General features: G+C 39.9%; 6 protein-coding genes across 16 annotated transcripts in view; 3 read left to right on the top strand and 3 right to left on the bottom strand.

Moving 5' to 3' along the window:
• The first annotated feature begins 212 nt into the window (after positions 1-212).
• cldn23l (claudin 23-like) lies at positions 213-4240 on the top strand. Of its 2 annotated transcripts, none has more exons than XM_026304893.2 (3): positions 213-293; positions 2221-2265; positions 2512-4240. In XM_026304893.2, exon 3 carries the CDS (start codon positions 2700-2702, stop codon positions 3456-3458), a length of 759 nt encoding a protein of 252 aa, XP_026160678.1. In that variant the 5' UTR covers positions 213-293; positions 2221-2265; positions 2512-2699; the 3' UTR covers positions 3459-4240. The 2 variants fall into 2 exon arrangements, with proteins under 2 accessions (XP_026160678.1, XP_026160669.1); XM_026304884.2 differs by lacking the exon at positions 213-293 and adding an exon at positions 455-567.
• A 1356-nt stretch (positions 4241-5596) lies between these two features.
• Positions 5597-27747, bottom strand: cnksr1 (connector enhancer of kinase suppressor of Ras 1). 2 transcript variants are annotated; one of them, XM_026304821.1, is made up of 21 exons: positions 27610-27747; positions 26532-26689; positions 24315-24517; positions 23410-23494; positions 17364-17408; positions 17081-17200; positions 15086-15145; positions 13283-13351; positions 13029-13151; positions 12021-12112; positions 10522-10649; positions 9914-10092; positions 9776-9809; positions 9239-9402; positions 8930-9003; positions 8615-8686; positions 8009-8079; positions 7582-7643; positions 7396-7483; positions 6929-7113; positions 5597-6524 (listed from the first exon to the last, which is right to left on the bottom strand). In XM_026304821.1, the coding sequence occupies exons 1-21, from the start codon at positions 27659-27661 to the stop codon at positions 6084-6086; spliced, it is 2505 nt and encodes an 834-aa protein (XP_026160606.1). In that variant the 5' UTR covers positions 27662-27747; the 3' UTR covers positions 5597-6083. The 2 variants fall into 2 exon arrangements, with proteins under 2 accessions (XP_026160606.1, XP_026160614.1); XM_026304829.1 differs by having other exon boundaries at positions 17364-17405.
• Positions 27641-76488, top strand: rps6ka1 (ribosomal protein S6 kinase a, polypeptide 1). 4 transcript variants are annotated; one of them, XM_026304843.2, is made up of 22 exons: positions 27641-27797; positions 41751-41795; positions 66550-66666; positions 66792-66873; positions 67936-68016; positions 68170-68249; positions 68455-68561; positions 69950-69987; positions 70359-70501; positions 70635-70705; positions 70842-70930; positions 71099-71163; positions 71316-71418; positions 71618-71748; positions 72091-72216; positions 72378-72467; positions 72601-72759; positions 73273-73434; positions 73557-73633; positions 73723-73840; positions 73953-74090; positions 74486-76488. In XM_026304843.2, exons 1-22 carry the CDS (start codon positions 27660-27662, stop codon positions 74606-74608), a joined length of 2283 nt encoding a protein of 760 aa, XP_026160628.1. In that variant the 5' UTR covers positions 27641-27659; the 3' UTR covers positions 74609-76488. The 4 variants fall into 4 exon arrangements, with proteins under 4 accessions (XP_026160628.1, XP_026160648.1, XP_026160657.1 ...); XM_026304863.2 differs by lacking the exon at positions 27641-27797 and adding an exon at positions 33500-34121; XM_026304872.2 differs by lacking the exons at positions 27641-27797; positions 41751-41795 and adding exons at positions 62441-62610; positions 63561-63614.
• Positions 76489-81624: 5136 nt separating this feature from the next.
• On the top strand, positions 81625-82257 carry LOC113129504 (uncharacterized). The gene has a single exon (XM_026305542.1). The coding sequence runs from the start codon at positions 81625-81627 to the stop codon at positions 82255-82257; it is 633 nt and encodes a 210-aa protein (XP_026161327.1).
• Positions 82258-93178: 10921 nt separating this feature from the next.
• On the bottom strand, positions 93179-115154 carry asap3 (ArfGAP with SH3 domain, ankyrin repeat and PH domain 3). 4 transcript variants are annotated; one of them, XM_026302322.1, is made up of 26 exons: positions 114723-115154; positions 111353-111425; positions 109030-109175; positions 107777-107851; positions 107055-107104; positions 106412-106535; positions 105282-105367; positions 104882-104957; positions 103807-103893; positions 103414-103523; positions 102609-102678; positions 102424-102511; positions 102029-102077; positions 101165-101331; positions 100920-101053; positions 100672-100763; positions 100396-100576; positions 99431-99516; positions 99221-99336; positions 99072-99139; positions 98113-98220; positions 97696-97915; positions 96818-97109; positions 95957-96161; positions 95692-95819; positions 93179-94891 (listed from the first exon to the last, which is right to left on the bottom strand). In XM_026302322.1, the coding sequence occupies exons 1-26, from the start codon at positions 114846-114848 to the stop codon at positions 94879-94881; spliced, it is 2970 nt and encodes a 989-aa protein (XP_026158107.1). In that variant the 5' UTR covers positions 114849-115154; the 3' UTR covers positions 93179-94878. The 4 variants fall into 4 exon arrangements, with proteins under 4 accessions (XP_026158107.1, XP_026158100.1, XP_026158123.1 ...); XM_026302315.1 differs by having other exon boundaries at positions 95688-95819; positions 114723-115153; XM_026302330.1 differs by lacking the exon at positions 93179-94891 and having other exon boundaries at positions 95694-95819; positions 95894-96161.
• A 4386-nt stretch (positions 115155-119540) lies between these two features.
• The window catches only part of e2f2 (E2F transcription factor 2), an 11188-nt gene continuing 8832 nt past the window's right edge, over positions 119541-121896 (bottom strand). For all 3 annotated transcript variants that reach the window (XM_026300763.1, XM_026300760.2, XM_026300762.2), the window contains one exon: positions 119541-121574. In XM_026300763.1, the coding sequence (XP_026156548.1) occupies positions 121300-121574 (275 nt within the window). In that variant the 3' untranslated portion in view covers positions 119541-121299. The remainder of the gene's footprint in view (positions 121575-121896) is intronic.

Genomic DNA, 121896 nt, shown 5'->3' with positions numbered 1-121896 from the left:
ACACACACACACACACACAGAAGCAGGAAAGCAGGAAAGCAGACAGGCAGAGGGGCAGCAGAAAAGGAGAAATACAAACAAGGACTCATGAAGACAGGGAAAATTAGGTGGCAGAGACAGATGGAGGGACAGGTATAGATGTTGAAGCAAGGATAGATGAGGGCAGAGAGCAAGAATAATGAAGAGGTGGTTGCACCATCTGCTGTCAAAGAGAAAAACATGTTAGCGATTCAGAAGAGAGCAGGGAGGCAGCCAGAGATCTGCAGTGAGATACGCACAACCCCTCCTGAATGGTAAGTGACTGTGTCTACATAGGACTATGTGTATGTGTGTGTGCATGTGTTTGCTCAAAATATGCCTGTGTGAGAGAAAGTGTCAGGGCTATTAATAACCTGCAGCATGTTCGTTATTTCTAATCCATGACAAGCCTTTTCAATGTTGTGTTTCTCTGCAGATGTTTCCACACCTTTCTTTTTACTGCTTCTGCATGAAAACAAATCAAGCATCTCGTGAAGTCGCTGCATTCAAGTCATAGCAGCACCAGACAATAATAGGAGGACTTGGCAGGTACCACTTATTGTATGATCTTAGTGACTCTTTCTAGATTTCTTCCGCTTCGTACAGCTTTAGGTGTAGTCCAAACTTAAAAAATAAAAATTTTACTTGATTTAAAAACAAGAGATGTTTTACTGTAACATTTTACTGTAACATAACCATACATAAAAAGCATACCAAATATTTTTTAGGTGAGACCTGATGCAGCCAAATGTCAAACCCATGTTTTTAACTCTTGACCCAGAGAAGTTATCAAATCTTGAGGGCTGCGTCAGGTCTGGTATCCTTTTGTCTGCCATTTTCCCTTTTTCCAATTACGTCAATAAAGTTAAAATATTCTAGTAGCAGAACTGGAAATGCTGCCCCAGTGTTGGCATATAATCTTAGACACAGGTGACAGTTGATAGCAGATACATGTTAATTAAAATGATCCAATCTATTTTTTGTTTTTCTATATCCAGAAAAATATTCTTACCATGTAAACACATATTTTATTGAATTGTAGTCTTGTCTAATCTGGTATTTTATTATATTTCAGTATTTGTGTCCCAGTTTATTCTAGTCAGTTTTGGGGCTTTTACCTGCTTGTAATTGAGGATTAGCGACCAAGTAACTTTTCAACCTTAATGTCATCAGCCCTTGTTTCAGAAGAAATCTTGTGCCATTAATTATGAATCACATTGGCTGAAACATTAGAAATAATACTTTATGTTGCACTGTGACTTTCACAGTCAATCAAGATGACTAATTTTACAGTGCTGAACCTGCTACAGTTCACAAAATGTTTTGTGTTTGATCGCACAGTGTAAACAATTCTAGCCATTACAACGCAGCGGTTTGAAAACCTTGTCACCATCCGTGCGTAAAAGGTGGTTGGCATAAAACTATTCAAAGCACAGGAAACTCCGACTATGTGCAGTATCTCTCAGGTGCTTGTGCTTATGTGTCATGAATCACACACACGTGTGAGTTGTCTTGTTCCCGTCCCTGAGGTCATCCTTTCTTCCCTCCTGCGAATGATGAGAAGTCGTAGCTGGACTCACTCTGCATTCAGACACTGGCCCGACATAATTACTGGCTGAATTCTTCCAAGGGCACTGGTCGTTAGTCGTCAGACTTTGAGAAAACAGCACCACACATGCACACAGACTTGTTTTTATATCTTATGGGGACTTTACATTGATTTACATTCATTTCCCAAACCTCCCCCTTGTATTATGCTCAAAATGGTCCTCACAAAAACAGAAGTACAAGTACACAAACACACACACGCACGCACGCACGCACACACACACACACCGTGTATAAACACACACACAATGTACACAGCTGAACTCAACTATGCCAATGTTTGTGTACTCAAAGCAATCAGGTCTATGTCTTGTGATAAATGAAGCCACATGCGCCCTGTCACATTGAGACTGTCCAGGTTATTGTATCCTAGCAACAGAAACAAGCATCAACCATTCAGCCTTTTCCTGTCCAGCGATAGAGCAGTGAAGCCAAGCCTCCTTCTGCTTTCTGCAGCTGCTCGGGCGCTTGTCTCATTGCTGCGCTTCACACCTCTGTTGTTTCTCACGTCTCTATCTCTATCTCCCTTTCTTTGCATCGCTATGCCTTGACGTGCATCTCCTCACTCTCACTGATTCTTTCTGTTTCGCTCAGAATGAAGAGTCTGCAGCTAAAAGAGAGGAGGGTGTCACTGAAAAGGTAATGGATCAGCTTCTTTTTATAACAATTTTTATTGTATTAAATTTTGATTTTGATAATAATGGATTTACACATTTTTCTGAAGGAAATATTTTAATGTTTGATCTTTCCTTGGGGACATAATTAAATCAGGACAGGAAACATTTGTGAAGCGTGACTTGATTTTTCTTCAGTGTGAGAAACAAAAGACAATATCTTACCCTCTGCATCATCATAACTGCGTTGTGTGTGTCGTATTTTCTCCAGGAAAGCTCCACTCTCTTCTGAAATGTCCCATGACACTGACATTTGATAACAACAAGCTGGAGGAGAAAGAGACATTTTAATTGTTGTGGTGGAAAATCTTCGCACTGAAAAGCACATGGATTGTTTTATTCTTACAGAAAAGAAATTAGTTATATGACTCGAGAATCTTCCTAGACATTGGACCATTTATGATGCAAACTCCAGCCTCCATGGTCATGGGGATTGTCTTTGCCCCTTTGGGATTGGTCCTCGTCTTCACTGCCGCCATCACCCCTCAGTGGAGAGAGGGACAGGCACGTCTAGGCATGACGGGGCTCGGGTCACTCCTTCGATCCGGGGTCAGAGGCCAAGGGATGGGGGTCCGGACTGGGTCAGTGGAGGCTCTGCTCCTGCTGCGCACTGATGGACTTTGGGAGAGCTGCTTGCAGGTGGAGCACTCAGAGCTGAAACAGTGCTGGCCTGTAGCAGGTCCATATCAGAGAGACCCTCGGGTTCGCCTCGTTCAAGGTTTGGTTTTGACCTCCTTGTTCCTGTGTGGCGCTGGTATTGTTCTGGCTTGTATTGGGGTCCGGTGCTGGACAGATCTGCCTCTGAGAGGTGTAGCAGCTACTGGAGGAGTCCTGGTGGTGATGGCTGGGCTGCTGAGCCTAACTGCATTAGGGGTGTACACCCACAACCTTGGAAGACTGGGGATGCCAGAACCAAGTCACGGGATCACTAACCCTAGGTTCCCCCACCTCAGCCTGCGTGCAGCTGGCTCCCTCTACTTTGGGTGGCTGGGTTCATGTTTGCAGGTGCTGGGAGGAGGTGCCCTGCTGTTTAGCTTCAAACAACCAAAATGCCCAACCTGCCCGTCCTGTCCCGAGCTCCCTGCCTGCCCTGCGTGCCAGTCATGTCCAGAGATTACCAACAAGCCAGACACCGATGGTTATGAGGTCAGCTGTTAGAGTGTGAACCTCAGACCTACAAATTTTAAAGATGACATAGGTAAAAGTAAAAACAAATATGCACTAAAGACACTTTCAACTGATCAGCTAATAAATCTGCCACTTATTGAAATGAGCCAGTTCATAAATGATTGTGAACTAAGGTCCACTACCTGAATGAAAGACTCTGATGCCTGTATGAAAATGATGGATGTTACTGCCTCTTGCCCAAGACAGGAACCTAATTTTGCAGTGTAAAATACAATATGGTCAATCACACAGTACAAAGATTGTTACAGATTCATTATGATTATCATGGTTGAAAAGAGCTCAAGTTCCTGCTGCCTTTACCTGCAACATGTAGTGAAGCATAACTGAAGTGTGTCTGTGCTGCCTTTTACATCAGAGCCTTTGCCTTTGTACTCTTAGCAAGAACCATGACATTTTTTGTGTCCGAACAAAACTGTGAATTATACAATATTTGTGGATAAATTATAAGGGCAGATTAGCAGTTATTTATATTAATGTTCAGGATTTTAAATGGGAATGGATGACAGAGCTAGTTTAAGATTTCATTATATCGATCTCTCAAATTTAAAAAAAATGCATTTCATCGGTATTTTCTAGTTGTTAACAGACAATTGTGTTAAACTACAAAATATGAAATTCCTGTTTTCTTAACTAATGTGACTTTAAGGATCATAGTTATTTTATTTCAGCTGCTGCAACCAATGAAAAAGATCAGTTTTGGAGGTGAGAATACTGTACACACATTACAAATTATCTGCCAGTTTTTTAGCCTGTGTGTCAGGGGAAATCTTTGTATGATGGCCTTCATCTAATGACAGTGATATTACAGACGTGATAACACGAACAGCGAAAAGAAGTTGAAGTGTTGGAGGAGGAGGTTGTACAAAAGGTGTTTTTGGTTCTTTGTAAATTATTTGTTGGTGTTAATAGTGTGTTTAGTGGTTCATTCTGCACTGAATAAAACATTTCAGTAATGTCTTACTGTGTGCTGCATCCTACCACCAGTGTTTGATGTAAGATTAAAAGAACAACCAATGAAAATGATCCTTTACAAACCAAATGCACACAGACCAGACATGACAAATTGAGCTCTATGTGTTTGAACACTTAAACGCGCTGCGGCTTTTGTCTTGTCTGGGTAATTCGAATTTATTTTGTCTACACAAAGCTGAGAGGCAGAAAGAGCAAAACAACCAACGCACAGCAGACAAAGCCATTCCACTTGTACCTACTAAATCAACAGAAAGAGCCCTGTTATGTGAACAGTCCAACTAAAGAGAGAATGAACAGTTCTCTCAGTCAGCACCAAAAAACATCAGTCAGCAGGTGACTAACCCTGAATGGGTGCATCGATTTGAGACTAGGGGGAGTTCAATATACTGCATTTTGCACAAAGGACAGTAGATATAGGTGCCAAATGGAGGAATTAGTTTAAAAATGTTTGGCAAAACTGTTCAGTAATACTATGAATGGAATTTGCAATTTAACTTTTTAGGATTTTTGGGGAATTTCTGTGTGACTCTACTCAAAATTGCACCACCAAACACCTTCTGTGCTGTAACTCTATAGAAAACCATTCAAACATCACTGTTTACAACCTGTGGTTTAATCTTTGGTCACATTATTGAAATTAAGTCTTAAGATGGATTTAACCTGAAGTTCATGTTTTTACAAAGTAACCAGGTGCAAAGAAATCTCAACAGGCTGAAAGTGATTCAAAAATGAAAAAAAAAAACAAAAACAAAAAACAGACATGAACACAGAGATGTAAAAGCATCCATTTATAATCTGCTTTTTCTCTCCCAAACATACTTACAGGACATACTAATATGGACAAATACAATTGAACAAGCATAAAAACAACTTGATCAAAAAAAAAAGGCACTGTGTGCAGCACATTGCATTAATCGCCAGACTCCTGCTTTAAATGAAGTTTATAATGACATGTCACAATGGACAGTCAATTGTTTTGCAGTATTCATGGAGGACCTGCGTAATAAGGAACATTGAGTCAGCATATAGCTCTGCAGTTACACGTTTGTGATGAAGTTTTCTCCCCAGGCAGAAGACGTAAAAAGACACAACCTTGAACAACAAGAAGCTACAACAACTATGTTTCTGAGAGATCATGCTGTGCAAAATATTTCCAATGTATACCTTTATTAAGGTAATATCCATAAACAAATATATACAGTATTTATAATGACACTGTATTTACATATCATATTGCAAGTGGCATGGCTTATATTACAAATTCTCACTGAATTGTGTGATATTTTTTTTTACTATACAAAGAACAAGACAGCCTTAGTATCCTATAAATACACACTGGATTCTGACTGACACTTGGCAAATTGTTCATTTCTCTGTTGTAAACTTATCATATTTGTTGAGAGCAGGTACAGGTATAAATTTATTTGCTAAAGAAATAGAAAAACACATCTGCAGTGATGCATTTCACTGACATGACTAATTAATGTGTTGATTTAACTACTCCTTTCAGATGAACGTCAGCAAAGAACATGGTGAAAAACACCTCTGCATGACAAACATCTGTTTGTCTGATTTTACTAAACAGAAGACCTCTGCAGTGGTATGACTGCTCCCATCGTGGTCTTAGATAAAGAAGTAGTGCTCAGTAGCTTCTCCACTCTCTGCCATCTCACTCAGCTGTCTGTTTATTGAATCCTGCAGCGATCCCAGAGAGAGTTCTAATACTGGACTGTTTTCTGGGCTTGGAGAACCCCGTGGGATCTCCACGAGAACATCAGACGGCTCTGGGTCCACTAACTGCTCCCCGTCGCTCAGGCTCAGTCTGTATGCACCTTTTGTCTCTGTGGTGGCTGTTTCCTTGGCAACAGTTTCCGCGGCAACCTTCACAGCCGGCATGTCCTGCGGAGCCGCTTTGTCCCCTCCTTTGGAGGTCTTGGATGAGGTCAGTTTCTCAATTTCTTGAACGAGTTCCTCGTTTTGCTCCTTCCACTTGCGATACTTTGAGACTGTCAGATTGGAGTCCTCTAGGATCTTGTTGATCAGCTGCAACTCTGCTTCTTTTGCCTGTAGAGTGAAAATGGGCTTCAGTTACTAAAGGGGTATACTCAGACATGAATTTGTCTCCTTCTGTCCACATCCTTGCTGAACAGGACAGTTCAGACAGTTCAGACAGGACTACTATACAGGACAGAACAGGACTGATCTATGTATATTCTTATTTTCTTCTAATCGAATGAAAAATGTGCCTCCGGGGTGTGACTGTGAGACTATATTTACTTCTTAGCAGAGTTTCCTTTAATCAAGCAAAATTACCCTAACCTAACTCTGATCCCGTGCTTTCACAAATACTATAATTTGTAACTGGCCAGTTTGTTCTTATGCGCATGAGTGGAAGTAGCTGACCTGTTTATTATTGCATGACTATGTGTTAGGACAGTAATTAACCTGTGGCTGCCTTTTCTGCTGACCTTAAGAGTGCTCTGCAGGGCTCGGAGTGTGTGTGCCTTCTCGTTGATGATAGGATTTTTGTTGCGTCGAATGAACGATTTCCTGAAGTGGTCATGTGTTAACGGCTGCTCATGGCCGATCAAAGAAACTCCTCCCTCCTTTATGTTGTTCAACATCATGCTCATCTCATCTTCTGAAGCGGCCCCTTTTTACACAAGGACACAGGAATGGAAATAATGTAATAGCAAGTAAATATGACGGCAAAAGTGACAGAACAAACAGCAGTGGAGTTTAGTGAACAACATCAGTTAATTGGACCAAATATCCACAGGGTAAAGTCAAGAAAGCAGCAGAAGCAGAAGATTGTCCCAAACACACATTATTAAAACATCTATCAGAGAGACAGAGTCCTCAGAGATGAAAGAAATTACTAAGATAGAAAAATAGAAAGCCAAGATGCGAAATGACAGACTCATTGAGAACATACCAGCTCCTTTGCTGCCCCCTGGTGGAGGACTTAATGGCATCTTGGCTGCCTTGGTCTTGGGGCGAGGCAGAGTGTTGGACTGCACTTTCTGAGGGACATATTAAAGCACATAAAAATCTGAATGACACTCTGAAAGGTGTGTGTGTGCGTGTATTCATGCATGTGTAACCCTCTGACTGTACAGACCTTGTTTTGTCTGCGTGGTGAAGGTGATCTCTCGCTCTCGGAGTCGGTCTCACTGTAACACTCTGTACACGAACACAGGTGTAATGTTATCTCAACTTAGTACATGCAAGAATATTAACAATATTGCAACATGTGCACATCTTTCAGCTTCTGTGATCATGTTTAATTGGTTGGCAGGATGTGGTTAACATCGTTTTCAAATTCAGGTAACCATAGCAACCATAACTATGCTCCATCCTATGTTACCAGTGGACTCAAAAGAATGCTCATCATGCTTTATTGTTAAGCTATTAGATAATACATGCATAGTGGTACTGGTGTAAGAAGTTTTGGATGAAGGACATCACTAAATAAATATTTAAAAGACATATATTTTAGTGATTGGTTATTTTAGGCTGGTAAACCTATAAGGAGAATATGAGCCTACCTTCTTCACTGTCGGGGCCTTTGTGTAATTTCTTGTACTTCTGTATGGCTGTAATTAGACAATTGATCCATCTGTAGAAAAAAAAAACAGGTTTCATCAACAATAAGTTCTCTTTCAGTAATGTTTATTCAACAAAATTCATTTTTATTTGTATAGCACATTTTAAAACAACTGTAGCTGAAAATCAACATCAAAATAAATGGTCAGGTTTTAGACGCAGGTTTATATATATTATAAATATGAATGTACTACACTAAGTGATTACTATTTAACATAGGAACAAAAAAAAAAAATGGTGTCGAAAAGTCACCTGTAGGGGGCAGTTTAGACCAACACCTGTTAAGAGTTAGATTTAACAGCTGTACATTTGTACACTTTCCAGGTGACATTATATTAGAACTGGTGCAGTAGTCTTTTGTTTTATATATATATATATATATATATATAATGTTTTTTATAACTGGTCTTTATGCAAGAAATGTAGTATTAGTGTCAAAGTTTGGATTATTAAAATGCCTTATTTGATCTGTTTTGAATATATAGAAAAGGAGAGAAAGAACATGGACAAGATGAACATGGCCAGAGTATTTATTTCTTCTAACTTACTTGCTCATGTCAGTGACATTGTCAGCAGCGAAGATAAAGTTCTGAAATCGCTGGTGGCACATTTGAAACACACTGGTGGAGAACAGAAATATAGAAGAACAATATAGAAGGTTTTATTTTGAACTGTTTCCTGCATCACAGGAAATCCATAATTACTGTAAAAATCTAAAACAGATCACCCATTGTGCGCAGGGACAATTACATTTCTGTTTTAAATGGCCCCTTTTATGTTTTGAAGACTAAGTAGTTTTTAATTTTAGTAATATCTCTTTCATAAAGTCTGTTAATATTATCTGTCAATGAGCTCATCCTTACTATTTCCTCTTGTGCTCTCCAGCGCTCTCTATGCTGTAGCTGGCTATGTTAACCAGACCCTCTGCCTTTTCATCCTGTCAAAAAACATACATAAATGATTACTTTCAAAAAACTCAAAGCAGGAAAATGAATCTTTAAATAACATGCTCATATTGCTTGGAATAAACAACAAGCTATGCTAACTTAAAGCTAAAATACAATGAGATACTAAAACAACAAATCATTTTTGAGGTTGGTTGTTTCAATGACTTCATTTATTTTGGTTTGAAGAGATAAAACACTGTCACAGTTTAACTCCCTTACACTCACCTGTTGGCTGGTGTACCAGTACAGTGAAGGCCCCTTAAGGATGAACCAGAAGCGCTGCCACTTCTGGGTGATGAAGACACTGCTCTCTTTCCTCTTCTTCCACAGCCAGCCGTCGCAGTCAGGACGACCCAGCTCCCGACAGGACACGCGACGCCGACTCATTCCTGGGAGACATTTACATCCAGGGATTGATTATCTCGATTTGAGCAGCCTTTGACATCTTTTTTGGTTCTGTTTCCTCATTTCATCACAATAGCACTGATATTTTCTGGGTCTGGATTTGGGTCGTTTTACAAACCAAAAAGCCAAAAGCTAAACCATTTCAAAATATAAAAACATATAAAATATTCAAAAGAAACAAATGTGTTTACCACCTTCCCTATCCTTGTGCATTTTCTTGTTAGCACTTATATTTTATTTTAGAAAGTATTCCAATGTGAAGCCTTAGCTTTGATGTACCTGTATGTATTTATTAGTAGATTTTTAAAAATAGTTTTCATTAATTGGAATTTGATAGTAGTATGATATGACTATTACCTTTTGTAGAGCTCCTGTTAGTGTCCTTATCCCCCTGAAAAGAGAAACAGACAGAATTAATTTAGTGTTTTAAATACAGTTTGATTCAAACTCTGTCAAGTGATTTGGTTCAAATGATGAATGTTATTATCCTCTCACCGTGTCTCCCACCATTTCCGGACAGGAACTGATGCTAGCCGTTTCCTGGTTGACTATCTGAGGTGAAGGACTTCTGAGTGACCCCAGTCTTTGGGGTGAATGACTTCTTGGTGACGGCGACCGGTCTCTTCTGAGTCTCGGTGAGAGCCTTGAACTGTCGAAACCCTGTTCAAACTCTCCTGAGAAACAGTGTGTTGACAATTAGATGACAGTAAAAGTACACTAAAACACTAATGCTCTTCAGTTTACATCATGTCCAAGCAATAGATCTCATTGGTCTTCATGATACAAATGCCGATAAATCCATTAAACTAACAATTCCTAGGGCTAGCTTTCCATTACAAGAGTTTTGTGATTTGTTGGCATCGTGAATGTGTCAGATCACAGTTTGAAAAGCTTCTAATGTCACAGCAAAATGAAATCCAACATTGGCTGTTTTTCATCTGTGTAGCACTGCAATCCGATATACTCCACATTAGGCTTGTTCTTATGCTTTTGAATGAATTCTCTCTCCATTAAATTACAGCTCAATATCCTGCTGTGACAGCCAAAACAATAGTCTGTAAAATCTCAACTCAATCAAAACTTAAAGATTGAATCTTTCTTACCTGAGGCTGACGACGGTGACAATAATCCCTGTTGTTTTTGACACCCCTCTCGATCCTTGCCCAAGGCTAACTCTGAGTCCTCCTGTCCTATATGCTGTTTATGTATCTCTGGCCCATGAACCGCTTTCCTATAACAAAAAAAGGGATCATGCCAACTAACCGATGGGGCACTGATGCACTTCTGCAACATTTTCAATTTGAGAGCTGGTCAAACTCAAAAGCTTTACAGAGAAGCTAACAAAAAACAAGCACTGAATTGTTTTTGACATAAAAATGTGATGTTCCTAACATAATAATTACAAAGGTTACAACTTATTGTTCTTTAAAGTAATGAAATATGACTCTAGATGCCAGTTGTCTCAAGTTTTTTCTTGTTTTTTTCTTAAGAATGGATTTGTAGTATCAGGACATGACAGGATTATTTATAACCTTAATGCACCATCCCCACCCACTCTCTCCATTTGTCTGAGCACGCCTGCTCTCCATCAGCTCTCACTGTCTCTTTGCCTCTCCATCACCATTTTATGCCCTTTGCCTTGTTTACGTCTGTCTTCATCTCTCCAAAACACCCTCATCTATTTGTCTTCCCCCTGATGTCTACTTTCTCCCTCGCTTCCCGTCAGCTGTGGGTTGTGGGTGTGCCTAGTGGAATTTATGGCATTTGCGGTGTGACCTCATCAGAAACCCATCAGGTCCTGGCAGATTAACAAGGTCAAAGGAGTTTGTGGGAGGTTCAGCTCTATTGAGCAAATCTCTGGTAATGCAGTGAACCAAACTTATGACTGCTCTGTCTGCATACTGAAATACAGAGCTATTAGGTGTCTTAGCAAATATGCAGAAATGAGAATGATGCAAGTTCCCACAGGTCAACAAATTTTTTTATTGGTTATTATTCTTTAATTAAAACCCACTTTCATATTATATAGAACCTATTAAATATCTATTTCAGACACTAATATGGCAAGATGATTTGTTTCTAAAGTTTTTCATATTCTGATCATATATCCTTTTTAATTAAAGGTGTTTTCCAGAGTTGTCTACTATACACACACACGTCTGTGTGCATTGCATACTTCTCATCAGAAAGCTTTGTGTGTAATCGTCAGGCCTATCAAATGTCTTCCTCATAAAATATCTGTTATTGTCGTACTACTCCTCTTCTTCACTGAATTTTTCTTGAGTTACTTTTCTTGCAGCATTACTGCCACATGTTGGCCGGTGGAATCATTTGCAGGAGTGTGTATTGTGGCAGGCAGTGACATGAGATTCAAACACAACAAGGAACATCAAAACCTGCAGAGCACTGCCATTGGTCAAAAACTCCTCAAGGCCCCCTTCATTTCACACAGTTCATGTTTTTTAAGTGTGATGTATTAATGTAGTTTCTGAAGAATAAAGATAAAAATATAAAAATAAAATCAGCCCAATCCTGCCCACTAGTTATATACCCAAGATTTTTTAAAGTAAATTTTTAGAGAAAAGCAAATTTGTGCGCTCACCTAAAAGACAGGGACCTGACAGAAGCTGCAACCCTATCAAATATGGAGTGCCTCAGACTCTCCTCGTACTTTTCTTCGTCCTCTTCCTCCTTCTGAGAATAAATTAGCAGAACAATCACATGAGCAGGCATGTTAAACTGTGAAGGTGTGTGTATTTAGGGGTTAGCGGAGGGGTAGGGTGCTTTCTCCTTAAGTCTCCATATACACACTCTGTTGCATAAGAGATCACACACACACACACACACACACACACACATAGACGCACACACACACACACACACACACACACACACACTCTTAAAAGCATTGTCACAATATGTGCTAAAAGCAGCACATCTTGTGAGGGCAATAAGGAGTTGATACACACAGCAGATTCACATATCCTTATGTGTGTTCTCTCATCCCACGCAGTCAGCTAGATCTGATGGTAATGGTCACAAGGAGGTGTGAAATGCAGCGTTATATTCCTGTGTGCATGTGTGCTTTCAGATGTAGTGTGTAATTTAGTTGAAAGACAAACTGAGAGCACGTAACGGATCCCAAGTGATGCTATACTGTAATCAAAGAGGGCACTCTCTTGAAAGGGAAAGCTGTAGTGTAAATGATCCGGTTTCTGAAGGATAATTTGATGTTTCACCCCTGGATGTCATTATCCTCAGCTGAAACTGAGAGGCAGATAATTAAAATGGGATGTGTAAAGGTAAAACTGTTGGTTTGGGCTTTTTAATGGCTTAACAAATTACTACCAAATTTCCAAGTTAAGTTCTTTAGCTCATAGGCTTGTGAGGCCTGCGAGTAGAATTGCTGATTGCTCAGTGATATGGACAAATAACATGTGCTTGGCAAAGTTGGTGTGTGAAGATATTTTGGGTGATACATAAATAAGAATGGTCTGTCAGTTAACAGGTCGATATATTCAATCTTTCTAGTGACCACCTTGATAAAACTTTAATAACGTGATTTATGTAGTGGTGAGATCAGTGGTGGAAGACTCTAATGATCCCTGACCTGCGTGGAGGAACGCTGCCGGTCTCTGCGTCGCACCAGCCCAGGGATCTTCTTCAGGACCAGAGTCACTCCACTGGGATTCTCCTGCAGTTTCTTTACAAGATTTGCTCTGCTCCAGCCCACCTAATGCAGCATTAGGGTTATTGTTTCAGATACTTTGCATGAACAGTATACAAGACCACAAGCAGTTCACCTGACCAGTCCAAAATTCATACAGGCATAAGGACACATAATCTAGATATTATATGACTCACCACCACTTGGTCATTGACTTGAATTACTTCATCACCAGCCAAGATCTTCAAATAGATATCATTTGAAGGCTGCATAATGAGAGACAAACACAAATAATAAAAATGAAAACCCAACTAAATATTGTACACAATAACCCATGGTATAATAGTTTTATTGAACTTTTTAGGATTGAAGTTATGTTGTTTTCATTGGTTATAGATTATTTAAAAGTCTGGCATGCTGACAACACAGCTGCTGTAATATGTGTTTTCAAAGTTTGAAATAATGAGAGATCCTGCTGATTTTCTTCAGGCGGGACTAATACAATAAGAATGCTCAATGAAATTTTATATTAGAATATTGAATCTTCCAATATAATACATTTTCCAAACCATCCACTAAAAAACAGATTTAGATATTTCTGGGTAATCTGGTCAATAAAAGTCACATCTATGTAAAATGCAAAACACTGACCTGATAGAGGTCAGGTAATTATTTGAAGGGATAGCTATGGTGTGAAGTTATCCCTGAAACTTTATGAGCACAATTATAGTGTCCGGGTTGATTTTATGATTAGACATATGCCACCTGTGTTTGAGTGAGGCAGTAAAAAGATTATGCACACAGGCATGTACCCTGTGTTTGTGTTTGTAGGCACTGGTCACTTTTCTTATTAGCAGCCAGTCATAGTGACGTAACTGCAGTAGCTGAGGACTCTAGGTCTTAGGGTACTTTGTTGTTGACATCATGGAAAAAAACATCTCCATATTTCTGTCCCACAGGAGAGCTACCCACACTCATTTTACAGGCCCTCCTTATTCTAGCTGAAAACCCGCCCCCGTCCTTCCTTTTCACACGCCTCTTGATCTCACTCATCTTTAGCTTTCTCAGAAAGTCATGTGTCTGTGCGCCATCCATTACATGATTTTCTTTTCCCCAGAGAAATTTTAATGCCAAACAAAAGCTGTAAAAATAAAAAAGAACTAACAAAATTAACATATTTCACCACTTTAATGTAATGAAATCTTTAAACTGTATTTATTCTAGGTATCTTTATTATAAATAAAACATGGCAGTAAGACACATATAAATACATATAAATATTGTAAGGATCCATCATGTACTAATGTACAAGCAGTCTGCAGCATTTAGAGCAAGCAGCGTCCTGTAGCTATTTATAAATATAAAGTATTTACAACACAAGAGCTCAGATTGGTTTCAAATTAAAAGCACACTCTAAGCCAACATCTAAAAATAATGTGTCACACTGAAGTGCTTACAAGGGGATTTCTGTCTAGCACAGAGTTTGTGCTTACATAATAAAGTGATCAAAATTAAAATTTCATACTTTATCTGTGCAGAGCAGGATTTTCAATAAAGACTTCATTATATAATCATGCTGCTACTGAAAACATATATTTTTGTCTGTGTTTATCATGTCAAAGCCTCCTCACAGAAGATGTGTAAACAAGTGTAAATGTGTTATCTTCTGCAGAAATAAATGACAGAACTGACCCACAGACTCACAGTTTGTAGCCTGTTTCATGTCAGTGCTCTGCTATTTTTTAACAAGACAGTACTGGTTAAGAAATGAAACAGAGTAATGCATTAGTGTCTTGGACCTAGCCCAGAGCTCATTTTCATGGGAGTCTTGCAATAGAAACAAACTTAACTTTTCGGTTCTGAGTTCAAGAGGAGGAAATGTTTGACTAATGCTGTTCTTCAGAGGACTGGTTAAATGGGCAGTGATGCGGCAGGTGAAGGATAACAGTGTGGTTTTTAAGTCAACAGTGAAAGTAGAAGAGTAAATGATAGAGCCTGACCTCAGCAGCTGTGCCTGTTACATAGTGGTTGCTGGAGCTGGTGGACGTTATCTCAATCCCCTGAGAGAAAGAGAAATAGAAGAATGTTACAGGCATGACTGTCAAACCTGGATATGCTAGAAATGACCTTTCAGCTTGCTCTGTCACTTAACAACACCACAGAAAGCACAGATCACATCATCAATAGATATCTCACAACAACAGGAACATGAATTAATTTTAACTAAACTGAAAAGAGCAGAGCTTAAGAAAAATAAATCCTGCCATTGCTCAGTGGTCATAAATACAACATATTATACTATATATACTAAATCATACAGCAATTTAACCAATCAAAAGCAAATATATCCATAGTAACGTTACAGTACTATACACAAACCTGAGCCCACTGTTCTACATAACAGAATAAAAACAGCTGGTCAGTGTGAGTGAGCGTGATTCCTTTATACACAACCAGTAAGTCCACATGTACTTCATCACATCTCTATTAAGAATATGTACACAAAAACCACGTTCAGTGCACGTTCAGTAAATGTGAATTACAATTGTTCCTGCCTCTCACTTCCCTACCTGTCTTTAGTTCCCATTACCCTCAATTGTGTGGAAGACACACCTCGTTATTTGTGATGAGCAATCAATGTCACTCTATCAACTGAGAATAATAAAGTTGTTTAGCAAATTTGTAAAAATTACAACCAACAGTTCTGCTAAAACCTATACCCTTTACACACCTGTCACCACTCCTGACACCCACAATTATGACTTTATGGACACAAACTAACATACTACATGGTTGTCTACAGAAAAAAATGTGCACATGTGGCATAAAGACAATATGGTGATGATCATTAAGAGAGATATGTGATCAAGCTAAGAAAATGGGAACACTATTATCATCTAACAAGAGTTGTTTTAACTAATGGACAGAGTACACAGAGGGGAAGGAAACTAAATTGCTCTTTGAGAAATAAAAACTAAAAATATACAAAATGATGTAGATATGATGCAAAATAGACCGCTAATATTTTTTTTATTCAATGTACCAACAGGAGGCTAAGTAATGAGAAAAGCCAGGACAGAAAGCGGTTTATGAACAACTAAATATGAAACATTAGAAATAGACACAAGGAAAACCTTGAGCTAGATGAAAGCTGTGATGGGTGGTACCAAATGAAGATGGAAACCACAATGATGAGGGCAGGAAATTAATACTGAATGTGACAGACTGTGAGACAAAATAAGTTATCGTCTAGAAACAGGGGATGCGGTTGAATTGCTACGAATTGAGACTTTTAAAAAAGATGAGGCTGCATGGGTAAGACCACATGATGCACAAATGAACAAACAAATGAACAAAACAAAACTCATCAGGGAATGTAAAGAAAAGCAGAAGTCTGAAAATGGTTAGAGCTTAATGACTATAAAATATAGTTTGAATAAAATTCAAAAGTTTTATTGTCTTTCTCAAACATGCACTAAGTTAATTACTGAATGTATGTAATTATAATATAATATATATATATATATATATAATTGAACCTCTGTGAACAGTATAACTAAATATAACATAACATGAGATTATAATAGTGAGCCAAAACACTATACATTTTCAAAAATGTCTTTGCTTACAATTGATTCTCTATTGATTAATCAATAAATCAATTAATTCAAAAATGCTTATCACATTCCAACTCCTAAGAAACGTCTCTATATTGATTGTTTTCACTTTCTTATGACATAAAACAAATACAAGTATCAGTTACTCTCACGAAAGAGATATTTGATGTTTTGTCTTTAGAATGACTTAATCAAGTGATGATCAAAATATGATAAAGATCAAATGATGACCTAGTTGATCTGCTGATCAACTAACTGATTAATCACTATCAACTAAATCATTTATAGGTCATTCAATAGAAGCATAATTATTTGTTTAGTTAATTTTAAAAACCTCTAATTTCTAATTCTTCATAGTGTAAATGCCAGGGGTTTTACCAGCTGATCACCAGGTGACGCAGGCACTAGGTCGACACTCTCGAGCTCAGCAGAGTGGGTAAGAAGCGCTTCAGGGCTGGAGCTCAGGATCTCATCGCACACTGAAACCAGCTGACGACACTGGGGATTTAAACACGCACAAAGAAAAGTCAGTTTGGACGACAGGCTCTTTTGTCTGGCACACTATCAAAAATATCTCATTTAATTTTTGACACAATAAAAGGAAAAGCAACATTTCTAATCCTTAAACTACACTAAAAAAAAAAAAAAATAGTAGACTTACTACAGAGATGATGTCCTTTTCCTTTTCATAGACACTGGTATCCTGCTGGATGAGTAAAACAACATGACATGAGTTCTAATCATTCACAAAGCAGAATGCCAAACTGACATCACAGCAGCCCAGAGTATATAATGCTGATGCTCATTTATGGAAATGGGCTAATTTGACTCAAAACTCATATTCTATTTCCTCCTCACAGCAAAAGTCGGGAAGTGAAAGGCCACAGCTTCCCAGGGGCAACAGAGGCATCACTTCAGACTTCTGGTGGTATTTTACTGGTTTTTATAATAAATGAAGAAACACAAATGTTCTGCAGTACATCAGGGAATTGACAGCCTTAACAGTGTGTAATGTCCACCTAATCCAAGGATTCACACTAATCCTTACCATCAAACACACTTTATGTAAAATGTGCTTACACAAGGGTACCAGTAATACAATACATACTGGAAGTCAGCTGTTCTGAGAGATAAAGGGGAAGCTTTGAATGAAAGAGGCTGATGAGAGGTCAGTACAGCATATAATATTCATTCAATGAACTAATACCACATACCATAGTCTAATTTACATCCCTGGTGTGGTGAGTTATATAAGGGATCGGAAAAAAAAAAGAATCCCTGTGAAATGTAACAGAGGATCAACAGGGAACACAGTTGGGTTTCTGGGCTAATTAAAGGTTGTGACACAATGCTGCAGGGAGGACTATGGCTGGAAGGGGTATCTGTCATGACTGTCGCTCAGGTCAGCTTGTCAACTTGGGGCTGAGTTGTTTGTGTGTTGCTTTTTCCTTCTAGTGTTCGTTTGAGTATGAATACCTTTGAGACAGAACCTGCAATAAACTGATTTACACCAAAACAAACTGCGAAATACTGTGTATGACAACACTTCAAGGTGCCCAGTTCTTTATCTTAACCCCTGCTTCAGCAAAGTAGTCTTGTTATTGTTCACTGGCTGTAAAGAAAATGTAAACATTTAAAGACAACTAAGGACAACACAGAACATTAAGACAACACAGGCTGCATTAATTCAATTGTAAGAAATGCCCACATTATGAGAAGTGGGTGGAAAGTGGGTCTGATGCTATATTCAAAACATATTATTAGTGCAAACAGTCCTTGTGTAAATGCGTCTGAAAATAAATTTAGGGTTATTTCTCTTAGAAATGACCCATATGATAATAAAACAAAGGAACTTTAGGCAATCGAAGAAAAAAAATGAAAGAAGAAAAAGAAAAAGATAAAGCTTTAAAACAAGAACAGAAGTATAGAGCCATGTTAACAGCTCCATGAGGCTGCTCAGGCACAGTGAGGACCAAAATCAGGGACATTGATATCTATGCAAAATTCCTCAGCAATCCATCTGGGAGCCCGGTGGTTGAGCTATTTCAGCCTGGGCCAAAGTAGTGGAGGGACCAGTTAATGAGGGCTACACTTGAGCAGGTGGGTAAATGTTGAGATGACTGTTAAATCCCAGAACAGATGCTCTTGCAGTGGTAGCCGAGGTTTAAACTAGTTGCTACCATGTTCCTACCACACTACCATCACCTCTGCCTCTGTGTCTCTAGTGAAAGACTTTAACTGTGTTGGTGGTGGTGGGGTTGGCTCACACAGCATCTGATATGGAGTGCACATTTAAATACAACAGTAACATCTCTTTTTTCAGCATCTCACCATTTCTAATAAGACATAAGGAAAAAATACAGCACTACCCACACCTCTGCTTTCAGTTGAATTTCGAGCCATGTCTCAGGAGCTTCCCTACCACACCAGAAACTGTTCTACATTTCTGTTCTACTTTTCTTTTTTTAACTCTGCCAAAACAGGAAATGACACCTTTGTATGTGTGAGGTGGGCGACAGGCACTCCTCTCAGCTGAAGCAGATGTGATGCCAAAAGGGCACAGTGGGAAAACAGAAAGGACAAAACAAACAAACAAACTTTCTAACTGCTGATGTCAGGGTTGAGAGTGATTTCCAGAAAAAAAGAGGCATTGTGGCTGTATAATTACAGAATAATACACACATCTTCACTTTCTCACCAGTTAGACAGAACGCTTGAATCCAGAACTTGCTTGCAGTTGGGTGACTTCTCCGTGACACTACTTTACAGATATTTGCACACAGATATGATGCATATGATACTGTGGTACCAACATATTCAGCCTGCAGTCCTGAATTTTGCACACCCTCATTTCACTTTCAGTAAGCTGTTAACTAAAGCATCTCACTTTCAGTTCCATAGACTAAAGTCGAGACAGGTGTCCCAATCACACAACTGTAACATTTAACAAATGCAGCTCTGACCATTTTGCGACCTAAACAAATCCCAATTAAAGCCACTCATATGCACTAAATTACTCCCACAGTCATGAAAAACAACAATGTCATTAAATGTAATTTGCTAGAAGCTTTGAACAAAGGTGACTGATATTTAAGACCTTTTATTCCACTTCATTACTGTATGGTGGTTACAGATTAGCCACAATTCCAGTGAAGCCATCAATAAATCATAGACAATCCCACGTAGAAATAACTGTAGAATTATTGCAGTTATCTGAACAGAAATTCAGAAAAAGGGAGACAGAAAGCTTTCAGCATGTCCCCTTTTTGTTAAAGGACAACAGTGAAAGGTACTCATTTCATTACCAATGTAACATGCAGGTACTTCAGTTGGTTAAAATAAACTTGACGTGTGGCTTGATCACATGCTTATTTTACAGCAGTGTTGTGTCTGAAATCTGTTCACGCTATAGTTGTCTAGGAAACAAAGACATGTTATTATGTGGATGTAATATTCTGCAAAAAGCAGAAATAAGAATGTACACATGCATGCATGCACGCACGCTACAACCAATGCACAACGATGCAATGCCTACTGTAGATTAGAAACAGTTCAGATTTTTTTTTTAAATTTTTTTTTTTGGTCGTCTGCAACTTAACATGGAGCAAAAAACACTTGCCCTGTCAAGCTCTGTCATATCTGTGATGGTGTCTGTGAGATTAATACACTTGGACACTTCTATTTGCCACCAGGTCACAGACTTGCTATAAAAAGAAATGGAGGAGGTATACCTGCTCCTCATCTTTCTATCCAAATCTTACTCTCAAATCATCAACCTAGCATTTTAACTCTTCTCAGCCTTAGATTTCTTTGTGTTCTCCCCTATAAATAATACAAAAAAGTTAAACTCCTTCACTTTTGACAGTTCACATCTTCAGTCTGTCTGTTAACCCTCTTATCATGTTCTCCATGCTGTACTGTTAATTAGTCATTCAATAGCAGCTCAAAGTAAGTGAATATGTTGATCATTGCTAATTAAACACTGGGGTTCTTTGTATTTTCCGGTCTATTTTTATAGCTTTACTATCAAATATAGCTATGACATTGCATTACAGTAATTTAATACTTTAAATTTAATACAATAAAGCCATCATAGATTTTTCTCAGAAGTGTGTTCTTCAAATGGAGGTCAAACATTACAAGCTCTTTGAGTTACATAACCTGGAGAGTTGCATGACAAAGGCACTTTCAACTGTTTTTCAAAAGATGTAATAATTGTCCTTTTCTTTTGTGTCATTAAAGCTCACATACCTTAATGTTCATTCATTTATTATCTAAACTCGCTTATTCCAAATTAGACAATCACAGCTCTGTTTGGGTGAAAAGCAGGGATACGCCCTGGACAGGTCACCAGTCCGTTGCAGGGTACCTTAATGTTATGTTTCCTAATTCATTGTTTCTAATCCAAGTTCATAGCTCGCACAGGCCTCTCGCTCCCCTGGGATTTGCTCAGCTGGGTCAAAGCACACTGAGCATGTGCTACTGTGGAGCTTAGACCTGACAACTCTAGTGCTGGATCCCAACAACATCAGCTGACTGTTGACCTTCAGTACCCCCAGGGTGCAAGAAAAAATACTCAGAAACAAACAAGAAATGAAAGTCCTTCAGTTGAAGGTGGTGGCGTGGCTTCTGAAGCATTTCACCAGAAAAAGACGTCATGCAGTAGCTGTGGCCTCCTGACACCAGTATGACACTGGCCTCAAGGAGCTGGGAGCTAATTTAAACCAGTCATGATGGTTCTAGTTCACTGCTGATGTGATTGCATAGGAACACACTCATGAGTTTATGTAATGTTACTCAGTTAGACAGAATATAGCAAGTGTATGAATAAATGTGTTCTTCTCCACAGCCTGTATGCCTGCAGGTTGATAATGCTGTGATGACAGCTGGATAGATGACATCTGAACCCACGTGCCTGAGGACCATTTTGTCATGTTCTCAGCTGTCCAAGCCTCACATTTTAGCTCATCTGGCTTTTTAATGAATAACTAGACAGCCACTGCAAAACAGGTAATATGTAGGTTTTAGAGATTTGAAAGTACCTTTGCCATTTCCAGTATTATTTTGCAAATGAAGTTAGTTACTACATGGTAATTTAAAACATTCAGTGGGTGAAATTTGAGAACAACGGAAGTTTGGAATTGGTGGACAAAATGTTCTTGGTATAAAACAACTTCTTTATGGGCTTCTTAGTGTTACAACAGCTGCCGTACAAACACACAAGTGCACAGAAAGTTCAAAAACAGGAATTGGGCAAACAATAGACAATCACTACCAAAAGATAATCGAACTCTGACAGGGACCAATGACATGTGCAGTGAAGCTTTTAAGTAAGCAATCAGTCAGTCAGTGCACTGCCTCCATGCATGTGGAGCTGACAGTGAATGAAAAATAACAATCAAAAGGCCTAAATCTGATTCATTTTGGAGTAGCCAGCTATGGTAAATCACTCTCTGAACAGCATGCATCCTTCCTTACATAGGAACAATATTACTGTTACTGTACACCAACACAGGGACTCTCAGTTCTCACAGGAAAGTCCCTTAGGCTTGCTCTAGCTCCTTTGAATGGCTAAACATGTGAAACTACAGTAAGAGAAAATACACCACCAACAGCTTTCAACTTTGGATAAGCAGAAAACACACTATTTCTATAAGTGAGCAATTTTAAACAGTTAAGCAAAGTGCAAAAGCAGCAAAAGCAGCATCGCCTTGTGGAGAATTACCCAGTCAAAGAGTTGAGAACTGTACCTGTCGTGCCGGGCAGGCGTCCAGAGCTGGCTAGTGAAGTGCTATATATAAACTCCTCTAAATACTGAGCCTCCTCTTTCACCTACACTTTCTCTGCACATCTTTCTGTCTCTACACTTCTCTCCAATTTTCACTCATTCTCTAGCCATCTCTGCAGCTCTGTCTTCTTTTTTTTTCTTCTTCACTTCTGTCAGACTCCTTATCTCTAATATAACCACAGTGTTGTTTCACTCTGCTTGTTGCTCTCTGCTGAGTGCTCAGCAACGCACACTCCCCCAGGAGTCAAAAGTCATTTAACAATCATGGTGCAATCCCTCTTTCAGTCTCCTCCTCCTTTCTGTGCCACCCCCTTTGCTTGCTGCTCTGCCATTACTTCCCTCCCCCCACAAGGTACTATAACATATCCGGGCCTGTCTTCACCTACCTGTGAAAAACCCTTAACCCACTTTACATTTATCCATTCTCTTCCATTTCTTTTCAGACATTTCATAGCAATGTGAAGGGATAACTCAAAAACAAAAAACAAGCAAAAAACAGTGTCTTGTCTTTGGCAACCCTTTCAACCTTAGCTTCCACTGCATTTAAATATGCCAGGAATGTAAAGATAAAGAATGCATTAATAAAACAGAGCTGAGATAGAGGGTGTGACTGCGCTCATTTATAAAGGTATTGCCAATCACACACCAGGTTGTAGTTCCTCTTTGGGAATTTAATGTGTACAAACCCACAGACCCACTAGCAACAAAGTTCACTAGTGTGTGGTTCCTCTTAAGATAAACACCTCATATTATTACAAACAACTAAACTAGATTGCACAGACACTAAGTTTGGAGAAGATAATTCATTTTCATTTAATATCTCTGCAAAATACAGCACAGATTTGTTTAATGACAGTATGACTCTAATTATAAATCACAGAATGGTAATATGTTCTTTATGAAATATGAATGGGCCAACCTTGTGTACAATTTCTCCCAGCTCTCTGCAGTAGGTGAATATGTTCTTGCTAGTGGAACATCCACTCAGGTGGAACAACTGATACCTGTAACGACAGGGATTAAAACAAATTTAGATAAAGCATGGAAGGACTGCCTCAAGCCGGTACAATGATTTTCATTCTCACTGGTAATTAAATAGAACAATGAGGTAAATTCATTTCTAAGAAAGTCACACAAAGAGAAAATGAAAGACAGTAAACAAAAAGGATTTGTATTGCGCTTTCAGGTTGGTATCAGCTTTCTTAACAAAGGGCTGACTTGGCCCCTTTCTACCTTCAAGATCATTTACAAAATTACAGCCAAGTGAGATTACTTAAGAAATCTGGCCAATTACCTCTTGAGGTTCCCTGATTTAGATGCAAGTGCTGAGGTGATCATGCCTTTGCCATCCAGACTATGGAACTGTCTTCCTCTCGATACTATAGTCATCCTTGATATTGCACTTTACAAATCAAAACTAATGACTTATCTGTTTACTAAGGTTTTCATTTCTTAATCGATTTCTTCACTGCTGAGCTTTCAGATTTATGCAGGAATGCTAATGTTTCATTTTCGTACGTGATTATTAATAATTATATGTATTTTTTTGTAAAACACTTCAGCCAACCTATGTTGTTTAAAAATAAAGGTTGATTGATTGATTGTCTATCTGAAGGGGCAACGTGTAAACAGCAATGTACACTGAAACATTCCCATATAACTTCTCCACATAACTTTACTCCACCGCCATCCCTTTTACATAAAAGCTACAGCAACAAAACTATTTTTACATGACTGACCTTTCTAAGTAAAAAATAACTCTAGAATAAAATAGAATTTCAAGTACAGCATATATAACTGTTAGATAACTCCCTCTTTACAAACCTGTTGAGCAGAGAGAAGAGTCCTTTAGCGGAGGTGATGAGCTCCACTACAACCTGCAGAACAGTAGCAGGCATCTTGGTGGTGCTCTGTCCATCATAGTTTTTAAGGCGCCAGCGGCCCTGGATGCCCGTCTGCAGGGTCTGGGCAACAGCACGCAGCTTCTCTGTCAGCCCACGCAGGGTCTCTCCACCTATACCATATGTCTGAAGGGTACACAAAGACCAGACACAGATGGAAATGGTCAAAGGACTACTCCATTCCTGAGATTCATAACCATTCTGTGTTATTTAGTACTAGGCTGATAGGTAAAGACATTTCTGCTACTGAGCTACATTACAGTCAACCTAGAGAAACATAGGATGTCATGGGGGTAGGAAATATAGATGGTCCAGCCATATATCTTCTCTTGTAACATAAGGTCATGATGTGCAGGTTTGTTGTTTTAGATAGGTGTTGATTCAGCTTATGACCTATTTGTAAGCAGTGGTGTGTGGTACTGCTGAACACAGTTGAAGCCAACATCCATTCATTATCTATACCCACTTATTCCTAACCAGGGTCACAGGAATCATCTGGAGCCTATCCCAGCTCTCTTTGGGTGAAAGGCAGGGGTACACCCTGGACAGGTCACCAGTCCATCACAGGGCCACATATAGACAAACAACCTCACACACCCTATGGGCAATTTAGAGTCACCGATCAACCTGACATATATGTTTTTGGACTGTGGGAGGAAACCAGAGTACCTGGAGAAAACCCACACAAGCACAGGGAGAACATGCAAACTCCACACAGGAAGGTCCTGTTGCTGTGAGGCAATAGTGCTAACCACCAAGCCACCGTGCTGCCCTGTAGTAAACATCTATGATAAATATAATACAAAACAGATCAATCACACCACAAATGTGACACGAATCAAACTACAGCAAAGGATGGAATAAAACTGGGATGATTTTAAAGCTCCTCTAACAAGACAGGGCTTCATCATCACAGTTTTCTGACACAGCCATTGAAGAAGGAGCAGGTTACTGTCGTGACTCACTCATCTGTGGTCAAGAGGTTTGTACCGGTCAGGCTTTGCTCTTGTACATCAACCACCCGGTACATTGCTCTGTCAACAAGTGGCCATGAATTTTTCATGGCCTTTTCAACACTGCAGTTGTTAATTATGTAACGGTGTGTGTAAGAGCGTGTTGGGTCTGTTCCATGTGAGTGTCTGATGGTTGTTTTTATGAATGAGCTTAGTGTTAGCACTTCATGGATCATCAGAGGCAGAGAGCGAGGGGAGGGAAAGAGGCAGACACAGATGCAACACTGTACTCAAGGTACAATTTTAAACTGTGAATCTTTGTATTGGTTCCAGTCTTGCCTTTACTACCTTATTCACAAATTCATTCATTCAGACTTCGGGCTAAATTGTTAATGTTGTCATTCCAATCAGCATTATAATTATTTCAATATTACTTAAACAACAGGCAGTTTAAGCAGCCTGAGCTTTAGTACAATGTTCACCGGCTCTTAAGCCACAAGAGCTGGAACCTTGCCTGGTACTGTCTAGCTCAATTAGTCCTTGCATTGAAACACAGGCCACTCTGGAAACACACAAACACCCCCCACACACACCAACATGACTACATGTCCTAAAACTCCCTCTCAAAATTAGACAGGGAGGACAATTAATTAGGCAGCAGAAAGAACACGATAGAATATCAAAGTGGAGGCGGATTTTTTTCAGTTGACTACAGACTTTCTTAGAAATGTGCATGTTAAGTATTAGGCACGTGCTTTTGTATCATAAATCTCCTTTGGTTGCATCTGAAGCATGACCAGTCTTTTGATGTTGGCTAGAAATAATAAAGTAATGCTGTATACTTTTTTATTTTGGTATGCTTAACAGGGGGGATTTTCATATAAAGATAGAGGGTAAAATGCAGCTATGAACTCAAACTTGGGGCATTCTGCAAAAGTCTCTGAGTATGTCTGGCTTTGCCCAACAGCTGCTGGTCCCAGTGCGCAAACAAACAGTGGGGGGAGGCAAAATGGTGTGATGGTGCTGCAGTATTAGACCATACACAACACCACAGCACAAAAAAAGAAAAGAATGCTCAGTAAATATTCAGGGCACAGGTGCCTTTGTGCATTACCTCCACAACACCCACAGCAAACAGCCTTAGATATTGTACACACACACACACATGATTCTGCTTCCTCCCTCACCAGAGAGCAGAGTTTCTCCACAGCCTCCAGTAGAAGCTCCTGGTGTCCAATCTTATGAACTCCCAACTTTTCCAGTTCCTGAGATGTTAACTGGAGCAGATCCACACCTGACAGACGCCACTCTGAGACTGAGTACTGATGCAGGGGGGTATCCAAGCCTGGACACGGAACACAAACACACACAAACACTTAAACCACATTCAGGGCAAATATAAATGGAAACCCCACATAGTCAGAAAAATGCACGCATGTACAGGCAGAGACATGCAAACGGCACATGGACTAATAGAGGCAGACGATCAGTAGGGCTGTTGGCCTATATGTAACTAAAGTCACTTCAAAGTAAAACCACAAATAGGTTTAATACAAAATGTGTTTAGATGCAATAGCCAGCATTGGAAGATGCATTTAAGTCATTTACTTACATAAATATATACAACTATACACTGTAACACTATAAAATACTCTTCTACTACAGTGCAAGTCCTGAGTTCACCATTTTAATAAAGTAAACATCTTGGTATGACATTGTACTTAAAGTTTTAAAAGTAAAAGTATGCATTATGCAGAATGGCTCCTGACATTTATTACTACATAGTTGTATCATTATTGACGTATTGTTATGGAAGTTAATGTTGTATCTGGCCAAAGTATTAGTAACTAAAAACTCTACAGTACTTGAGCAGGTCAAAATGTACTTTATTTTCCACAAATGGTCATAGTCCGTCTTTACTGTAGGCCGATACAGCATTATTCAGATCAGCTTATGAGTAGGCTCCATGCCTGTATAAGGCCATCTGGGGGAACAGGAGACATAGTTGAGACAGTCCAGTGAACGCAACAAGTCCTACAGTGTGAAAAAGCCATGTACAGTGTATTTTGATGACAGCACCTGAGTTGTTGACACTGATTAGAACAAGCCTGTTGTAGCTTATACTCTCAGCACAGGCCACTTCCTCATTCCACCTCCACCTTTCACTTCCAATAGGATTTATCTGGCGATTCTATTTCGGACTTTACCGTCCGAGCCAAAGTCCTTGTGAGGCGATCACGAATGAAAGCGCAATATGTTCCTCACCTTGGAGCCACTCGCTGACTCTCTCCTCGCTCCACGACGTTATAGGCTCCATGCTCGGAGTCCTGCTGCAGTCGCTCGCTCAGCTCCCAGCCGTCCTGGCCGACTACTACCTCTCCGGGCTCCTGGAGGAAGGACAAGTTGATTCGGAGTCGGACGATGACGAATGGCACTCCTTCTCACAGGTACAGGTAAGAGTCCCCCTGCTGTCGGCCAATAGTACGGGAACTGTCAGGCTCGACCGGGAGCCGAGACCCCTCCCTCCTGCGCCCTCCGCCCCCTTTTTACCTGGAGGAATAGAAAGTGTGTGAGAGGTGCTGCGACTGATTACACAGCAACATGTGGGCACAATAACAACAAGTGTAGTCTAATCTAATGCTATAACCCCGTAATAATGCTACTCCTCTAACTGCATTAGGCCCAGAGGATTCATTTGATTCTATTATTGTGCTACTTTGGAGCACAGACACAAACACACACACAATTGCTGATGCAGTGCTTCAGTTTTTCCTCTAAAGTGTCTCAGGACTTAAAGGAAAAACTAAACTTATAAAACCTCTCTCCCTCTCTCAGACCAGAAAACCTAATCCTATTTGCAAGTCCACTGGTTGGGCTGCTCTCCTAAGAATTTTCTGGAAGTGTTTCCTGATTTAATGTCTCCAGTATAAGAAACCGTGGCATTAACTTTATCAATACTTTATTAATGTGCAATATTTTTCCTTATGGAAACATGAATTATTAACAATATTAATGTTTATGTACTTGGAAATATGTTCATGAATAATTTATCCATATCTACATAAAACAGATACAACTTTAGACTAAAGAAGAAACACAAGAAGTGAACTGATTTACATAATATTATATTTTGTGGTGATTTAAAGGGGGTCCAGGGTGTACCCTTGCCTGTCACCTGAAGAGAGCTGGGATAGGCTCCAGGAGATCCTCATGTCCCTAAATAGAGATAAGTGGGTATAGATTATGGATTGATGGATGAATGAATGGATGGATGAATGGATGGATGGCTGAATTTAAGGAGGTATATTGTCTTATTATTTATTGTTTCACTCTCACAAGTAGCTGAACTGTTGGGAGTTGAGAGCTTCTGTTATGTTGAATAACTACCTCCATAAAATTCAACACTATGAGCTTTTAAAGGGCCCTTCGAGCCATAACAGCACAAATAGAAATGTGTGCGGTTCAGCTAACCTTTCAGTGTCTTTGAATCAGTATGTGCTCCATTCATGCTTATGATATCAGGTCTAGGTATTTGTGAATGAACTGTAGACCTTATGCTGTGAGCTACACTAGGAAATCATTGTTAATGCCTCATAATATACAGTCCCCAACAAATCTGCTGCTGAATGGCCATCTAGAAGTAAAGGGTAGCACTTGATAAAAGGCCATAGTCGTGAAAGAGCTGCCCTCTGATATCTGGCACCCCCTGCTGTTATTCTCTTTGAACCAGGACCAAAGAGACAGAGAAAGGGGAAAAGTCCGATTTATATTTCAGCAGGTGAAATGGCACTGTGTCCCTATGTGCTGCAGATGGACTGGGAGAGTAATATTTATATACCCTTCATGCCAGTTATCTTGAAATATTTAGAGAAAATCTATGTGGCTTGACATTTAGTCATGGATAACTTTATTTCAAAGTAGAAAGAACAAATTAAAAGGAAAAAGTCCAGCTCATGCAAACATTACTGGAAACCCCCAGACCGGAGCGGTTGGAACTGGTTTTAGTCAGTACAAATACTGACTGGATCACTGCTGATCTTCTGTTGAGTGAAGATCTCCTCTGCTGAAAGTGTGAGAGCAAAATAACTGAGCTTGGATGTAGGGCATCAGTTCCACAAGCCTGACAAATCCAATGATAGCAGCACTTTGTGTGTGATCTTACTGATACAATTGATGTTATTAATTATCTTCCTCTATTTGGTTCTTTACCATCCTAAAAACAACAGTCTGGACCTCAGTATACAGCATACCCATTGAGCTGGGAGGTTGCAGTGCTTTACAATGGCTTTATCCACCTCAGTAAAAATCAGTAAACAGTGAGGGCTTACTATAGCATGTTTGTGCTGAACTTGTTCTCAGGGGTGGTTTTTTGATGTCGTTCTTATATGCCTGCCTCTTTGCCCAGCCCAAATACCAAAGATTCAAATTCAAGCCTGAGCATGCTGTTTTGCTCGACAGGGCACCCATTCATCAAGTCATGCACTTATGGAGTCAGCAGATGCAGTTTAGTATTGGGAGCTGTTACTGTAAAAGATAGTGTTTGTGACAAAAAAGAACAAGATTGCACATAACAACTAACCATGGAAAGGTGGTCACTGTGTATGTCTACTATCACTCTCCTTTCTCTCCCCAGTCCCTCTCTTTTCTTTCTAACGTGGATCAATATTACACTCCCAGTCTATCTGCAGCTGCACTCACACTATTTCCGTGACAAATGATAATTCCATTGATGTATGAAATACTATAATGTTATTTGTTCATTGTCTCTATAAGGCAAAGACCTAGAAAGAATTTTGAATCATTAATGCCTTTTTCTCCTGCTTTAGTCAACCAACAGAGACTAGATAATTATCTTGCTCCACTAGCAAGCAGCTAATTAATTCATTCTGAGCTGCAGCCCCACTGATGGTGTTGATCCTTCCACTGCAGACACTTCCACACTACTGATTCAGCTCAGCTGTGGAGAAATTATTACAAAAAGACTGAAAGTGTTTTTTTTACAAAATCTGACACACCCAAATCAAATTTAGAATAGAAAGTAATTGTATTAAGATGACATTTACTGTATCATGAACATGTTGTTAATGGGAACACCACATCCATTTCCATTGTATCTTGTACTGTTGTGACGCTATGATGAGCTTGTCTGTAAGGTCGATAAATTCCTGGTGCCTGTGCTGCATAAACAAATTAATCCAATGGATTAACTAAATATTCTGCTTTTTTAATCTGTTTAAAATGTATGTTGGGTTTACTTAACTTTATAACGGTGGGTTGGAAAGTAAAAGTAAAAGAAAAAACTAGCACAAAGACTTTTACTAGACTTTTTTCTAGATATCTGTAAGGTTCTTCTAGTGCACATGCAAATGTGCACTATTGTATTGGCATCTAAAACATCTTAAAATGTAGTGTGTACCTCAGAAGCAAATGGGCCCACAGTTGTCAGACATTCATGGGAACTCAATTATGTAATTGATTACCTAAAAACAATTGCAGTAAATCATCCTATGTAGGGTTACAAGCCTATCCCAGCTCTCTTCAGGTGAAGGGCAGAGGTGCACCCTGGACAGGTCACCAGTACATCAGAAAATCCCACTCTCACTATTTTGTATCATATTTGAAAAGCAGAATAAATAGTGGAAGCAAATCAGAAGGACACAAAGACAGAATAAACAATAAACAATAAACAAAGACAGGAAAAACACTAAATGGCAATGTGGCAATGCCTGAATTCAGTAAAAGAAAAGGACTAAGAGAAATGACCAAAACAGAGAAAAGCAACAATAATAAATGAAAAGGTACATTTCAAGATGCTGTTTCTGAACCAGCTGCCACTTCACAGTTGGAGTATGCATGTATTTGCATCCTAATTGCACTGTTTATTCTTTAGCGAGGAGGGAACTACATATTGTATGGTTCACTCTCCTGCACCTCAACTCATGTGGTTTCAACTCAAATCGCTAGTCAGGTTAAACAACAAGGTTATCTTTGCATCAGCTTATTTAATTTGATTTTGTTTAGGGACTAAATCTGCTATATATTCTGTCACAGCTCAGCACAGATCCCAGTTTGACAGGTCCAAAGCACAAGTGCATTTTATTTCTGCGTCAGTACGGCAACAAGTTATGGTGGAAGCTTGCTCCATTGCACATGCATGTTGAGCTGGACTGAGTCATATTTCCCATGGTGCTTCATTTCTAGCAAAAGGTGGGGGTGGGGTATCCCCGGAGTCTCTGTCTCGGACGGAAGACACCTCTGAGTCATCACTGACACTTATGATGTCATTGGGGCATCATTAATACACAAAGAGATTCCCTGCAGTTAAAATATCAATGTACATCAATTTACATCCTTTATGGAAGATTGTCTGTTTTTCAAGAGGCTGTTTTTACCAGACAGATCTGACAATGTATTGATTTTTAGAAATCAATGCTGCTAAAAAGACCTTTCCTTCATTCCCAGGTGTCTTGATATGACTTTTCACTCTTCACCCAGATCATCTTCTTTTCTTTGATTCCTATAGATTGTCTTTATGACACCTTTAACTTTCATCACAGGATCATATCAGACAGGTGGAGCCAATGAGAAATGTTGAACATCAATCTACTGGTATCCTTGGAGATAGCAGCAGTGGTTTTCTACATAAAGAGTAGAGAAGAGAAGAGAAGAGAAGAGAAGAGAAGAGAAGAGAAGAGAAGAGAAGAGAAGAGAAGAGAAGAGAAGAGAAGAGAAGAGAAGAGAAGAGAAGAGAAGAGAAGAGAAGAGAAGAGGCTCTGCTACATGGCTGTACTATATTATAAACACCAACATAGCATTATGAGGGGCCATGAAAGCTCCCTCAGAAGCTGCCTATCCATCATCAATGGGCTAATATGAGATCTCAGATGGCAGTGACTTTAAATATTACATACAATGTGAGCGTGATGGATAACCCTTCTCTAGGTGTGACCACCCATCAGGTGTGATATTTATCAGATAAACTGAGGCACATGTAGTGTGACTTCAGTAATACGAATACTGCCCACACATGCACAGAACTATTGCCATATGATCTCTAGAAAAATAAACTAAATATTGAATATGCTGAAGACGTCAATGAATCTGAATTTTCTGGGGTGAACAGACAAGATGTTGTATATTATCAGCTTGGGCACAAAAGCCAGATATGTATCAGGAACATAATGCACTTACACGAGATAGAAAGTGTTTCCTTCTCCAATTCACATCTATTGGTATGATAGGCTTTATCACTGTAGCAGCATTCTGCATATTCAGTACTTAGACAACACAGCCTTTAAAAGATAAGCACCAAATCATGAACTCCGTTTTCCATTCCACTCTCACTTCCACTCTCATTTTTGTTTCCAGGAAATGCCCGGCCTTCTTGTTCTTAATTTAAATTTTTATAATTTATCTGATCCCTCCATGGCAAGGCAGTTTGATGCTCTCCAGTTGCCAATAGTAACCAAAGCTGGCCAAGAGCAGAATCCACTCTGCAGTGAATGAAGCAGAGAAGTGTTCAGGGTGGAGGGGTGTATTATATCACTGAAGATTACAAGGACCATTATAGAAGCTGTTCTCAATGAAAAGAGTGCTGCATCAATGTCCGGACAGATCCAAGCAGCACTGGTCACGACTCAGATTCAAGTCTCTTCTATTCTGTTCTTTAAATTGCATTTATTGTGTAATCTATTATGTAATTTTTTTTTGCAACAGTGTGTGTAGTTTTAGGTTTAGGGTAAGAAGTGGTGATGTGGGTCTGAAGGCAACGTCCACTCAATGTGTCTCATGAAATAACACCATGCAGTTTGTGGAAGGTGTGAAACTTCACATATTATAGTTCAGCTACATGCTCTGTACATTGCTCTGCACATCAGATGAACACTCATCATCATCTATGTTCTTTTTATGATGGACAGCTTTTCCTTCGCACACACACAGTCTCTTCTTCTGTGATGCACCTCCTGCACTTAGAGTCTTTCAGGCCGTTCATGAATTGTAGCCTGGTCTGCATTACGTATTTGCAGTTCCTGTCTCCACCAGGTGATGGCACGATCAGACCTGGGCGGAACAAGAGGAGAAGTGGGCTGGATAAAATCCTGCTGGAGTCTACCAATAACAGCTCGAGTTGGAGTCTGTTCGTACTACAGAGACACACTGAGGTCTCTGCGCGTATCGCACACTGCTGGGAACCAGGCGGACAGTGAGAAGTCTACCTCTCTTCTCCACCGGGAGAAATCGCAACCACACGAGGAGGAAGACGTCGTCGACTGGAAACACAGCTCGGGTCTTGGCTAATTCCGTCAGGTGGCATTAGACTCCTGCACGGCCCTGACAGAGGATCTTGGATCACACAGTTGGCCACTGCTCTTTTCTCCTCTCCCGCTTGTCAAACCCAGACCCAGAGTAGCCAAGGCGCACATTTGGGGTGACGAGGTTGTTTGTAAATTAGCACTTTCAACAAATACACTCAAGCGGCCAACCGAGGCCGAAGTCAAATCAGGGGATTACAGTCGTTTGTAAAGCTCTTGGTTGCTCTTGCAGCGTCTGCATGCTCGGTATCTTAGCTGGGACACAAATCTGCTGTACCTGGACTTAGGACCTGAGCAAGGAGCTCCTCAGTGAACTGCACTTGACAGGAGCGGAACGAGAGAAATTCGGAGAGACCAGATTCCTACTTGAGCAGCTAAGAGGAAACTGAAGATCCTGCGAAAATGCCTCTCGCACAGATCGCGGAGCCATGGCCCACGATGGAACTAGTGCAGCTTGAAACTGAGGTAATAAGAGGTGAAACGACGATATAATGTCACCCACTCATGTCACATTCAAGTAGATTTTATTTGTATTTTCATTTGTGTGACATTACATTTGGTGAATAATGTGTGAATTCATTTCTAGGAGCACATCTCGCCCCCAGGTTAAGCTGTTCAGGTTCCTCTTGAGGTTAAAGTCAAACTGCTTACTTAGTTTCTAAAATGACTGGATAACTATGCGTTGGTTAATCTCCCTCTCTTGGTATATAGACAGCTGGGGGTGGGTAGACATAAATCATTCATAATATCTGCCCTGTGTTTTAAATGAATATGTATTTTTAATCAGGTTAGGCCTAAATCACAGTGTGATGAGTAGCCTGACCATTTTGTACAGGACACTAACAATATATCCACATTGATACTCATCACTGGCCTGTTCCAGACCATAATTGGCAGCTTTAAACACTGGGGATCTGTTTCATCATCACCCATTCATTTGAGAGTTTTGATTTAGCTCCAGAAGTAGCTGAAAAAGTTCCATTTAGTTAGGATCCACTTTGGACTGTTTGACTAAAAGCTCATGAGCAGCTCATTTTCAGAGCTTGTGGGCTGTAAAATGAAATGTACAGGCTCATCTTCACTTTCTGTCACTGTTCTCAAGTGGTTTCCAGAGGCTTCTCTGTGTAAAGCCTTCACACATGGCATCACAGATTAAGGGCTGTGAGAACCTGTCCACTCCTTATGGTGATCATTAAATTAACAAACTACAGGCTATGCTACCAGAGCAGTACATCTGTTTAATGTAGGCTTTTCTTTTTCTTTTCAACGCACCTGCACCTGCGCCACGGTCTATGAGTGTCCGGGCTTCAAGTAAACCTGTCTTCTCTGAAGATGACAACATCGTTGAGCACGGACACACATGAATATTTAATGTTTTGCAGTTTGACCATAATAAATCTCAGAACAAGTACAATTTTCAGACAGAGCTCTGTGGCCTTAATGTTGTCCAGACCTTTGTTATTCTAATGCATCATTATACACGAACTCTTCATTTGCCTCTTGAACAGAGTGGTCGCTCAGTGAATATGCATCATGACCGCATTATGGTCTTAATGAGCAGATACAGGCTGCATAGAAACAACATGTGGCACACTTTTACTGTTGCCACTGTAAAATAATACTGTAGGCTTGTCTACACATAGGCTGTTTTGAATTAGCCTGCCAATTAAGCAGACGATGGGACAATGTGATACCTGTGTTCTTGTGTATATGATCTCACTGATGAATAGCTCTGTGCACAACATATTCACAGTGTCCCCAATCAGCTTTGCTGTCTTTTGGCTGAGATCACCCTTCTGATTTCATGAGAGTGGAAACATAATAAATGTAGCATTAAGAAGAAATAGATTCTTAGAATTTGCAAAAAATTTGAGTGAAAAATTGCTGCCATTGTTTTAAGAAGCTGAATGCTCATTAAACTTGAGGCAGCATTAAAAAATAAAATACTCAAGATGGTCTAATGAGTCTAAACCCATTAAGCCATGCAATTAATCAGTCTACAGGCTACACAAACACTACTCCTGTCAGTGATGTAGAAATTACTGAATGTGCACTTGCAGATACGGTTGTTACAGTTAGATTTTAAAGCAGACATATATCAGTATTGTTGCATATGATGAATGAAAAATGTGCACATAATTCAGTAAGAGGCACTTCAGGTAATTTAGAAACAGTGTCATCCTGACTCCACTGTTCAGCAGAACCCACTATTTACAGTATTCTGCGGCATGTGAGTTGGCTGGGTAGCGTATCGCAGCTGAACAGATGGTGCTGCAGAGCCTGTGAAGAGTGCTAAGTTTAATACTGTAAAAAAAAAAAAAAAATCTCAGCCTTTGCTCTGTGCAGGGGTCTGAATTCTTTGATAAACAAATATATGAGGTTCTTGGTAAAAACAGGCTATATGTGTGTAAACATCAGTGTGTACATCGTAGGGAGAGATGATTTTTGTTCTCATATATCAGTGTCGGCCCCCAAAATCCAGTATTTGTAATTAATTTGTTCACACAGTCACTGTCAGATTGGGATCTGTGCCATCTATCGCCGTCACCAACCTACCAGCCAGCTGTACGCCTTGGTTCCCGATGGCAGAGACAGATAGAGATGGAGAGAGAGAGAGAGAGAGGGAGCTGGCTCAGATTGATTGAGCAGAAAGAGCAAGTGAGACTGGAGCTCATGCCAGCAAACATGTTGGTAGAGTCATATGGGAAGCACAGCAATGGGAGTCTTAACTAGCCACATAGATGAGATAGACACATTTGTCAGATTTGGAAAGCAGAAGAGGATGGAAGAAAAATCACCTTGTGTAACAAAACTGCCATTCTCACCTATAAGAGCTTAAACACATGCACAGAATGATGTGTTATGATTTAATGTCTGTTTCCCCATTACTCATAATGCGAGTGCTTGTTTGGCAAAGAAGGTGTCATGAATGGAAATGGGACTAACTGCCTTTTGTGACTGAAGCTGTGGCAAAACAAGCAAGAAATAAGTGTGCAGTGAGAGCTTTTCAAAAATATGTTTGATTTAACTGTTTTATTCATCACCAAGCCATGTCTGTTGTGAATTAACTGATCCTCGGTTAATCATTTCTGATAAAAGCACTTCAGCAAGTCATCCCCTTCCTGACCTGTTTGAGTCATTACCACCCACACCGGTCGCTATCACGACCAGGTCACTGTAGGTTGTCCAAAAGATCTGACTCATGCTTCTGTCAGTTTTTATAGATTTCTACTTCAGATATGCTGCTGTCTGCTGATCCACATTCCTTTAAGTCTTTAACACTGAAGTTTTTGGGTGTATCTCATTTCATTGATTCACGTGGATATTTATGAAGTTACAAAACAAGATTGCTGCTATATTCTTTCAGTGCAGGTGTGCTTCATTTAGAGTAATCAAAAGCTGTACTCACAAAATTTGTGAGTGATATTTAAGTTCTAAAAACTAAATAACAGTTTTTGCAAAACCTCCAAACATTTGTGCATCAATGAGAAATTTACACCTTTGTTGCATAACCAGTTTCTTAAAATTTGGCAAAAAAGGTGTAATGAGCAGGGGGAGAGAGAGAGGGGGGGATACCTGTTAGGTAAGGGTTTTCACTGTATTCCTAGTAGAGGAATACTGATACATTACCTGCTTTTGATCCATCTTTCATTTTTATTTATATATTATTGTTTTACTTATACTGTGGTGTGATAAAATGCTTTCAGCTGCTCTATGTGGTATGATTTATACCTTTCTGTGCATAGTTGGGTTGAAAATGAATGTTTTTTGTGACCTCTCTTCATAATTTGATCTTTTCAATCTATCCTCAGAACTGTTTGCAGTGGATAATTTAGAACTTTTTTTTGAGTTGAATTCTTACTTCACACAGGTTGAAAAGTTGGCATCTTGGTCAGATTAGACTGCATTTAAAATATAGTTCCTCAGTCCAGATATATAGTCAAATCTCTCTATTGAGTATGTGGGGCTTCGAGTCATTTTTCTGTCACTTAAAGAAATCTTTTAAAATAAGCATCAAATTATGTTCTTATTCATTGATACATCATACCTTCTACAAATTGCATCGTTGTCGCCCAGCAAAACAAAGTATATCAGGGCCATACAAGCCAAGATAGATAGTGCAGCCATGTACAAGCCTAGATGTTGAAGGTGACAGCAGGAGTCTTGGCACAGCAAAAGTTGAGTCTTTTTGGTAATTATGTAACAGGCCATCTAGAGGAGAAAGTACACTTGATAAGCAGAATGTGCTGTGTTTTTTAGTCAGGCGTGGTCAGCAGTGTACGTGCAAGTACTTGAGTGTGCTAGCTGATATCACATTCATGCTTTGTGTGTGTTTTTGTCCATGCATGTAGGTTTACCAGCAGTTAATCTGGGTGTGACCTATGGAACACCTGAGTGGGGCCGTAGGAGTGGAGAAGGGCTGGGTGGGCATGTGATGACAAAACTTTTGCTTGATTTTGTTACCTGAGAAAGTGAGCTGTCGTTCCTTTTCACTTTTAGAGTTAAAAATGAATCTGCCAGTGAAGCTTAGATTGTCTATCGTCCATCCACAGTTCAACCTCTAGGCAGTGTCACAGATTTGATGCTGGTAAACTCAATTTAGTCTCTCCTCACTTTTATGGTTACTGAAATTGGAGGAGAAACCTTTTAGCACATAAAAAAGACAGATAGAAATAGCTGTTGTCCATTTGCTGCCAGTGATCAGAAGAGGACATTGGAAATGTGACCTGCTGTCAATACTCACTGGCAGGTGAGATTACAAGAAATTTAGTCAGATAGGATCACAGGCACTGACAGAAGAGTGGGGTTATTGTATTTCTTAGTTGCTTAGTTACAGAGCTCTGCTGCTGTAATCAATCAATTAAAAAACAGATTTGTCAAACATACACAATGAGTGCTCTGAGAGTGTTTACTTTGTCCAGTTATATAATAATCCTGTGAGAAATTAAAAGTTGCTGTCAGACCCTGTCTTAATAGATTGCTCTATAAATCTGTTTACAGTATGCTCATGGCCAGTATATTGTATGAAGCGAATTTGTGCATGTCGTCTATAATGTTTCTGTGCTGTATATGTATTTGCGCAGTTTAATTCATGCACTCGTGTTTTTTTTTTTGTTTTTTTTTTTTAATGTATGCGACTTTGAGCATATTTATTTATCTGTTTGTGTGCCTGTGCTCTCATTGAAGAGACCCTGGGGAGGTAAAGCATCATTAACTGGGCCACTTGGATCAGTCATGCAGAGCTAATGAGGTTGAAATGTGTTGAGCAGCAAAATCAGGAAGGCAGTGCTCAAGTGCTCACCACACACACACACACACACACACACACGATTCCCACTGTTGGTTCTGTACACCCTTAACTGAGGAAAGATAAGTGAAAGGAAATACCGTATTTTCCAGACTATAAGTTGCACTTTTTTTTTAGTACTCTGACTTGTCGCATGACTTATGTGTATATTTGCAGTGGTTTTGTCAACTAGTCACTAGCATTAGAATGCACGAGAAACCTTTTAGCAAAATTGTTCATGTCTGTTAGTGCCCTTGATCCTATCTGGCCTATTGGCACTCTCGTCTCAATTCAAGATAAGAAAAAGAAAGAAAAAATTTATATGTTCACACTAAATTATAAATCCTAGTGTAACCTAGTGAAAATGAGGACTGAGTGCAGGTAATAAAATATGCAGCTGAAACAAAGTTTAGAGTGTGAGTGTTGACATTCAGGCAACCTGAGAGATGAGGAAGACGCGTCGCTTCACCTTCTCCTTAACGTTGGCATAGTTGCACTTCTGCCTGTTGTTATGTGTAGCCTATGTTCTTCATAGGTTAATTTAGACTATAATTAGTATAACTAAAAAGTGCGACTTATACACTTATATATGTTTTTGCTAAAAGTGACCAATATGTCGGTGTGGCATCTAGTCCAGAAAATATGGTAATCAAAATGTGGAGTGAAATGTGAAGATTTCACCTGGTTTTTGAAAGAGAGATTGAATTTGAGTCCACTATAGTAACACACACTGCACTTCCTCTCAGGTTTCTGTACCTGACTTCTAACTGCACTTCACTGCCTAATCGCTTCCATTTCTCCCATGTCACTTCAAGTGTTGTTTCTTACAGCTTTTCTGACTGGCAAAGTTTGGCTAAATTAAATTGCATTCTTTGAGTTCATGAATGAAGTCCAAAGAGATTTACTTTTGGTCTGTACAAATGCCTGCTTCTAGTACCCCTCCAGTTTATAGCAATTACTTGTTGCTAGAGTGAAACTCAAAGCTGAAAGTAAAGTGCATCCAGTTGCCAAATACATCCAATCTTGCAGAACAGAAGTGAATGTAGTGTGAGGTTTTATAGTGACATTAAACTAGATCCACAGTGTGTTCTTTCTGTTCACAAGGTCTTTTTTTCCCTTCACTAGAAGCCTAGAAAAGCTGTTCTGATGTTACTGCCTGTGCCTCTTTATGCATCTCCACACACTCCGTTCCCTTTCTGCTCTGGGTTTGATTGTGCACTGCTTGTCATTGGGCTAACTGCCTGTCTTATTTTGTGCAGTCCAAAGGAAGAGGAAGCGGGAATGGAGGAAGTGAACAACCTCAGGGTAATGGAAAAACAAAGCAAAAAGCGGAAAAGGAGGGAGTTGTTATTTAGGGTGTTCTCACACTGGGCCAGAGTACTAGTCTCTGGACACTTTGTTTGATCATTTGGAGAGGTCATTTATCATCAAGTTTACTTTCACATTTCTCTGTGATATGAGACTGCATCATTAAAGGAGCACCCCACTTATTTTACGTGTCTGTGTTTATTAACTAGTCAGAGAAATTAGATCTCAGCATCTGAAAACATTCATATAAAATATTCTGTGGCTCTAGAGAAAATTTGACAAGTCTAAGAAAATGAGATCAGTGGGCAGACCTCAAGTTAAGATTGGATTACCTTTTACAAAAGAGGTAAAATAAACTTTGAAAGACTTGGTTGAGTTTAGACATGTTTGAGTTTTGAGTTGCATTATGGGAAATGTAGGATCTTGTGTTTTCAGACTTTCAGTGTCTCATCTGCAACAAAGCAGGTGAAACTGATTCATGACAAATGGACAGATTGATATACCTGTGTAACTGCTCCCTTTGTTTTTTGATCAGTTTAATTAATCTCCAATGTTATTTTTCAGCAAAATTTGTATCATAGTCATCAACATTCCCCCCCCCCCCCCCCCCCCCCCACCTCCTTTCAGCAGATGAAGCCTAACTGTCACACCTATATGAACAGATTATCAGTAATTTGTTTATGATATCTGAAAATACTGACATGAGTAGTTGTTTTTACACTTTCCATCTATGGAGTTATTTAACTTTAAATGTGTGATTGTGGTGAATCTGAGACTGCCTTTCTGGGCCTCACTTGAGTTAGAAAAATGTTTCACGCAGTACTGAATCTATAAATGCAATGAGTCAGCTCTTCTTCTCATCTTCCTGATGTTGTATTTTTGCCTCAGTGTCAGTCTGGCCTCTGTAGACTTTACGTACTGGACAATAACAAGTGATCCTATTTGGATTTGACATTATAATGGCATCTGCTTTTTAATAAATTACACCACAGGTATTTGTGTTTTAAATATTGCCTCAATCGTCCTTCTCTGTCCTCATCATTGTTCTTAATGTCCCACCTTTCTGTTCAGTAGTTTGAGATACACATCTAATCTGACTGAAAGCCTGCTGTGTGTTCAGAGTTAGCCACCAACATTTGCTGTATAACATATCGATATTTCATATTGGCTGTTGGACAGTCATTTTTATTTACGTTTTTTTTTTTTTACAAACAAAAATGATTGCCACTTTCAGCACAACTTACCTTCTGGGGATCAGATGAAAGATATGCATTTGTGTGTCAGCCTTAGATTATTAGGTTTGCCAGTGAAGGAGCAAAGTGCTCGATACAATGGACTGCTGCCACCCACACAGTCTTGCAAATATTCACTTGCATCCCTCTACCTCTCTTCCTCTTTCTTTCTGTGTTTCTCTCCTACACTTACACACAGACATGCACGTGTGTGACACATGCACTGTCATGCCCACTGACTGATTCTCACATCTGCTTTCTTGACAGAATGGCCAGAGCACTGCTGAGGATGGAGTCACGTCTGCTGTCAAGGTATGGGACTTCTCTGAAACACACACTCACAAATGAAAAAACACACTCAAACAGACACACCCGCACAACCATGACTCAGTATGCATGCAGCTTAACATCCAGTAAATGAGAGTGAACACTCGGACGCAATAGAATTCTTGGCTTTTGTTTGCGAACAGTGAAATTCCATCATAGGCCAAATTCTTGTATGAATCTTAATTTTGAGTCATTTCCGTTCTTACAAAAGGAGACAAGTTTGCACTCGCAAATGTGTAGCCATATGTTGATTTATTCACTTGGCAGTTGCATTGACAGTCCACTCTGGGGATCAGCTGGGTAGAGTTTAATGTGTTAAATATTACCAGAAAGAGGGTACTCGAGCGACAGTTGTGTATAGTGATGCGTCTCGGTCTACATGAAAGGGCCAAAGTGTTACAACTGGTGTGTGTCCTCATGTGTCCAGCAAACGTGTTAACCCGTCATACAAATACACTCAGGCCTCCACATACAGAAACACACATTGACAAAGAATCACTGAGTCAGGCCCTTTCTGCCTCCAGGCTTGTCTTTACGCTTTATTGTCCAGCACTGAAATGTGATATTGTTTCCCCCTGAAGACTATGTTCCAGCCATGCAGCAGAGCACAAGGAAGTCTCCTTCCTTGCTCTACCTCTTTTTCTTTTTCTCCTCGCTCTCAAGGGGGAGAGACTCTGGAGTATCTGCAGTCTTCTCTTTCAGTTCAGAACAATGTGATGTGACTGAAGAGGCTGCACTGGTCAAATCCATTAACATAAAAAAGTGGGCCATGGGCAGAACAGTTGAAATCGATATAAGGACATTTTAGCCACATTATGATAAATATATGAAAAAATTGCATAAAATAATCAAAATACTTATCACTTATTTTTGTTTTGTTTTTTTGTTTTTTTAATTTGCTCTGAATCTTTCTACTTAAGCGTCGACTTTAATTTGTTAATTCTGGTCAACTGCTGATGCAGAGCATAAATCCAATACAACTGAATTTCCAATTTTATAGTGACACTGAAAAAGACACTGGTTTGTCACGTCACAGCAGGTACCTGATCCACGTAATAAGGTCAGTATCAGCAGTGATAGCAACCCTGCTGCTGGATTGGCACATCCCCAATTATATCATCACAACATGACTCTGCTAAAAATTGATAATATGTTATTATGGCTCAGGCACTGTTGTGATTCTGTATTATATAATATATAGTGTATTATGTACATGTGTTAAATGCTTGGGAAAGTAATTCAGTAATCAGGTTGTTTCTGCTATCTTGTTAATTAAGATGTTCTTCGAGCAGGAGTGGTAGCTCATGCTTCTCAACCAGGACGGTGTGAAATGCAGTAATATATTAATAGACTGACTGATTAAGTCAAAGTCCAATTTGTGTCATGATGAGATCCTGGTTGTGAATGGAGGTAGATCAGGGAGTCATAACCAGGCACCACTGAGGTCGATGCCAAGCTTCTTTTTAAATGCTAGAAATCTGATAATGGTTGCTGTTATCTGCTTTAGCCATGGGAGTTACCTGGCTCCAGCAGACCTGGTGGGAGCAACTGAGAGTGAAGTGCGGGGGAGGGGATAAAGTTACAACTTGGAACAAAAGGGAGCGAGAGGGTACCTGCCCTTGCTCGCTGATGCTAATGTTAAAACCTGAAATGCACTACACAACACTAAAGGGATAATCCTCTGCATCTGTGTTTATGTGTGTGTGTGTGTGTGTGTGTTTGGGGGAGGTAAGGTAATGTCAGCTTTTTGTCTCTGGAGAAAACAAGCACAGCACTAATGAGGCATTTACTGTCTCCTGACATTTCTCTCTGCAGCTCTTCATAAAGGTGTAAAAATTGTCAAATACACTAGAGCATATTACCCATATAGTAGTCCTACTTTTGTCTCTCCCATGCTTTCTCTGACTCATTAACCTGATAGTGAAGGTGACTGCAGAAGGTAAGAAGGTGAGGCACCCTGGCAATGTGCTGTACAGCAGCTTTCAACCTAGTGCTTCTTTTCATCATCTGTTTCAGGACAGGGGGACATAAAAATACACTGCAGCAAATTGGAAATCAGGTTGTATGGTGCTGAATAGGCATCACAAGTTCTGATAACACAAGAAGTTGTCTTTAAATTGATTTAACCAACTGTCTAAAGCGTAAAGATAATCACTTTATAATGATACAAGACAGAGAAAATTATCAAAGTTAAAGCATCTTTTGTTTCATTATCATTGATCAATATCATAAGAAAACACAACAGTTAAACAATTAAGTTTAACTAAAAGCAAAAAGTTAAGATTCTGTTGTCAAAGTACATTAGCTGTTACTGACAAATAGCCTCTAGTGAGGTGTGTTGATAAGATGATCAGATAGCAGAGCACAGTCACCTGAGAGGGCACTTAGCAGATCCGTGTCGTCGCAGAGAGATGATAGAACCCAGCAATTTACTCCCTGGCGCAAAGCCACCGACAATGATCTGCTCCTACACAAGTGTGGACATTGGCCTGTTCCTAACAACAAATCACATCAGCCTTAGTTTCCTCGAGGATACCAGGCAGGAGGATTTGTTGACTAAGCTCAAACAATGGATGTAAGAACCCCAGTTTCACAGATGGAAAAACTATGCACAAACTGTATGTAGAGAGGGGTTATTTGTTTTACTTGTCAAAACAAAGTGAAATTTAAGTAGCCTTGTGAACCTGTTCTCATTCTTATAGGATTCATTTAGTGGTTTCAGCTTTTCCAGTGTGAAGATTTGTTGCTGTTCTGTTTCATGTCATTGTAAAGTGAATATGTGTTAGAACTGCTCCACTGGACAGAGAAAACAAGTGGAGCAACAAGTAAATGACATTATGCAATAACCCACAACAGAATAAGACCAACAATGAGGCGGCTAGACCACCACAAAGATAGGACAGAAAAAAATTGGACAATAAAAAGTAGCACTTCCAGAGAGAGCTTGTGAGTCAAGGTATTTTTGAAAATTACTGTAGTAAACCTGCACTGTGTATACATCAGATTATACAGCTCCAGTATTTAGAAAACATCATTTACATTCACGTAGCTGGTTAAAGAAATCCAAAGTGGCAGAGATAACTACAGTACAGACACACGCACAACAGCTGGTGGATGCCATATGTCAGAATTTGAGCACTGGCATCACTATAAAACAAACCATTGTCAGCCATTTCCTACATCTCCAAATCAAAAACGACTCTGATTTGACATGAGTGACAAACTACAGATCCGGTCAGGCATGCAGGGGGTAGTTTATTTACCCTGGTCTAATTTACTGAGCTGTACACATTAGTCTGCTGTACTAATGGAAATAGTAAATGAAGTAACAATAGTCTCTCATTGTTAGTTGTGTTTTGCCTTATCAGTGAAGCTGAGTCACTTGTTTCAAGTGAAATCATATTATGTATTCCTGGTTGCTTTCTTGTTTGTGTCCGACATAAAACAACCAGAGACACAACCAGTATTATTAGAAAACTAATATTGAAGCTTTCAGTTTGTAAATATTTCTATAATGTTAATTAATTATGACTAAAGAAGCAATCACTAAAGTTGAATATCGGAGAAAAAAAAAACATCCTCAGGTATTTATTAAAAGTTCAACCTTCATAAAGTCAACTAGGGTGTGTGTGTTAAAGCTATTCGGACAGACATTTCAGCCCTTGTGCTTTATTACAAGAGTTTTGCAGATTATAGATTTTTATTTTATTTTATTTTTTTACGTCTTGTAGTACAACATTATTTACAGCCTCATCTTAAGAAATTGTAATCCTCCCAGCAGAACTGGTTGTCATGGTTACACATCAAAGCAGCTGACGGCCAGCATGGCAGAAGCAAGCAAAGTTATAATTGGATAATTTGTGATTTTCAATGTTCCTGTAAATGGAGGGCACATTGTGGAAACGGGAGCTTTTGTAATAGTCCTAGACACAATGGGGGAGCACGAGGCAACTACTAGATGAGAGGTAATTGCATTCGCACACATACTCACCAAAGTAGGATGTCGCAGTGCCCTGTTGACATTTTGGCTTAGCATGGTTGGGCAAGAGGATTTAAAAAAAAAAAAAAAAAGCTTCAGTATTCAGTAATTCAGTAATCCTCTGGGTCACTTATGTAGCTAAAATGCAAAACATCCTATAGTTTCAGCTTTTAATTTATTGCTTCTTATTTCAGTGTATATAATTGTAAATGTAATACATGTGGTTGTTGGACCACTGAAAAACAAGCAATTTGAAGACCATGGACTGTGAGAAACTACATTGGGCATAAAATAGACTTCATTTAGTTAGTCTTTGTAGTGTTTGATTTACACTAAAGTATGAATTCTCACCGACCAAGGGTTAGGGCAGAAAGGGGATAACAACTTTGGTGTCACATTGGCGTCAATATTTTTATAGTGCTTAATGTAGATATTGGCGTGATGGCTAGACCAGTACCTGATCCCGTTTGACCTCGGAAGCTAAGCAGGGCTGGGCCTGGTTAGTACTTGGAGGGGAGACTGGCTTAGAAGAACATGGGCCACTGAGTTTGCCACTGAGGTTGCACAAGACAGTGTGGTCTTAGTGTCGGTCCCAAGCCCAGCCCGATTAAATGAGGAGCACCAGGAACGGCATCCACCGTAAAACTTGTGCCAAATCAATCGTGGATCAATCGATCCCCTGTGCATCCCCTAACAAGACCAGCTGAAAGGAAAAAAAAAAATGTAGATATTGGCTTCTAGGGTAGCTAGGTGCTGAGCGAGTGGTATTTGTGCTTCATGGGCTGAGTGACAAGAGGGGACAGTGGAGCATAGACAGGAGCGAGGGAATTGTCAAGAGCATGAGTCGAGAGGGAATGGAGGGAGGAGCAAACAGCATAGGAGGACTGGAGCACAGAGAGAAGAGTGGAGAGCAGGGAAAATAGTAGACTACCCCTGCATGATTCTCCCCCCAGTCCATCACTTGTGGCCACAGATGCAGTCACACAGTTTAGAGCTTTGTGACTGAAGAAAGACTCAGCATGCAGGAAGCCAAAAAGGAGGAAGTGGCAGAATAACTCAGCACTTTGGGTCTCTTGGGAATGAAACAGATGCAAAAACATGTTTTTGTTGCTCTCTGTTAATTGTGATGCAACGTACCACTGGCTAATCTGTTTTTAAACTCGGATCACCGACCACAGGCCTGTACTCACAGTGCATTTTTGCCTTCATGTTAATGTGTGTCAGTGCAGCCTTGGTGTGGAGTGTTTCCAGGACTGATTAAATATTTACCAGTGGTGAGAGTGTAGGTAGAGATCGCAGCTTACATGGTGTGCTTTTTGACCTCTGGGCTACCATATAGCACTGCAGGACCAGCAAATCAGGAAATGGGAAATTCAAGGCTGCATAGCCTCGCTGGGTGTGTTCGTGTAACTGTAAGCCTCTGTGTGCACATGCATGTTGTAGGCATGGCAACTGCTCTCTTCTTTTACAAACCTGACCTCGCACTTGATTTATTTGGCATTACCCACCTCCTGCTCCCCATGGACACACACACACACACACACACATGCACACACACATACACACACACACCCACTAAATAAACACATGTACATATTCCACAGACTAAGCAGTCCTCTCCACTTCCTGTAACCTGTCTGTAAACTGAAATCCTGCAGTTACCATTGTAGATGTTATATAAGATGGTCCAAGTGACTTCACGCATTGTGTACAATGTGTTTCCTGCAGTAATTTGTTGTGTATTGTGCACTTTATGAAGATATTATGTCATTACTATAGCAGCTGCCACATGAACGTCTAGTTTGTACCTATGCATGTGTGTGTTTGTGCATTATAGTTGAATAACTACCAGTCAAAAGTTTGGAGACACTTTACCATTGAAGTGTGTACAAACTTTTGACTGGTACTATACGTGAGAGTAAACAAGGTTCAAATTCCTGTGTCTTCATCAATAGCTGTGGTCACTAAGTGAATGAGTTTTTTTTTTTTTTTTTTTTTTTTTTTTTTTAAAGCAAAGTTTCCTGATGCAGTGTTTGCCCTGCCTGCTTTTCTGTTCCCATCTTTTCTCTGTGTGTCAGCCTCTTATGGAGAGTGCTCTTAGTAGGCATACTGCAAGTATCGCTCCTTTGAGGGCTTTCAATCTGGTAAATTCACTGAACTCTCCTCAGAGAGCCCGAGGACAGAAAGACAGAGGAGGAAGAAAGACTAAATCCTTTCTTTTCTACCTTCTCACTTGCTTTACTCCTTCTCTCTTCCTACTTTAGCTGTCTTCTTTTCTCTTGGCTCGCATCACTGCAGGGCCTGTTTGCATTTCACCTCTTAATGAGATGCCGCCTATCATTTTTACAGAGCTCCACTTTATTGCCCCTTTGGGTTTTGCTGACTAACAGTGGGACTCAGTTGAAGAAACTGGGCATGTGCGTCGGACAGTTTTTTTAGAGCAGTGCCGTGTGACTTCCCGCAAGGTCTTACTGAACCTCATCTTCACACCAGTAAAAGCACTGCTGTCCTACAACTAATCTTAGTGTTGTTATTGTCAGCATATGTTGAGTACCAGCTAACCAAATATTGCAACATGGAACTCATTCATCGGTTTTCATATGTTTAACAAATAACCTGACACTATCTGAGTATGGTACTACTCCTCAACCATCTGCTGCTCCTCTTTGCCAAGTTCCACCGAATGCCAAGAATGATTTGTAAACACTATGATGATCATATCACCAAACCTGTGATCCTGGGCAGGAAAAATATCAGAATTTGAGCCCACAGTTAAAATATTTGAACTTTAATTTTGACTTAATCTCTTACTCTATGCTATATAAACATCTTTTTGTGCTTTTGGGTCTTTTTGCTTCCTTTTGCAAGTAAATCCGCCTCCAGGCGCTTTAGTCGTCCAGTATGTGATCAGGAATAAAATACTTTTTTCTCTCCTAAGGAGCTCTAAGGTGTGTAACTGGTGTACCAGGATGTTGATGAAACAAAGCATGCACGCTTAATAGCAGTTAAATAAATATAGTAAACATTTATGGAAGGAACAGACATTAGGGCAGAGAACAGCTGTTGAGCTGTACTTTCAGCTTAGTCCTATGTTTTGCTGTGCTTTCCTGCTCTGTGCAGCATCATCAAACATTTTCAGAGTCGGAAAGTGTCAAACACAAACCAGACCACCATCTTGCATCAAAGCATGAAATCTTGCTAGAGGAGTAAGGCATTATGCCGGCATCTGCTTGACTGTCATCTGCAGTGAGGAGAGGCCTGTATTAACAGGATTTGGACATGCCTTGGAGCTCCACAGAGCTAAACGCTTCACATTCCACTGCAGGGTTAGAGGGAGGGGTTATTAGTGGGGGAGAAGGGTTGATGGGAAAGTGAGTAGAGCTGTCTGTGGCATGTTATAACACTTTGGGCTTTCGGATGTAGACTAAAATGCACTTAATGTATTATTGTCCAGTCACACACTGTTGGTGAGTTTTGTGTCTGTGGTACTGTGAACATGTGGGATGTTTTCAGTCCAGATGTCTTGTAGAAATTTACATACCATGTTTTTTCTGTTTATTCTTCCTGCTGCCAAAGATAGGAGCAGCTTTTCTTATTTGGTTATTTCTGGCTGTTGAGCTGAATTTCTGCAGATGTATGTGTTTTGTGCACATATTTACATTCCACAAATGACTGATTGAACATAGTGCAGTAGTAAAAATGAAAAAAGAAACTTTTTTTTTTTTTCCCCCCATGAGGGAATTGCTGACGGCAGCACTGTAGCACTGACTCGGAGGTGACATTGTTTGTGCCCATCACAGATGTGGCTCCAGCATACACACAAATGCATAAACCCACACTCACACACACACACACACACACACACACACACACACACACACACACACACTGACAACCAGAATAGTTGAAGAATAGCAAGCTGGGTGTGAGCTCGAGGGTTTGTGTTTTTATAGCATTGTTTTGCTGACAGGTTTGTCATTGTATCAGTCAGTGGTTTGAGAGCGTTGTCTTAGATCACACTTTATGACAGGACGCCTACAATAGGAGGCAGCCTATGGGCACACTCACGGGGCCTAGCTTTAGCACATACACAGGCAGTGTGCAGTGTTTGTCTGTCTGCTTCTGAAACAAGAATATTTATTTATTTTGCTCATTCTTTCATGTTTTTGTGTCTACTGTTTTCCTGTTCGTACATGACCCAGACAGTTAACAAGCCTCTGAATTGACAGTATGATTTGCTGGCCTCTAGAATTGACAGAGCTTATTGCTTTTTGCAGCCCCCCCCCCCCCCAATTGATCCTATACTTTGTCTCTTTATTCCTCCCTTGGTAACATATATTATTACCTGTCATTCCTCAGCACCTCCTTTCATTTCCCTGGTTAGTTATTAACTGCTAGTCAGCTAACTTAGTAATGGGCCGAGAGCTGCTCATAAAAGATACACCCAAAGGATACAATGAAAGAATCCATTATTGGCAGTGTACCTGCATCTTAAATGGATGTAAAAAACAAACTCTATCAATTATCCAAATCCAAAGGATTATGCTTTTATAAAATTAGATTTAGTTGTTAGTGTCTAGTGCTGGGGTGCAATCTGAACATCAAAACTGTGGCTCAGAGTTCTCAGTCTAGAAATGCAGCAAAAGATTAAGAGAAGAAACAGATCTTGGCGATATTTAGTGGATATGTATTGTATCAGTACAATCCCAGGCACTTGTGTGCGAGGGTGCACGCCGAGCACAGTAAGTATAATACTTTGCAGGTTCAAGAGTGTGTTTACATTTAGTTATTAATGTGCCCACACAGTGTTTTATCAGAATGTTAAAAGCCCTTGTTTGCCTTTTGTTAGTCTTTTCCCAAAGCCTTGAAGGTCAGCCTTGTTGTCACAAAAAATATAAAATGCCATAAAAATCAGTAGCTGATAGATTCCAGTGCCACTTGAAACCCCAGCAGTTTTGGGGTCATGTCAGCTTAGATTAACAAATGAAAGCACATTAGAAAGAATATCCTTAGGGTGTCTGGAGAAGAAAAGTAGTTAAACTTTTCTTAATATGATAAGTAACCTTTGCCTCACAAAACAAAGTCTGCTGCTGATTTTTAAACTGTTTTTACAACAGAGGTGGCACTGAGGTTGGAAACCTATTGACACATCTTTCTGTGTGCTTTAACACATAGTTTGAACATGCATCTTTTATATCTGACTCATGTGAGTAATGTAACTCCACTCATACACCACATCACTACTTCATACCACTCAAATTATATATATGTGTATATTTAGTTATAAATATGAGCACTTGAAGTCACCCTAAAGTTGATCTGAAGCATGGAAAGCTGTGATGACAATCATCAAGGAGATTAGCGTGTTGTCAAAGACGGTGAAAGATGGCTGATAAAACAAATGCCATTTCACTGTATCAAGAAGTTTCTATCACTGATGTGCTGCAAATGCCTGTGCTGTTCAAGTGAGCCACATCCTGAAAGGTGATGCCCAAGTTTGATACCACATTTGAAAAAGAGATTCTGTTTGTGAGCATTATGTTACTGTAGATAATACTCTTTTGCCTCTGTTGGCTTGTTTGTGAGAACAGATCTGATGTAGGTTCACCCAAAATCTATCAGCCAACAACGTACACCAGAGCTTTTGTTTTTTAACTTTGCCAATACACAGACTTGTGTTGCACAGAGGGGTATTGCCTCTCCAGAAATTAATTACTGCCCTCTTAGCAGCATCTGCTCTGTAGCAGAAGACATTACATTGTCAGAAAGCTTCTTAAGTGACTGGAAATGATGTATCTGAATTATGATTAGTGACTACATGACTGTCCACTCAGTTATCTGATCTTTTCATTGCATGTTTACATAATTAATGAAGTCAGTAATCTACAGAATAGTCAACCATGAAAAAAATGTTATTCATTCTTATTGTCTCTTTGTCAAATTTTTGTATTATCATTATTGTTACTTTCGCCCTTTCTTGCTCCCCAGCTCCTTACAGCACGCATGATAATAACAATGAATATGTCAGCTCCAACGACAACAAGGTCTGGCTCATTTGATTATTATGTGAGCAGGCTGACAAGGAAAAACCAGACCTGTCGGTTATTGCCTTTAATTCATGTTTTATCAGATGACAAAAATCACTGCGATATCATGTGGAAACAGCCTCTGGATTCTGTTATAGTGACGTATTGAGTGGATGCATTGGTGTTCCAGTTGCACTTTCAATGACGACAGGGAGGGAACCCTGATGACGCACACACACACATATATACACACACACACACACACACACACACAGATCCTAAATGAGAAAAAGCACTGAGGCTTGAAGATGCCCTCTTTCATGCTCTCCATCTCAGTGCCCTGCTTCATTTTTACTCTCTACATTCCTGTACAGCATCCTCTTCCACCTATCTTCCATCACTATTCCTCAGCACAGCTCCTTAAAGACTAATTCATCATTGTCTCATATTCCAGATAAAGCCTGGCTATTTAACAATTTGTTAAGCAGGTGTCCTTGACTGTCCTGCCCTATTTTATCCTCTTTGCTTCCATTCTCAAAAAAACGTTTCTGAGCCTTCTGTGAAGTTAGTCATTCAAAGGCCAGGACAGCCTCAAGTCAACTCTGACTAAACAGCTTTTGTCAGATCCTGAATGCTAGTTTTTCAGCAAGGTCATATGAAATCTTGCAATAAAAGGATGTTTGACATTGTGACTGAATAGCATTCTGCAAATCAGTACATTCTGATGAATAGTTGCTGCTGTGTTTGGTTCATCTGTTATGTATAAACAACAACTCCGTGTACCTACTCCTACAAGTCAGTTAACAAGAGTGTGGAATGGAAAATCGGCTTCATTACTCAAGTCGGACTGTTTTCACCCTGAGACAGACACACACACAAACACACACAGTCACAATCTTATGGGTACAATAAAAAAAAAAAAAATAATAATAATCTAGGCTTGTCCACATGCAGGCACATGCAAACAAAAATGCATACACACCATCATTCACCTCTTATCAAGTGAGTCATAGAGTTGCTTTTATGTGGCAAGTTGATTGAACTTCTCCAGAAGGTTTTAACGCAGATTAAAATGGCCCCTTTTCCTTGGAGTAGCTAACAGACCTTGTTATGATTTCCTCTGCAGGCCTGTGAGGGGTGTGTGCATTTTAATGTGTGCATGTGCAGCACTGCCTGAAGGAAGTAAATCAGTGATTGGTAGTGATGTTTCCATGCTGTTTGCAGTGTGTGTGTGTGTGTGTGTGTTTGTGTCTGTGTGTGTGTGGGTTTGGGGAATTGGTAGCATCTGATTGAGGTGCCTGTCAAACGGGTGTCCTGTTATCTGAGTTTATCATCAACAGAAACTGATGTTAATGGTGGCAGCAGTTTAGGTGGCTTGAGGTGCTGGTGGGCATATAAACACACATGGTTTACAGCTCAATTAGTCAGCCTGCCTCTGTGGTACAAGGGGGACCTAAATCCATTCTGTTGTGCACGATATGACCTCTGTAACTCTGTTTTCTTGCATATGAGCTACAAAATTTTATACACAGCCCTCTGTTTTCATAGGATGCTGTTAAACCATCTCTCCATCAAGGGAGTTTTTTTTGTTTTTGTTTTTTTTTTTTTTAAGGTTATCTCAATGGATGATTTTCTCCGCAGGCAATCTGGAAAGGAATATACAGATTGATTAAAATTTAAAGTCATATTTTTTGTAGTTTTACCCATAATTTCCACAGAGTCATGATATCATAAGCGTAATCATTAAAATTAAATCCAGTGAGGCAAGAAATCAGATAACAAGACAGGTTGTCTTCTTAGGGGGGGTCCCCATCCTTTGTTTCACAAACTGTTTACACAGCAATACTGTTCATACGGCTGTGTGATGTTAGGATCTTTATGTTCTATAGTTGTACAAACTTTGCTGATTTCATTTTGCATACAAATAGCCTGTAAAGTTATATAATAATCATTCTTTTTTTTTTTGCCAAATCAGAATGGATGAGGTGGTGTCTATCATTGCAAAAGAAAAAAACGCTGTAATTGTTATTTACAGTTTGGATGATAATCTCTGACCCCGGCTACAGTCATATTAAAGGCCTTAAAGGTCAATTCTAATTTTATTACATTTTTTGTCAGATCTGATCTTTTTGCAATTCATGTTTGTAAGTGACATGTTTCTGGTTCTCTATGTGAGCACCACTGAGGCCTTAAACTAAATGTTAGACATGTGCATACTAAAATATCAACAAGTCAAATTACATAATTCTCTCAAAAACTGCTCGGTTATATGTTTCTTCCAGCACTCGTTGCCTTTGTTGTCCAAGAAAAAAATATCAGCTTTAGACCCCTTCAGCACCTAATTTGAATGTTGCCAGTAACTTGGTGAGTTAAGTGTTATTACCCATAGAAATAATGTCATGTAAAAATGAATTGAGGTTGTATGAAAATATAATTTCCCTTTGCATATTCCTATATAATTGTAAAAAAAAAAAATGTAGCCATTAGCCCAGACCGATATTGATATAACAAGTCTTAACACAACTTTAACAGGTTTCTGTGAATGGATGCAACACGACTGTGTATACAGTATACTGAGCATGTCAATCCAAATATCAGTGGGTTTTAAGATCCCAGAGCAGACCAGAAACCTGCTGGACCTTAACTGCATGTTCCATAGACTATGACCGATCTATCTGTTCACTTCGTCCCTTCCTCCCTCCTTTCTTGGCTGCTGTGGTCCTAGTTGTCATGGTTACTGTGTCATCAGCAGCGCTAAGCTTGGATTGTGACTTGTGCTGCCAGGAGGGAAAAGATTTATGATAAAATGTATGAACACATGCTGACACGCACTTCTCATAAATCCTCAGTTGTCTATTCCATTGATGTCCGTTTTCATTCATATGTTAGTTGGACTTTAATCGTACATCCGGTTTTCCTCCACATTAGAGGACACTAAGTACAGTAGTCATTACACAGGACTACTCTGACAGTCAGCCCCATTAATCATCCAGTATTTGGGTACACTGGCTTACAGTTAGGTCTGTGTATGATGAAAGGTCTCTGATATTAGAATCACAAGCTGCACTGCCAACCTTTAAAGGCCATCATAATTTATTGCATCCAGACTGAACAGATAAACTCATTTTTATGCAGCAACAGATGGTAAGCAGTGGAGGATTTTGGTGTCAGATTGCATATTGAAGTAAAATGTGAAGAGACAGCGGTGCTCTGTTTGTGAAGATGGAGGCTGGCAAATGTTACCTCGAAGCAACATCTAAATGTTTCCTGTGTATATGCATGTGTGGCCTTGGTTGTCGTACCACCTCTTGTTTTACAAGAAAGATGTTGAAAGATGGAGACAGAGAAAACACAGTTGCCATAGTTTCACACTTCTCCCTCTCAGGGTCGATTAAGGGAATTCTTCCAACCAGTTCTTCTCATCCTTTATAGTTCCCATTAATATGAATGCTGTTGGCGTTTGTTCTTTACTTTGCCCTCTCTTTTTTTCTTTTTCGCTCCCTCTCTTGATGTAAAAAAAAAACTCTGGTGCATTCTTTTTTAGATTTATGTTTCCAGTTGATGGTTTATCTTGTCATTTTAAAGTCTTGCAGTTGTTTGTTCTGTCGCTCATGTTTCTCTTTCTTTGTGGTTTTTCATGTTACACCCAGGAGCATTTAACCTTTGACCTTGGTTACCATGGCAGCAGTGTCATGTGCAATGTGTTTTTTTTTTTTTTTTTAGATAGACTCATAATATTGATTCCTGATTGTCAGCCGCAGCACAAATTTTAGCATTTGTGTCGGAAGCAGCACTGTTATTCATCTTGGCTGTGTGTTGGTCTAAGGAATCAGAACCGGTGGTTCCAGTCTTAAAAAGAGATTTCATCCATACTGATTTGACACATTGACATCACCAGTGGCAAGGCTCCATATTTGTAAATGAATTAAAGTACATTTTGTCTAGACCGTCAACATCTGTGACATTTCCAGCTTCTTTGGCAAGTACACAAGTTGTCTTCATTCACTCCTTTATAACCAGACTTTAAAGGTGCAATGTGTAAAATGTAATTTAGTGGCATCTGGTGGTGCGATTGCAGAATACAACCTTATGAACATCCATCACACCCAACCCCACTTGGTTTTATGCATGAAGAAAGGTACAGTGACTGTCACCTTTAAAACAAAACACATTTCCCAGAGTCAGTGTTTGTTTTATACATTCTGGGCTAAACATTGTGGTACAGCACCAGCTGCCTCTGTGGTAGGAGATTCACTTCGTATGTAAATTTTAAAGGATCATTCTGAGATTAAGAAAATTAGATTTTCCAGTGATTACACACTGACAACATATTTATGAATACTATATTCAATTCCTAATAGATCACTCTAAATATAACACACTGAACCTTTAGGTCACATGCAAAGAATAAGGCATGAGATTGTTGGTGTTTGACAAGTTCAGAAAGGATAGATACAGCAGTGTTTTGATTTATTTTTATGTGTGTGTGCACACTTACTCTTCTGTGTTGAGGCTGATATTTAAGGAACGATGAGAACCACGAGAGGCAGGAAGTATTGACTGAGATATGAGGTTGCTATTTTTGTTGTGACTGCTGTGAAGAGTTTCAGCTAAAGGTTACATGATGACACAGAAATTAGAGATGACTGATGTAAAGCTCAGGCTACGTTATTGTTTGTGTAGTTCTGCATTCAAACAGTTTAACTTTCACGCCGATGATTTCATTCTCTATATTACCAGCATCCACTTTCTCTTCTCTCTACATCTCATCTATCTCTCTCAATCAGTCTCTTTTTTATTCTCTCTTGACTCTTTTTGCCATTTCTATTCTTTTTTTTTTTTTTTTAATTTTTTGTCAATTTATTGACCGTTGCTGCCACTTGATATTACACAAGGCCATTGTGGCTTCATGTCAGCTTGCCTGGCACTGAACTGCCTATCATCTTACTGCTATCCTTTCTGGTGCTATTAATATTACAGATGCCACAGGATTTCCTGTAGTATCTGTGCTAATCCTGTGCTACCTCTGGTACATTTCCTGTAGCATCCACCTTCCACTTGTCCATGGCATCAATGATAAAACTAGTACTTGTGTCAGCAGAGACATTTGTCCTTGTCAATCAGTAGTGTTAGCTGGTGCTGCATGTTTTCAGGCTGGTATAATGCACATTGGGCTACCATCCACCATGTGTGTTTTGGTACGTATGTACAGTGGGTACGGAAAGTATTCAGACCCCTTTCAATTTTTCACTCTTTGTGTCATTGCAGCCATTTGCCAAAATCAAAAAAGTTCACTTTTTTTCTCATTAATGTACACTCAGCACCCCATCTTGACAGAAAAAAACACTAATGTAGAAATTTTTGCAAATTTATTAAAAAAGAAAAACTGAAACATCACATGGTCATAAGTATTCAGACCCTGTGCTCAGTATTGAGTAGAAGCACCCTTTTGAACTAGTACTGCCGTGAGTCTTCTTGGGAATGATGCAACAAGTTTTTCACACCTGGATTTGGGGATCCTCTGCCATTCTTTCTTGCAGATCCTCTCCAGTTCTGTCAGGTTGGATGGTGAACGTTGGTGGACAGCCATTTTCAGGTCTCTCCAGAGATGCTCAATTGGGTTTAGGTCAGGGCTCTGGCTGGGCCAGTCAAGAACGGTCACAGAGTTGTTCCGAAGCCACTCCTTTGTTATTTTAGCTGTGTGCTTAGGGTCATTGTCCTGTTGGAAGGTGAACCTTCAGCCCAGTCTGAGGTCCTGAGCACTCTGGAAGAGGTTTTCTTCCAGGATATCTCTGTACTTGGCCACATTCATCTTTCCTTCAATTGCAACCAGTCGTCCTGTCCCTGCAGTTGAAAAACACCCGCACAACATGATGCTCCCACCACCATGTTTCACTGTAGGGATTGTATTGGGCAGGTGATGAGCAGTGCCTGGTTTTCTCCACACATACCGCTTAGAATTAACGCCAAAAAGTTCAATCTTGGTCTCATCAGACCAGAGAATCTTATTTCTCATAGTCTGGGAGTCCTTCATGTGTTTTTTGGCAAACTCTATGCAGGCTTTCATGTGTCTTGCACTGAGGAGAGGCTTCCATCGGGCCCCTCTGCCATAAAGCCCCGACTGGTGGAGGGCTGCAGTGATAGTTGACTTTGTGGAACTTTCTCCCATCTCCCTACTGCATCTCTGGAGCTCAGCCACAGTGATCTTTGGGTTCTTCTTTACCTCTCTCACCAAGGCTCTTCTCCCACGATTGCTCAGTTTGGCTGGACGGCCAGGTCTAGGAAGAGTTCTGGTCGTCCCACACTTTTTCCATTTGAGGATTATGGAGGCCACTGTGCCCTTGAGTGCTGCAGAAATTCTTTTGTAACCTTGGCCAGATCTGTGCCTTGCCACAATTCTGTCTCTGAACTCCTTGGGCAGTTCCTTCGACCTCATGATTCTCATTTGCTCTGACATGCACTGTCAGCTGTAAGGTCTTATATAGACAGGTGTGTGCCTTTCCTAATCAAGTCCAATCAGTTTAATTAAACACAGCTGGACTCCAATGAAGGAGCAGAACCATCTCAAGGAGGATCAGAAGAAATGGACAGCATGTGAGTTAAATATGAGTGTCACTACAAAGGGTCTGAATACTTATGACCATGTGATATTTCAGTTTTTCTTTTTTAATAAATTTGCAAAAATTTCTACATTTCTGTTTTTTTCTGTCAAGATGGGGTGCTGAGTGTACATTAATGAGAAATAAAATGAACTTTTTTGATTTTGGCAAATGGCTGCAATGACTCAAAGAGTGAAAAATTGAAAGGGGTCTGAATACTTTCCGTACCCACTGTATGCCCATGGATGTCTCTTAAAAAATGGAAAGATGGGTATTATCAGTGGTGACCCCCACCAAGTGGTCAAAGGGTCCAAACACTGAGAATCTATACCTATTCACAAACAGTTATCATACCTGATGGCATTCTTTATTTTTATATCTATATTTCTTCCTTTTTTTGTTCTAATGAAATGTGCTGTGGAGCTTTGATTCATAGGAATTATCAGTATTGTGTTTCTCTTTTTTTTTTTTTTCAGTTTTTAAAATGCTCTTATGTGGATGAATCTCTTGTCCTCCATCTTTCTGTGAGATCACAGCAGCTGCACTGGCAGAGACACAGATAATCATGTTAAGTAGTGAGGGATTAAGACTTTCACTATGTGCAGTGCTGCTAGTTATTTGTTCTTTGTGAGACTTTGGCTTGTTCTCCCTGCTGGAACCTGAACATCAGATTTATTTCTTTGTGTCTGTTCTTTTATGACAATCTTTTAAAGTCTGTCCTCCTCCTGCCTCCCCTTGGTTAAGTTAGTGTTAGTATATTAGCATTAAAGCACCGTGGAGAATTGCTGGAGGATTTCACCAGGTAAATATCTATTTGTGGCACTCCCTTCATTCCTTCTACCATCTCTCCTTCTCCTGTTGTACTGACTGTGCCCGTCAGACCTGGCCTTCACAGCAGGTGTTGCTAGAGGCCAGCGAGAGAACGAATGGGACAGGGGAAAGAGCAAAATGACTGTGGACAGATAGAGGCTGCTGGGTGAAGTGAAAAGTGTGTCGCAGAAAAAGCCTGTTCATCAAAAGAAAAAAAGAGAGAGAACAAACATGAAAGAAACTAGTTGAAAAAAATGAGTCAACCAAAATCTTTAACACTCTTTGGTCCCTGCCTTTAGAGTTGGGGGAGGGGGAGAACAGAGAGAGTTTAGACAGAGAGAGAGAGAGAGAGAGAGAGAGAGAGAGAGACACACACACACACACACACACACATACACACACACACACACATTCCTGTCTCTCACCTGACAGATTTGGGTGCCTGGTTGCAGACATGTCTGGACAGTCACACACGCAAACACAAAACTCTTTTGGTTACTCTGAAATCCAAATTCCTCCATCTGTGCAAACTGTATAGCTGAAGACATAAATGTATTCATTCAAATTAGCTGTCTCTACCTTTTATATCCCCCAAAATCATATTATAGCTATTATTTTGTTCAGAAGATGTTTAGTGTGAAAAGTAAATAGTAAATCAATAAATGAAATAAGGTATATTTTTACTGATGGTTTCATGAATACTTAATGAATACTGCTATATGTTACAGACAAAAATAGCATTAAGGTTGCAAGGTAGAGAATAATCACTATTTAGTAAAGATCAAGCAATCATAAATGTTCCCTACACTAAAAGAAGTTTTACAACTATCCACAGTTATAAGGTATTAACCCTTAGGAGTCTCTGATCACACCAGCATGATCAAATCACTTGTGGGTTTAAACAGCTCAAGACTCCAAAGGGTTAACTATAATTCCAAGTATGCACAGTTATGTCTTTTGAGCAACTGTATAAATAACATGTTTTGGTCATTGGTTCTATCTATCTAATCTAATCTTTTCAGTAAACATTAATGCATTATTACTTTTTTATGTCCTGAATTGAACGATACTAAAAAAAAATTAAAAGATTGTCTGTATATTAATAAATGAAAGAAAAGACCTGAAGGTGACCAGAGGATGATAATGATCCTAAACATATCTCGAAATCCACCATGGACTACTTCGAGAGCCAAGTTGAAGGTTTTGGAACGGCCCTCATAGAACTGTGCATGTAAGACGGCCTGAGTATACTGCAGAACTAGAAGTCTTTGGCAAGGAAGAATGGGAGAAAATCTCAAGTAACCAAGTTGTGATATCTGCCAAAGTCGGTGTTGCTGTAAGTACCAACTATGTAGGTTGCCCAAACTTTTGCACATGCTACCAAAATGTCTCTAGTTGTTGATTTTTTTTTTTTTCAGTCTGCAAAATGAAAACTGACTATACATTAATATTTCATGAAAATGTTTACTTTTATGTTCCATATCTTTGAGAGACTGCTTGCACCTTTGCACCCAAACTTCTGCATGAAGCTGTATAATGTCCAAGGTCAATTAAAAAAATTAAATGGTAATACATTGTTCAGAAATAGATATTTGTTTGGATTCTTTTCCAGGATTTGTAGGATGGTATTGAGTGTTTAATTGATCATTAGTAAAAAAACAAATTTTACAAATTAAACGATTAGTAAAATATATTTTTATTAGAAAGTGTTACCTAATAAAATGATGCATATTCTCATGGTGGTATTATTTTTGACATATTTCCAACAGTATTTTCAAGAGTCTCTTTTCTCTTCAGCTTTAATTATATAATCCCAAATCATTAGTCATAGTCAGAGTAGGGCTGCAGAGTACATATGCAATGTATTTTATCCGTTTGTATGTGTGCATGCAGATGCAGACAAAGCCTAGTGTATGATATTTGTTTTCACAGTAATGAGGCTGAACTGCTGTCGGTTGGGTAGATGTTTGGCTCACTGTCCTGTCTCCCTCCATGCACACTAGTCACTTATGCTCTGTCCCACTCTGGACTTTCTCTCCTTTCCCCTCGTCCGTTGTTCCAACAGTCAGAGCTGTCGTGCATTTGAAATCGTGCAGGTGCTGCTTCTACATTTTCCAGGAAAGAGAAGAGACTTCAGTGAGAGACACAGACACAAATGCTGTAATTGTCTTGTTTTTCAGACGGCTCACAGTGTGAACCTCTCCTCTTCTGTTTATGCACCATTTTGATTTTACTCTCCACACACACATACATACATACATACATACAGTCTTTGCTGTAACAAGACCTGTAACAGGTCTTGTCTAAATTTTATCATCATATCAAAAAGGCTTTAGTGTATTTCTTGGAGACATCCGACAAAACACTACTGCTGTGACCTTTATGGCTTTTCTTGGACAGTTTCTGAGCAGAGAGTCCACTGTCTGCCTCCTGACTAATGGCCTTTTTCTGTCCCGCTCTGTCTTCTCCACTGTAATTGATGTCAAAACCAATACTGATATTTGGAGGAGGCAAGAGCTAACTGTGAACATGTCCTTACTTGGCTAAGTCTCCTAAGAGTCTTCTTTGGAGCACTGTGACCACCGACTTGGCTGTAGACCTGCACTGGCCCCTTGTGTTTAGTGAAGAGCATTACATCATGTATGTCTGACATCTGCTTTCTAGCTGTCAGTAAGATGCAAATTTCTCATGGTGATCCAAACGCAGATACTGCAGAAGCATTTGCTTTTGCTTTAGCTTTCATTTTAAAGTGAAAGAATGCTGGTTGATGAACCGTGTCATGAAAGGATAATAGTTGTTGTTAGTAGTTGAGGGTTTGTCTGAGATTCCAGTGGATATTACAAAATCAAAACAGGATTCTAAAGAATGCCAAATTCTTGACGTGCGTGCATTAGAATGAAACTCCTCCCATTCTCTGGCAGCGACTGTGGTTGCAAACACAAATGTAGAGAGTAGCTAAATATGCGAAATGAAGTTTGTACAGGGTTTTGTTTGTATTAAAGTTTACAAAACAGTTCAGTAGACAGTTTGTGCTCCTGCAGCAGTGTCTTCTCCCTGTCTCCGTCACTATAACTCCTGTCTCTGCCTCTTCTCACCCAGTGAGAAAACTCTTCCATCCTGCCGCTCTGAAAACATGTCGACCTACTCTGTCCACAAGCCTACCGCATTTTTAAACCTTCACTTCCTATTTTAATGGGTTCAGATTGTATCTCTGTTGTGGTATTGCATACAGAAAGTGTTAGCTAACTCTGACACAGAGGCTGTGTATTTGTAAGTCACGGAGGGTGACAGAGTTTCTGACACCAGTGGCAGCATCAGTGACATGGAAGTATCTGGACACAGATATGTGGAGGCTTTTGTTCCGCACCAGACCACACACAAGAGAGGCAAGTGTTGGCTTTTTTTTTTTTTTAAATCAACTTCCATTTGATTTGCAGTGAATACTTAAGTGTGCAAGCGTGTGTGCGTCTGTGCGTCTGTGTGTCTGTGTGTCTGTGTGTGTGTGCGTGTGTGCGTGTGTGTGTGTGCGTGTGTGCGTGTGTGTGTGTGGACTTGTAGATAGTGATGGATGTGTGGGGTGTGATATTTTGGGAAGAGAGGAGGGGGTTTCTTCAGTGAGGGTGGATGTGATGCTGAGCTGCCATCTTTTTTCAGCTGTGGAATGAAAGGAAACGCAGGAGAACGTGTTTTATCTTCCACCTCCTTCGCCCCTACATTGTAAATGCTTTATTTTTGCTGGTTTACTGAAACTCAAACTTTTATGCTTTCATCCAACAAGTGCCACTGATTTTCAAGGCAGTGCTAATCCAGGTACACAGTTTCAGTATGCTCCTGCTCTGCTAACCCGTGATTAAACTTATGCCAATGTTCAATTTTTAAAACAGTATGGAGTCTTTTTTCAGTCCAACGTGGTCTTGAATCCATGTACAGTCTGTGCTCATTCTTGATACTCTAAATTCCAGACATTCGTGTTTTTCAAGTCAGTCAGTTTAGTTGAAAATACAGAGCAGCGGTAATGCTTGAAAATGCAGCTACCCACTGCAAGCATGTTGGAGTTATCAACCAGGAAGGAAGTGAGATCGATTTGAGAAAAGAGGAAGTGAGAACGAGAAGGGAAGAGAGGTTTCCTGTCACTGGTGTGGTAACCATCACCAGCTTGTCCTCTACCCCACCTCTTTGTGTGAACGTGTGTTTGAGAAGTGTACCTGCAGAACTGTTGGATACCTGTCCAGTGCGTCTGTGTTTCTGTCCAAAACATGAGTTGAAGTTGACTAAATATGAAACCAAACATGTTCTGTTAATTTCTCTATTCCTACGCAACATCCTGTTTTTCTAGAATGACTCTCATATCACCTGGATAGAGAAGGATTTCGTGAATATTAGAGCCCAGGTAAGCTCTGAGCATTTGCACTTTGCAGCTGTTTCATATCAGGCCATATCTGCAGTTCCTCCTTGCTAAGCAAACACACTTGTTTACACTGCGTGTTCTTCTGTAACATTTCTGCGTTTAATTCACTTTTACATTCACATTTTTGTCTCTGTCAGCCATTGCAAAAGTGCCAAAATGTAACCTTTCTCAGGTATGGACTGCAGTGCAATGCAGTGTGATCAAATGTTTGATTAAAAACGTAGGTCTGCTGACAGCTCAGTTGTGCCACTTTTGGGTCAAGAGACATTGACTCATGTGGTGTAGTCATATGGGTGTGTAATGGCCTGTTCTCCCTGGTTAAAGAGATATTTGCTGTGTAAAGGGCAATAAGATAATAATAGAGATGGAAGAAAGGACAGGTTACTTAGAGAGACAGGATGATCAGGAAAGGAATAGACTATTGTAAGCGGGAAGAGAGGGGACATGCCGGGCAGGAAAATCTCTGTCATCTACAGGCAATGAGTCGTCTGAGTCATCTCTGCTGTGTTGACACTGAGAGGGGATTCCTTATCCTCTCTCTCCCTGCTGCCCCCTTTTCCTTTAACTTCTGTTTTAAATTGTGGGTTAAAAAATCTTCAGTCAGAGGAGCAGAAAAGCACTCACCAATTCTACCTCTTATTTTTTCTTTTATTTCAGTTTGACTCTTCTTTTAAACTTCCTCTCTTACCCGTAAACCCCTACCACCACCATCTCTCTCTCTCTCTCTCTCTCTCTCTCTCTCTCTCTCTCTCTCTCTCTATCTATCTATCTCAGCCGCGTGTGTGTGTGTGTGTGGGACTTTTTGGGTGCAGGACTGTGAGAATATGAGAAGGCTCTTCCTTCCTGCCCACTTTGGTTCCAGTTCATTTCAGATGAAGTCAGTCGGCACACCGGGCTAATCAAACCAACACAGATAGATAGAGAGAAGGGAAAAGGGAGGACAGGAGAGCTGATGGAAGATAAAATGAAGATGAAGCCTTAATAAAAAAGTATAGCAGGAGGCCCCTGCAGAGAGAGAACAGGGAAAGAGCAGAGGCTGAGATTTTTTTTTTTTTCTTCCATATTTACCTGCAGTCCACAGAGCTAATCCTGACATGAGTGCACAAATGAATCTCAAATGTGCCGGTGGTGAGAGGAGGTGAGGTTTAAGATGATTTATATAAGGTAGCACAGTGTTTGCCTTTCTGTGGACATGGGTGGGATGATAAAATAGTTTGGGAAATGCTGAGATGGAGAAGGACAAGAGGAAGTTCAACCTGAGCCGCTGGCTGACCCTCTACCTGTTTAAAAAGAGCACAACCTTGGCTGGCAGCTCTGCGCACTGTCAGAGTTGCAGATCTACAGCTGCTACAGACAACGACACTGACACTGACACTTCACCTGCACCAAGGAACCAGTGGACGGTAAAATGACAACTCCTCATATTGGCACCTTGATATACTCCAGGCTGATTCTAGAAACCTGTTAGTAGCCTTATGGTGGGATTACAAACTAGATTTTAAACGAACAGGCAAAGAAGCGAGATATTATTGAGTCTTTACTGTGGTGCTCGCTGTGTCGAGTGGTTGTTTAGAAACAAGATGCAGCTGAGCGCCTGCATGTTCAACCTAGTCTGGTTTCCTGTTGTCAAATAAAGTCCCAGGCTGCAGTGGTCTGTGGTGATGGCTGTTGATGTTGTATTTTTGAAACTTTATTATTTTAATCACCATTTGATTATTACTTGTTTAGGGCTAGAACTACACTATCATTAACACTCTGGTCTGTTATTTTATTTTAGTCATCTCCTTCAATGGTTTAGAGTATCAGAAAATGCAACAAAATGGTCGTCACAATTTCCCAGAAGGAAGGAGACATCTTTAAATTACTTGTTTTGTCCAGGCTTTAATCTGAAACTCTTAAATATTCAGTTTACAATTATAAAATCTTCAGATTTGCTGTATTTTTACTTGTTGAATGCTGTTGAATACTGACTGCACAGTTTCTTATCAGTGATTGTGCCTAATTCTGCACTGTTTAATTATATCTGCACTATTGTTTATCTTGTAGCTGCATTTGTCAGTTGCACTGAGCATCATCTCCATAGATCAAAATTTGCATGAATGATAATGGCGTGCATTTTATGTGCTCTCTGCAGAGATAAACTGTACAACAGGTATGGTGTCCTATCTTCTAGTCCCACATTTTGAAATGAAGCCCTGTAAGTATCTGTGATCATCCTGGGTAGAATTTGAAAAAAGTATTTTCCTTCCTACCCCACTGTTAAATTTTAAAATGTTCCCTGCAGGGGAACTGTTGCAACTCTGCCTTATTGTGTGTCCGGGGCGTGAAACCCAGGGGAATATGAGTGCTGAGAACTTAAAAACAAAAGCTTGTCTCTAGAAATAGTGTTGTTGTTTATACTTGCTGGGGATGCTTTTCTGTAGGGTGTTGATGAGTTGTGGCTGAGGTTGACACCAGGTCATCAGCAGCGTGTTTCTCTGTAGTGCCCCACCCTGTCAGAGAACAAGAGAAGTTGCTTTAAAATGTCTCAAAACGAAAAGTCAATCTTGAGGTTATACAGCTTCTGTCCAAAAACATCAAAATGAATGAATGGCACTCTGTTTTTAAAGAGCACACCGATGGTGTGCTCTCACAGTTACAGATACCTCCAGTTAACATTGCATTCACTATGATTTCCAGAAACCTCATAAAACACTGGAGCCACAGTGTGTAATCATTTATTCCTACACTCGCTTATTCTCACTTTTTACTGCACTTCCTCTTTCTGAAGTATTTTATTTTGATATAGTGCTCTACACAGCAGGAGGCACACCTCTTTGCAGTCCTTTTCTACCTTCGTACACAATCCCTACAAAGATACAGCATCTTCATGGTTTACATGATTATTATACCTTACCCCTGTTTTTCCCCTCTGAAGGAAGATGGAGACATCAAGGAGATCAACATTACTCATGTGGTCAAAGAGGGCTCAGAGAAGGCAGATGCTTCTCAGTTTGAACTGCTCAAAGTCCTGGGACAGGGGTCCTTTGGCAAGGTAATCCACACACTCATGTAGTTTCTTTGTGCGCCCCCTTTTGTCTGACATTGCACTCTCAGAGTCTCAATCCCTGATTTGAAGTGACTTTCTTTTATGGTGTTTTTTTTCTGTGTATATTGCAGGTGTTCCTGGTGCGAAAGGTGACGCCTCCAGATGCCAACCAACTCTATGCCATGAAGGTCCTCAAGAAGGCAACGCTAAAAGGTACAGTAGTCTGTGATGTGATTGAGCAGCACCATCTCAGTGTGATAAAAGCATAAAAGACAGGCTTTATGCCAGAAAGGTTTCCATGAACCCCTAATGTCAGCCTGGTCAACCTCTCTGAACTCATCACCTGCAGCTGCCGCTGCTGGAGCACATCATCTTGTAGAGAAACTCAGATGAAATTACAAATGTTCCCTTATTCACCATCTTGGATGTTTTTACCCTTCAATCCTGGTCAATATAATTTGGCTTTGTTGACAAAAAAAAAAACTCTGTCAAAGTGAAAACGGGGTTCTACAAAATAATGTCAATTAAATTAAATAAAACATTTAAATTAGTGATTACATAAATATTCACTGCTTTCAAGTCAGCATTTAGTAGATTCATCTTTGGGTGCAATGCCATGCTGCACCTTTCTCAGGTTTACGTTCGTGTATGATTTATCTTCGGTTTTTGTGGTAATTGTTGTTTTTACGTGGCAATGCCTTCTCTTTCATGTGAGAGGGTGTATGCTTTTCCCGTAAGTCAAAGTGAACTGCACCATAGAAGTTTAGCATAATGAGACCACCACACAGCTTGCAGTGGGTTTTTCACCCTTGCACACAGGTGGTGTGGTCGCATTCTTCTTGATAAACATCAAGGTATCAGGAATTGTTCGCACAGCACCCCAAAATGTTGTGCTTTGTTCTAGTTCTGCAAATTAAAAGACAACTAACCCACATACTGTATCCAAAGCAATGATTCACTGTCTGTGACATTTTACTCATTTTACATAATACATTTTTTTTTTTTTTTTTTTTTTTTTTAAGTCCAAAACCTTCTACCAAACTTGAATTATTCCTGCCAGTGTCCATGTTGTTCAGTCATGTGGGTGAAGTGAAAATTGTTGGATGAATTATTGATGGAGCTTCATCAAGCTCCTTTTCTGTTTGAATATTAAAATGTATTTCTAATGAAAACGTGAGGTACTTTACTCACTCTCTTTCAAATGATATTGTTATATAGTGTATAGAATCTAAACTGTGTGCGTTGTGTGCTTTTTTTTTTTTTTTAATCGTTCAGTGAGAGACCGTGTGAGGACCAAGATGGAAAGAGACATTCTGGCAGATGTCAACCACCCATTTGTTGTCAAACTGCACTATGGTGAGTCTCCCTGAAGCTTCATTTCTAGACATTTTACTACTGATTCCATCACTGCTTTATTGCTTTAAAATTCAGAAACTGTCCTTGGTCATTTTGCCTGATTTACAGTTGAATGAGATATAAAACACAATGTTCATTGTTATTTATTTGTAGCATTCCAAACTGAAGGGAAGTTGTACTTGATCCTGGACTTCCTCAGAGGAGGAGATCTCTTCACTAGACTCTCTAAGGAGGTGAAAGTGATTCCTTAAATTTTGGTGTTTTGATAGCCTTAGGTCAGACGTTCATTTCATCAGCTGTAAATCGAGTCATTTCTCACTGGCATAAAAAAGTTTATTCAATTTTTCTCCATTGTCTCACCCCTGTCATGTAATTTCTTGTCTCATTTTCACTTTTCTGTGTCACACCCTTGTCTCTGTGTATGTCTGTGTATCTTAGGTGATGTTCACAGAGGAGGATGTGAAATTTTATCTAGCAGAGCTGGCATTAGGACTGGACCACCTCCACAGTCTGGGCATCATTTACAGAGACCTCAAACCTGAAAAGTAAGATCAATGAGAAACAATGAACATAACATCAGAGAAACAGAAAGACACACAGACAAATTCATATTTAATGAATCGTCATCCTTAGACCCAGCTGCGTATGCCAGATCCATGTGACCAATAACAGCATCGCTCAAGTAAGGAAAAACACAGAAGAGCAAAAAACAAGATATAAGAGTAACGCTTCCTTTTACAGTCCCCTAATTACTAAGAATTTACTTGGTCGATAATGCAAAACTTACAGTATGTGATGGGAAATAACAAGTAGGTAAATACAGTGTAACTACAGATGAAATACTAAGAAAAACCTCAATAGTTATCCATCAAGTGCCTTTCAGTTGTAACTGGATTATGTTGGTAATAACTCAGATATATTTATACTAAGTAAAACACAACTATTTACTAGCTAAGTGGGCTGAAACTGGACTGTAAAAGAAAGTCTCATCTGTTTCCCAGAAACAGATTATAGTAGTTACCCAACACATACTGTAAGTTTTGCATTATCTACCAAGTAAATTCTTAGTAAATAGGGGACTGTGAAAGGAAGCGTTACCGATGTAAGCTAAACAGATCTCAAGAGAATGAGCTTCATATAAGTGTTATTATATAAGTATAAGTATTTATGCAAATCAGGATTTACTCTCAGGTGTATATATACATACAGTTATAGTCTTTTTAAAGAAAACAGCAGTACACTCTAATGAGGATTTTCTTTAAAGTAATGTAATAACATTATTTATTATATTACCCTAAACAAAAGCCTTGTTCTCACAGAAAGCAAGAATCTGGATAAACAGTGGTTTGCTTAGAATTCTATTATTGCTTAGAATAATATGCATCCACTGGAATTTTCACTGTGCACTTTAAAAATTCACCAATTTACTGTGTGATATGTTTCCTTTGGGCCTAACAAGCATTTGAATATAAGCCAACCTCATTAAACATTTGCAAAACCTTTTAAAGTTTGAAGAGCTGTGTTCTTCATATCACTTTCAGTGTTTTTTTTTCCCTTTGTTTAAATAACACATTGCTTTTTATGGTAAATTACTGCCACCGCCTGCTGATAAACATTGCCCACACTCTGCAGTTACCCTGTGCTTGTGTCACGCACATGTAAAATACAATATAAAAAACCACTCATCAAACATTAGTCCACAGTGCTGCTTATGAGCAGAAAGTCACCAAGGGAATTTATATTGTAGAGGCTGTGATTATGGTCCTAAAATACCTAGATTCTGCCACCAATAACCCAGACTGAAGTGGAACAAGGCATGACACAGAGGGGAAGTTGAGTCTAAATTGGTTTCATTGTGTGATATCGTGATGTGCAAATGTTCACACCCTCTAAGTTCATCATTATTGTGACATTTAACAATTTGTTCTTCTAGCATTCTCCTGGATGAGGAAGGACATATCAAACTCACTGGTAAGTGTCCCTTCTTTTACACTCAGCCCATTTGTCAGATGCACTTTCCCCTCCTCCACCTCACTGACCTTGATTAGTCACAGTGCAGTCAAAGCCTTATCTTACTTGCTCCAGATATCTGCATATCGGCCTGCACGTATTTTCCCAAGTTACTTGTTACACCATTTATTTACTGGATTTACTGATCTGGTGAGGCAATATAGCAGGTCACAGTGATGAAGCTTCAGATAAACTGCTGTAAGGTGACATTTGAGATAATTGCTCAGTGTAGTTCTGCTGCTTTTGCATTGCAAATTGGAGTATTGTCATATTTACATAACTTCAGTTCATTGATACTTAACTGTGATGCTGTGTCTTGTGTGTTTCTTCAGATTTTGGTTTGTGTAAAGAAGCTATTGATCATGAGAAGAAGGCGTATTCCTTCTGTGGAACTGTGGAGTACATGGCACCAGAGGTTGTGAACAGACAGGGACACACCCACAGTGCTGACTGGTGGTCATTTGGAGTACTAATGGTAAGTTTTTGAAGAGCAGTATGTAAATGGTTGTGTGTCTGTATTTCTGAACCTCTCAATTGTTAGTGTTCTGTTGTTCTTGCAGATGATATATGTATATTGGTAAATTATAGCTGTCTGTTCTCTCTCCTAGTATGAGATGTTGACAGGATCGCTACCATTTCAAGGGAAGGACCGCAAAGAAACAATGCATCTGATTCTGAAGTGAGTGTCATTTGGATGGAAGAACAATCCAACACAGAAGCCCTGTCGTCACATGCTGCGCAGTAGCTGTTCAAAATTCCTCATTCCATATCTGGTGTAGTGATTTAAGCTGTGTCCCATCTGTCTCTGCCTGCAGGGCACGTCTGGGAATGCCTCAGTTCCTGAGTGCAGAGGCCCAGTCCCTGCTCAGGGCTTTGTTCAAGAGGGGCCCTGCCAACAGACTGGGTTAGTATCAACTCATAAACATGACTTTCACACTTCACAGAAGTTTATAGACTGTTTGATGCAGTTCTATGGAGAAGGGCAATGCTTAGCGCTGTTTTTTTTTTGTTTTTTTTTCTTTTGTGTTAATGGTTGAGATTCCTTCTCCTAAATGTTGATGTTTTGCAATAGGATCTGGTGCTGATGGTGCAGAGGAGATCAAACGGCATGGATTCTTCTCCACCATAGACTGGAATGTAAGTGTTTGTGACAGTTATGAATTTTTAAATGTTTGTGTAGTTAAAAAAAAAAAAAAAAAAAAAATCAGTTTTCATTTAGAGCAGCCGTCGCACACGGGATTCAAACCTCTTACTGTGCGATAGAACTAAATATCCTCTGGTTCTTTCAGAAACTCTTCAGGAAAGAATCAAAGCCTCCGTTCAAACCAGCTGTGGCACGTCCAGATGACACTTTCTACTTCGACTCTGAATTCACTTCCCGCACCCCTAAAGGTCAGAGGTCAAAGAGAGTGCACCTGTGCTATTTCTTTTATCAAATGGCTCTTTTTTGTTTGTTTTCTGTCTGGTTTTCTTCCCTGAAAGTAGTGCAGTGAACATGGTTTATTGCAATGACCCTTTTTTAAACGTGGCCTTTTATAACAGGAGTCATATATCTGTTTTCCTATAGTCGCTTTTCTTTATTTTCTTGCAGACTCCCCTGGTGTGCCCCCAAGCGCCGGAGCTCACCAGCTCTTCAGAGGCTTCAGCTTTGTTGCAACAACCCTGTTGGAGGAAGAAGGCTCGACAGAGCCATTGCAACCCCCACCGCATCCAGTGGTCCAGGTCTGACTGAGTAGTTGCTTCACTGGGTGTTTCTTTCACTTGAACTGACTACCCGGAGAGCAAGTCAACTAATGTTGAATAGAGTTTATATAGCTCCTTTTCTCAAATCATACATTTGAAGAGGAGGGAGAGAGTGATACAGTGTGTAAGGTGTGTGTGTGTGTGTGTGTGTGAGTGTGAGAGTGTGAGACACAAGTCAGGAAGAAGAAGGAAATGAAAGAGGCAGTTTTACACCATGAGAGAAAAATAGATAGTTTTGGGGAAGGAGCTTAATCTCTATCACTGTCACCTCATCGACTCTGTCCATCACCCCGCCCTTAAATTTCAATTCTTCTTCTGCAGCAATTACATGGGAAGAACCTGCTGTTCAGTGAAGGCTACATATTGAAGGAAGACATCGGCATGGGCTCCTTCTCCGTCTGTAAACGATGTATCCACAAAGCCACCAACACAGAATACGCTGTCAAGGTTTGAACGCACACACACTGAACTGACCTGAACATTATGTCTGTAGTATTATTTCATTAAATTTGGTATACAGATTAATTCAGATAAGGCAAAATCATTTATCTGGAAAATATAACCAAACCTTTGAAATCTGAGCTTCATGTTGTCTTTACGGTTTACAGATGATTGACAAGACCAGTACAGACCCCTCTGAGGAGATTGAGATTCTGCTTCGATATGGGCAGCACCCCAACATCATAACACTGAAGGATGTGAGGGGAAAAAAACACACACTTACTTTGTACCACACAACTATTTGCCATGGGTGGAAAGTGTACTAAGCGTCACAGTTATTGATATGATAACGCGTGGCTGTGTGTGTGTGTGTGTGTGTTCATATCTCAGGTGTACGACAACGGTAAGCAGGTGTTCATGGTGACGGAGCTGATGCGCGGGGGAGAGCTGCTGGATCGGATCCTCAAACAGAAGTTCTTTTCGGAGAGAGAGGCCAGCGCTGTGCTCCACACCATCACCAAGACTGTAGAGTACCTGCACTCACAGGGGGTGAGGATGAGTTGCAATCTACAGCACTTTGCTTCTGTATATAGTGTGGCATGGTTTGTATATTGATGATTTGTTATGTAAGATCTTATATAATAGTCTTATATGTAAGATTTGCATATTGTGTGAAATGCCTAAAGGCTTGTGACTATGACATTTTCAGTTTATTATCTTGGATTCATTATTACTGTTTGTATTTCTTGTATTTGTGTTTGTGTTTGTATTGATGTTCATTTTAAATATTAGAACTAGTTCTCATTAGATAGGAAATAAGAAAACAATACAAAAATCAGAGTTAAAAGAGACTACAGTATCTAGAAACACAGTTGCATTTTCTCGCCATTTTCCTTATTCATGTCTGCGACCTTCTTGCACCCGGTAATATAAAGGTTATAAAGGACCTCAGTTACTGTGTGTTCTCACGGCTTTTGGGTGCTTGGGCACATTAAATCAACATGGGAAAAGGAATCATTCTTTATTTTGTTCCTCCCTCTGCTGTGTCCTCTTGTTCTTTAGGTGGTGCACAGAGACCTGAAGCCCAGCAACATCCTCTATGTTGACGAGTCAGGGAATCCAGAGTCAATCAGGATCTGTGACTTTGGCTTTGCTAAGCAATTGCGTGCCAACAACGGCCTGCTGATGACCCCATGCTACACTGCTAACTTCGTAGCTCCTGAGGTGAGGAGATCACGTACAATCGGGGTCATGTCTGGTTAGATGTCTTTTAAAATGAATGATGCTGAAACATGAAGGGTTAGACTTGGAAATAAAATGTGTGATGATGTCTGACTACGTTGTAGGTGCTGAAACGTCAGGGCTATGATGAAGGATGTGACATCTGGAGCCTGGGAGTTTTACTGTACACCATGCTAGCTGGGTGAATAGCAACACTCAGACTTACTACTCAAACAGGTTTTCTCTCTTGCTGCCATTCCTGCTCACTCTGCTTTCTTTTTATCCCACCAGTTTTACTCCATTTGCCAACGGCCCTGAGGACACACCTAATGAGATCCTCAACAGGATAGGCAATGGTCACTTCAGCCTGACTGGAGGCAACTGGGACACTGTGTCAGATGCAGCTAAGGTAAAGTTCCAAATCCTCTTTTCAACAGCTGCTTTGCTCCAATTCCACAGAGATGACTCCAGTCCCACCATGACCACCTCTGGGTCTCATAGTTAATGTCTGCTTCTTTTAGGACCTCGTGTCCAAAATGCTTCATGTGGACCCCCATCAGAGACTGACTGCTAAGCAGGTCCTCAGGCACCCCTGGATTGTCCAGAGAGACAAACTACCCAACAGCCAGCTCCCACACCAGGATCCCAAACTGGTCAAGGTAACAAAGCTGAGAGTATTCATTCAACATGTTCTTCTGATTTCTTCAAGTAGGAATATCTGATCCATGTGCTGATCAGTCCACATCAGTTTATTCTCACCCACATACGTGGAGTTCATATTAAATCACAAATGCTTGGATCTTAGATTACCATTAATATTTTAACAGAACAAGTTAATAAGAAAGTAAACTGTAAATATATGTAGAAATACAAAAACTGACCAAAGAGTTACAACACTGTATATTATTGTTTTGAGCTGTGGTTCGATTCAAAGTAAAACATTTTGAATTAACAGAGTCTGTGCTTTGATTTGGCTTTAATAAGGCCACTACAGAATGCAATGTTTGCCAACAATTTTCTGGGCTACAATCACCATGCTGCTGTTTATATTCAGGGTGCAATGGCAGCCACCTATTCTGCCCTGAAGAATTCCCAACCAACTCCAGAGCTCAAGCCCATCGAGAGCTCCTTCCTCGCTCAGAGGCGTGTCAAGAAGCTTCCCTCCACCTCCCTGTAGAGACTCAAACCAACCAATCAGCTCACTGGAGACTGACCAAAACTGCACCTCCTGGCTCCAAACCCACCCAGTCAGCTTGCTCGGGGACTTAGTGTCCACCCTCCACTACCAGCCAAGGAACACTGACTGTGGTCCTGCGCCCATCTTGTGACATCAGCTGTCCTCTCTTGCTATCATCCCCCTGATTTGGGCTTGTCAGCTGCTGATAGCCAGTCTCCTTGGATTAGCAAAAGATTGTGAAGATGAATGGGGGTGACAAGGACAAAAAAAAAAAAAAAAACAGGGTGCAGGCTTTTGGCAGATGTATTTGTGCCGTGTGGGTGTACATGTGAGCGTGTGTGTGTGTGTGTGTATGAGTGCGTTCGTGCATGACCTGCCGCAGAGTCAGTGCAGCCATGTTTTCGTTTGTGACGATGAAAGTGTTCTCTTCTTATCATTGCTTTAATAGGTTGTCACTCAGCTTGCTGCACGCCTGTCTGTCCGCCTGTTTTGTTGTCTTCCTGTTCTTTTTGTAAAGTCGATGAGCTTTATATTACCGGGTGTGCTGCCAAATCAGCTCGTGCTGACAGCAGAAAAAGCGCAGCACTGTCCAGCTGCTGTTGTTTTCGTAAGAGCATTATTAATATGAATATTGAATATTTCTGCCATAAATGCCTCCTTGGCTTTGGTACAGCCAGAACACGGGCATTCTGGGAAATGTCAAATGCTGATGTTTTTGTTAATGTCTATCTATGCTTGTATTTTGTTTTACACAGAGAGAGCGTGTATGTGTGCGCTGGGGTGTTTGTTGCATGGCTTGCAGTCTGTGTGTTTGTGTGTGTGCGTGTGCGCACATTTGTGTGTCTGTGTATACTGTCTTGCGAGGTGCTGCAGGGTCATGTGATTGGTCCAGTGATGATGATGATGATGTCATGTGGCTTCCTCATCTCTCCTCCCCCTTTTCTCTGCTTGGTCCATCTGCTGGCAACTATTGAGATGTCTCATATTTTTATTACGACAAAAATTAGTGACATAGATGGCTTTCTGTGAAAGAAACTCGCCTAAGGAACAATGTGGCATGTTAAAGTTCTCTACTTGTTTTCTTTTTGTTCCACTGTGTTTCTTGGATAATGCATATAGAATGCTGTTTCCTGTGTTGGCTGCTTTTGTTGTTGTTGTTTTATTTTATTATTGTAATTTTTTTTTTTTTTTTTTTTTTTTTTTTGTCCAAAGAAAGTTGTGATTTAAAATAGTGAAAAACATGCCGAGCACATCACTGTCTGTAGACTCAGTGCCGTACAGGTCTCCTCTTCTGTTTTCAAGATGTAGGGAGGAGCAGCTGACTTGTTGACGTTATGAAACTGATTGCTCAACGCCGGCCTGGGTCTCTTAAAATTTCTGTCAAGTCACTGGTTGGTATTATCACAGAGACACACTGTACTGTACCTTGCTGTGCATTATCTTTAGCGGTCTTGCGTTCAGCTTTTTCAATCACGATTTTTTCAGTTTCTGCTGATTCTGTTCATTCGATGACTTGCTTTCATTTTATTAACACTTCATTTTTGAGAGATCCTGAAATGTGCCTCATTGTGAGTAGCTTCGTAAGGAAGGTCTTGCTTTCAGCTCGGTGCCTCGGCCTGCAGGTTGAGGCTGAAAGTCTTGATGAAAACAAACCAAACTGTCAGAATACACTGTACCCGTGTAGAAGGGAAGACCTGTGTGGCTAAATAATCTATAAACCAGCTGTCTTACCTCAGAAGGGATTAACAGTTATATTATAGTTCTTGTTTGGTGGCAAAACTCTCCCTCCTTTGACTAAATTTATGGTAAGGTGTTATTGTATGATAAAGATAAAGATTTTTATATCTTACAAATATTAAACATTCAGTTGCTACGACAAACTGTCTCTTGTTCTGCTTTAGTTGTGTTATAACTAATACTCCTTTGGTTTACTGTTATTTTCTGACATTGTCAGGGTTATTTTGTTTTGAGTCCCATAAGGCATTGGACTGCAGGCTGAGTAGGACTCCTTATGGAAAACATGAATGAAATCATTTTGTCATTTTTCATTCAGGAATAGTGTTGCAGAGAAGGAAATGAATGTTTGTTGTTCTGCAGAAACATGATTCAGTGTATCTGATCAGTATCTGCACTCAACATATTTACATTATTATTATTATTATTGGCCAGAACGTTATTGATCCAAATCACTTAACGTCATGTTAAAAGCTACTTTCAGATATATTCATTCAGTCAAAGTGTTTTACAGATTCAGTGTTTATTCCACAGCAGCGCCTGACCTCATGTTATATTACAAGAATATTATTCCATGTGCTTGAATACGGTGAGTATTTTTAACAAGGTGGATTAGTGCGGGTCTTCTTCAGGGCTTAACTGCTTGGTGCGGTTCCTCTGCTGACCACTGGAGGGCAATAAAGTGCAAACTTGTTCTTGTAAAAGAGAAATAAATCCAGATCCACCTATTGAAATGCTTTTCCTTACTGACCACATCTAATGTCGCAGTCTCTTCTTTAATTTAATATGTGAATTAATTATTCTATTAATATTATTCTAATCTTATTATAAATGTTCTCTTAAAAATGACAACCCAGATCTACTATTGCACAATTTGTGGCCTTTGATTAAAACAAGTAGTTTGTCCGCATGTGTAATTGCACAGTCGTGTTAAATATAATTTTATTCTATATTCCTCCATGCACTGTGACTATAACTTACCATATCTGTATGTAAATAACTTCCTGCTTCAGTGCTGCTCTGTCTGTCTTTTCTTGCCTGCAGCATTTCAACAGTGAACTTACCACACCCCCTCATGTCCCTCCAGCATGCAAAGACTGTAACACCACTAATCGGTACAGTAGATTCTGCTTCCCAGTATCACCTTGTAGTATCACCACATGGTGTTGCCTGTCTCTTTCTGCACAGCAGCATGCACTTTCATAACAAGTCACACTGTAACAGCTGCTCCTGCTTTGGCCTGCTGATTTCTCACACTTATCAGCATTTTACTGACATGGTTTATGCTGAAACAATGCGCTCTACACCGTCATCCCACTTAAGGAGAAATTCAGTCTTATTTATACACGGGCACACATTCATACTTTGATAGATTCCTACTGGACTCTGTCCTTTGACGTCAGAGTATCAGTAACTCACACTGAAAAATGACTTCTTACTCTTTTACACAAATACAGACCGACTGACTCAGCCTGCAGCAGCAGAAAGAAGCTACAATATTGATTACAGAGCAGCGGAAAACCAGAATCATCACTATCATCTCTCTCCTGTCTTAGAAGAAAAGAAACTGGCTCAGTGTGTATGTTAGTTCTTTCTCCTTACTTTACTGCAGTTGTCAGCTGAAGCAACTGAGGTTGAATTTGTGAGTGTGTGTGGGAGTATGTGAGAGTGAATGTAGATTCTTGTCAGAACTGAGCCATAAAAAGGATATTGTTCAGGGTTGAATAATTTAATAGAAGTCCCTCTTTATTTAAAAAGATCTGTTTCTTTTTTGGTTTTGCTCTGGTTGATGTGAGTTATAGCATCACTTGTAGTTCTCTTACAATTGCTTATGCAGGCACAATTTGACATTTTCTCTTGCTACAGTGTATCTCTCTCCAAGGGTAGTTTAGCAATTTTTTTTGTTTGGTCGCTCATAATTTATTCTAGCCCTGCAATGTGGACCTGTAATCCAGAGTTCCAGCTTCATGATAGGTATGATATGATAAATGCAGTGTATATGACAATAGCTGCACCACATAAGGTTACACAACACTGATTGATGGCCACTATAGATTTAGAGATGTTAGAACTAAATACCAAAATAAAAACTTAGAAATGCAGATGAAAAAGCTTGGCTTATTTAATGTCTTCCTTTATCTTGTATGTAGTCATGTGCAACGTGTTGTACTGATGTGTGCATTTAGACTAATCTTTGCATTGGACAACCTTAAATATTTACTTCTTCCATTCCAGGTCATTCTCCAGTTTCTTTGTTAGCACAGACACAGACAGAGCTGCAGCTGTTTCCCCATCCTCCCCTCTGCAGGTCCGACTCCACATCATGAGGTTTGAGTAAATAACTGCTGCCAAGTTGCAAATCTTGCTAACAGCTCTAATGCCACATAGGGAAACTCAAAATCCTCAGTCGCAGACGTCCAAACCTAAAGCAGACAGTACAACATGTAGAAAGACAAATGCTTTCATCACATGTGTACAAACCCAATACATATGTACCCAGATACAGATGAAAGCAATCTAGATCAGAACATACAGTATAAGAGACTGACAGCAGAAGTAGTTGGAAAGAGATGGAGTTGCACATGAGCAGATTGTATTTTGGAAGGATTTGGCTCTTAGGGACATAAATTACTTCTTCATATTTAATGAGGAGACAGAGAAGAGTCTGTCTTCATCTGTGTGTGTCTGCTATAAAACAGTGTGTCCTACTGGTTGTGTTTGACTTTGTCATAACAAATAGTTTTCTGATTAAGCAGCCTTTTGTTTGCAGGCAGGCCAAATTCTGCTGCTCAACATGTTTGCTAATGATGATGGCAACCTGTGTGTGCAGCATTTGTAGGCACCATGTGGGATTAGCTTAGAGTGAGTGGTTTTCAACTGTGGAATCTTATGCAACCCAGCTGACAGTTCCAAGAATGGGCATCACATTAAGAAAAAGATCTCCACATCTTGTCTTGATCTCTAAAATCTTTACTTACAAGCAGTCGTGGTTATATTGCACAACTATGGGAAATTGTGTAACACATGCAAATAACTCATCATTGACAGTACAGTATTTTGCATAATGTTGTCCTCATTCAGATGTTGAGGGTTTTGTGTATTCATATTATTCTAAAATTAAGGTTTTCGAAATCTCTAGGATTTATGTACATTTTAGCTTTGTCTTCTAAGCTTCTTTTTGCTTCATAGGAGTATCCTCTTTATCTTTGTCATTGTTTTTCAAAGGTCTTTCTTTTTCTGGCTTTCTGAATAGCAGGATAAAACTCTTAGCACTATAACCTCTTCCTGTTTGTCCCTTCATCTTTGTAATACTCTGTATGTTCTTGTTTCTCTCTGGAGATTGCTGATGCTAAAAGCATGGAGAGAGCATTTAGTGCTGTAGCTAATGCAGTGCCAATCCAAAGATAAAAGCAAAGAGCTAAGTGAATGCTCAAATATGCAGGCACACCCACACACATGCATGGACACCTCTGACCTGCTAAAAGCCTAATTTTTTTTTTTCACTCGCTCAAAGTGAAGGATCAGTTATTTAAAACGTCGCTTCTCATTGCTCCATACGCACAACCATAGGGTATTTGATGCATTTGTGTGTTCCTTTCATACTCTGATCATATTACTCCTACAGTGCGGCCGCACTGCCAGTCAATATTTGTCTAGACAGAAGGGGGTAAGCCTGGCTGCTAATGGAGTGGATATTACAGCAATCAGACAAAGAAAAAAATAAAGCTATTATATGACAATGATGTGACTAGTTGCAGTCAGATCAGTTCAGTCAGAATTCTTAGAGACTTTTTTTTTTTTTTTTTTTTTTTGCTGTAGCATGATTTGAAACATGAGTTCAGATTTTAGTTTCAGGTGTACCAACCCCCAGGTGGCCATGCAGCACATCACAGAGCAACTTTCACAACAGGGCGTTGGGATTCAGGATTAAACAGGTCACAACAGTTTTAATTTGGTTAAATGCACTGAAAGTCAGAGCACAGAGATTACCAGGACCGTTTCTGTTTTGGTTTTTCTGCTTAACTACTGCTTAAAAATGGCTGCCTTTAGAATGACATATCAGTCATTCAATCCTTATAATGTAAATTAAAACACATATATTGTAATGTTTTAATTCAAGAGTTATCACACAGCATTAGCAAACATACAGAAGATTTTTTTTCTGCATACAAATCACTCATCTGTTTTAGGGCAACTTTTTTTTTTTTTTTTTTTTTTTTAACTGTATAAATAGCAGTAAACCTGGCAGGACATGTTGGTTCCTTACTAAGATGGATTCTGAGTTGTGTAAATTTAATTTATATCTAATCAAATGTACAATGTTTGAATAATAGTCCTATTCCTTTTACTTGCAACTCTGCTTCCTGCCCAAAATAGGTTCATTGCTTGCTGACTACTGTCTAACATATCTGCATAGATGTTCAAATTGATGTGTAGTTAATGAAGTTTATTATTATTGTTGTTGTTTTTAAATTTTTTAAATGTACCTTTTACAAGCAAGAATCCAAATGTATGTGCCCTCCTGACTATTTGCATGGGTTTGATTGTAGTTCTGTATGCACCCATGTTGCTTATGTGACTTTAAAAGGAAGACAGTTTTCAGGAAGGCTGTGAACTGTCATCTAGGTCACAAGAAATGTAGAATGTGAGGGACAATGAGTACCAGGAAATGGTGATAAGGCTGAGCAGCAAGGTGATGGAGGGAGAGAGAAATTGGAGCATCACCCCTCCCACCTGCTTTTGCCATCTGATGTCGAGGCCGTGTTGCCAGGGGCAACCATCTGAGCAAGAGAAGGGGAGAGAGGGAAAAGGAGAGACCAGCTGGTAAGAACGGATGGCAGGGAGTAGAGAGGCTGGGAGAACAGAAAGTGAGCCAAAATGCATCAGGAAAGAGGAGAGAAACCTGATACTCGTGCATCTCTTGCCTCACTTGACTGAGCAGAGCTGATCAAAGCAAAGCTCCAGATGGTGACGACGAAGCAAAACAGTCAAGCAGAGGACATGACAGCCTGCCAGCATCAGCATCACAGAGGCAGTCTGCCCAATCATCAGCTGACATGCTCATGAGTTCAACAGCCAATCGGCTTTCGGCAAGCTCCTCCCCAGCACAACCACTCAGATGCAGCGAGCACAAGCCTGGCTCTGATTCCTTATTAATGAATGGAGCAGTTCGCAGGCTTCATCACTGCACATCTCTGCTCGGCTGCTTTCTGCTCTGACACTGGGAGACAAGGAAATCACATCAGCAACAGCAGCACTAAAGGAAAAGTCAAACAGAGACCATGGAAGGACGACAACAAAACACAAATTCCTACGATGAGGAATCAACTGAGTACATGGCAGCAGCTATTCAAAACATGGACCCACATCCTGATCTCCACCCACCGGGTTCACCTTCTCCATCAACATCTTCTCCTCCTCTTCCTCCTCTACCCATGTCATCTTCTACATCAGCTTCTGCTCTCCTGGCACTGGCATCTCCAGCCACCAGGCGCTCCATTTCCATGGGAGACTTCCGGAGAGTGACAGGAGCTCTGTTAGGAGGTTCTGAATCCCCATCCACCTCTGCCACGGCCCCCTCCTCCAAGCTCGTCACCCCCAGCTCCAGTATGGAGTTTGAGGCAGCTCGACGGCGCCTTCTGGAGGTGGAGGAGCGACAGCGTGTTATCAGAGAGATGGAGCGACGGCTAGAGGAGCTCAGGGAGATGTTTGTACGCTCAGAGCAGGAGGTGGTGGTTCACGGGGAGCTGGTGTCACGGATCTCTAGTGCAGCCCAGCAGGGGGAGCTGTACGTAGCTGAAAACAGCCAACGACTGAAGAAAGGCCTGCGGTTCAAGAAACATCGACCCACCATCGTCTTCTCCTCCATGCTTGGACTCCGAACGTGCCTCCCCTGGCCTGTGAAGCTCAAATAGCACACTAGAGGCTTGCATTTTCACCATCGCTTTGAAATGTGCTTTACATAAACAAGAGGACAGACTTCTGTTCTTCATTGACAAAGCTGCTGTCTAGTTTCCACCTTTCTGCTCTTGTATCCTGAGGCTGGTCCTCTAGGTCTTTAGAGTGCCTACAATAATCACAAATGCTAGTAAGGAGCTTCCTGTTCAGTGCATTTCTGAGGAAAATCTCTGGCTAGAAAACCAATCAAGGTCGTAACAGTTTCATTGTTTCTTCATTATTGTCACAGATACCTGTGCTTTGGTATCCTACTGGACTCGCATTGATTTAAAAAAAAGAACATGGTGCATCGATGAGTCATTTTACAGGTGATGAATAAGGGGTCCAAACTGGCCTGTAAGGTAACGGGAGCTTTTGCTGTGCATTGTACTTATGCAGCAATGGATGAGAATCCAATAAGGGTTATGTAATGTTGATGTTCTTTTCAGAGGAAGAAGAGGGAAAAAAGAGAGCAAGGAAAAAAATTAACAATCTGCTTCTCCAGCCTATCGCTGAAGTGAAGGGTTGTGAATTATGATGAGTGATGATGGGGATTGCTGCACTGTTACATAAACCAAGGATCTAGTAAAGGTGCAGAAAATGTAAAGAGGAGAAGTCTGAAAAAAGAGAAAATGCACAGTCTGGCATTTAGATGGCTAAGACCTTGTGCCTCTGCTTTTCTGTGACCACTCATCTACTACAACGTGCCCTGTTTGTGACAACGTGAAACAAGAAAAAGCAAGTGAGCCCAAGCGGAGCTCACACTGGGACAATTCCACCTGTGGCCTCTTTTTAACCAGTCACCTAGCAACCACTCATCTCTCCATCCTAAAACTGCTTCCATAAACCTACAGAATGTATCCAGCTGAGCACTGTAACTACTGTACAACACTACTTAGACAGCTGTAAAATCCCCCTGATGGATCTAGGAACCAATATGTCTGCTGCACCTATTTAAAATAAACTAGAACCGGATATGCAGCCAAAAATATTACTGATACAAGCTTGTTGTCAAATGGGCTAAATCATTTGAGGATTAGAGGCTGTGCTTAAGTTAAGCCATGCATGCATTATTAAGGAAAGCTATGGTACGCCATCACTGTTTGCTCATTGTGTCATGGTGTTTGTGATAATGCCAAGCTATTTCAAGTTGCAGTTTTTCCCTTTACAGTAACACCAGAATAGTGTATAGTTTGCACAAAAATACCTTCACCAAATGATGACCATCAGTCATGGTTTGTATATTCAAAGCCAAAATATTTTGTGCTGTTAATTTGATAATTTTCGTCCTTCATGTACTGATGTCTCTCTGTTCCATATGCAGTGGATGACCTAATTTCTTTATTCCACTCTTATTTTCTGGCCTTTTGTTTTCATTTCCATTTTTCTTTTCTTTGGATTGGGGAATGACTAAGAATCGCTTGTGTTACATGTACTCCACCAATCCCTTGCATCATCTGTTTGTGTGTGTGCAGAAACCACAGCCAATGCACCAGGGATATCTATTTTTGTCATTCGAAGGTTATCACAGAGAGGCAGGCGTTCAATCTCCGTGCTGCATTCGTTGGAAAAAGCACATATGACTATTTGAGCGTGTGCTAGTATATATCTGTGTGCTACTTTCCACTAGTAAAATGCATTTCTGCTAGTGCAGAATCCCTGATAATATATTTAGTTTGCTCTCATGTAATAATAATAATAATAATTGACTTCACTAAAGAACAAAAGAGCAAGGCTGTTTACAAGAGAGCTGCATGCTTTGACTGCTGAGTGTAGGTTTCCATAAATCAGGTATACTTAGATACTGATATTTTAATTGCACCCTGGTTGCAAAGCCAGGCATGATATGATACTGCTTCATCTCATATGCATTAGACATGTCTTTCTGTGACCATGCTCCCTGTGTTTGGGATCACACAGGCAAATGTAATGCACCTGAAATTAGATGTGTAGACTAAATGAATGATTTTTATTAATTTAGATTGATAAAGAAAATCAATCAATTAGAATGAGGCCACAGGTTGACATTTGTTTCTAATTTTAACTATAAGGGCTTAAAAATGATCAGTTTGTGCAAGTTTATTGGGAACACAGTAAAGGAGAACTCCTGATTTTTACACGTGAAGATGAGTTTACTCCTCATAGTGAGAAATTCCTATCCTGTGAAAACAGTTGTAAAATGTTGTCTGTGGCTCGAGAAGATGCGTTCAGTATGAGCCTGATGTTGTCATAGAGAGCTGTCATCAGGGTTATCTCAGCTTAGGCTTGAATTTTTCAACAGAAAGCCTGCATTACAAACTAAGCATCAAAGTTTTGAAAGTTGTGGGGAAACAAGGAGGTCTAATGAAAGGAGTTTTCCAGTTGCATTATGGGAAATGTATGATCTAATATTTTTTATCAGATTTTTGAGATTGATTTATACCAAGAACTCAAGAAATCAGGATGTTTGCTGCTTCAGTTTTTACAATTCTTTTTTAAATTTGTTCCCCAGGTTCAGACAGCCATGACAACCTTATTGTTGAATGTTAACTAACTCTATATAAAGCATTCCCCATGGCCAAGGGAACAACTGCTTGTGCACATCGATACTAAACTATATTCAGTTAAGACTGCTGCCAGCAGAATGTTTGTGCAGGTGTCATAGGCCTTCAACCTATATTCATGGTCCTATGTGTATATATATAGTTAGAGTTAAATATTAAATATTAAACTGGCCTTATATATGGCTTTTTAATATGCCTTATGCAGTGTTTGTGAATTGGCCAGTACAATAATGATGGAGAACACATAATAGACCTCATCCAGAAACAACTTTAGTCAGAAGAAAAAAAACAAAAAAAAACAACAACATAAAAACACTAGTCATGCACTGTTGTGGAACTGCACTTCTGTGTTTTTCTATGGATGGAAAAATAAGACTACATTTCCCAAAGAACTCTGGGCCCACTTGCAGAATGAATGTAATGTTAATTGTTACCCAACACTGTTTTTTCCTATAAAATCATATCTATCTTGTTTGAACCTGTGATTGGCAATGAATCCTCTTGTATTCAATTGCTGCCAATGGAATTAAGGTTAAAATCCATTGGCAGAGTTTAGAGAGTTTAACCCTCAAAAAAATGTTTGGGAAATGGGAACTACAAATGCAGTTTTCACAGCCCTTTACTGACACAAATGCTGGCCAACCACAGGTTCAACATCAACGTCTGATATTTATCCTTTGAACGTTTTAATGTTTTGGTTGCTTTATGTGCTGTGTGGTACAGTATGTATTTATGCTCTGGTGAACTGAGCATTTTGTTTTGCTTAAATCAGGTGTCTAAATACCTTTTACTCACATGGTCATGATATCTTCCTTGATTAAGAGCTGCATCATCTACTTTAGTAATGAATGTTAATTCACATTTCACTATGCTTAACAGTAAGTTTGGAGTTAGTTTGTTTTCAATTCCAAATGTTATATGAAACAGCGTTTTGCATATTTACATAGCCTTAAAGCCAATCATTTTGACAAGTTTATGGCTATGACACCATATAGTGAATGAATGAATGAATGTTCTGCTTATGTTTTATGCTTAAATTTGCTACCACTTCATTTTCTTGACACTATAGTTTAGTTAAGCACAGAGCTACACTGTACAAGACTAGTAAATATTAAAAGATACATTTTATTTCAAATGTTATCAGGTTTTGTAAGAGGCTGAATTATTATGAATAAATGGACTAAATGACTTTCTTGTTGCAGAGAACTGATTTGTTTTGTTTTCTTGTCTCAGGCTGGAGGGAAACTCCAAAATAGGCTGGAGGGTCTTTTTGACCATTCTGCTGAAAACTGCTAACGTGATGTGTTCATTTCTCAGGTGGGATCTCTAAATATTACGATGTTTGCACTTACATGGGATGTCTGTCAGGGTCACCTTGCAGCAGGGTGCGCCACAGTAATATAACACATGAGCAGCAAACTGCTCTTTAACGTAACAAGAAGCTGCAGGCCAGAAAGGAGCTAAGTGTGATAAAGATATCAGACACGTACAGATGGTTATTTAGTTAAATGAAGGTTAGCTAACCCTGTGGTCAGATGGAAAGAGCAGAATTACTGGAAATATATTCCACTTCCCAGTACTCAGTATTGCAAGCCAGGATTTATGAAGTTACATTAAGCTGATGTTTTTGCTGTTGATCACTTAATGAAAGGTATTACCCAAAAAGAAGAGCTTTAAATGGGCAGATGTCGATCCCTAGGGTATTAGAAAGTTAGAACATCCTCAATTATATTTTAATTTTAGAGATTATAGACCATGGCGCATACAAACTTAACACACCAAAAATATACTAATAATGGACACAAGTCTTCTCTTCCACCTGGGAATACTATGGAGCCAGAGATCAGTGCAGTTTACATTAAATATATATATTTGTGTGTAATGGTGACAAACACAATTACAGACAGTGATTCTTCTACAGATAATAGATTAAGTCAGTTGGCAGGGGAGAATAGAGCATGACATGCAGCGTCATTATCCAGACTCTTAGCAAGGTGGCTGGTTATGTAAGAGACAGGTTGGAATTTCATCATCCTCTGGCTTTGGGATGGTTGGTCAGGGCTGAGTAACATGCAGCTGGAGACAAAATGAGGCTGGTAGGACGGAGATGTGCCAGGAAAATTACCATCAGATGGAGGGAGAAATTTTGCTTTAGGGAGGGATAAAGAATAGGAGAACAAAAAAAGTTGTGGTGTCAGAAATGGTAGGAAGAGGTACAAACACAACTGCAAACACAAGTGTATATACAGACCTTATATTAAATCCACAAGGCTTATTTAGGGGGCGGTTAAAAAAGAGCAATCCTCTCTTTTAAGGAACATTTTTGGAACTAGAAGGGAAAGTAGTTAGATAATTTTTCAATTGGCCGTAGTCACAGTAATTTTAAGTAATACCACAAGTCAATGTTTCAACTTTCAGTATTTCAGGAGGTTAATACGGTGGCCGACAAGGGCAAACGCGATGCAAAACAAAAACGCTGCAAAAGAGAAACGCTGCAAAAGAGAAACGCTGCAAAACAAAAACGCTGCAAAAGAGAAACGCTGCAAAAGAGAAACGCTGCAAAACAGAAACGCTGCAAAAGAGAAACGCTGCAAAACAGAAACGCTGCAAAAGAGAAACGCTGCAAAAGAGAGAACACAACGGAAGTGCGCCAGGCCGATAGGGGGACCCCGAACTGAGGGGTGCAATGAACAAAGAACTTTTACAGAGGCGAGAGAGACACATGTAGCGACATAAGTCACGTCTCATTTTGGAGGCTGCGTAATGACGCAGGTTATAGTGTTGAATTACAAAAGAATTGAATGAGCGACCTCTGATGATTGTTCTCATGTGCTAATATGTGCTAACAATGTTCTGTTACATTTGTTTACTTGATCAAAATGTCATACAACGTGGGGGGGTTGGGAGATCTGAAGGTGCGTTTTCCATTTGTTACTTAACACTTGGCCGTCATCTTTTACAACATTGTACTTTTATAATACTGTAAAACATGACGGCCAAGTGTTTAAAAAATAATAAATGTAAAACGTACTCTAATGCCCGCTAAATTCACAGCCAGCAGACGTTCTTTTGTCACTTTGCTTTATTAAGTTTTTAGTCAGAACAGGTAACAGGCTACTGTTTCAGCCGTAGCCACGCTAACTAGGGATGGGAATATCGACTCTCTGGAATCGATACTTCCATACTTTGGAGTCGGTACTTTCTTAAGTATCGCTCGATACCACTCCTAATAAAAAACGTGCAATTAGTTTTCACTTCTGAGAGATTTGGATGTGTGAAAACCAGCACAAGCGTATTTTAAATGGTCTTCCGTATCACATGATGATGGCAGCCAATCAGATGTCAGAGCTTTCCAGAGCCAGTCATGCACTGCAGAAGGAAGTATTACTCTCTCCACTCTGCAGCGTGGAGGGACCTCCTCCGTCTCAGTGCTGACAGGCACGGCAGCATGGAGAGAGATAGAAAAAGAAGCATTGTGTGGTGCTATTTTTCACCCACTACGAAGGGAAATGCTATTTATTTATTATCATTTTATTATTAGCATTTAAACAAGTATTTATGTTCACGAGCATTATTCATGTTGCCATTGCAATAAAGATATTAATCAACACTGCAATAATGATTTTCCTTTAAGGTGCAGAAGGTATCGGTATCGTCGATACTGACCCTGTAGTTACTTGGTATCGGATCGATACCAAATTCTGTTGTATCGCCCATCAGTAACGCTAACTCCCCTCACCGAACCGCTCTCTCTCACCCTCCCTCTCTTCCCTCCACACACACTTCTTCCCTCCTCCCTGACCCATCTCCCTCTAGCTCACCCCACCGACTCCCCAAAGAACACCCTGAACAAGACAACAACCTATAGTCATTACAGCACCTTCAGATCTCCCACCCTGCAACACACCCCGCCCCCCGCCACGTCTCCCGACGTTGTATGACATTTTGATCAAGTAAACAAATGTAACAGAACATTGTTAGCACATATTAGCACATGAGAACAATCATCAGAGGTCGCTCATTCAATTCTTTTGCAATTCAACACTATAACCTGCGTCATTACGCAGCCTCCAAAATGAGACGTGACTTATGTCACTACATGTGTCTCTCTCGCCTCTGTAAAAGTTCTTTGTTCATTGCACCCCTCAGTTCGGGGTCCCCCTATCGGCCTGGCGCACTTCCGTTGTGTTCTCTCTTTTGCAGCGTTTCTCTTTTGCAGCGTTTCTGTTTTGCAGCGTTTCTCTTTTGCAGCGTTTTTGTTTTGCAGCGTTTCTCTTTTGCAGCGTTTTTGTTTTGCAGCGTTTCTCTTTTGCAGCGTTTTTGTTTTGCAGCGTTTCTCTTTTGCAGCGTTTCTCTTTTGCAGCGTTTCTCTTTTGCAGCGTTTCTGTTTTGCAGCGCGTTTGCCCTTGTCGGCCACCGTAGGTTAAAGCTCATGAAGTAGTTTGAGTCCATTGCATGTTCATTGATGTTTTGTTTAATCCAGCTGAATTCTAGTTGCTGTCTGTACCTGACAATAATCAGCTGTTTGTACAGGAAGGAAGGAAGCAATGACTGCTAGGTAAACCAACGTTAGCTACAGGAGGTTCTATAGATAGATAGATAGAATATTGATCACAGTAAAGTAAAACTACTTGCATTCTTGCTAGATGTCAAAATCAAGGGGGTTCTTTTTTGCAGCGTTTCGTTCTTGCAGCGTTTCTCTTTTGCAAGTGTTTTGGCCGTTGCAGCGCGTTTGCCCTTGTCGGCCACCGTAGCATTCAAAGGATTCGACAGATCCACACTGTCCGTAATAAGCAGCGTCTGTAACTTCAGGTCAGAGCGGTAGAGAAAACTTCAAGCTTCAGGTTTTACCCTTCGGAGAAGCTTTACAATGGGGCATGTTCTAGATTAAAAGTCACAACAGAGAATCCTACGTGTTAAATCTCAAGTCTTCATAGTTGAATCTGTTTTAAACTCCCTTCCCTAAAGCCACACCCCCTCAGGCCTGCAGGTGCTTCAGTTTCCCAACAAACCCCGTGTGACTGCACAACAAAGAGAACCGATGTAAGTTAAAATGCAGTTTCTTCTATGTTATATTATCGACTGCATTTCTTTGACATGTCTCTACTAACGTCTATTGGATTATATATTATTCTTATGCTTTTTTTTTTTTAGCCAAGTGTCCCAAAAAAAATCTGATTTGACCTGACGTGTGTTGAAGAGTGAGATGGTGGATGGATTCACGATGTGAGTAAAACTAAGTTGTTTTATTTGGACTCATTCTTTATTGAAGTTCTTATTTATTAAAATGCTGATTTGTAATAAGTGAAGGAATTAGCGAGTTGTGAAAACATGGTTGGAACTTTATTCAGTGGACCCTGTTTGATGATGTGTGTGCATTGTTGTTTAGCACAGAGCAGAGGTTAGCTTGTTGTTATACAGGTGCAAACAGTAGATGTGTGCAAGAGAAAGTGTGTTGGTTAGAAAAAAAAATAGAGATGGGAAGGATGTGCAGCAGGTTAGGGTGATTAAGGACAGAGATGGAAATGTGTTGACAGGTGCCACAAGTGTGATGGAAAGATGGAAGGAATACTTTGAAGAGTTGATAAATGAAGAAAATGTTAGAGAGCAGAGTAGAAGACGTGACGGTTGTGGAGCAGAAGTAGCAAAGGTCATTAAGGATGAAGTGAGGAAGGTGTTGAAGAGGATGAAGAGTGGAAAGGCAGTTGGTGTTTAGGAGAGGTGGCAGTAGAGTTTTTGACTGGGCTATTTAACAAGATCTTGGAGAGTGAGAGGATGCCTGAGGAATGGAGGAGAAGTGTACTGGTGCCCATCTTTAAGAACAAGGGAGACGTGCAGAGTTGTGGAAACTACAGAGGAATAAAGCTGATGAGTCACACAGTGAAGTTATGCGAAAGAGTAGTGGAGGCTAGGCTGAGGTCAGAAGTGAGCATTTGTGAGCAGCAGTATGGTTTCATGCCAAGAAAGAGAACCACAGATGCAATATTTGTTTTGAGAATGATGATGGAGAAGTACAGAGAAGGCCAGAAGGAACTGCATTGTGTCTTTGTAGATTTGGATAAAGCGTATGACAGGGTGAGAGACGAGCTGTGGTTGTGTATGAGGAAGTCTGGAGTGGCAGAGAAGTATGTTCGAGTGGTGCAGGACATGTATGAGAGCTGTAAGACAGTGGTGAGGTGTGCTGTAGGGGTGACAGAGGAGGTCAAGGTGGAGGTGGGACTGCACCAAGGATCGACTATGAGCCCCTTCTTGTTTGCTGTGGTGATGGACAGGCTGACAGATGAGGTTAGACAGGAATCTCCGTGGACCATGATGTTTGCAGATGACATTGTCATCTGTAGGGAGAGCAAGGAGCAGGTGGAGGAACATCTAGAGAGGTGGAGTTTGCTCTGGAAAGGAGAGGAATGAAGCTTAGCTGCAGCAAAACAGAATACATGTGTGTAAATGAGAGGGACTCAAGTAGAACGGTGAGGTTACAGGGAGCAGAGGTGAAGAAGGTGGAGGATTTTAAGTACCTAGGGTCGACAGTCCAGAGCAACGGAGAGTGTGGAAAAGAAGGGAAGAGACGTGTGCAAGCAGGTTGGAACTGGTGGAGGAAAGTGTCAGGTGTGATGTGTGACAAAAGAGTGTCAGCAAGAATGAAAGGAAAGGTGGACAAGACAGTGGTGAGACCAGCAATGTTGTCTGGTTTAGAGACAGTGGCACTGAGAAAAAGACAGGAGGCAGAGCTGGAGGTAGCAGAGCCGAAGATGTTGAGGTTCTCTCTGGGAGTGATGAGGATGGATAGGATCAGGAATGAGGACATCAGAGGGACAGCTCATGTTAGATGTTTTGGAGAAAAAGCCAGGGAAGCCAGATTGAGATATTTTGGACATGTTCAGAGGAGGGACAGTGAATACATTGGTAAAAGGATGCTGAGGTCAGAGCTGCCAGGAAGGAGGCCTAGAGGAAGACCAGAGAGGAGGTTCTTGGATGAAGTGATGTACAGTCTATGTCAGGTGGGAAACTGCATCTGAAATAATTTATATCCCCTTCAAATTTTATACTATGCGATAATATGATCGCTGTGATCATTCAGAGTAATTCAAAACAATATCCAAACTAGTTCTCCATTTATTTTGTAATTAAAAGTCGGTTATATAAACAATTATTGACAGTCTGATGAGTTTATTGTAGGCTTGTTTACATTTCCTGTCCACCTCAATTTTACTGTAGCTGTCTAACGTGCAGGCTATTTGATTCAGTATATTCTATTGAAAGAAAGATTAGATTAGATTAGATTACAGCATGTTTGAATATAGCTTCCAAACAGTAACCTAACAATTTCAGTGTATTGGATAACCATATCCATAATTGTTGTCAATTTTGGCTTTGACTAACATTTATGATTTTTTAAAAAGATTTTATTATTTCTTATGCAACATTATATTTCATATCTCCCATATTGTTTGCTGTAGTAACACCAAACTCTAGTCACATGTCAAGGGTGAATTCCTCTACGGACTACAACTCTCACTTTGGCCATTTTCACTCTGCATTATTTTATATAATAAAAAGAAATTGACAACATTTATGGTTGTAGTGTGTTAAATAGCAGTCCTTTGATGTGTGGCTTTGCCATTTATTGACGGTCCCTAAACTCTCGCCTCAGCCCCGGTGTAGTATAACGCGACAGAACACCGGAAGTCAGAATCTGTAAATATCGGGCTAACTTTACTGAGCTTTTGTAAATACATACTTTAGTTGTTCCGTGTAGCTTTTTTTTTTTTTGCGTTTTGGCTTTACGTAGTAACTTTTTTTTCAGGCATATGATTGGCCGATGTGGCTTTATGTGTTTTGGTTTGGCACACTCTTGACAGCGATGTTCCATTTTTATGTGAACTTTCTTTTCTTTTCGGCTGCTCCCTTCAGGGGTCGCCACAGCGAATCATCTGCCTCCATTTAACCCTATCCTCTGTATCTTCCTCACCCACACCAACTATCCTCATGTCCTCCTTCACTACATTCCATTTTCATGTGAACCTAAATTAAAATAAATATATAAATATTTCTTGTGTGGACGCAGATATCACACCATGTATGTGCATGAAACCAGTGTTTTGAGCGTTGTATATTTCTTTTGGATTTGCAGTAGTGTGAGTTCAGACTTTTGTCTGATTTTTTTTTTTTCTCTTTCCTTTTCAGCAAGTTTGGGGCCCGCTGCACATATTATTGAGGTAGGTTTATGTGCACCCACATTCACCAACACACATATAATTTAAGCAATTTACTGGGCATAAAGGACTTTGCACTTGTATAATAGGTCTCTGACTTTATCGTCCACATTAGCCCTTTAATCTCACACCAGATGCACAAATCACACTTTTACTGGACACGTTTAATGTGTATGTTACAAATATAGTCACTATGGTTTACAATCCTACTTATAGTTGTGATCCAATGCAGTCATTCACTGCCACACATCTGATAACATCTGATGTCTCTTGTTTGCTTAATCACTGCAATGTAACAAGATGATATCAGCAGAAAGGTGACAAGCAGAACAAAGTCACTAGTTTGTTAAAATTCAGGAAAGATAAAACGGAAGTGAACACCTGCTCCTTGTCTGCCTTTATTGATCATTGTCACTGTTTGTTTTCAGTTTAGAGACAAGATCCTTTGTCTGAACACTGATTATGCGGCTGTGTCTACTCCCTTTGTTTGTTTTTCTTTTCCTCTCCCTGACAGCCATTTAGACAAGCAATGAAACAGAATACAAGACACATGACAAGTCAGGGGACATCAAATTATCAACATGGAGTAACACTGAAGTAATGATACAGTTGTTTATAATGCATAACGTTAGAAAAGTTGACAAACTATACATCATTGGACATTTTTAGACAAGTATGTACAACAAATTTGCATAGAGATGCTGTGACATGTGTTACACCTGGGCATTTGCTAGTGGTATAATAAAGTGGTGGAGTTTACCTTTCCTAATCCCACTTCTCTTTTCTCCCCTAAAAGTTCCTAAAACTGGAAGCTAATGTGTGGACATCAAATGAAAGTGTGCCTGTGTGCTCTGATGTACAAGTGCCTACAGTAAGTAAGCACGTGTTCACTGAATAAATGACTGCAGTGGAGTGCTGTTACCAACAAACCCTATTTATGTGCCATTTCCTGGAAGAGCAGTCTTTTTTTTTTTTCTTTCTTTTTTTTCTAGCACACTTTCATTATTCCACGTTCTCCAGAGACAGATGCTTTGAGCCAGGAGAAACTGGATCTTCCACTCTGTCCAGGCAGTGGGTAGTGCCCAGAGTTGAGATAGATGAGCTAAAGTTTCAGATCTCTCCTTGAACCACCCAGGTGCCTGGTGTTTTGTTGGCGACAGACAGGCAGGCACTAAGCCATTTCTAGAGTCCCAGGGCAGGCTGCAACAGACACATGGTAAGTTTGAACCACACTTTCACGTCTCTGTGAGCTGTGATTTAAAAGTCAGTTTCCGTTCTGCTCAGAACAAAATGCAGCTGCTGTGGCATACAGCAACATGGTCTATGTACACACTTTGAGCTCTACCAATTCTTCAGGAGATTTCTTCTCAGTGAGTCTAAAGTGCCTTAAAGGGTTTGTCCTGCAGGAGTATTGCCTCTAGGCACAGGTCCTAGACCGATATAGAGCATTTAAACATTTGCAATATTCTATGTTGTTAATCGTTGCAAATGGAAATCAGAGTAGTTTCCATCCAAACCACAAATTAGTACCTAGCAGTGGTTCATGGTTTTGGACACCTGCAGAAACATGTAACAGTTCCAGTATCCTTTGGCTAGTGAATCACCATGTACAGTGTTCAAACTCCTTATTAGTTTGAATTGAATCCCAGAGAACTGTCTTCCCATGTAGATAAAATTCCACTGTGAGACGATAGTGAGGTTCCAAAAAGCATCCCATGTGGGTTCAGGTCCTCTAGTATACCCTAGAAGATCATGCAGTGCTTTCACGTTTCCATATCCCTTCAATCTGTCAGTTTGTGTACATAGTTGACAGGAAAGGTCCCACTCCTGGAAAGGTCTCCTTCTATGTGACCAACCTGAAATAACATATTTATATTAGCACATATGACAATTCTGTGCTTTCAATTTCAGTTTCAAACTAATACAGTCTAATACAATAGTTCTACTATTAAAAAAAAAAAGTCGACAACAAAGTCCACATTAGGAGGAGGGTTGGAGTGGCTATATAGGTCTATATGAGGTGGCTGTATGGGTGTGTAAACCTAATGAAACTGTGACAGTTCCATAATCAGAACTGTGTTTTTTCTTGTTTTCATGATGATAAAGATCCTGCAAGCTTGCTAAGGGAAGGCTCCTTTGGATCATATTGAGGTAAGGACAAGCAACATATATTGTCATTTAGTCTTGAGGATTTCCTGGTCCCGCAAGAAATCCTTCCTTCATGTAGGTTATAATGATCAGTTTTTGGTCAAATGTTTTGAAAGAGGTGCTGATTCGACTGTGTGATCGTCATGCGGTCTGTAGTTGTGCTGCTATTGAACTGAACTAAATTATACAGAGATGTGTTTGTTATTTAGCCTTGCCTTGTTGATAAAAATGGGTTGGACAAAATAATAGAAACATGTCAACATAAAGCAATACAGTTCAACAGCACCACAAAGTACATCTTCCAAATATGATCACACAGTTGAATAAGCATCTGTCAAACAGTTTCAACAAAAACCTCAAAATATTATCATATTCACAAAGGGAGGATTTACTGCAGGACGTTATTAGACAGATCTTGACTTAAGTTTGGTCTACCCTAATAAACCACCAACTGCAATGATTGACAATGGACTGAAAGAAATCAAGAGCTGTAGTTACACTTACCCACCAGTGGGAGTCATTAGTGGCTGTGACTACAATGATTTCATCTTTGAAAAAGGCGAGGTGCTCAGAACTCACTGCTTGGCAGTCCACTAAAGCCTTGACACGTTTCTGATGTGGCCTGCTGCCTGAAACCTGGAGGAGATATAATATATTTCTCAGTGTGCAACCAGCAAATGTATATTGACTGAAATCACACAGGCCTTTACCTCCCCAGATGGGAAGGAAATGCAGGCTGCTCAGCAGAGAGAACAGTTTCCGTGTAGGTGTACCATAGCATTCCTGCGGGGCCGAGGGACACAGGTCGGTGAGGATGATGGGGCTGGGGCAGGAGCTGGGGTGAGGCCTGGACTATTCCCCACTAAACTGCAGTACAGCTCCTCCTGGCTGCCGATACAGATGGGAGACAACACACCACATTTCCCCTGGTTGCCTCCTCCACTGCTGGTTCGACGATACGATGTGGTCTTCTCTGAACTGGAAAACACAGAAGTAATGGGTGAAATTACACGGATCAAACAACACAGCTTCAGAGTTACTGATATGAATTAGATTTTCATTTTTCATTTAAAGCATGTTAAAACAGCATCATTTCTACCCTCTCAACAGGCATGTGTAAATAGCAGCAATTCCATTGTTTCTAATCATAATTCTTATTGTAGATATCTGAAGATGCATTTTACTAGTTATAAACCAAATTGTGGCTATCCATATTGATGTTTTTACTAAAGCATAAGGTACTGTGGTTATTAAATATTCCATTATGGGTATCTGGAAAGGATTTTCATTTGCCTCAAATTAAAATCATACCTAGAAATGGACGAATAGGAATTGGTAGTAAAAATTCTATTGCAGGCAGAAAGTCCAGAAATGGGTATCTCAGACTGAACATTCTGGCTATCCAAAATGCAGTCGTAGATATGTGAAAGCCCAGTACACACAAATGACTAAAGTGACATCAAGAAGATTGATGCCATGGATGTCCTAAATATTTTTGCTATCCAGAAATGTTATTACATATATCTGTAGTATATATCTAGTCTATGAAATATTAAAACAGCTTTCCATAGACTGTCTTCACAGCTTACACTATCAAGTGTGTCAACAGAAATAGGTAAACATGTTCATCTTACCTGACAGGTCCTAAGTGATTCTGAGATGATGGTGGTGTGACACAGCTCTGAGACCCGATACCAGCACAAGGTTGGCCCTCCCCAGTCTGCCTCTGTCCCTTGACCAGACCTCCCTGTCCATGAGAAGACCTAGCAGGTCTCCTCCCGTAGCCTTGGTTCTCTGTATTGGGTGATGGAGGGCTGTGTCTTGCCTGCATCTGGGGACTTGAGGAGTGGGAGGCTGGGTTGGAGCAGCGTCTTGGAATGGGGTTTGCTTCCTGTGTTAATACTGAAATCTGGGGATCTGAGCGACCTGCATGGGGGAAGAAAATTAAGTCAAAAAGTCACCGTAGCTAAAAGGGCAACACTGTATATCAATTTATAAAAAATGATTTATTGAATTAAGTAAAAAGCAAGTGTGGTTTGTTGTCAAAATCTAAAATGTAACTGTTGTCTGAAATGGCACCATGCAGTTTACTTTTATGTTAGCATGGCCAGAATGTAAAATTTGAACTGATCTAATCATAGAAACAGCTTCAAAAAACAATTACTTGTTCAGTTTTTCAGCAGTGGTATTGTTGCATGGTGATATAAACAAGCCAATATTTTTCTCAACATTTACATTTTCTTTGTAGGCTACAGCAGACTGTAAAAAAGTCGGTTAGAATTCAGTATTATATATTACTTGTTGGCAGTGCACCACAGTGATTAACACAGCTGTATGAACTGTGGGATATATACCAGCCCTTTGGTGCAACAAAAGCTGTGCTTACATGTTACTGTTGGCAAATATGTCAATTTATTTGTTGTCATTGTTTCCTGATAAATAAATACAAAGTTTTCAGAAGTGAAGCTGGTTAGGGTGTTTTTATCCAGAAATACCTTATACAGTAACTCACCTCTTTGGATGGATTTAACAGGCAGTGGTGGTGGTGGCCCTGATGCTCCAGAGGGGGCGCTGTTGGCAGGAGGATTTTGGTATAGGAAGTCTAGATTCTCATAATTCTGACAAGGCCTGCTACCTGCACTGGCACCATTAGCTGAATTCCAACAGGCAAATGCATTTCCACTGCCTCCACTGGAGGACAGTGGAGAGCGGTTTTTGGGTAACGGGCTCACCTACAAGAAAGAGGAAAAGAACACTAGGTTTAATTTCTACGGTTAATCCTACAGCTATTTGGGTTAGTTTATTTTTGTAATCTTTTCCACATTAGGAGACAGGAGTGCAGTGGAAACCCCCTATAATGTAAAATTTTGTTAAAAGCTTTTTGGTAAACAGACAAACTCAATGAGTCTGGTGGATGTGTGTTATTTACCCTCTCATCCAGGTCATCCTCACTGTCATAGAACTCCTGAGACTGAGTCTCCCACATGAACTCCACATGGATCTGAGAGTTAAACTTCCCACTCTGGGCCAACTCCAACTAAAACATACACAAGCACAAACACAATACTAGGATGGAGTAAATGTATACTCTATTTGGCTGTGTCAAGTCACTTGTGTTTCAACTCCTTTGCTGGTTTAGTTTTTATTCAGCTGTTCCTGTACAAATATTTGAATGTTTTTGTACTAGTAGTCACATGTTTTAAAATTCATTTAAAAATTAATAAAATGACCCCAATACAGAAAATCACACATCCATATGGATTTTTTTTAGGAAATCAAATTAAATAAAAAAAAAAAAACAATCCCTGAATTCTCTCATTTGTGTTACTTTAGGGTTGATGTTTCAAAAAAAAAAAAAAAAAAAAAAAAAAAGAAAAAGAGTTAAGTAGAGTTAATATCAAATAAATAAACTGTTTCTAGAGTTAACTCACATCTAGATGCAAAAGAAGTGATCACCTCAAAGCAGTTTAATAGAGCCAATCAGTAAAAAGGTTGAATTTTGGGGGAATTTTCTTGTGTAACTTCATTACACATTTATGACAAGTCTGTAAAACCAGCACACAATCAAATTGGATATTACACCGGGCAGGACAGATGGCCGGTAAGAAAATAGAACAAGTTTACAAATGAAACACACTGGGACCTGATCAGGATAAGATTCCTAGTCCTGGGAATTCGTCCTTAGTTGAGCTTTGCTGCACAGGGAGTTATTTTAAGGTAATATTTCCAGCTGTGGAAGTTGTCTTGTTTTGATTCTGGAGATGGCTTTCTGGTAGGTATTTTAATGTTGTAACTTGATTCCTTAGTTGAAGTTACATCCTGACTGTGTGTGTTCCTTGAATATATGAATTAAAACTTAAAGCCAAAAGAGGGAAAGTGGGGTCTCACCAGCTCAATACACTGTGTGTGCTGGAGCCTCCGTGCAACATCAAGGGCCGTCTCTCCTGCTGAGTTCACTACAGGAGACATGTAAAATAAATTAAGTATTTACTGATTTCACCAGGTGATTGAGAAATACAGTAATAGGGTTCAAATACCTGTGTGCAGGGCTGCCTTTGCTTTTAGCAGTAACTTGAGAGACTCAGGTTTGTGGTGCAGGACACTGTAGTGAAGTGCTGTGTTTCCTTCTGCTGTTCTTTTCTCCAGACAGTTGCTGTGGAGTTACCATACATTATAGACAGATGGTGTAAAATGGTACTAGCAAGTTTATCAAAAATCATTATCACACTTTATAGTGAGTTTCTGACCTGTTTTGGCAGAGGAAATCCACCAGCGACAGAGAGCTTCTTTCCTCCAGACGCACAGCAAGATGCAGAGCTGTCTCTTTAACCCCCTTAAAGAAAAAAGTACAAATTGCAAAATTGTTCATCCTCAGATATTCTTATATTTGCACAAAATATTGTTGCCATGTTCAGTCAATCCCATCAAGTGCCTACATATTGTACCTGACAGTCATGGCTAAACACCAGCTGAACTAATGTCAGACTTGACTGTGCAACACATTTGTGTTTTCTAAAAAATGTAAACGATCTGACAGCTTTAAGCATTATCTGCAAAAGCATGGCCAGAAGAAAGACAGATAAGTACATGTGTAATTCAGTGAGCGTGTCTTGTTCTCAGATGTGAGCTCTGACCTAAAAGCTGAAACAATGAACAAGAGACACCCAATACAAACATATATACACACATGCACACACTGTGGCTTGAGCTAATGCTGAGCAGGAAGTGTATGACAAGAGTGAACAATGTGAGTAAAGGAAAGATGACAAGGCACTGGAAAAAGACAACAGAGGTGGAGGAAACCAGCTGAGATATGAGGAAAAACAGGGAAAGACTGGATTAGAGGCCAATAAAGATGGGAGGGCCTCTGACTACCCACCCACATGAACAATGCACACAGAAAACAATCAACACATATTTAACATGCTAAAACTCTCCACACACCCTATCTCATGACAGTTTTTTTAAATGCGAAGGATTTGTAGCCATTGTGGTCACAGTTCTAAAGTAATAGGAACAGGTTTTTGAAACTTCTCTTAAGTGTATAAATTTCAAAAAGGCAAGTGAATAGTCTTATGATGTAGCTATCAATTAAGCACATTTATAATATCTGTAGGAAGGTTAGAGTTTGTCACAAGATCAAATAGATTTGTAACATATTTGTGAAGAATGCTGGTGTGGAAATCAACTCGTGTCTGTAAATTATCTTCACCTGTCCATCGGGCAGTGTGAGTGGTTTGGCCAGGTCTGCTCTCTCAGCGTAAAGCTGCAGAAGAGAAGTGAGGTCACGACTCTTCACAGAGTCATACAGTCGGCCTGGATCTGCTTCTTCTCTACGTAGGACGAACCGACGCTCAGCGTACTTTGCCACAATGTACTCCTTTCTGGCATTCCTGCATAGGCATAGTTTCATATTTTAAAAAAACATGAAATATAAAATGCCTTTTGAACAATAAGAGTTTTGGTTTTAATGAAATCAGGGACTCACATGTCACTCTGTGGCAGTGGTTTGACAGAGTCATTCGGAAGGCCTGCCTCCATGATGTCATTGAATCTGGTGTTGCCAATACTGACAGCCAACTGGAAAGAGGCAAAACACAGCAGCAAAGATGTGACAAACACATTTTAGTGAAAGGCAGACAGTTACATAATGTCTGTAATTAGGAAATTCTGACAACAGCAACTCCACCAGTATTGTGTCTGTGTACTGTGTGAGTTCATGTATGCATTTTGTACCAGGAGCTCAGAAGTGCTCAACAGGTCCAGAGTGAGAGACTGGATCCTGGAATAGTGGACACCCAGCTCTCTGTGGATACCAGAACACTCTATACAGGTCAGAATGCCCAGATTGGTTGACAGCCATGTTGGATCTGAGATACACAGAATTGATAAATATTGTAAATTGTTAATCACACCATGCACAGAACTTAAATTCCCACATTTGCTTCTGCAGTTATTATCAATAGCAATGACTGGCTGACCTGCAGCCCCACAGTCAGCACAAGCCTCATTGCCAGGCATGTGTCGAAGCTCGGCGATGATGGCTCGAGAAAGTTCCTGCAGTCCGCTGTCCTGGAGGTGGAGCTGGTCTCCCCCAAGCGCTGTGTTCAAGGCCTCCTCCTTACTGTTCTGCAGCACTGATACCCAGCTAAAGCACATATGTACAGAACACATTGTTCACTTAGTCACATGACAGCTGGTACCAAGGGAAACCAAAGGATTGATCATTTCAGGCTTCCCCTGAAGATCAAAAGTAATTGGCCATGTGTTTTGCATGTGGTTTATACCCAGTTGTCTAGTGATAAGTCATCATCGCTCACACTTTCTCAGTTTCATGTGTTTTCTACTACCCAGAGTCATGCTGAGCTTCATGGCTTTCATTTCTGTAGCTGCAGTACATTACCCCTTTCCCTCTGTCCCTAAACCTACAGAGCACATCACATCAAAGAATCTCCCTGAAGGCCCACACACAGGGGAAGAGCAGGGGACAGAAAACCCTACATATACTCCCAACAACACCACACCACAACACACATAGCTCTCTTGCTTGCTGCTTGTGGCTAGAAAGAGAGGTTCCACCCAGCACTAGCTGGGCCAGGGGGCTCCCAGAGGACAGCTTATTATACTACCCAATTTTACCAAACCATCTTCACTTATGTGCTTTTCTTTAAAGTACATAGTAAGTACAGTCTTAGCAGTTTCTAAATCTACACTGTGCAATGTCTTTCACATACAGGTCTAAGCTCAAGTAAAGGCACATGGCATGTAACAACTTGCTGACACAATATATGAGATAATGAAGTGAACAAAGTCTGTGTGCAACCTACTGTATATTTAATACTTACATCATACATTCCTGCTCGTCTTCGGCCTGGAAACGATACGTCCGATTATCTACAGAGGAGAAGGGTAGTCAGATACTACAGTGGATCTCAAAAATTTAAAATTATCCAACAGAAGATGAGTGAAGAGGATTTAAAAATTAAAACAATAGAGTGGAGCCAAAGAATTGCCATAAAGGCATAACAAACATACATTACCCGTTTCACAGCACAACAGTTTAGATTAAACATAAGGACTCTCTGGCATTTATCTCCAATATATGTGTTTTGATCTCAAGTTCTATTAATGTGGGGACCAACAGGAAAGTTTCCACACAGCTGCACTGCAGATGACTCTTTAGAGTATTTTATGCTGTTGAAAGTAAAGTGTAAGGGTCAAAGCTCAGGAATGAACCTACGAGTGACCAGGTCAAAGGTCCTCCTGTCCTCTGGGTTTGGTCGCACCTGACAGGTCAGGAGATTCAACTTGGCTGGTGGTCGATTGATCTGAAGACAGATACATACTTATGTCAGTCCATATGGGAAAAGGGGACATAATTCAATTGATAGATTTTTGGTGACAGTGTAGCCCACGTGTCCTCACCGTACTGTGAGAAATGGTCAGACAGCCAAATTTGACTCCACACTTTCTCTTCTGCCATACCTTCCTGATCCTACACATTAAAAAGTCCAAAGAAATACACAATTTAAAAGTAATACAAACACATACACATCAGAGATTTAATATAACAAATTTTAACCTGGGTCAACTCTGTGCAGTTAATCAAAATGCCCTTGTGGTTTAAATAATAAGAAACTAAATACTGTGCTGACCCAGCTCACTTCTGTTCACAGTGCATCACCCTTGATTTCATTATCTTGATCAAATTAGGTAAAATGGCTGAGGATGTGTCCTGTTTTGTGTCAGTGTCCTGAGGAAAGTTTATTCTGTCTTCCATTCGCCACATCCCCTTTTCTTATCATGCAGTCATCTAGCGCTGTGTGTGTACATGTGCATGACACAAAAGCTGGATCCACTCAGTGAGCCAGTCCGCCAATAAGTTCCACAGGAGGGGCCCCTGCTTGAATGTTCATCTGACAATAATGAAGACCAGCTGGCCTAGACAAAGTTAAAGTTTCACTTTCTCTCCCTATTCAGCTCTGACTCTTAAGAGCCTTAATAGTGAGCGCTATTTATTGCTCCTTTGTGTAAATATGAACAGCTAGAATTCTAAGTGAATTCTCACCTTCTGTAGTAACAGCAACTTTTTATTAAGTAAAGCACATTTTGATGTTAATACACATGCTCTTCAAATCCTTATTCTTGTATTTTTAATTCCATTACAATGCTTACATCAGAACTGCTTGTAACCTGATATTTAGACACTGTTAACTGTTGCTATACACACCCATCACTCTTCTTGAGGAGGAAGCCAGATTTCTCTGTTCCATATTTCTTGTTGCCCTGTGGCTGATGGATGCTGTACCCATTGCCAGAGTTCTTCCTGTTCAGGCATTCCTGGGATACAAAGATTTAAAGCATTAAAAAGAGATACAAATGAGGCATACAGAGCTGGCATTCAAGTTTCATGTCACCTCTGCAGATCATAAAAAATGTAAGCAATAATAAACCTTTGTATCAAAACACAGTGATTTAATCAACTAGCTATAAAAGCTGTATACTCCAAGGATATTCACAGTATAATTTTTGTTCATACACTAACATAACATGACCAAAGATTTACAGTATGCCAACTTAAGGTACAATTATTACAGAAAATATGTATTACAAATATGAATACCTCTTTCCCCTCCACTTGGAAAAGTAATCTGAGAGAATCCCTCAACTGAGTGAGCTGTCTCACTTCCTCATCCTGGTCCAGACGTACCTACAACACACACACCCATCATAAAAGCCAGTTTATTCCATGTGATAAAAGATTTATTGGAAGAACAGCATATTTTTTGTTCTGTGTTCATTCGCTAATATGTTTTGTTCCAAGATTTGGGTGTGGAACGACAGCACATCAGAGTTCTGTGTAATGGTCTAAATAATGCAGACCAGAGTTTAATACTGGGGTGTGTAGTCCTAGAAGACTGAACTTTATAATATTAAAGCAATAAAGTAACCAGTCTTGCATGCAACGTAAGTCTGTTTAACTGCAATATTTTTGCATTTTCCCTGGGAACCATGACATAGATTCTGTATGGATTTCCTTTTTGAGGTTGAGGTCTGGCATGTCTGAACAGGTCTGTGTTGAGCCCATGAAGAACCAGAAAAACCTCTAACGTTCCCAGAATCACAATTAACAGTCTGTTTCTAGTGCAAATTTTGTGCAGACTGCAAACCAGTCAGAGTGGTTGGAGAAATAGGTGTGCAGCAGGGAAGGCATGAAAAGGAGGGATGCTTTCAGTTTCATCTTTTGGAAAAAAGGGGAAGCATTTATGGGAAAAGACTCCAATAACAGTCTCTGGCTGTGGGTTCAGCTGGGGGGAACACTGTGGGGGAGAGGGCTGTTGGGAAATACTGAATCATTACTAGGAGTTACTAAAACACCATTGAGAGATTTACTGTGTCTTACTGGACACAGTTTTACCTGTTGTTGTGACTTAGCAGTGGATGACAAATGAATTAAACCTAATGTGTGTGGGTGGATTGGGGGCATGATAACAAAAAATTCTGTGCATGAGTGTGAGTTTTTGAGCAGCTAGCCAAAACCTTAAAGTTTGACCTCTTAATCATGACAAATTTTCTGGCATCATGACAAACCTCTATAATACTGGTTGTAAACATAAGATGACTAACATTCACTTGTATAAATACTGACTGATAAAATGCATGTAGAAAATAAATCAGCAGCAGTTTTCTGTGATTACCGTGTGCACAGAAGCAGCAAGCTTTTCAATGAAGGGCGCAAGATTCTCAGCAGCTTTCAGACCATCCTGAAAGAAGCTGAGATCAGATAAAGAACAAAAGCTGAGTCATGATGGCACTTGAATTCAAACATCCAAGTTCACACTAACCAAAACATCACATGCTGTAGCTGTATACACGTAAAAACATTATGCACTCGGTACGATTAAAATGACAAATGTTAAAAGAGCTTGCAAAATGAAGTGAAATCCCCAAAACCTCAACTATTACACAAAGTCCCTCACTGAAAGCCTGTAGAAATCTGCTTTTTGTCAGGAAACCCCCCCCCCTTGTTATTATTTCACACCTAGAACAAAATGACTATGAGGTAAATACAGGAAAGATGTTTTGGCTGAGACCGACCTGAGCTGGGCCTGGAAATATTTGATGAGGCTCTGGAGAAGATCAGGGCCCTGACGCACTTTCAGCTCCTGGATCTTCAAAAGATACTAAAACCATGAACACAGAAGTTATCGCATTAATAACAGCTTGATGAATATCAACTCTTAGAAACAGAAAAGCCAGATGGATGAACAGAAACATTTGGATATGGAAATTATTCATAAAACTGCAGTTTTACAGTACACAAATTTTAAGCTCATCTTAGGCTAAACATCCTTAATACCCTGTTTTGAGCACATTTTTTAGTGTATCAGATTTTTAGTATGGTCAAATGTGCCTTACACCAGATTAGCCAGTCAGTGAACCAGAAAGTGGAAAAAGTAGAAAAAATGACAGTAACAAATATGAATAAAGTATGAATAACAAACACACATAATGAAGGCTTTATTGTCAGTTTCCATTCTGCCCCCAAATCTAAATTCCTATTTTAAAAAGTTGAAAAAAGCTTTGTGGGCAAGCTAGGTTTTTAGCCCTTGTGGAAGAAATGACTACATTGTCTTTACTCCATGAAACCCATGTCTGAGTCCATCCATCTGTGTATACTTGAGGTGGAGAGAGGCTCAAATGAAGCCAAGTGTTTCTGTTCCGTGTATATTCGAATGAGTTTATGTTTTGCCTGCGTGTTTGTATGTATGCAGGGGAAAAGAAAGGAGTGGAGCAGTTTGCAAAAAGAAATGGAAATTCCATTTTCACTGCCTCTCCTTTTGTCCCAACATCTGGACTCGGTATGGATTAAACTTTTTTTTCGTCAGGGTTTTCTTTACTAGCAACTGAGAGTACGGCACCTGTATGTTGAAATGTCAGTGCAATTCACAAGAACTTCACATTGTAAATTTGGTTTTCAGGTGTGGGTCATGACACAATTTTCTGCCTTTGAACTGAACTTTCTTGTGTATATAAACCAGCAATAATCAATCGTTTACAAGAATGTTTGAATTCATCATACGAATTACTGAAGAGAGACAACACCATTGACACTGGCAATCCAGTCGACCACGGATGGAATATGGAATCCACAAGGCAGACCACCCATGCCTAAGGTATGTGAAAGGTGTCTGGGTCTAGTGTTTTGACTGGCACTAATCACCTACCTCACACATTTGCAGCTGAAAGGTCCTCCTCTCTCTCTCCATGTCCTCCCCTCCATCTGATCCCTCCATCCTGATCAGCCCCAGCTGCCTGCTCTTCTCCCTCCTCTCCTTCTCTAGCTTCCCTCTGATGGGGGCAGAAAAAACAAAAAACAAGAAAGAACATTAACCGTATTCATTCACAACTACAGTGTGCGTCACAATTATTTAGCCATCTGCCTGATCAGATCGTCTTGTAATGATTAACAACTTGAGCATTTTGAGTGAACTGCTCCTTTGCTGGGACAAACAGAAGGACTTTTTTCCACTACCTCAATTAAGTTCCTCATAAACAGATAGAGTAAGAATGTTCATTTTAATACACCATGAGAAACAAATCAAATGGAGACTGCAAAATGCCATGGCCATGGGGAATAAACTATTATCCTGTTAACCTGCTGGTATACCAACTTCCATGACCTAGTAATAAACCAGTGACAAGCATAAATGTGTGACATGATTCTCAGGTAATCACATGTCTCAGGCTTCAGTTTCTATTCTGCAAGGAAAGTAATAAGGCTTAAAGAGAAAGAATTGGACCATAATCACACACAATGCAGCCATATGAATGAGGTAACAAACTGAGTGGGAGAGAATGGTTAATTACATTTTTATGTCATACTCCTTCCAGCTTTTTTCCATCTGTTTCTTGAGTTCCTACAGATGAAGCGAAAAGAAAAAAAAAAGAGAAGAGCTTAAGTGTTTATGTCAGAGGTTGTTATATATGATAAATGAATTAATAAAATACCATCACAAATGGTTAACGTGCAGTCTGTTTGGCAATATGTTACAGTTCTGCCTCATATACTGGTAATTATCTTAATGGATTGAGACAGTTGATGCAGTGATTACTCACATTAGGATTTCAGTAGGCTTTGACATTGCCTTTGTGAACAATTACAATTAAGCAATGCTCGGCTTTCAAATCAGCTGTTTAAAGACGGAAGTGACAGGAGCTCATAGAAGCATTGACTGGTTCTATTAGTCACCTGTCTGCTGGCACAGCATATCTAAATGTAAAATACTGGGCAAGACAGATCGGTTGAGTATTGGAAGATAGTTTAGTCTTACTCATCATTCTGCATAAACAGCCTCATCTTACACAATATTTCAGTCAACTTAGCCTTCCTGAGCTACAATTCACACCATCTTGAATCTTGAACTACTGCTGTTAAAAATCACAAATTAAGACTTTATGTCAATGTGGATTTTACCTTTCAAGCAAGTGGAGTCTCATTGTCATCAAGCAGTTCATTTAAAACAGGCCAACGAGTAGCCAGCAGACATAGGATTAGCCTTTAATAAATTTGTACAAAAATCCAGACTCACTAGTCTGTTGTCCCGGAGCTCTGGCTTCAGCACATTTTCCAAAGGAAAAGCCATGATGTTGTTGAGGTTTTGCACCTGAAATATGTAAAAACAGAGGAAATGAGTAAAGTTTTAATATGCTGCACAATGTTGCAAGTAACCCCTATCTCCTGCAGTATGAGCAAGCAGTCACACACACAGTTCTACACACTTTTATTTTATTTCCCTATGGACTTATATTTCTGGGAATAAGTGTGGATAATCCTAAAAACATGGTGACTCAAGTTGAACTGGTGAGTCATCAAAAGAAACACTGGAAAACAATGTGCTTCATTAAGATTTTTGGGTCCAAAGGAGCACATGATGCAATGAATTCACTGAAGTGTTTGTGTATAGGAAAGCAGAAGTTGAGATCAATTTGAGGTTTGGATGAAGAGAAGATCTTTGGATCTGAGGGGTGAATGAATCACCACCCAGCTCAAGCCAAAAAGGTTGCATGTTACAGTAAGACAAAATTACCGCTAATGGAAACACATCACACCTTTATTTTGGCATACAGTGGCACTTTATTATTAATGGCTTCATTAGGTTTCCAGCTTGACCACTGTTAACATTTACAAAATCTGTTTGTCAATGTCACTATACTCTGTCATGGGTACTGGTGGATTACAACTAAGCCGCACCTTACTCTTAACATAAACAATGTCCAACCACTTCCGTGAGCCGACTGCTGAGCTAGCCTTGATATACTGACACAGGGGCCTGGAGACTGGTGGAATTGTTTTTGTTGGCTTCCTATAGCTGAGGTAACTCACAGATAGTATATTTGTGACACAGAGAAATACCAGTTCCCAATGTCAATACACATGTAAAGATAACATGGATGAATGCATTCAGGATTGCAAGACTGGGACAAGCATTTAGTCACTCATACCTGGCACTAGGTTATACTCTCAAGGTGATTTTGCAGTAAACCTCCTTAAATCACCCTCCTGTTAGTCTTTTGGACCCTTTTCCTTTTCCAATCTGTAAAGCAGAGGCTCCCCTATGAGGCCTTGACACATGTGACACAGTATGTATGTGTCTGTTAACTCACACATGGAGGTCTGGGATGAATTATCATCACCATAGAAACTATCAGTGGGATAGTTTGGAGCTATGTATTCCCTCAATTCTCACTAGGTTTGGTGTGTGTGGTCATAACTCTAATAAGGACAGCTAATTTAAGAAAACCTTCCCTTTCCCTTCATCTTTTTTCTATATTCTTTCCTTACCAGATTTTTGAAGAGGGCTGTGAACTCTCTAGTGAACACAGCCAGGTTGAGGAAGCCTGTGGAAATTTCATTGTTGTCCTGGGTGAGGTGACTATTCCCCAGGTTCTCCAGTACCTCAATATACTGCTCCTTGTTTTCTGCATGAGCTGAAAGACAACAGACATGCGCACACAGAGTGAGTACACACATACACTGTTAAAGGTGATTCAGACTTGAGTTACAAATGCAAAAAATCTGAAAAAGATTAACTTGTCCTGGTGGAGGGAGAGTATGTTAACAACACATACATGTGGAATAAATTAGCACTGGTTTCCACCCATCCTGAAGCAGGAGACAAGCAAACATATAGAGACCCATGTTTCTCTGGGGGTTTAGAGGTCACTTTATAGATCATGACCTTAGTGGGTTTTTAGTCTGTTGAAAAGGGCTGAAGAACCTGAGCTCCAACAGGCACAACTTTAAAATGTTTACTCCACTTCAGTTTACTCTAGCCAAGTTTAGGATTAGATGAGGTCATCAAACAAATATAGATTACAATTTAATCCATGGACGTCATTTTAAATCAACAAAGATGGGCACTTGGTGAACAATTACATCCATGTCTGTTTGCTACAGTCATTTAGAAATATCTAACTTGACTTAGCAAAACCCTAACATTCAGCATTATTTGCTGATAGCTGTAGACTAACAATTTAAGGAAGTAGTGAAGGAACATACAGACCAGACATCTGCAGAAGTACCCACAACAGAATAAAAAAAAAATACATACACAGAAACAAACAGAATTGTTTGGCATTAGATTATTAGATTATCTCTTCTGCACTAATTTGCACTACAAATAAAGAGAAAACTGCATGATCATTAAAAAAAGTACTGTAACAAAATACCTGCATCTATCAAATAACAAACAGGTGAGTCACAGAGGATGAATTTACAGCTGACCTTTAACTACCACATACCAGCAGAGCAAGCCTTTCACTCCTCTGCCAGAACACACACAGACTCTCAGGCCACAGCGCCTTGGCAGAAAAGTGGTACCTAGCAGTTTATGGGAATAGAGAATATCCGACTGTGTGTGTGTGTGTGTGTGTGTGTGTGTGTGTGAGTGAGAGATAGAGAGAGAGAGAGAGAGAGAGAGAGAGAGAGAGAGAGAGAGAGAGAGAGAGACTAAGAGACCATCAAACGACTGTGGGGGAGGAGTGGGTGTACTCTTGGATCTGTATGTGTGGTGAGTCAGACAATCAAGCCACGGTTAACATCAGGACTGATTATGGGGTTCAACAGCATAATGACTAACAATGGGAGGCCTCCTATGTTTGCATTACAGGAACAAACTCATATGATTCTAATTAAATACATTGGACAGATTCTATAATACTGTAAATTGTGTCTGGTTGCCTAATTCTGGGCAGCTGCCTCTCTGACTCATTTTTACTAAAAACCTATGAGTTCAAGCCTCAGAATGGGAAGCAGGTTTGAAAAGTGCAGAGAAAAACAGGATATGTTATGCAGTCCCCCTGCTATTCCTGCGCATTTTTGAGGTGAACAGTAATATCTTATGCATGTTAGCAAGTTGAGTTGACGTAGACCCATGGTTTGGTTATGTCAGTGTAAACTGAGCACCTTGCTGTTGCTGAAACCGCACATACCATTTATCTTAATCTTGACAAAAACATACACCACAAGGCCAAATGCTATCAATGTAAACATAATCACGTTTTTTTTATTAAAAAAAAAAAAAAAAAAGCCTCACAATACACTACTTCCTACATGAGCCCAATGATGTCATCTAAACCTGGCTTGTACAAGAATTATGAGGAGGCTCCTCTATGCTCTGCAAAAAATACTCTGGTTTAATAGAGGCCGACATTTAAACCTGCTGCTGAGATGACCTACTTTAGGACAAGACACTGCATAATAAACTGGCAAAACACATACAGTTTGTAAATGCACCTCTCTACTCGTGTAACGTGCCAAAAAAAGCTTTAGGAAAGGCTAAAAAGCAAACTCTGGGTACGGATTATCTTCAGATTACTATTTCCAAGGTCTAGAATCAACTTCCATGTGTGACTTCAAAGCCAACACAGATGAAGTAATTATGCAGCTACTGAACTCACGTGTCAATACGTCATCATCATGATGACATCTACATCGACTGATGAATAATGAAATGGTTGAAAACGGGAAAAGCTAGCAGGTGTACCTTTATTTAGGATTTTTTTTAAACTAGTAATATATTATGGAGGAATAAGCGGGTATAGATAATGGATAGATGGATTTATTTTGTGAGTGAAGCTATAAGATATTAAGGATTAAGACTTACAGAGTCCGGACGTGTGTATAACTTTGATCACCTTCTTCATCCTCTGCAGAGTTGTGTGGTCCATCTCTAGAGACTGCAATAAAACAGAGAGAGAAGGATTGGTGTGTGAAATTAAAAAATACAATCTTACTTGATAACAAGTCAATTGTGTCAGTTGAGCAGATGTTTATCCTGTCTTTGCCTTACTGCTCTAAGAGTATGCAGTAGGTATGTCTGCTATGTGTATATTTAGTTACCCTTAGTTTTCTCACGATGTGTGACTAAGATGAACAGGTGAGTCAATGCTCACCAACAACATAATTGTGTCTTGCATTATAACGTAGAGCCCCATGTGACGTCAGTGTACTTATTTCACCTGTCTGACTAACTGTCACTTTTTGGGTTGAAACAACGCTTTCTCACATTAAAACCAGACTGTGGTTTTGCTGCAAGGCTCCTTACACAGGCCATTTATTTCACCAAGCTAGACATGCTGCACTCCACCTACACGCCACCAGAAATAGCTTTAATGAGCCAGTAATACGGACTTAACAGAGTCTCTGCCTTGTTAGATGGTGTTTACACACCCCTGTCCTTCCTGGTTAGGTCCACTCCCTAAGTGTTAGTTCACTAATTAAAAGGCAGTGTGGGTGTAATATGACTCTGCAGACAATGAATGGGAAAGTGGAGACTGGAGATGGGAGTTGCTTGATGATGCTGCAGCTGAAGTGTCCTCTGCTTGGCAAGCTGGTTGGAAGACATGGGATAAACAAGCTGGTTCATGTGGGGAGGGATGATATATTTGTTGATTTTTGTGAAATAAATCAAGGTGAATGAACACACACAGACAACACATCCTATCAGTCAAGACAAACAGTCAATGACCACACACTTCCCATGAGTATCTGTCATGACGAGGTCAAGTAGCTCCACCTGTGTGCTTTTGCTCAGAAAGTGCAGTGTCCTTTACAGTGGCATTTTGTCCTTGTATGCAGGGCTGTGTAAACCTGCTCTAAGGGTGTGTTTGTGTATGACTGCTGGCAGCAGAACTTGTTATTTCATGACTAGCTGATATTTGATCCTCATTTACCACATTAACTAGGCATGATGACATACTTACGGGCAAGAAAACCTAAAAAAAACAAAACATTTTAACTTGTTACCAATAGCCTTAGATCTGTTCTTAAAAACACAGCTGTGAATAATATAAAGTCCAAACTAGTTATAAATACAGGAGATGAACCCATTCCTTATCTTTTGCTTTCTACCTTTATCATTGTCTTTAATCAGGAGTAATAAGTAACAAGCAGCTGTGTGTGGGTAAATGGTGTCTGTCTCACCGCCTGCTGCCACAAAGCACACACATGCCCACATATTATCCAAGCCATTAATCAGGCTTGTTCCTGCTGAGCAGACTAAACATGATGACCATAAATCTATAAAGGGGCTATTGCATTTGCATATGTGTGTGCGTCTGTCTGTCTATTTGCACATGTATAGGATTCCAGCATGACTCTCCCCAGAGCAGCTATTCCAGCTATGTATTTTAAAGTCTGTCATTGCCAGAAAGGACATTAACCCCTGATAAATAAATCAGACAGCTGTTGAAAATTGCTCTCTTTAAAAACCCTGGACTCAGATGCCTCCAACTCGGTTCAGTTGTCACAGTTTTGAACCAGTATAGTGTTAATGAAGGCTGTTCATCTCTCAGAGGCCTTTAAAGGCAAACTGCATTAATGAGTGATGTATTAATTGGATTCCATCATTCAATATCAGTGGAATATCATATTGCCTTTATAATAAGTAACACAACCATTCAGTGAGAAACTATATAATTCTCTATATGTAATGTGTATATAATTTTAGACAAATTAGCCTTATGATTTAATTTGGAAGAATAAAACCACAGTGATTCAAACAAATGTTTTGTCACTGGGAAGACAGACAAGGAAGGATTAACTTGTGTGTGGACTTGGATTATTTGTTTTAATGCAGAGTTCATGGCTGCCTCCCACTTTTTCCTCCTTTGCTCAAAGAGCTTTGGGAGATTTCAAACAAACACAAAAGCGCACACACAGAGATCTCAAACAAGCACTGAGCCAAAGTACCAGTTCAAACTGACAAAATGCAAAAACTGGCCTTTGCAGACATGCTCACATGCATGGAAAAACATGTGTGCATGCTTACACAGTATCTTATTCTGTCAGAGGGTCCCACTTCCTTTTGGCATATCTACTGCGCCATGTCTGCGTATGTGTCCCTTCTCACTCTGGCTCCCACAAAAGAAATACAAAGTCAAGTAAGCTCTTAGATGCAATTTTACCTCATGTAACCTTCGCTGTAATGCTGAACCAGGTCAGTCTGAAGTGAATCGACATGAATGCTAACATCCAGCCTTTGTGAAGACTGTACAAATCAAGCAGCCACCAAACAGAGAACATTAAGATACTGATGAGCAGTGATGTACCGGTTTGTACACTCACTTCTAGCTATTACAAATACAGTGTAATACAGCAATTTGCAATAAATCCTCCTTCAGGTGATAATGTCCAGTTTTACAGAGCTGTTGATTGAACAGTGTGATCAATTTGAAGTGGGCTGCATTATAAAGAGAGGTGTTTCAGTTATTTATCCTAGCCACACTGAATGAATGAAGAGGGACAAATTAATAGAAACATCAATCAGTGGAACACACTATAATTCAACAGTGTCACAATTGCATCTTCAAATATAATCACACAGTCAAATGATCACCTCTTTAAACTGTTTGAACATCATCACCTTCATGAAGGAAGATTTAGTGCAGGAGTGTGTGTGTTAGACTGTGTGTGTACCCAATAAACTGCCAAATGAGTGTATGTCTGAGATGTCACTAAAATGGCTCCAAAACAAGTATGAACTGTGAGAGTGTCCAAAGCAGTACTAGTGACTTAACATGTCCTGGCAGGTGCTAAGGCGCACACGGGTAAATTAGCGAGATCAAGTCAAGAGTCAAGATCCAGACAGCAGACATGCATGTAGTGGCCCAAAAGCAGCAGTTTGTGTTAATAAAAACACTTTACCCCTGCCCCTCTGTGCCTTCATCCAGTTGCAGTTAGCATTTTTAGGAATTAAATTACTGTTTTGTTTTCCAGGGGCAAAGTCTCCATGTTTATCAGTTGTGTGCACCTGAAAACAATGTTGCACAACCTCAGAGAAATAGTTTAACAACTCATAATGGTTCATCTTCTCCAGGCGTACAAAAAAAAAAACCCCTACAGAAGAGCTGTAAGCTGATCCACAGGTGAGCGAGGAGCACTTCTTTAGCATTAGCCTGGTCATGCCTACGGCAAAGTAGGACAGGTACACAACAAACAAACGTGCTTATGTTATTTCTCCCCACTTCGCTCACCTCTTCCATGGCTGAGACTGTGTTCCGACAGTCGCTCATTTTGGACTGAAAACTTGAAGTCCCCGGCGAAGATAAATCCTCGTTGGTCAACACCACAAAGTCCGAAATGCTTATTCGCTCCGGCATGGTGTCCGAAGTGTCCGAAAGTCACTGCAGAGAAAACGGAGCCAAAGTTTCACGGGTGCATGTAATTCCCATTTGAAGAAAAAAAGTAGTTTACTCCTCCATTGTGTGTAAGAAGGCTACGGAAAAAGGGGCTGTATCCCTCTGGATGTTACCCCTCTCCAAAAAAAGCGTCCTTACGGTAGAAAATTGTCTAAAATGGACCTGACCGAGTTTAGACTCCACTCACTCAAATGAGTGCGCGAGCAGAGGTGAACTAGCGCGCTGTTGTGCGCGAGGTGAGGGAGCAAACTCCATCATCACGTGGGAATGTTTGCTCTTCTGCCACACTGGAGAGAGAGAGAAATAAAGAAAGAGAGCTAGAAAGAGAGCTAGAGAGAGAGAGAGAGAATAAAGAAAGAGAGCTAGAGAGAGCTAGAGAGAGAGAAATAAAGAAAGAGAGCTAGAGAGAGAGAGAAATAAAGAAAGAGAGCTAGAGAGAGAGAAATAAAGAAAGAGAGCTAGAGAGAGAGCGAGAGAGAAAGAGAAAGAAAAACAGAGAGACAGAGATATGTATAGAGAGAGAGAAAGAGAGAGAGTGAGTTAGCCTGGTCTCTTTCATTCTTCTCATTTCTATGCAAACTTGAGAGAGACTTCTCTGTGGTCGCCATGGATATGCAGAATACCTCATTCATAGACTAAACTGAAGGGGAGGAATTTCAATGCATGAGATGATGGTACTGAGGGGGAGAATAACAAATGAGGTTAGAATTCAAAGATCTGCAGTTTCAGATTTTGTAGGTTTTGCATAAAACACAACTGAAATACATCCAGCACTTGCACAGACTCATGGCATCTCAAGCAACACTTGGCAAGACGTTTTATGTCTTTGCTGGTCTTTGCACCTTGATCCTTTTGGCTGAGATCCCAAAGCTCCATTTCATCTCATGAAAAGACGATTTTTACTGAGGGATTGTTTCTGAAGTTCCTTCCCACTTAAAGTCTCCTGAAATCATCTGACAAAGTGAAAGAAAAAGAGATAGTAGATTAGAGAAGTGGGGGAAACTACAAGAGTCGTATATAGACCTTAACCCCTGCATGTCTGGCATTATGAAGCCTGTCAGTTCAAAGAAAAGAGGTGTATCACAGAACTTGCCTCAGGGAGAGTAGTGATACAATACACTATGAAGTGCAGATGCATGATTTTAGGAAGCTTCATCAAATACAGTGACTCCCTTTGCTTTTTACCACAAAACCACATTAGCTTCATAAAGGGATAATTAGTCCCAGTTCTATAGGCAACTTGAGGTTATTTTAACCATATTCAAAGGACAAATGGACTCACTTTGTGGTAAAGACTTTTATCTATTCTCTGTAACTACTTATTACTGTGACCCAGTGAATATTGCAAAATGGAAGTTGTGTCTCAACTGTGTGAACTTACAGTGGGGCTGTGTTTTACTCACAGTCACAGACAAACTTCTTTTTGTGTCACAAGTCGCTGCACTTAGCAAATAACTCAGACACACCAAACTGCACATTCATAGCGTTTGATTTGGTTGTTGTGTTGTATTTGCACACACACACACACACACACACACACACACACCCACATACACATGTAGAGAAGGCCATTAAAGTGAAAGCTTAAAGGGGTGTCTCTTTGAAAGCACAAAGTGGGTATTCACTGGAGACCAAGCAAATGTGGCTCATGTTTTTCTATGCAAGTTAAGGCATTAAGGCAACACAGCATTAAAAATACGTACTGAAGTTTCAGGAAGAAAAGCTGCAGAATGACCTTTTTACCCACTTAAATTAAGAAAAGTGATTGCTTCTCCTGCACACCTACATGTGAAAGAACTTTCTTGCAGGTCAGAGTAAGATGAGAAAATGACACACGTGGAGAGCATAGATGCATCTGTTATTGTGAAGCATGTGCAACATATGTGTAACTGCATGCTTATTTTGCATATACTCATTTTTTGTATGTATGTATGTATAGGCTGTTGTAATGCAGAGGCTTGCCGTGTCCCCACAATACCCTCCTACAGTTTCTTTGCAGGCCCTAGCAAAGAAGCAGAGCCTTTGTGTGTCTGCCAGCCTTTCCAGCAGGGATTTCATTGTAAAACTGAGCAAACCGGTCTGTTCAGGCAATGAGCTAACATATAGTGGAGAACACAAGTCCAAGGACGGGGAGGAGGAAGAGAAGAAATGGGGAATTAACAGAGGAAAATAGTTTTGGAGGGTGGAGGGAGTGAGAGAGGGGGAGATGCGCAGCACAGGGAGGTAGACAAAGGAGGGAAACGGATAAAGAGATAGAAAGTTTCTTGTCTGAGGACTCAAACTGGTGTGACTCACTTCATGTTTTCTCTCCTTGTCTCAGCCCTTTTCCTTCCTAAACAACACATACTGCATGGATTTGTTGTCATATCCCATATGAGCATATTCTTTCCTGCCACCACTAATCTCACTCTTTATTTACATCATCAACAAAGACTTTGAGTCTTTTTCCCTTCACACCATTTTAAAGCCCCTTGTAACTGGTTAGCAGGCAAGTTTTGGCTCTAGGGAAACGAAATATGCCAAATGCCGCTTCTCTCTTCCCCTCTCTTTCTCCCTGACGCACACACACAGCAGCACAGAGGTCATAATGACATCTTCCAGTAAAGATTACAGCTGCCAGGACTTCCTCACTACTTCCCAGCAGAGGAGTGGTACAAGGTTTTCTATAAAGCCCTCCAAAAAATCTTCCTTTCCCTTTCCAGTCTGCTTTGTTGATTCAGCTCCACGAGTCCTGCTATCAATTTACTACCCCTGTCAAAGCAGTAGGCCCAGACTTACCGTAAAATACCCCCTCTTCTGGTTGACACAGATGACTGTAAGTGGGAGCACTGGAGAGGGAATGGAACCTGAGAGGGGGGATTTGATTTATTGTTTAAGACTAGTCGTTAGCTTCCCAATGGAACCAGTATGTGATCAAGAACATGCATTGGGTGCTGGAGAAACACTTCTCGTGCAAAAAAAAGGGCTGTGATGTTAAATGTCTTTGAAAATTCCTGACTCATTGGATCAGCCCAGTGGCACACGTCTTCTGTGCAATAGCTTCCAACATACCTGCCCACCAACTGTGCCCTGCCTTTTCCAAGGCATGTCTGTCATCACACAATGACAGCAAAACATTTTATACACAGGGAACAGACAATCAAACTTGCTTCTGATTCATGCATAATAAATACCATATGATGCAAGATTCACGTCAGTGTCATGTAAGATATTTACTAAGAATTATGAGAACAATTAAATTCACTTTTCCCGTAATAAGTCTACCTATCTGTTGAGTAACTTACATTTTTCCATTTAATATATTTGTCATGAATAGGTACCTGCCAGAAGAAAACAAATTTGTATAACTATGTCTTTCCTCCAAAGCCAGTCTGTTTCGACATCTATACTTCTTGTCACTAAATCACCCCACCCACTTTTGAAAATAACAGCACCGCTATTTATTCTGTAGCCCTAAACAATGACATGCAATGTTTTGGCAGCAGGTCAGAGCTGCTCATTGATAAACTGTTATCTTATTAATTTAGTGGCAGCAAACAAAGAGGCATTTAAGCTTTATGTCACAGTAATTAGTCTGAAGGTGTGATGTAACATTTACATTCGGCGTTCTGCTGTTTAGTCAACAGAGTAAATCGCTATGTGTGTATATAGTGTCTGACATTGCAGTTTATGACCTTGTTAAACACTTGGGTTGTTGTGCGTAGCATCCATTAATAGACACTTAGCAACAGACACCAGATGTTGGTTCAGAAGGAAACGGCTACCACAGAAAAGTGGTGCAGGTGATCATGAGCACGTAGAGCCAGTGTTCAAAGTGACTTGTGGAAATTCATCTGTCTTTCATGCTCCACATCTGAGTGTTGTAGACATTTGAATCAGTGTTGACCATATAATAGTTTTATATTTTTTGTTGTCATACACAGCGTAGAAATCTAGGTGCCATACATTTTAGTGTAGGAGAATAAAGGTGATGACCTTTTGGAAACAAGCTGCATTTTAGTCTAGATGTTGATCTTTAAAGCCCAAACTTTGTGGGACTAGGAAAACCTTCATGTTTTATTAATAAAGAAAAGGGCCACTGCCATATGGCTCTAGAGTGAATGCTCCCTGGACTCCACTCAACTACACAAACTATGCATATTTATTACTAAGTATGTTTTATATTTTCTTGTAAATATCTTTCCCCCTAGAATGTGCTAACACTCTTCCACACTGACCGACTGAACTTTGACCTCCTGGGTGCTAGCTGCCTTTTGTTTGCTTGTTTCCGAAGCAAACAAAAACATCAACAGAGGTAAACAAAAACAAAAACCATACTCAAAAAGATTGATGTGAGGTTGCTTGTCTACCTGCCCTAAAATAGCTGTGATTGTTACTTTACTTACCATCCTGTTCTCTCCCTTTAGGAAACTGTTGCTGTTTTTTTAAAAAGAAAATATTCCATATTTCAATTTGAGCCAGTGAGCCGCAATGTCAGTGAGTTTTCCAGGCAAGGTCGGGTTTCATAAGGAATTAATTACAAGGCTTGGATAAAATATAAAAGTTTATTAGATTATAGATGGAGCCCAGATCTATATCCACTGTAGTTTTGTTAAAAACACAAGTTATAACATTGCTAATGTGAAACTTGAGTAAAAATAAAAATGAGCACAATTTCAAGTGCAAACCATGTCTTGAGTATTTATTTAATCATTTCAAACAGACCACACTGTATTACAAAATATTAAGTGCTGCATGTCATTTAAAAACACTCATGGCCTCTGCAGAAAGGCCAGTTTCAATTTTCAAAAAGTAGGTATAAATACAAAATCAACTATGTACAAATACCAGAAAAATAATGCTCATTGAAAAAACTACAAATTCTGTTTTCACATTCTCCAATCTACATTTTAAAATGCAAACACACGACACCCGTTTCCCAAGCTGCCAAATACACACACAAACATACATTTCAAGTTTTGTTAGGACAGGACCGTTAGCTTATCTCTGCAGTGTAGAGGGAAAGCCAAAAATACAAAAGCATGAAATTCAAACTACCAAATGTCTAGAATTCTTAAAAAATGTTTTAACATGTAAACATCATAGCCGATTTAACCTCTGGTACATCTATTTTTATTTAAAAGGCTTGGACAATATCATGTGGGAAACATTCATGGGCCTAAAATCTGAACGCTAAAAATAAATTCTGAATTGTTTCTGTTGCTTTTATAAAGTCAACAGACTTCAATTGCAGAGCAAATACAGGAAAAAGTAATTACTCCTCTAATTAAACCTTTATTACATGAATTAACCCCCCTTCCATCTCACCTGCAACACAGCTGCTGCATTTAATTTTTCAGGGGATATTTCCTGAGAAATACAACAGTAGTTTTACACTACTAAACCAAAAATAATCAATTAAAATCAGTTATCAAATTCAATCAATACAGAACAACTGGACATGAAACAAAGCTGCCAAACCAATTAGAGAGACTGTATGTGTTCAATAAGCACCCATTATCAGGAAGTAACTCTGCATATATAGCTAGTATCAGCCGTCACAACCTACAGATTTTGGTACACAATGCAGCACCAAAGAGGTAAAAGGCCTCATATGAATTTTAAGGCAGGAGAGAGCAAACCTGATTAGTAAGAAGCAACATCAGCGCCATCAAAATAAGTTGTATGCCTAATATTGATGCTCAGATTTCACATGCACGTATATGTTCAAACTGTAGATGTTTGAAGATCTACCAAGACTGGTACAGGTTTTTCATAGGTTAATTTGGTCAGTGATGGAGACGCTAGGACTCTAACAAACATACCCTGTATGGTTCTTGATGGCTTTAGCCTACTCTCATCCAGTGATTTAATTCTATAAAGCTGCATGGCAGTTAAAGCTGACATAATACGAGGCTGCCACCTATTGGCCAAAGCGTGGCATAAACATTTAGACTTTGGGAACAAGTAAAAAATCCTGAGATGTTACACTGTAAACATCACCGGATACTCAGATGTAATCGAATCTTTTTTTGGTGATGTGATATGCATAATAACTCCTGTGTTTGTATGAGACTACAAATATTTAGTGTAAACTGAAAATATCACAGAAAATCCATAACAGTCCCTGTTTTTTTAAACAGTGTTTCTGTGTGGTTGAATATCACTCACATCTACGTCAATCTCAGTCTCACCCATCCTCCCAGTCTGATAGTTTTTTTAAAAATGATGTTTACAGTTTTTATTTTTATTTTCTTAAACTAAACAGAGGGGATAACACACACCTCCTTAGGAATCTCTGACATTAAAACTGACATGAGAAAAACAAAGGCTGATGGCTTCATAGTGTAATGTTTCCTACCTTGAGAAGGTATTTAATTACCTGTTTCCACCTCTTCTCTCTAAATTTCCTCCTCCATCCTTCATCTATACCTCAGCTCCTCAGCAGATCCCCAAGGTCATACGTGTCAAAGAAATCTGACACTCCCTCACCATCCTCTAAGCTCCAGAGGTAGTCTTCATGGTCCAAGGGTGGAGAGAAACTGACAAATGGGGTATTGGGATCTGGGGTGAATGAGGTGCCTGGGAGCTGGTCCTCTGTGATTTGGAGCAGGCTCGGGGGCAAACCAAGAAGGCCTTCTACATCAAGCAGAGAGGAACTGGATGCTGCAGTTGAGGAGATGGCTGAAGCTGTTGTAGACATATTGGCTGTTTAAATAAAGGACAGAGCACATTTTCTGTATTAGTATGTGTGTGTTCTTACTGCAGGATTCTCCACACTGAGGCCTGCTTTAGCTGCTGTACTGTGAGCAGCCTCCACAAGAATCCAAACTCATCTTTTAATCCCGACATGACCTTTAAGTTTTAATGATTATCTTCATCCACGTTATTTGTATTTGTTATTCATTATTTTGTACTTTTTCATTTCATTTTTTTGTACATTAACATTTATTGTTTCAATGTTTTTTTTTACTGCTTATACAGTTTGATTGATTGTTTAACTGATAAGGTTAAAGGAATAGAGAATTTT

This window comes from Mastacembelus armatus, chromosome 22 (genome assembly GCF_900324485.2).
Source record: "Mastacembelus armatus chromosome 22, fMasArm1.2, whole genome shotgun sequence".
In the NCBI taxonomy this organism is placed as follows: domain Eukaryota; kingdom Metazoa; phylum Chordata; class Actinopteri; order Synbranchiformes; family Mastacembelidae; genus Mastacembelus; species Mastacembelus armatus.
Note: the sequence above shows the minus strand (reverse complement) of the source record. Positions and strands in the feature narration are given on the sequence as shown.

Excerpts from the sequence above, each read along its gene's own strand:
- cldn23l (XM_026304893.2), top strand. The coding sequence starts at position 2,700 with ATGATGCAAACTCCAGCCTCCATGGTCATGGGGATTGTCTTTGCCCCT.
- rps6ka1 (XM_026304843.2), top strand. The coding sequence starts at position 27,660 with ATGCTCGGAGTCCTGCTGCAGTCGCTCGCTCAGCTCCCAGCCGTCCTG. Across the intron at positions 41,796-66,549 it reads GAGTCACGTCTGCTGTCAAG|GAAGATGGAGACATCAAGGA; the intron begins GTATGGGACTTC and ends TCCCCTCTGAAG. Across the intron at positions 70,706-70,841 it reads ACAATGCATCTGATTCTGAA|GGCACGTCTGGGAATGCCTC; the intron begins GTGAGTGTCATT and ends CTCTGCCTGCAG.
- cnksr1 (XM_026304821.1), bottom strand. The coding sequence starts at position 27,661 with ATGGAGCCTATAACGTCGTGGAGCGAGGAGAGAGTCAGCGAGTGGCTC. Across the intron at positions 15,146-17,080 it reads CGTCACCTGGTGATCAGCTG|GGGATTGAGATAACGTCCAC; the intron begins GTAAAACCCCTG and ends TCTTTCTCTCAG. Across the intron at positions 12,113-13,028 it reads GGCAGCGTTCCTCCACGCAG|AAGGAGGAAGAGGACGAAGA; the intron begins GTCAGGGATCAT and ends ATTTATTCTCAG.
- LOC113129504 (XM_026305542.1), top strand. The coding sequence starts at position 81,625 with ATGGAAGGACGACAACAAAACACAAATTCCTACGATGAGGAATCAACT.
- asap3 (XM_026302315.1), bottom strand. The coding sequence starts at position 114,848 with ATGCCGGAGCGAATAAGCATTTCGGACTTTGTGGTGTTGACCAACGAG. Across the intron at positions 100,577-100,671 it reads CCACTGCCACAGAGTGACAT|GAATGCCAGAAAGGAGTACA; the intron begins GTGAGTCCCTGA and ends ATGCCTATGCAG. Across the intron at positions 99,337-99,430 it reads GATTTCCTCTGCCAAAACAG|CAACTGTCTGGAGAAAAGAA; the intron begins GTCAGAAACTCA and ends GTAACTCCACAG.